The 144,179-nt window shown below is 40.8% G+C and overlaps 2 protein-coding genes across 2 annotated transcripts in view; one reads left to right on the top strand and one right to left on the bottom strand.

Moving 5' to 3' along the window:
• The window catches only part of pik3c3 (phosphatidylinositol 3-kinase, catalytic subunit type 3), a 93,609-nt gene extending 62,739 nt beyond the window's left edge, over positions 1 to 30,870 (top strand). The window contains exons 16-25 of the mRNA XM_051927398.1: positions 1 to 60; positions 190 to 318; positions 407 to 476; positions 730 to 794; positions 3,996 to 4,080; positions 8,991 to 9,065; positions 14,701 to 14,869; positions 20,445 to 20,535; positions 21,251 to 21,376; positions 30,535 to 30,870. The exon at positions 1 to 60 is cut by the window's left edge and continues 72 nt beyond it. Coding sequence (XP_051783358.1) covers positions 1 to 60; positions 190 to 318; positions 407 to 476; positions 730 to 794; positions 3,996 to 4,080; positions 8,991 to 9,065; positions 14,701 to 14,869; positions 20,445 to 20,535; positions 21,251 to 21,376; positions 30,535 to 30,549 — 885 coding nt within the window. The 3' untranslated portion in view covers positions 30,550 to 30,870. The remainder of the gene's footprint in view (positions 61 to 189; positions 319 to 406; positions 477 to 729; positions 795 to 3,995; positions 4,081 to 8,990; positions 9,066 to 14,700; positions 14,870 to 20,444; positions 20,536 to 21,250; positions 21,377 to 30,534) is intronic.
• Positions 30,871 to 45,121: 14,251 nt separating this feature from the next.
• LOC114652466 (urea transporter 2-like) lies at positions 45,122 to 96,132 on the bottom strand. Its single transcript, XM_051928518.1, has 8 exons — positions 96,102 to 96,132; positions 95,511 to 95,700; positions 95,271 to 95,399; positions 67,566 to 67,701; positions 57,857 to 57,937; positions 49,674 to 49,818; positions 49,143 to 49,277; positions 45,122 to 45,165 (listed from the first exon to the last, which is right to left on the bottom strand). The coding sequence occupies exons 1-8, from the start codon at positions 96,130 to 96,132 to the stop codon at positions 45,122 to 45,124; spliced, it is 891 nt and encodes a 296-aa protein (XP_051784478.1).
• Between the last annotated feature and the right edge of the window lie 48,047 nt (positions 96,133 to 144,179).

Raw genomic sequence — 144,179 nt, 5'->3', positions numbered from 1 at the left:
CCACTGGAACCTCAGATCAAAATTAGAGGAATCCTTCCAGAGAAGGCCACTCTGTTTAAGGTACCTTTCCATCTTGAACCACAAGAATAGACTTCCTTGTTGGAGTACCCATCAGCTATGTCTGAGGAAATGGCTCCATGTTCACAATCCTTTCTGTTAGAACTTGATTCTGTCATTTTCTCATTGCAGAGTGCCCTGATGCCAGCAAAGTTAATATTTAAGACAGAAATTGGAGGTAGCTATACAGTTATCTTTAAGCATGGGGATGATCTTAGACAAGATCAGCTAATCCTGCAGATCATTTCTTTGATGGACAAGGTAAGGTACCTGGAGACCCCTCCTAGCGTGGACTCTGTATTTCTGCTGAGCCTGTCTTTGACACACTCTTGTTTATCTCTTTATGTAGCTGCTTCGAAAGGAAAACCTGGACCTCAAGTTAACTCCATACAAGGTGCTGGCCACAAGCACCAAACATGGTAAGAAGAGTTTTCCTGTGTAGGTAGTCACAGAGAAAGGGGTTTATGATGAATTTGGAAAAGGCAAAAACAGCAAATGCACATCAAGTCAGATGATAGCTTCTATATCTGAGAATACCAAACCAAGATAAAAATAATAAATCCTTGATAAGCCGAGACCTGTTGCTGATCATGAGGCATGTGGATATCTGCTACATGAAGAGTCCAGTACTTCATAGACAGACTTTGATGTTTGTTTCTTTTTGTCTTGTAGGATTCATGCAGTTTATTCAGTCTGTCCCCGTGGCTGAAGTTCTGGCAACAGAGGGCAGCATACAGGTGTGGTTACCATACTGGTTCTATGTGGTAGGGAATAGAAATTTTTAGTGGGTTGATTAGTTTGTTCCCATCTAATAGATTTAAGGTGAAAATGCAAATTTAAAAAATGAGACTTTGCTTATGTCCTTCCTTATAACTTTCTTAATTTAATTCTTACAAGCTTATGATCCTTTTGTCTATCATAACTAAATAATGGTTGACCTGCAGATGTGCTCTCCCATACTATTAATACACACACACTGTTAATAGTCAGTTGGCCTTATCCAGCTGTTGTCCATGGTAGCTTCTATCCTCTTGCACTGCCATTGCATGGCACCATTTATTCTCCACAGTATATTCTTGCTGTGATCGGCCCTTGTACTGATTTCCCAATTCTAGAAGATGATGAGAATTTCAATCAGTCAGTCCATGATCAACTACTGCTGAATGGCCACACTGATTTTGTTCCACTTATTTTTGCACTTTTTAATATATTAACTAAATTATGATTGCTCTCCTTTATCGTTTTTCAGTAATTCTCCATCCATCCATTTTTCTTTCACTTTATTCCAGTTCAGGCCAAGGAGCTGGTCTCAATCCCTGGCATAATCAATGAAGCCAACTGTATGTTGTGCACAATCCATTTCCGAGTACAGTCTTTTATTCTGGGGTTATTTATATTTGTCAGTTAACTTAACATGCATGTCTTTGAGATGTGAGAGGAAAACAATATTACCGAAGGAAAAATGCAGCAGTAAATACATTAAGAACATGCAGATTCAATGCAGGCAGTGTTTCTCTAGTATTTAAATCTGGTCTTCTGGAACTGTGAGACGGCAGAAATCACCACTATACCATCTTGTCTCCAGCCCATTCTATACGTTTTAAATTCTTTTAGTAATTACACCAAGTGTGTGCTGGCAAAATAGTTTATTAGTCAACAGCACAATAATAATAAAAAAATAATTCTTTACATTTATGTAGAGCTTTTCTGACTACTCAAAGTGCTTTTCGTAGTGAGTGTGGAGCCACTTCAACTGCCACTCTTGTGTAGCGTTCACCTGGATGATGCAGTGATAGCCATTGTGGAATCAGTGTGCTCGCCACACATTAGCTATTAGGTGGTGAAGTGGGGAGAGAGAAAGAGAATTAGAGACTGGTTAATTGGGCGCCAGAATGACTAGGCCATGGAGAGCAATTTAGCCTGGACACTGGGATACACACTGCTCTTTGTGAAGTACATATAGGGATCTTTTTTGACTACAGAGTGTCAGGACCTCGGTTTTAAGTCTCATCTGAAGGATGACGCCATTTTTAGAGCACAGTGTCCCTATCACTGCATTGGGGCATTGGGATCCACATTCAGACAATAAGTTAAGCACCCTCTCTGCTGGCATCACCAGGACCTCTTCCAGTAGCAACCTAAGCTCTTCTTTGATGGTCTCCCGTCCAAGTACTGACTGGGCCCAAACATACTTAGCTTCAGGTGGATGACCTCTTCTGAAGTGGGCAATCAGTCTTCCGCTGTGGTTTATTTATGTCCTATATGCTCTTTAGTTGTTAGCTTTGAGCTTGCAGTGTTTAGGAAAGGACAAGCAGGCTGGGTAATTGTACAGTCAACTCCAGAAATATTGGCGCCCTTCATGAAAATTTCCAAAAATTAATATATAAAAGTGACCATATATGCAATGACTGATATTTTGTGCTTAAACAATTGGGCAAGCCTCAAGCTTTTATTTTCAAGCAGGCTTTTGGAACAAAAGTCCTTTAATAACACAAATGTTCACAATTGGGCAGATTCTATAAATATTGGCACCCTAAATGTCTGTATTGGTGGAGTCTCCCATGGTAAGAATGACAGCATGACTCAGCCTTTCTCTGGAAAACACTTGTGGAGGGATCTTGGACCACTCTTTTATGCAGAACATTTCCAACTCATGGAGATTCTTGGGTTTTCTTTTGTGAACCGCTCTCTTCAGTTGAGATCACTGATTTTCAATTAGGTTCAAATCTGGAGACGAGACGGCCATTGCAAAACCATAATTCTATGTTTCTGCAGCCAATTCTTTGTTGATTTTGATGTGTGCTTTGGGTCATTGTCTTGTTGGCAGACCCAAACACTGCCCAGTTTAAGCCTTCTTGCAGAGGCAAGCAAGATTTTGACTAAAATGTTCTGATATTTAATGGAATTTATTATGCCACTGACCTTAAACAGTAACCCCTGCCTGGACCACTGGCAGGAAAACAGTCCCAAAGAATCAAAGAGCAACCACCATATTTTACCGTGCATATAAGGTGCCCTGCTTTGTATGCAGTTCCCTTTTTTCACCAAACATGGCAATGGTGTGCTTGGCCAAAAAACGTTTTTCACATCTGATCACAACACATGATTCCAGTTGTATCTCCAATGCTGCTTGGGAATGGTGAAATGCTAGGATTTGTGTCTTGGTCTCAGGAGAGGCTTCTTTTGTGCCACTCGTCCATAAAGCTTCTGGTCTTGGAGGTGTCATCCACAGTTGACTTTGAAGCAGTGAATCCCCAAGGTTTAACTAACTGTGATCTTTAGACTTCTGTTTGCCACTCTTAGCTTCCTCCTCACTGTGTGTGGAGGCAGATGCATCCCCTTCCTGGCAAATTGTCAGCAGTTCCATGCATTTTAAACATCTTGATTATGGCCCTGATTGAGCTTACTGGAAATTTCAGTGGAATACCTATTTTTTGTATCCTTTCCCAAATCTATGCAGCTCAGCAATTTTTTTTCTAATTGGATTTGAGAGCTCTTTGGTTTTATCCATGTTGATATAGTAGGTTACCTCATATTTATACCCCAGTGAAACAGGAAATAACCATAGACACCAAAAGTTCCTAGACACTAAAAGTAACATCAATAAACATTTTTCCCCAAAGATGGAAATTTATTTGGTCTTATTTATAGTATTCTTCAAGGGTGCCAATAATTTTGGCACATACGTTTTTGACAAGATAAGCTATTCTGAAGATATAACAGAACTTTTGCAGGAATTGTTTTTATTAAATAGTCAACAATTTCTGCAAACATTTGACAAATATTAGAATCATTGTATGTATCATCTGTTTTATAATAATGTTTTTGTTCACATTTTTGTGGGGTGCCAGTATTTCTGGAGTTGACTGTACATATGATGTGTATTGTTGTGATGTGTCTGGTATGACCACATTGACCTTTAGGTTTTGTGTCTGCAGAATTTTTTCCGGAAACACGCTCCAAGTGAAAAAGGACCTTATGGCATAAGTGCTGAAGTGATGGACACCTACGTGAAGAGCTGTGGTGAGTAGCTGCTTAGAAATTTCTACTACAAAGGCAGAAGCACTCTGTTTCTTTATGTCTGTAAATACAATGATATCTTAGCTCTATGCTAAAAGTAGCTGAAGGAAAGTTCAGAACCCTCGATCACCCTTATTGGGTTTTTGGTAGGTATGGCAAAATCTTTAAAATGTTGTGTCATCTTTGGGAATTAAGTCCTGATGGATCATACAAAGATCACTGCCAAGAATTCAGTAAGGCAAGTACTTTCTGTTCTGCTAAACCCATGGAGACAATTTAATTATCACTCTTTTCTAACTTCAACGGAATCTTGGAGCAACCACCTTTGTCAAGGCGATTTCCATGGAATGAGCAGATTAGAGATGGCATTATCGCATGATATGGCCAGGTTTGCCACTGTGGAAGAATCTATATTCCCTGAAAGCTCTGGATTTTCACTTGTCTTCTGCTCAGAATGCAGGCTTGGCTGGGTCTTTCAAGAGCCACCAAAGCACTGGGAGCTTGGGCTTGAACTAGAACTTGAGTGATGGGAGCAAGATTCTGTGTCTGACGGCGGATTGCTGTGAGACATCGAGACATCAAGCAAAGCCTTGGCTGTTCAGATGGACATTCAGAGGAGGAAAACTATGAACACTTTGAGGGTGTGGCTTTGGAATGTAAAGCTCATATCGATCATGGGTTCTGGGTCAAGCAGTCATACTGGTACAAAACAGCTGTTCAGATCCTAGGGTCATGGTGGGATATTGTGTGTGTGTCTCTCTCTCTCTCTCTCTCTCTCTCTCTCTCTCTCTCTCTCTCTCTCTCTCCCTCCAAGTCACTTTTGTCTAACCAAATCTATCAGAATTCAGAAGTCACTTCTTTTTTTTTTTTTTTTAATTTTATTGATTTTATTGTCATCATTCCATACAAATAGTCAGTTTTTTTTTTTTTTTTTTTTCAAAAAATAGGATTGAAAACAAATCAACACCCTCCCCTAAGAAAGAGAGTATGGCCAACTGAGTAAAACTTAAAGCTAGTAAAAATAAATACAGTGCATCCGGAAAGTATTCACAGCGCATCACTTTTTCCACATTTTGTTATGTTACAGCCTTATTCCAAAATGGATTAAATTCATTTTTTTCCTCAGAATTCTACACACAACACCCCATAATGACAACGTGAACAAAGTTTACTTGAGGTTTTTGCAAATTTATTAAAAATAACAAAACTGAGAAATCACATGTACATAAGTATTCACAGCCTTTGCTCAGTACTTTGTCAATTTACCTTTGGCAGCATTTACAACCTCAAGTTTTTTTGAATATGATGCCACAAGCTTGGCACACCTATCCTTGGCCAGTTTCGCCCATTCCTCTTTGCAGCACCTTTCCAGCTCCATCAGGTTGGATGGGAAGCGTTGGTGCACAGCCATTTTAAGATCTCTCCAGAGATGTTCAATCGGATTCAAGTCTGGGCTCTGGCTGGGCCACTCAAGGACATTCACAGAGTTGTCCTGAAGCCACTCCTTTGATATCTTGGCTGTGTGCTTAGGGTCGTCCTGCTGAAAGATGAACCGTCACCCCAGTCCGAGGTCAAGAGCGCTCTGGAGCAGGTTTTCATCCATGATGTCTCTGTATATTGCTGCAGTCATCTTTCCCTTTATCCTGACTAGTCTCCCAGTTCCTGCCACTGAAAAACATCCCCACAGCATGATGCTGCCACCACCATGCTTCACTGTAGGGATGGTATTGGCCTGGTGATGAGCGGTGCCTGGTTTCCTCCAAACGTGACCCCTGGCATTCACACCAAAGAGTTCAATGTTTGTCTCATCAGACCAGAGAATTTTCTTTCTCATGGTCTGAGAGTCCTTCAGGTGCCTTTTGGCAAACTCCAGGCGGGCTGCCATGTGCCGTTTACTAAGGGATGGCTCCGTCTGGCCACTCTACCATACAGGCCTGATTGGTGGGTTGCTGCAGAGATGGTTGTCCTTCTGGAAGGTTCTCCTCTCTCCACAGAGGGCCTCTGGAGCTCTGACAGAGTGACCATCGGGTTCTTGGTCACCTCCCTGACTAAGACCCTTCTGTGGGACCTTATATAGACAGATGTGTGCCTTTCTAAATCATGTCCAATCAACTGAATTTACCACAGGTGGACTCCAATTAAGCTGCAGAAACATCTCAAGAATGATCAGGGGAAACAGGATGCACCTGAGCTCAATTTTGAGCTTCATGGCAAAGGCTGTGAATACTTATGTACATGTGCTTTCTCAATTTTTTATTTTTAATAAATTTGCAAAACTCAAGTAATCTTTTTTCACATTGTCATTATGGGTTGTTGTGTGTAGAATTCTGAGGAAAAAAATGAATTTAATCCATTTTGGAATAAGGCTGTAACATAGCAAAATGTGGAAAAAGTGATGAGCTGTGAATACTTTCCGGATGCACTGTAAATTGATGAGTTTAATAGGCGGATAAAGATAAATGGAGAAGAAAAAGAAATGGGAAGAGAATCTACTTCCTCAGTGCTTTAAGAGGTTATTCTACAATATTATTGATTAGATCCTGCTAGGTTTTGAAAAAGTTCTGCACAGATCCTCTAACTGAGAATTTGATTTTTTCAAATAGTATACAACATCAGCTACCCACTAACTTAAAGAGGAGAGTTATGATTCTTCCAATTTATCAAAATAAGTCTGCGTGCCAATAGTGTAGTGAAGGCAATCAGAGTTTGTTTGTCCTTCTCCACTTTAAGCCCATCTGGGAGTCCACCAAACACAACTGTTATCGTGTTAGGAGGGATTGTGACACCAAGGCTGTCTTAAAGGCACTTAAAAATTTTTGTCCAGAATGATGCTAATTTGGTGCAGGCCCAAAACATGTGACCCAGTGAGGCTGGAACTTGATTGCAGCATTCCCAGGTTGGATCTTGCTCTTGAAACATTTTGGACAGTTTTAAGCAACACAGATGTACTCGATATATAATTTTGAGTTGAATAATTGTATGCTTTGCGCATATGGAGCTCGAGTGAATTCTCTGCATTTCTCCCTTCCACTCCATTACTGATATGTTGAGTGAGAGATCCTTTTCCCACTGTCCTCTTGGATCTTTGAAAGAGATGGACTGTAAAGTAATTTTATATATTGCAGAAATGCTATCTGAGTCCTCGAAACTGAGCAATATTTTTTCCAGCATAGAGGAAGGTGCGAGATGAAGAAAATTGGGCAGGTTCTGTTTAACAAAGTTTCTTATTTGAAGATAGTGAAAGAAATGGGTTGCTGGAAAGTTAAATTTTGGAATGTAATTGTTCATAGGATGCAAAGATGTTGTCTATATAAAGATCTCTAAGCAATTTAATCCCAAATGTTTTCCAGATATTAAAAACTGCATATGTTTGCGAGGGTTTAAAAAGGTGGTTACCATGCAGAGGTGCCACAGATAAAAGATTTAAAATGCTTTCTACATTGGTTTGATATTCTGAGTGAGTGAAGCACAATTGGGTTATTAGTATATTGGTGATAACTTGCATTTATTGGGGCACAAAGCAGGGAATATAAAGAAGTACTGCAGGATTTTATTTCTTTTGCGGACCAAGCCTTTGTATGTTCATCTCTTTGTGTCCAGGTTTTTATAGCCTGTATGTTTGCTGCCGAGTAATAAAACTGAAAGTTAGGTAGAGCCATGCCACCTTCTGCCTTAGGTCTTTGTAGGGTCGCTCCTTGGATACATGGATGTTTTAAGTTCCAAATAAATGAGGTTATGGTTGAATCTAATTGCTTAAAAAATGATTTATTGATGTATATTGGAATGTTTTGAAATAAAAAGAGAAGCTTAGGAAGGATATTCATCTTAACGTTAATTCTTAGAAGTCACTTCTAAGCATTATGTAATGAGTCTCCTCACTTTTCCCATTTAGCACATCATCTGTAGCAAGCTTATCTATGGTAAGTTCCACAGGGTCACTTTGATTCCAGCATTGGATAAGATTCACAAAGTCCTGGGCTTGTCCCTTTATAATGCGATTAGGATCAGTCTGCTAATAATGTAATTACTTACTGCTAGACTCATTACTTACGGTCTTGGCTAGGGAGCTCATAAAGTCGTAATCATTCAGCCAATCGAGAGGGACATTCAGCATAGACTGTTAAGTAGCACCAATCAAAAGAGGAGCCAGAATGGCAGCCTAGTTTTTTCTGTTCCAGCACATCACCATGGCCTTGTGCTGAAAGGTTTTTTTTTGGTTTTTTTTAAAAAGCATTGTGGATCATCAGAAGGTGACATTTTCTGCAGCATATGCCTGGCATGAATAGAAACAAGAGCCCTATGTTCTTGATCAGGAGGAAGATTGACATCCTGAGAGGGTGCTGCTGCTGATAAGGATGCATTTTGTGCAACCCCAACTCTGGTACCACTTGTCATGTTTTGGCTTCTGAGTTGTGCAAAAACACATTCAGGAGAAAGCTGGGCAAATAGGCTGTTGTTTTAGTACTTGAAGAAAAAGTACTGGAACTATATTTGAACACACAATCAAACTTGACAACTTCTTTTGTCTTGCTCTGTCGTAGTTTCCTTCAAGCTAAAAGAACTCTCAAATATGTATTCCTCTGAAGAGTTCAGCTGAAGGGAGGCAGGAATGGATCTGCAGGCTGTCTGCACAGGACAGAGAAAAAAATACTGCCTATGTGAGCTGCCTTTAAAGTCTTATAGATAGAACTTAATTAGTCCCCAGGATAATACAGTGTTATATGTGAGCTATACACTCTTGTCTGCAATTGATCACGTGCAGGTAAACTTTGAAATTGTTTGAAAGTGTGTTTGTTTTACATCCACATGCTGTTTTGAAAGTTTGTTTTTTCTATGGCTGAATCAGCCCCATCGAACGAAAGCATGGCACAATCGGTCATAGTCAAATGAAATGTTTCTGTTTGCTTCCACAGCTGGCTACTGTGTTATCACTTACATTTTGGGTGTTGGTGATAGACACCTGGACAACCTTCTTCTCACAAAAACTGGTAAGGAAACCTACAGTCATCAAATAGGAATATCTCTACTTCTGAAGAATTTAGTGTTTTGACTTGGAGGAAATGAGGCAGTACAGAGGAGAGCATTCTCCTTGCTACTGGAATCCGAAGGGGGGACATGTTACTAGTACAAGTAGCACTTGATTCATGTTGACCAAGGTCAAAGTTACTGAAACTAGACTAGTAATGGCATGCTGATATAATGGTAAAAGAGTGTTAGGGAACCAACAAGAGGCATTTTTTTCTTGTGGTGCTTGTTTGTGTGTTAGTTTTGGATTACTCTTGGCTGACTAAGCTGTTCTATAATACCTGGTGCTTTATATAAGGAACTTCCTTTTCATTGTAATTATTGTTTTTTTTTCCTGTGTATATTCCGCATCAAGCTCTAATGCATTCTTGTAGAGAACTAAATATGAAAAATACAATATAGAGAGTAAGTGAGTAATGATTGATTTACAGAACAGATGAATCATAGACAGCTTGCAGCCTTATAGCAGTAGACAAATAAATAATTGAACTCAACAAGAAAGAGTAAGGAAAAAAGTGTCCTTAATAGAATTAAAATTAGCATAATAAAATTTCAGAAAATAAATAGCTTAGCCAGAGGACATGTTGTAGTTTCTTTTATGGTAGCTAGAAGAAAATGAGTTCTAGGAGTAGTTGACATCTGAAACACCGTGGCAGATTCAACCCTTGTGATGTTGTTGTCCATGGCTGACAAAGGTGTCATTTAGATATCTAGCATTTTGGTCCTAGCTGTGGAGGGGGACGCTGGCGCACGCATGTTGCTGCCACTCCTCCCTGTTATCAACACTTTTCGTTTAAATTCACGTTAAACGTAAACTTTTTGCAATAAGCACATTGAACATGGGAAAGGCGCTATATAAATAAAATGTATTATTATTATTATTATCATCTAGGGCAGGCACTTAGCCAATGTCCATCCCTCTGCTGTTGCCTTCAGAGGGTCCAGAAGAGTGCTCAGAGAGAATCTTCATTACTGATTAACTTGTTAAATCTTTTGGTATCTTCTGCTCTAATGCTGCTCTCCTAAGAGTCCAGTGCATAACTGAGCAGGCTTGAAACCTCTAAACAGATGAACGAGTATTATTACCCTTGATCAAAGGACTTCAGTTACATTCTGACAGTCCAGTCTGTTGTGGTCATTTTTCTATTTGGCTCTTGTATTTGCAGTCTAATCCAGAAATCTATCCTGGTGCATCTCCCACATCCTAGTATAACCAAACCATCTGAAATTCTATTCCCTGTATGGAAAGTGAACCCAATAAAACTTTTCTCTTTAATATTTTTGATAACATTTAGCAATAGATGGCTCAGCTTGTATCTGTCAATTACCATATCTTTGTTTTCCTCCTTCCACCTAACACTTGTTTCCAGATGACTCCTCCATCATGGGATGTACATGTCCTAGTAGCATGTCCCCTCTGGAGTATTTGATGTCTGAAAAGGAAGAAATCTCGGATAGTTCCTTTGGAGACTCCTGTGTTGTTGATGACCCATTCTTGCATATACCTCTGGGGCCTCAGACTTTAGTTTGCATATCAAGTAGTCAGTAAAGTAAGACCCTGTTGATCTTAGCTTATCTCACAGAAGTAAGAGTTATATGATGGTAAAAGTACTAAAGACGTCAAAAACATGATCAGTAGGTCATTTACACAATGGTACAGTGTAATTAATCAAAATTTGGTTCTGTTTCTCAGCAGTCATAATTTTATGTTTTGACCATGATAGAGTCATCATCTTTCTCCACAGAAGCTCAAGCATTAGTGCACCAAATTTACAATTTATTAAAATAAACTCTGATCATGGATCTGTTCACAGTGAACCCTCATCAGCTAATATTGCATTGTTTAACTCAACATCTCTTAATAGCTAAGTGCTGGTGCTATCAGAATTCATTACAGACTCCAACCTTGACATGCTTTGCCTAACAGAAACCTGGTAAAAACCAAAAGATTTTACGCGTCTCACAGAGGCAACACTATCTGGATATGTTTACTTTGCAGAGCCTCGCAGCTCAAGACAAGGAGGAGGAGTCGCAGTAATTGTTAAATCTGAGCTAAACATCAACAGAATCCCAATTGACTGCCCATTGTCTTTCGACTGTGTGGCTGTTATAATAACAAAATCAGGTCCTGTTTTACTCATTGTTCTCTATCATCCCCCAAAATACAATGTGTGTGTCTTTTTTTTTTTTTATCTTATCTGACTGAATTATTAACTCACTTAAGTTTCCTTTCGCAGAGAGTCGTTCTTCTTGGTGATTTCAACATCCATTTTGACATTTCCACATATAATCTGGGAAATGAATTCCTATCCTTACTGGACTGTTTTGACTTGGTGCAACATGTTGATTTTCCTACTCGTTCTGGTAGTTTTATGTTGGACTTGATCTGCACATGCGTCGGCAACACTTATAGCAGTGTTTTGGGACTCTCTGATCATAAAGCAGTACTTTTCACTGTCTCTTTACCTCTACCTCCTCTTACCTGTAAATGTCAAGATTTTTCAGAAACCTAAAAAAATATCTGTCCTTCTATCCTTTCTAATTGAATTTCTGATCTTTTTCTGTCTTCACCTATTCGATCAACACTAGATAGTCTTATTAATCACTATAAAAGCCCTTCTTTCAGCACTAGATAAGACAGCTCTTTTAAATCATAAGGAGGTTTCCTTTAAGCGCTCAGCTCCATGGTATAATTCAGAGTTAACGGTCTATGAAAGCAACTGACCAATGCCTTGAGAGAATGACACATAATACTGGCCTCGCTGTGCACATCCAGTCTTTCTCTGACCATCAAAAGTCTTACAGAGATGCATTGACTGCAGCCAAGAACACACATTATGGCAGAATAATAGAACGTGGCCATGATAACTCAAGGGTTTTGTTCTCTGTGGTTAATAAACTACTTCATCCTGCATCTGGCGCAATTATCTCCTCTTCCAAAGCCTCTGAAAAATCCCTCCACTTTTTCTACAACAAAATTAAAGATCTAAATAATTCAATCAATCATCCATTTATATCTTTCCCAGTCTTCACACTCCATCCAGCTCTTTTTCTAAATTTTAACCAGTCACATCTGCATTTATTAATGACATGTGTTGTAAGATGTATACTGGACCCCACCCCCACCACACTTATTAAATCCTTTCCATCATGCAGTAATCCCAAATGATACAATAATAATAAATGCATCCATTGACACTGGCTATATGCCAATCACTTATAAAATCACTTAATCTTAGCAATTTTCTGCCTATTTCTCACTTACCATTTATTTCAAAAGTTGTTGAGTGTTTTGTACTTTTATTATTAACTTATAATAATTTGACGGAACCCTTTCAGTCTGGTTTCAGGGCATAGCACAGCTGTGAAACTGCCCTGCTTTGGGTAACCAATGATTTGTTTATGGCAACAGACTCTGGACAAACCAGCATATTAGTTTTGTTAGATCTTAGTGCAGCATTTAATATCATTAGACATGACATTCCACTGTCCAGAATGGAAAACATGCTGGGTATCTCTGGCACTGCCCTCCAGTGATCTGCTAACATATTGCATCTTCATGAAGCAAAACTTTCAAATTTGAACTTTTCTCTCTACAAGATTATCTGCCTATTGTTCTGTTTCTATAAGAATGAATTCTTAGCTGCAAAACCACATAAAGGAACTTTTCTTTTAAGACTTCTTCACATTGTCAAAGAGTGTACTTTAGTGCCAGATACTGGTCAAGCACTTCATTGGACTTCATTCTGTCCTTTAATGAATTGATCTTTAACTCATGTTCATCTGATGAAGACACCTTTTTGTGTGTACCACTGCATTTTATGTTTTCAGCTTTCCCAGTTTCTTTAAATTTCTTTGACAGCTTGAACATCACATCTTGAAATTGTGATATGGTGTGCTATTGCTGCCTAGCAGTGGCCTTGTTACAAAAGTATCATTTTAAGTCTGACAAAATGTGTTAACTTTTTCCAAACCTTACCTCAAGACACCTCAATTTGAAGTTACTATCCAATACATTGATTTATTTATTTAAATGCACCACTAGTATGCTAATCACTACTTCATTAGTTTGAATGAGGTATGCAGTTGGTGGAATTTATTAAGTACACAGAATGGCTGACATGTCTCAGTTGTTTATGAAACAAATTCATATTGGTGTAACCATCTCACAAGTTATTAGTGCATTTTTGGAAAATACAAGATGTTCTTGTTACTTTTTTATTACACAATGTGTATTTGTATTTATTCTAATGTCTTACTGCATTTGAAAGGGTAAATAATTATTTACTGCTTAGATAACTAGCTATAAAAATAATTTTCTTTTGCATAGTACTGTAGATAGCCTAACACAATCCACACTTGACTATGTGAAAGTTTTATGCTCAAACCTTTGAAGTTATTTATGTCTTAATAACTTGCAGCACATACTGCACCCAAGCAGTCAAGAAATTCCTCATACACCACAGCCTAAAGTAGATAGGAAGGAAGGAAGCACATAACTATGTACATGCTTTATTTGTCAAAAGGGAAAATTTGGCCTTTACAGAAACTCAAGAATTATATGAATATTATAACAAACATAATAACAACAACCCTCCTCAAAAACATACAAGAATAATGAAATAAACAGTATCCTTGGGAGCGTTGTCAACTTGTTTCCTAGTTTTTGCATTCTAATAATTTCAACCCATTTGATCTGGATGTATTTATAAGTACATAAATTATTAGCAGACAAAGGAGGCTTGAATTACCCGAGTTCATTTGAGGTATGGGACCTGTCAACTGAAAGTTCCAAAACGGATACAGAGCTTTATTCTCCAGTTTCATAGTACAGTATACAGTCTGCTGATATTATAGCAAGTTACTGTTTAAATACTTAAAGATAGTGCACTGTCATATGTGTATGTACAGTATATATGTTATTTTTAAGGTAAATAATTCTTCTAAAATGTTTCTGTATTTTTACTATGCCTACATTTTACTTGAAATAACCTGTTCTCACCAGTACACTGCTACAGAAATCCAAAAACAATTTTGCAACATACGTCGGATTTTTAAGTGACTTTAAAGAATTACATAAATGAAATGCAAAAAAATATCTTTGCCTGTTTGCATTTCTGCAGACTGCATGACATTCAGGTTGTCAAGCAGAAACCACTGGGGCCTTGACATATTTCTTAAAATTCAGCTTTACTGAAGGCACAGGCACATTAAATATTCACCTTCTTTCTTATGTGAAAAGACAATCTAAAGTAAAAAGCACAGAAAATAACCACCTTGGCAACCATACAAATGGTTGTAATTTTTCAGATTATATTATGCAGGTGAAAAAATTAACCCATTAACGGTGGTAAACACCCTTATTATTGATGGGAAGCTTATAAAATGAAAGCTGTGTTAATAACCTTTTTGTTTAGTAACTTAAAGGTGCAGTTGAGTAGATGACATATCTAAAATGGCTTAGTAGGCATTCATGTATTTGAAATGCTTCACCACGCAAATCGGCTCTCTGCCTTGCCGTGGATTGAGCTAATAAGCTGTAGAAGATCCTCTCATTAAGCATTCAAGTCCTTCTACCCTTTTTAATTCTGTTTGCAGGGAAGCTCTTCCACATTGATTTTGGCTACATCTTGGGACGAGACCCTAAACCTCTTCCACCCCCTATGAAACTAAGCAAGGAGATGGCTGAAGGAATGGGTGGCATGCAGAGTGAGCAGTACCAAGAATTCAGGAAGCAGTGCTACACTGCATTCCTGCATTTGCGCAGGTGAGCATAATGCACCAAATTGCAGGATTTCGAGTGACTGTAAGTTACAGTGTGTGCCATGTGTCTTGGTGGCTTTGACAATTTATGCGGAGTTGCTCAACTGACAAGAATACCAACCAGATGGTATAGGAAAGGGTTAAGGTCAACAGAAGCCCCCTTAAGACAGACAAGAGAAAGAGAGAGATGGGCGTGGCTGGCTGGGGTGCTGAAGAGAGGTGCAGCAGATGCCAGTGTAACAGCTTAAGAGGTTCACTATATGTACTGTATGTGCTACATGCTCGAGAAAGGGGCATTGGCACTAGTACCAGAGACAGAGTTGCAGTCTGAATAGGAGCATGTTGTGTTTCCCAAAATAGCAGGGGGCAGTTGACCCAACTATCGGCACGGATGAGAGAGTGTTGTCAATAAAATATACCTCCTCACTGCCAGAGAGTACATTGTTTCAGAAAGAAACCAACGGGACCAGACCATTCCTCTAATAGAGCAGGCAGCTGTGTGATAACTTGTAGACACAGCCCTTTAAAAACAAAATAAGGCATGGGGGTGCAGGGACCATTACAGTGAGTTATCTATCTATCTATATCACAAGTGGTTATGACCACAGAAGCAAATTGGGGGATCATCAAGGTGTGACTCTGAGATGGCATTTAAAGTGATCAAAATCTTACTGAATGGAGTGGAGAGTATAGCACTAGACTAGCATTCAACTGGTGAAAAGATGAAAGGCCGGTTTTTCCAGCGTTGTTTGCAGTGAACGTCTGGCTGACTGCTCAATGATTGTCATATTTCACAAACATGACTAAGGGTAGAATGTTTCGTTGCCAGTCACAGAATGCTATGACTGAGTTGATGGCAAGGCCACACTATACAACTATGGACACAGATGTGAACAGCGACTGTCCACAACTCACTTAAGATTATGTAAATGAAAGTTATAACTGAAAATAACTAGACAAGTCATATCAACAACTCCATTGTTGGTGTTATTTAATAATGAGTGACTATTAGATGCACTATAGCAAGCCCTTAGAACCCCTATTTGACGTATTACCTGATTTTGTTTATGTAAACTAAGGCAATGAATCTGTTATTTGAATTATGTTTTGAAAAAGAACCTGTAAAATAAATGTTATACATCATTTAATAATCTGGTAAAATAGTTTTTTTTTTGCATTTCTAAGAAATTGTCTTGTAATTGTTATGGACAGTTTCATCATAAATCAGTAAATGACCCTTTAATCATTTGTAAAATTAAGTCTGGCAGGTCTCACTGTGAAAGTTTGCTCTAAGACTTAAGCTAGCTTGTCATGTTTTATAATTTTTTTCAAATGTTTTATGCTATGTTGTAATTTTAATTAATAATTATAGCTGGGGCATTTTAAACTGTTGATTTATTAGTGTAAATCAGTCTTATTAAATTAACGTCTCAAGCTTATCGAACCGTATGCTAGGATATTCTTTGTTGATTTTAGCTAATCTTTTAGTACTTTGCAGTCATACGTTCTTACTATGTTATGGAAGCTGAATGTCAACCCTTTTATTTTTAAATGATTATGGATTATTCATTATTCTGGAAAACTGAAACTTTTTTGCAAATACAGTGGCCATTGATGGTACTTTACATTATGGAGGGATGTTACTTTAATTGGCTTTAGTGATATGATATAATGAGAATAATTGTGAGGATGTTGAGCAACAGGCACATTTTTTACAGTTTTAGGATGAGAATTGGGTTAACTTTGTCCATGCCTGAAGCATACAAGCACATATGCCTTTGATGGATGTGAAACAGATAGTTTGTAGAGTAAAATCTTTTACATGAACTAAAGACAAATTCCTCATAGAGGAACAGAGCAAAATATCCTCACAACTAAGAAAATGTTTAGTCCTCTTTCCCACTTGGGCCCAAATTTCCTTGTTCAGTTTCTGTAGCTTTGCTTAACTTCAGCCTTTAAAGAGCATGTGTAAATATTTGCTACTAGCTACTACAACCAAGACTGCAGCTGTGGTCTGGGGATCCTTGCCTTAAGCCCCCATCATGCTACACAACTTTTCCATAAGTTTCAGTTGCAGACTTTTGAGGGTGTTGGTCAGCCCCAAACTACCGGGTCCTTCCTGGTAGCCTCTTGAATCCACACCACCGATAACGTACCCGAGGGATAAGCCAGACCAATGAGGACATTCACACAAAGCAAGGGGTGGGTGATACAGTGTTCAGTGCTTTTATTAAACCATTCAAAACAAGTAGTGATCTCAAAAAGTAAAGTGCAAAAAGTTCAATAAACAAATAATCCAATAAAAACATGTGAAGGTGGAGTTTAAAATCAATCAAACAAATATTCCTTATAAATGAGGTTAAAATTCCCAGGCAGTTAACTGTCCTTTAAAAAAAAAACGCAGTCCCCAGTGCAACCCTCATATCCTGGTGTCTGCTCCCTTTTTTCCTGACTGGACTTTGCAGGAGGAGAAGAAGCCAAACCGACAGGCACAGACAACCTTCTTAAACTGGCCCGACCTCCTGCTGTTCCATGGCTCACCAGCAGGGCTCCCTTACAGTCCATGGACCACCAGCAAGGTTTGCCATCTGAGCCTTTCCAACTCCTGCTGCCTACCCGAACTTCCACAGAGTCTCTCACACCACCTGATCACTCCAGCTCCCTGAGTCACTCAGCCATAGTGATCCACTTTAAAGCTCCCCTGAGGGACTCTCCTCATAGCTGCTTGCCTCCTGTCTCGCTCTCTCTCTCTCTCTCTCTCTCTCGCACCTGTTCTCTCACCCATTTTCCTGCCTGCCTCAATTTCCTTCCTGTAACCACTTTTTCTCACAACTGGTCTCTTTCTTTTCTTCTTTAACCTCCATTCTTCCTTTTTCCTCCATGATGGCTTCCACTTAAATGCCACTATGGACACAGAGTCTCAATTGCTCACCACAGAAAGTCGATTAAGCAAGTAAGACCGGCCACACACTCAAGTGTAGGTGCGTCTCACCTCAATTACCTCACCAACCTTCCACAGCTGTTTAAGCACACCCACGGAGTTCAAGCTTGGCTCTTCCATTATTTATTTATTTAAATGGGCCATGCTTACAGAGCCATGGACCCAATATTCCATAAGACTTCATTTATAATAATCTTAGCAAGTCTGTGGCAGTTGTGGCTTGCTCCTGTACCCGCTAGTCACGTAGTTTGACAGCCCCATTGACTCAGTCAGACCAATATGTGACTAAACCCCACAAAATCAAACAGGTCATGGGGCGGGCTCATGTGTATGTGCTAGAGGTGAAAACCAAGAGTGCTCACCTGGAACTTCAATATGTTCCTGAAGAGAGATGGACTGTGAGTGTTTTGGCCTTCACAAATAGATGATAAAGGCCTATCTGTTGTACCAAAACAGAATTAAAAAAGGAAAGTAAAAGGACAGAGATTGTGGCTGAACTTGGCATACTTGGAAAGCCTTCATACAGGCAGCACATTATTTGCTGTCAGAATGCAACAAGCTTGGGAAATGTGAAACTGAGTTGATGTCTTTAGAAAGTCGAGGAATTTGTCATCCTCTGCAACTCCTAGTCACCTTACCTGATGTTCTCAAGGAAACTCAATCAGACGTACCACCCCGACTAGAAGTCACGTAATGTATTGCCAGCTTTGGGCTTCAACCCACACTATGTAAGCCACTCTACTTGTATGGTATCAACACTTCCTCTATATAACTGGCTGATCTGGCAAAAAGGGTGTGTACTTTAGTGGCCATAAGATTGCAGAATGTACAATTAAAGAAAGGGCTTTAAACTGGAGAGATGGTTGGTAAGTCAGGTGATGATTGCTTTTTAAGAAAGACTGTTGAGTTTGGTTAACGGTATTTATGAAGTAAATTGATCTTTCAGAAGTTGGCACTGTTTAATCATTTAGATTCCCTTTAGCTGTTGTTTGTATACCTGTATGCATTATCTGTTAATTCAACATTCAAATTATGCAGAGACTGAAAAAGTCTATAGGAGTATTACTACCCCAATGGCTTGCAAACTGAATGACCTTCTGTTTGATATTGTGATGACAAGCAGCAGGCAGGGCCAAATGCATTGTGCCATAAATTTTATAAATAAATAAATTTAAAATCATTTTCGAAATTTTCTAAAAACAGGAGCATTTCATGCAATCTCAGTTATTGATCAGTTTGTGGTTTCAAATTTACCTTGAGAGAGTTACATTAACCCATCATCATGCCAGCTGCTTGCATGAAACTCTGCAACACCTAATATATTTCGCTTGCTGCCTGAATTTGTTACATGCCGGTCAAATGATGTTTTTTTAGCTGTGAAAATGTAAGCAAGAAAAGAAAAAAGTCACTTAACTTACATAGAAATTAATGGAAAAGGAAACAAGCTTCTAGTGCGTGGCTCTGTGGGTCATTATGCATACTATGAGTAAATGGGTACTCATTACTTATATTCGTGGATTTTAAGTAGAGTCCAAAAGTTATTGGGATGGCAATGGGGTTGCCCCTTTTAATTTTCCAAACTATAAGTCAAAATTCAATGCTCGAGGTCACAAAAATGGAAGCAAGATAAACAACCCTCTTGGCTATGAGAACAAGCTTTGGCTCCAGAGAGCTGGTCTGTCACTGGGAGTTCTGTCCTTCCACTAAATCTGTGCCCAAGTGAGACACCGACATCAGTAGGTGTCAGACCTTAATAGCCCTGCTGTTGGAAGAGGTGGGGTTAATTTCCCTCAAGGGGTGTCTTGTCACTGCTGTGGAGGAGTATTGCTTACTTGTGATGAGCTGGTAGGGTGTTCCTCTGATGCACATGTGTGGCACATTATGCTGTAAATAACCAAAACAATCAAATGGTCTCATTATCTGCAAATTGTATTGTTTTAATATTTCTAAGACACTGTCATTTATCAGCAAAGTATCATAGTGACTAGTTATCCATCATGGTCTGTTGTAGCCAACAATTTTAATTTGGTACTTCAACATTGATTGTAACTTTTAAAATTTTATGTTTAAGGAATATAAACTACAGATAGCCATTGACCCTCTATAAATGACAGCAGTATATTGACAGATGCAATCTTTACATCATTTGAGCTGGAGTCTGGTGTCCATGACCACCATTCCAGCTACCACAAACATTTTTAGATTCAGTTTTTAATGACATGATATTGTAAAATCTTTAATTAAAAAACATGTACACTATGTACTGTACTAATGCATCAAATTACATTCTGCTATGTCTTGTTATTTTTAGATCTGACTCATTTTTGCAAAATATTTAATGAGTAAAAAGGTAATATGTCAATATATGAAGTAAATAAATGCAAGTGTTCCAACTTTCAAAACAGTTGTCTCCAAACACATTTCTGACTTCTTTTTAGCCTCGTGATGGCCTACCTGTGTTACTCGAATGAGTGGTGGTAGGTAATAGGGATAGCATGTGTACCTGCACTGCCAGTACTAAGGTGTTAGATATCTAGTGTGATTAATTTGATTATTTGAAAAACACTCACTTTTAGTAGTGTTAAAGTTTTGTTGAGAACTGTCACTTTTTCATACATGTTTTTTTTTTCCTCTTTAGATATTCCAACCTAATCTTGAACCTCTTCTCCTTGATGGTAGATGCCAACATCCCAGATATTGCTCTGGAGCCTGACAAAACTGTAAAAAAGGCAAGAGTCATTGGCACTGTGTGTTCGATCCAAAAATGAAGAACTTGGTACTAAACCCTGCCATCCTAACATTCCTAATATCATTCAAAAAAATATTTTTTGTGTCTGGTTTACCTTTGTTTTAGGTTACATGTTGCTTTTGAGCTCAACTGTGTGATTAGTACTTGTTAGCACACTTGTCTCACAGCACCAAGAGGTTTGGTTCAACTTTCAGCCCATCATTGTCTATGCAGTTTGCTTGTGTAGATTTTTCTCCATGTCCTTCAGATTAATTTTAAACTCTTGACTGCCCGGGAATGACTGAGTGTGGTTGTGTGTGAATTTGTATGAATTTCTCTTACAGTGGACTGCTGCCCTGGCCAGGATTTGGTGTAGCCTTCCACCTTATACTGCTGATGTAGGCTCCAGCCCCAGCAATCCTGTAACTAAATTATTTGGCTTTAAAAATGGATGAATGAATGTCGCTGTGTGTTACTTCTGTATTTTACATTATTAGCACAGCATGTCATTTATTAAAGACTATTACTTATTTCAATAATGTTTGCAGTATAGATGTTTTCAGGCCCATTATACTGTGGGCAATGCAGCTCATGCAAAACAGTCTGGATCTCTGGCTTGGTGTTTAGCTAGACTAACATTTGAGTGCAACATCATCTGTCTACATGGGAAATGAGACACAACAGCATTCAAATGAACTGTGTTCTCTCCTTTTCAGGTACAGGATAAATTCCGACTGGACCTTTCAGATGAAGAAGCAGTGCATTACATGCAGAGTTTGATCGATGAAAGTGTTGGAGCGCTCTTTGCAGCTGTCGTTGAGCAGATACATAAATTTGCACAGGTCAGTAAGCGTGAGGTAACAGATTGTGATTGGTGAAAGCTGAAAATTGGTGCCTTTCAGTCTAACTAGGTCATTTGTGACTGTAACTGATGAGGTTAGTGGGCTATCGCCAGCCACTGAGGCTTTCATCTTTTGTAACAATTTTCATTTAGTAATTTTTTTTTTTTTTTTTTGTATATAGATTCAGTCTGATCACTGCCTGCATTTACATATTCTTCCCATGTCCTAAAGAATTGCAATTCTAAAGTGACCCAGCTTTAGAAAGAGTGCTGTGTAATGGACTGGCACTCCTTTCGAGGACTTCATCCCCATGTTCCTGTACTGGATATCAAGTACAGATAATGAATTTGGCTAATGAATTTCACTCTTTTTTAACATTTTATTGAATTTATTAAAATCAAACAACATTCCATACAAGCAAGTCAAATTTTACAAGGCTAGGTTCAAATCAAGTCAACCCCCACCCATGTGAATTTCACTGTTGATTATTTTGCTTGTCAAACTGCTTAATAGCGTGAAATAATATTTTCTAAGGAAAAGAAGCAAATTCATATACACTGTATTGCCAAAAGTATTGGGACACCCCTCCAAATCATTGAATTCAGGTGTTCTAATCATTTTTTTGGCCACAGGATATATAAAATGTAGCACCTAGGCATGCAGACGGCTTTCTACAAACATTTGTGAAAGAATGGGTTGCTCTCAGGAGCTCAGTGAATTCAAGCCTGGTACCATGATAGGATGTCACCTGTGCAATAAGTCCATTCGTGAAATTTCCTTGTTTCTAAATATTCCACAGTCAACTGTTAGTGGTATTATAACAAAGCGAAAGCAATTGGGAGCAGCAACTCAGCCACAAAGTGGTAGTCCAGTAAAATCACAGAGTGGGGACAGCCCATGTTGAGGAGCACAACAAGTCGCCAACTTTCTGCAGAGTCAATAGCTACTTGTCTCCAAAAGCTCATGAACAGTGCGTAGAGAGCTTCATGGCATGGGTTTCCATGACCGAGCAGCTGCATCCAAGCCTTACATCACCAAGTGCAATGCAAAGCATCGGATGCAGTGGTGTAAAGTACACCGTCACTGGACTCTAGACCAGTAGAATGGTACTTGCCTGACTGCATTCTGCCAATTGTAAAGTTTGGTGGATTATGGTGTGGGGTTGATTTTCAGGGGTTGGGCTTGGCCCCTTAGTTCCAGTGAAAAGAACTCTTAAAGCTTCAATATACGAAGCCATTTTGAACTTTGTGGGAACAGTTTGGGGATGGCCCCTTCCTGTTCCAACATGATTGTGCACCAGTGCACAAAGCAAGGTATATTAAGAAATGGACAAGAGGGTTTGGTGTGGAGGAACTTGACTGGCCTGTACAGAGCCCTGACCTCAACCCAATAGAACACCTTTGGGATGAATTAGAGCGGAGACTACGAGCGAGCCTGGCCTTCTCGTCTAACATCAGTGCCTACCTCACAAATGCTCTCCTGGAAGAATGGTCCAAAATTCCCATAAACACACTCCTAAACCTTGTGGAAAGCCTTCCCAGAAGAGTTGAAGCTGTTATAGCTGCAAAGGGTGGGACAACTTCATATTAAAGTCTATGCATTAAGAATGGGATATCATTAAAGTTCATGTGTGTGTAAAGGCAGGCGTCCCAGTACTTTTGGCAATATAGTATACATGTTATCTTCATTATTGTATATCACTGGGCTGCTTTCAGTGAGTCAGTTTTATAAATAGGTCATAGGTAAGCATAATGATGATGACTTAAATAAAAAAGCAAACTTGTAAACATTTGAATTAGTATCTTTTCACTGTCCATTTTCTGAACTTTCCTAGTCTATTGCTTGAAAATGGGAAGGAGGTGTCTATCCTGGAAATCCTTGGGACCAAGAAGGTGCCAACACCCGTTAATCACACGCCGCCCTTGTGTGCCTCTTCACTCATTTATACTGGGCCATTTCAGAGTCACCAGCTGATGTAATCATTTGTATTAGGGATGAAAACCAGAGAACTAAGAGAAAAACCTGTGCAGACTCCATGCAGCCAGTCCCTGGAGATGAGGCAGCAGAGCTGTCCACTGCATCGCTATGGCCACCCCCTTTTCTTAGTATTTGAAATAAGCAAATTTAAAAAATGAATCGATAGATAACTTAGTCCATAGAGTCCAAACCTGAAGAGAGCATCCCAAAGGAGCTAAACAAAACCACTAGAGGTCACTCTTAGACTGTTTGTAAGTTACACTTTAAAGCTTATCAGACTTGTAGGCAAAGGCATAGGAATTCACAAAAAGTTAATTGTGAAGCTGCAAGCCAAAGAATTCTGGGGTAGTGTTAGTGGACTGAATTGCTAGGCTCACTCGTTTTATCAGCAAGGTAATTTGACTCCAGTTCTATTGAACTTACACATTTCAAGTTATGTCCAATTGCAAGTTTGAGTTTACATTTAAATTAGTATAGACATTCCTTACCAACATGCAATGACTTCAGCGGTCTAATGCAAGATCAGCAAGTTTTGCCAGTCAATGTTTATGATAAAGGGAATATTCATAGGTGTTTGTCTTTAGAATTCTCCAATATTTGTGTCCATCTATTGACTGTTATGTCATTTTCCCTTTCAATATTTTCACATAATAAGGTCATGTTTTAATTGTGTTTTCACAGTCCTATACAATCAGTTATATTAAGTAGCACCAACAATCCATGCTGCCTAATTATAAATGCTTATCAATATGTAATAAGACTTGATTGATTGAGCTGCAGAGGCACAGTTACATTTTTAATAGAAACCTGAGGTTTGTTGATTTTCTTTCAAAAGTTTAACCCATTACTAGGTAATGTACATTCTGTAATGTGGCCTCTATTTAGTATAGGATGACCGCAATGCCTCGGAATAATAAAATAAATCCCCGCCTTGTCCCGTTCCTTCCACAATTTTAGCAATATGTTGGAAGAAATCTAGTAAATTCTGTAATGTGATCTTTAGCAGAGAAGTAATGCACACCTATACATTAGCATATTAAAAGTACATATTAAAATTTTATTACATGGAATGGAGTGGAAGAATTATATCCTGTTGAAAAAATATTATCTATCTCTGTTTGTCCTGCAGTGAGGACACTAGAAAGTAACATTTGTTATAGATGTAAATCTTTTAATTGCATCTCACAATGCTAATAATTGTGCCATTTTTCATTTATAGTCAATGAAATGTTTTTCCTTTTTAACACATGTGGACATATCAAGATTTGATCTTCATTTAAGCAGTATCTTTAGTTAAAGCTGATATAACTGAAAGAAAAACAATGAAAATTGGACTTTAAAATTATTTATTCAATGAAAATGAACAGATATGCTATATCTAAGTGTAGAAAAAGTAAGTACACCCTTGGCTCAAATAGCTGGTATTGCCTCTTCTGGTAGAAACAACCTCCAGTATGCCTCTACAACTGTCTGTCAGTCTTGGCAAGTTTCTCCCATGCAGAATTGTTTCAGCTGGGTGATGTTTGATGGGTGTCTTGTATGCACAGCCCATTTCAAAACAGCATCTCGATGGGTTTGAGATCAGGGCTTTCACTAGCCTCTTCCAGAATACATATATAATATTGTGGAAGCTGCCTGGACACAGACAGGTAGACATGATATAATCACCCACAACATGTTTATTATGCAAATTAATATTTACACAGGTGCACACACAACCCCAAAACTCTCCCAAAGTCCAGGCCTCTGTACAATGCCTCTTTCTCTGGTCTGCCACCACTCCTCTCCTCCCGAGCTCTGTCTCTGTCCTACCCGGCTCGCCACTGAATGGAGGGAGGCGGCCCCTTTTATAATCACCCGGATGTGCTCCAGGTGCCTCCCTATAATTTTCTACCGGCACTCCTCATTGTGGCAGAAGTACCGGCTGCGCACCCAGAAGCACTCCGGGTGTCCCTGGTCGTCTTCCCCCCAGCACTTTCGGGTGTGGTGGAAGTGCTGAGGACCAGGGCTCTCCAGACATTGGGGCGGCCCCTGGCGGTGACCACGGGCCCCTATAGGGTTGAGCTTCCAAGCTCAGTTCCCATGGTACCCAAAGCCACCAGAGCATTCACCCCCACGTGGTCTGGAACAGGCATAAGCCCTCCTCCGTCCTCCTGGACATCCTGGCAGTCTGTCGCTGAAGCTGCTCCTCTGTCTGTAGATGATACTGTTCAGTGGATGCAGTGGATTCTCTGTGATTGACAGGAGCTTGCTCAGCACCCGTTGCTCTGCCACAGATGTCAAACTGTCCAGCTCCGTGCCTACAATAGAGCCTGCCTTCCTCACCAGGTGTGAGGTGTCCCTCTTCTTTATGCTGCCTCCCCAGCACACCACCGCGTAGAAGAGGGCGCTCGCCACAACAGTCTGATAAAACATCTGTAGCATCTTATTGCATATGTTGAAGGACTCCAGCCTTCTAAGAAAGTATAATTGGCTCTGTCCTTTCTTGCACAGAGCATCAGTATTGGCAGTCCAGTCCAATTTATCATCCAGCTGCACTCCCAGGTATTTATAGTCTCCACCCTTTGTCTATATATATATATATATATAATATATATATATATATGTAATATACTGTATTCACTGTGCGTCACTTTTTCCACATTTTGTTATGTTTCAGCCTTATTCCAAAATGGATTAAATTCATTTTTTTCCTCAGAATTCTACACACAACACCCCATAATGACAACGTGAAAAAAGTTTACTTGAGATTTTTGCAAATGTATTAAAAATAAAAAAATTGAGAAAGCACATGTACATAAGTATTCACAGCCTTTGCTATGAAGCTCAAAATTGAGCTCAGGTGCATCCTGTTTCTCCTGATCATTCTTGAGATGTTCCTGCAGCTTAATTGGAGTCCACCTGTGGTCAATTCAGTTGATTGGACACGATTTGGAAAGGCACACACCTGTCTATATAAGGTCCCACAGTTGAAAGTTCATGTCAGAGCACAAACCAAGCATGAAGTCAAAGGAATTGTCTGTAGACCTCCGAGACAGGATTGTCTCGAGGCACAAATCTGGGGAAGGTTACAGAAAAATTCTGCTGCTTTGAAGGTCCCAATGAGCACAGTGGCCTCCCATCATCCGAAAGTGGAAGAAGTTCGAAACCACCAGGACTCTTCCTAGAGCTGGCCGGCCATCTAAACTGAGTGATCGGGGGAGAAGGGCCTTAGTTAGGGAGGTGACCAAGAATCCGATGGTCACTCTGTCAGAGCTCCAGATGTCCTCTGTGGATAGAGGATAACCTTCCAGAAGGACAACCATCTCTGCAGCAATCCACCAATCAGGCCTGTATGTTAGAGTGGCCAGACGGAAGCCACTCCTTAGTAAAAGGCACATGGCAGCCCGCCTGAAGTTTGCCAAAAGGCACCTGAAGGACTCTCAGACCATGAGAAAGAAAATTCTCTGGTCTGATGAGACAAAGATTGAACTCTTTGGTGTGAATACCAGGCATCACGTTTGGAGGAAACCAGGCACCGCTCATCACCAGGCCAATACCATCCCTACAGTGAAGCATGGTGGTGGCAGCATCATGCTGTGGGGATGTTTTTCAGCGGCAGGGACTGGGAGACTAGTCAGGATAAAGGGAAAGATGACTACAGCAATGTACAGAGACATCCTGGATGAAAACCTGCTCCAGAGCGCTCTTGACCTCAGACTGGGGCGACAGTTCATCTTTCAGCAGGACGATGACCCTAAGCACACAGCCAAGATATCAAAGGAGTGGCTTCAGGACAACTCTGTGAATGTCCTTGAGTGGCCCAGCCAGAGCCCAGACTTGAATCCGATTGAACATCTCTGGAGAGATCTTAAAATGGCTGTGCACCGACGCTTCCCATCCAACCTGATGGAGCTTGAGAGGTGCTGCAAAGAGGAATGGGCGGAACTGGCGAAGGATAGGTGTGCCAAGCTTGTGTCATCATATTCAAAAAGACTTGAGGCTGGAATTGCTGCCAAAGGTGCATCGACAAAGTATTGAGCAAAGGCTGTGTATACTTATGTACATGTGACTTCTCAGTTTTTTTTATTTTTAATAAATTTGCAAAAACCTCAAGTAAACTTTTTTCACGTTGTCGTTATGGCGTGTTGTGTGTAGAATTCTGAGGAAAAAATTAATTTAACCATTTTGGAATAAGGCTGTAACATAACAAAATGTGGAAAAAGTGATGCGCTGTGAATACTTTCCGGATGCACTGTATATATGTATGTATATATATGTATGTATATATATATATATATATATATATATATAATGTAGCTATTCCTTAGTGAATTTACTGATATGCTTAGGGTCATTGTAATGTTGCAAGGTGCAGTTTTGGTTGAAATTCAATCTTCTGACAGATTATGCTCAACTGCCCTCTGGTATAATAAAGAACTCATTGTGAATACTGTGATGATTAGCTGTTCAGGCCCTGATACAGCAAAGCATCCCCAAACCGTAACATTTTCACCATCATGCTTTGCAGGTGGTATCAGGCTCTTCTGGTCAAATTCTGTCCTTGGTTTTCACAAAACGTGTCTTCTGATTCAATGGTCAAATAACTCTTATCTTTGTATCATCTGTCCAGTGCACATTGTTCCAGATGTGCTGGTGTTTGCCTAGGTGTTAGACAAACTTTATTTTTGCCATAATACTGTTTCTGGGTTCCTCCTGGCACACCTCCCACGCAGATCTATATTGTGTGCCCTCTTTGTAATGCTATACTCCTGCACTTTGACATCAACAGTGGCAAGGGGTACCTGTAGGTCCCATGCTTCTGGGGCTATTAGAGATTTCTTTTACCATCGGCTGAACTTGCTGGGTTGGCCGGGCCTGAACAACTTGGTTAATTGTTTGAAGTCGTCTCCACTTGTAAATTTTCTCCTCTCCTGGTCAGTGGAATTGGTCATTTCCAATTGTTTGGAGACCTTTTTAAATCTCTACACAGACTTAAAGGCATCTATAAGCATCTTTCTAAAGGCCTTAGAGAGCTCTTTCAATCTAGGCATGGTGATAACACACACTTTAACAAAAAAGACCAAACCAAATTAAATGTCTGAGGTTTAAATAAGACCATTTCATACAAAGATCCTCTCTAATGATGTTCTGATCATTTGTGGCTGATCTGGTGTGGCGGATTCTAATTTTTGGTAATTGGGGTAGTGATAAATGTAATGATGTGTTTACTTTTTCCACATGCATAATTTGCATTTTTGTTTATTTAAACTGTACAATGGACTACAAATGTAAATATGGTATGATGTCTATTAAAATGCCTTTATCTATAGGCACTATTTATATGGAGTTCAAATTGTGATATATCCACATATGTTTGAAAAGAACAAACATGTTATTTGTTGCACTTACTTTGTCACATGCATGCGTTTGTGTGGGTGTGTACATGTCCCTGATAGAGTGACAAGATTTTCATTATTTTTAATCCAAGGACAAAAAGGTTTTAACTGAAGCTTCAATTTGATGGTCCTGAGGCCCAAAAAAATCAAGCTTCACTGAAAATTTAAGCTGAAAAAAAAATCAAAGAATTGTAATGAAGATTACAAGAAGAATTACAGTATGTATATATGTGTATAAATACTGTATATATGTACACACACGTAAAACACACAAATGTGTGTGTGTGTGTGTGTATATGTGTATATATATATATATATATATATATATATACAGTGAAATACGTTTAACGCGAAAACGCTTAAGATGAAATATCGGTTAACACGAAATAATACAACGGTCCCGACAAACTACTATGTATTTTCATGCATTTTTTTCTCTTAACACGAAACGAAAATCGCTTAACACGAAAAGATTTCCCTTCTGGGAAAGAACAAAATACGGAAAACACCAGCCGCGCAGGCGAGATTTAAGAGGGGTGTGAAATGAAAGAGAGGTGGTTTCACATGTTTCGTAGAAAGGAGGCAAACTTGGCTTTGAAATACCCTCGGAATAGCCTGTGACACGAGCCAGTTTTGTTTATCTAAGCTACTTTCACCCTCCACCCCTACAAACGCCACACAAAAATATCTCATCTCTCATCAGTTAGCTTTGGAATTCGGTGACGAGTACATCGCAGTGTGAGTAAAAATCAGTGAGTTTGGTTCACGGTTTTTTTTTCTATTTTAGAAGAATTTTTTTTACGAGCACAATGGCAAAGAGCTCAGGGGGAAAGCAAACTGCTATTTCGCTTAAAATGAAGATGGAGCTTCTTAAGGCTGTTGATCAAAAATAGAAGACGAAAACGGAAATCTGTAAAGATTTTCATATTGCTATCTCTACATTATCAACAATACAGTAATTAAAAAAAAAAAGAGAGCAAATTACGGAAATGTTTGAACGGAGTAAGTTTGAGCCAGAGCGAAAATGGATGAGAACGGCCAAGCACGAGGATTTAGAGACGGCTTTACTTGTTTGGTTCAAACAAGCGAGATCTCAGAATGCTCCCATTTTTATTAAATACATGCATATATACATATCTATGTAAATAAAATGTACTCTAATAAACTTAATTTTGTTGAATATACTGCATCTTTTTTTTTTTTGTAATATCCTTTAACACAAAATTCTTTTAACATGAAAAAATATTTCAGTCCCCTCAGTTTCGTGTTAAACGATTTTCACTGTGTATATATATATATATATATATATATATATATATATATATATATATATATATATATATATATATATATATATATATATATATATATAAATAAAGAAATGTGAGGTGAATACACACACAACATATAATAGCTGAAAATCTTTCATTTTTTTAGATCAGTGTTTGTGTTATCTATGAATGTAAAAGAGACTTTGCCTGTCAGTAGCATGCTCAGTGAAGTTATTATCACATGATGCCATGAGCACCAAAGCACAAAGATGTAAATAAAGTAGATAAAAGGGGAAAAACCCTCAACCTCCCCCAGAGTAGACATGGGAAGTATCCTTATGTGAAGATGCCTTGTCTCATTGAACTTTGCGCCTCTCATTTACTTAGTGATCACTTTCCTCTAACTGATGGGTTGAATGGTCTTGTTGTTGGCAGATGGCCTTCTGTTGTTTTAATTACTTTGCTAAATGACACCTTCTCTGCCTGCGCTATCTGACTGTTTAACTAACACTTTTCCTCTTCTCCCTTCCAGTACTGGCGGAGGTAGGCCCATTGAGGACAAATGCACAACTTGCACTAATTCTCCAATGATCGGGGCAGCAGCACATCGTCAGCAGTTTGAGAAGAGGACCTCACCAGAGCGGGAGCCCGGTCTTCCGAAGCAATGGATTAAACCGCCTCCATCGTCTTCTCCTGAGTAGATAAAGTGAAGGAGCAAGGGGGTGCACACCAGGCCCAAACCACTGGGGTCAATTGCTGAGAACTTTTTTTCATAGCATCTAAAGTGTTCCCTCATGTTGCCATTTTTATGTAATAAAATATTTGATAGTCTGTTCCAGACACATTATATAAACCAAGCCAAACTCAACGTGTTGACTTGTCCTTCTGGGCCTGTTTGAGTTCTAGGTAGGTATATATGCTCGATTTACACTTGGGGCAAATTTGTTTGCAGCAGTGTTGTACAAACATTAATAGAGTGTTCCACTAAAGCAATGATGTGAATCAAGAAGAAAGGAAATGAGATCTAATCAGACACACAAGACTCACCATTTGAAAAACAATTCTGCAATCTCTGGATTTTTAGAGAAAATAAAATTCTTAATATTTTCTGACAATCTCAAAAATCGTGTTAGAGAGTTTTAGTCAAGGGTGGCCTTAAACTTTCAGTTTAGTATTGGTGAGCTTTATATATTCTGGTTGAACATGGGAGGCACAGCAGATCTCCTACACCTACCTTGGGTAAAGCAAGAAGCATCGCAGGAATGGTCACCTTGTGTTGTAATAAGTGTTGTATGTATTTACAGTTTGTGCTGAACATATAGGTTCAAGGAAGACATTACAGATCTTACACTGGCATCCTTGATTATAAACCTGCAACTCCCAAGGACAACCTGGGCAGTGTTGACAGCAGTAGGAAGCTAGAAAGTTGTTTTAGACAAAGTTGACGGGAGATCCTGTTGAACCAGGTGAGTCTTTAATTTGGCTTGTATACTTCAGCTGATGGCTGTTGTCTTAGCTGACCATCTGTTGAACATCTGGCTTCTGAGATGCATTTGTGCTGATTGGTTCTGTTTATGCCATAAGGTTTGACGTCGGTCCCAGCCATCCACTTGTGTGGCAATTGGGTTGCCTGTGTGTTGCCATGAAGCCGATGCAAGCCAAAAGCTTCACTGTTCATCATCAGAAGTAATGTGTCTGTCAGTGTGGAAGCCCAGCTACTGGCTGGCAGACCTATCTAAGAAATTAAAAGAAATGCATTAATGGGTTGGGTGTTAGACCTTAAAAAAGGTTTCTATTAATGTAACTTTCCTGCACTCCAGCTTTGATTTGAAACATTAGTACTAGGGTGTTGTACCGTGTTAGCCATTATGAATGTAGAGAAAAGCCAAGCAAAATGACACCTTTTATTGGCTAACTAAAAAGATTACAATATGCAAGCTTTCGAGGCAACTCAGGCCCCTTCTTCAGGCAAGATGTAATTACATCTTGCCTGAAGAAGGGGCCTGAGTTGCCTCGAAAGCTTGCATATTGTAATCTTTTTAGTTAACCAATAAAAGGTGTCATTTTGCTTGGCTTTGAAACATTAGTATGTGTCAGCAAGCGAATGCAACTTCATTCTTGTGTGTGTGTGTGTGTATTTAAAATGTGTGCATAGATAGAACTTTATTTATCCTCAGGAGGAAGTTTGGCTTTTTAAAGAATAAGCAAGTTTATATATACACACACACACAATGCTCTGAATGCACCCCAGAATGACTAAAAGGCAAGAAAATTTATCAAAGAAAAACCTCTGACTTGGCAGACCCAATGAGGGCGTTATACAGATGTATTGCTGTTGGTGTAAAGGAGCTCCATAGCTTTTCTTTGACACACTTCTGATGAATGAGTCGTTGGCTGAAAAGTCCTCTGTGTTGGTGTGTCAGAGAGAGGATATGCAGCAGTGTTCATAATGGCACTCCATTTTGTTTTAATTCTCTCCTTTGCTACTACGGCATGTGTGTGTACAGTACTTTTAAAAAGCATTCACAGACTGGAGAATTTTTGTTTTATTGTTTTACAACATTTAATCACTGGATTTCATTTAACTTTTTTTGAAACTGATCATCCGCCAAAGACTCTTGTATGTTCAAGTTAAAATAAATCTCCACAAATGAATCAAAATTTGTTAGTAAACACAAAATAATTGACTGCCCAAATGTTCATCCCATTCGAGTCAGTATTTGGAAGCTGTGCCTTTGTCAGCCAAGACAGCTGTGAGACTCCATAAACAGATCTCACTCTGCCAGGTTTGCACATCTGGAAACTTCCATTTTCTTCCTTGCTAAACTGTTCAAGCTTTATTAGGTTGCATGGAGATTGTGAGTGAAAGGCCTTTTGCAAGTCAGTTGGATTGAGTTCTGGACTCAGACGCGGCCTCTCCAAGATATTATTGTTTTAAGCCATTCCTATCTAACTTCTTAGGTTTTATGCTTGAGATTGTTGTCTTGCTGTAATTAATCTTCACCCAACGTGCAATCTTCAGTCTTTCCTCCCGGATATCGCTGGATTTTTCTGCATTTATTTTCTATCTACCTTCCCAAGTCTCTCACAGAGAAGCTGAGGGGCATAATGCTGCCAGTGCCATGCTTCCTGGTAGAGGTGGTGTGTTTTTGATAATATGCCATTCTGACTTGTCCCAAACATAGTGTTCAGTTGCAAGACCAAAAAAGCTCAGTTTTGGTCTCATTAGACCAACGATCCTCGTTCCAGCGGGCAAACCTGTGTTTGCTCTCTCCCATAAAGCTGGGACTGTTGAAGCTGCCAGGCTGCTGTTGCTGTCTGCACGGTCTCTCCAGTCTCAGCCACTGGAGCTTGTAACTTCTTCAAAGTTACCAGAAGTCTTTTGGCAGCCCTCATCACTAGAACCCCCTTACATGGTTTTTGAGGACAGCTTGCTGTAGAGAGATTTTGAGCGTTTTGTCATATACTTTAAATTTTTTAATGATTGGTTAATTTTATCATGAGAAAGTCCCAGTCAAAATTAAAGCAGGTAATCTGCCCTTCATAATATTTATGACGTGAAAGAATGCATTGGACAGAACAGATCACCTCATACTAACACCATAGTGTCTAAAAATGTGAGCTATGAAATAGTGTTGCAGGTTTTGAAAACTTGACTGCCTGCCATTTTGGAGGGCATTATGGCTCAAAGTTCACAAGTCTTAACTCTTCTGCAAAAGGTTTTGTACGTGAATACCGTGAAAAATGTTAAATGACTTGGAAATTTTCTTGTATCCATCCCAACTAGCACTTGTCAATAACCCTGTCACAGGGCCATTCAGTGTGTTCCTTTGTTTTAATACTCTAGTTTTTGGCAGGAAACTGTTGGATCAGTAGCGGCCTCTTCAAGATACAGTCAGGATTTATACTACAATCAACCTTGAGTGGACAAGGTTGATCTCCATGACTTCTAGAACCAGCTGGCTACATCAGTGATGGTACAGGAATGGCAAAGTAAGGCAAGTGACTATTTTGTGTTTAATAATCATGATAACTTTAGACCAATTTGTAGTGATTTAGTTTCACTTTGACATACAAGCGTCTTTTTTTTTTTTTTTTTCCTGTTGGTCAGTGTCGGTGCGGGATTCCCCCCTCAAGGTTACTAGATATCATGGCCGGTCTGTATACTGATACTGTGAATGTTGTACCGAGTGGAGTCAGAACCTCTGCGTTATTCCCAGTTGATTTTGAGGTTTGTCAGGGGTGTGTTTCTGCTTCTACTCTCTTCAGTGCTTGCATGGACTGGATGTTGGGCAGGGTCGTGGGGTCCAGCGGCTGTGGAGCATCTGTTGGTGAAGAAAGATTCACTGATCTTGACTTTGCAAACAATGTTGTGATCTTCATGGAGTCAATGGAGGCTCTGATCAGGGCTCTCGAGAGATTGAGTGAGGAGTCTGAGGGTCTGGGCTTGCAAGTGTCCTGATAAGAAACAAATTACAGGCCTTTAATGACCTCTTGGGCACAGCCATCAGAAGTGTATCTGTCTGCGGAGAGAGTATCGAGCTTGTCAAGAGGTTTACTTAACTCAGCAGTGACATTCATGTCTCGGGTGACTCTTCCTATGAAGTCAGTAGACGGATTGGGAGAACATGGGGGGTCATGAGGTCGCTGGAAAGGAGTGTGTGGCGCTCCTGATATCGATGAATAAGGGTGAAGATCCAAGTCTTTAAGGTCCTGGTGCTTCCTGTTTTGCTATATGGTTATGAGACATGGATGCTATCCAGTGACTGGACTCCTTCGGTACTGTGTCTCTCCAGAGAATCCGCTGGTTTGACTTTGTGTTGCTCACGGAGTCCTAAATTAGGCACAATACCTGCATTGTGAGGGAGAGTCAGTTACGGCAGTACGGCCATGTGTCGCAATTCCCTGAAGGTGATCCAGCTCACAGGATCTTTATTGTTGAGGACCTAAGCAGCTTAACCAGGACAAGGGGATGCTCACGTAACACACCTGGCTGTGGCAGATAGATGATCTTTTCATGGAGGATGGGACTGAACCCTAACCCTCAATGAACCCTGAACCATTAATGGCGTGTCTGCCTCAGGGGTTTGCCAACCAGAATCCCGAGGTGTTTCAATGTGTGGTGGGTGCAACAATGCCCTGTACCAGTGCATGCTCCCCGACCTGACCTGACCTGACAGTGACAAACATGTTTTAAGTATAAACCCACTGTGATTCAGTGCTGCAAAACAATAAAACATGAACAAGTGCTGCACTTTCATAGGCACTGTATAGTACATGTAGACCTATACTAGTGTCAAAAGTTTGGAATCACCCAGAAATGTACATGTTTTTGATAGAAATTGAAACTTGTTTTTTTTTAATCAAGACACTTTTAGGTTAAAATACAACTAAGACAATACTAGTGTTGTTTATGGCTATTACTGCTTTAATTTATTATTCACATTCGACCGCAAAGCCCCATTTTTAGCAGCATTTCCTTCAGTGTCCTAATGGTCAACTCGCTTAGGCTTAAACATTACTAATTAGGGATAAGCTAACTGGTTATTAGAGAAACCTTTGGAATTGCATTAGCACCACTGAAACCTGTCATTATGTTCACTTGGGTGGTAAGAAAGTTCACTTCTGGTTTCAAAACTGGCCAGAATGAAACAGCTTTCTCAAGAAAAATGTCCCGTTTATTTATTTATTTATTTTTTTGCAAAATAAAGTTAATTCCATTTGAACCCTTATATTAACTTTAGTGAAATAAAAAAATATAAATAATAAAAATATACAAAAATTTTGCTTTTTTTTTCTTTACAAACAAGAAAAAATAGGTAAAGGTTATTTTATCACGGACTACATGGAAGCAGTGCGACACCACATTTCGCTAATCTTAATTAGGTTTGTGACGAAGGACATGAGGTTCAAATTGCGTCTCTAATCTTAACATTTATGTATTTATTTATTTATTTATTTATGTATTGGTAGTAAATATGTTTTACTAAGGTTGCTTTTTTTATACTCACTGGCCATTTTATTAGGTACACCAATCCACCTTGTTAACTCACACATCTAATCATATGGCAGCAACTCCATGCATTTTGGCCTGTAGACATTATGAAGATGATCTGCTGAAGTTCAAACTGAGCATCAGAATGGGGAAGAAAGCTGATTGAATTGACTTTGAACATAGCATGGCTGTTGGTGCCAAACAGGCTGGTCTGAGAATTTCAGAAACTGCTGATCGACTCAGATTTTCACGCACAACCTTCTCTAGGGTTGACAGAGAATGGTCCGAAAAAGGGAAAATATCCAGTGAGTGGCACTTCTCTGAGGAAAAATGCCTTGTTGATACCAGAGGTCAGAGGAGAATCGCCAGACTGGTTTGAGCTGACAGAAAGGAAGCAGTAACTCAAATAGCCACTTGTTACAACCGAGGTCTGCAGAAGAGCATCTCTGAATACACAACACGTCAAATTTAGAAGCAGGTGGGCTACAGCAGACCACATCGGGTGCCACTCCTGTCAACTAAGAACAGGCAACAAATCACACAGGCTCACCAAAACTGGACAACAGAAGATTGGAAAAATGCGGTCTGGTCTGATGAGTCTCGATTTCTGCTGTGACATTCAGATGGCAGGGTCACAATATGAATGCATGGCTCCATCCTGCCTTATATCAACAGGTCAGGCTGGTGGTGATGGTGTATTGGTGTGGTGGATATTTTTTGACACACTTTGAGCCCCTTAGTACAAACTGAGCATTGTTTAAATGCCACAGCCTACCAGAGTCTTGTTGCTGACCATGTCCATTTTTTTTATGACTGCAGTGGTCCCATCTTCTGATAGCACATTATCTTTCTGGAAGTAGCCATGTCACAAAGCTCAAATCATCTCAAACTGGTTTCTTGAACATGACGATGAGTTCACTGACCTCAAATGGCCTGACGATGAGTTCACTGACCTCAAATGGCCTCCGTAGTCAACAGATCTCAATTCAGTAGAGCACCTTTGGGATGTGGTGGAACAGGAAATTTGGATCATGGATGTGTAGCTGACAAATCTGCAACAACTGCATGATACTATCATGTAAAAGTGGACCAAAATCAATTAATAATATTTCCAACACCTTCTTTAAGCTATGCTATGAAGAATTACAGAGCTTGTGTGGGAAAAAGGGGGTCCAACATGGTACTAGCAAGGTGTACCTAATAAAGTGGCTGGTGCATGTGTATATATACATGTATATAGTGATTTGACACTCGGCCCAAGTCACCTTGTACTGTATGTCCTATTCTTTAAAGTAAGACCACCACTTCCCCTAAAACACCCATTTCCTCTAACACACATAGGGTCCACATTATTGATTTTTAGAATCTGTAATTATTGTAAACATAGACTTGTGGAAAGCCAAAGTCTGCTGTGGCAGCATTGGGTTCAAACAGAGAAGCACCTTGAAGTGAGCGCCAATCCTGTGTAGGTTGCACTCCTATCCATAACCTGCCCTTGCCCAGGGCTGGCACTTTAATGTCACACACCAATCACATCTGCAAAACATTAAGCTGTGGGAGGGAAACCACATGAATGGAGGAAGAGCCCGAGTGACCAGGCTGGGGTTCTAATCCAGGAGTTGTGCCTACACATCACTTCTTTGATGGCGTTCTTGACCCACTTGATATACTGTGTGCCTCTTTTTCTGTATGCAGCTGAAGATCTATAATTAGGTCCACATAGAGCCCTCTTTTCCACCAAGAAGGTCTCACTTCTTCTACCTCACCTTTTCTTCATCTCCAGTTTGGTTGCCCTCCCCTTCAGAGCGAGTGCCTGTCACAGGGCATTGGGGAGTGTCACCCTCCTTATAAACGCCTCGACTCCATTCCTTCTCCCCATTGCTACCCTGTTTGATTAACCCTGGCCGATCCATCAAGATCTTCACACTCGGCCGTCTCTGAACAGTCCTTTCATTACAGTTGTACCTGTGCTTCTGTATGTTTAACATTGACCCTTACACCAACCCTCACAAAATCCCGACTGCTCATCTTTTCTTGTCACTTATCTTTTTAGCCTCCTTAGGGAAATGAAAGAGGCTGCCAGCACCATCGGAAGCTGATGAACTCGGCTCACTGCATCTTCTTGTTGATTTTACGGCTGACTTTGACGGATGGTCTTCGTCCTCAAGAGCGCCGAGACCACTTTAGCTTTGTGTCCCCGGCCTATTAGTGTCAGCAGCATTGGAAGACATGCAAGAACAGATGTTCATTGGGTGATACTGTGTTACCAGCAGTGCCAGTCGTTCCTTCTGGCATAAATGGCTTCACAGAGGGGCTGATATGTCATGTGTCAACAGCACAGTTGGCAGTGATGGAAATAAAATGATCAGCTTGTGCTGTAAGCGCTGGTCACTTTATGACTCCCCCTTTCTCACCTTCCTTCTGCCCATGGTGAACTGTTTACTTCAAGGTGTTCATATTTAAATTCTGTCACACTGCATTGTACTTGATGTCTAGCTCCTTGGCACACACACACACTGTAGGGGAGCCAAGGATGAACAGAGTTCCTGGAGGTGGGACTTGTAGTCCTATATTAAGAACACTCCACTGTATCCCTAACCTCACCTCTGAACTGCGTTAGTCTTGTGGGACGGTTCAAGTTTGAGTGAATCGGTGGCACAAAGCTTAGCACAAGGTTCCAATTCTACTTTGTCCTTGTGGAGTCTGCACCTTCTCCCAATACCTGGGTGGAGGTTCCACCGAAAATATACTGCTGAAAAAAATTAAAGGAACCCCTTTTAATGAGAGTACAGCATCAAGTCAATGAAAATTGTGGGCTATTGATCCGGTCAGTTAAGTAGCAGAGGGGGTTGTTCATCAGTTTCCGCTGCTTTGGTGCACTAGAGGGGCCACAATTTAACAGGTGGAGACCACTGACATTTTTTCCTCCTCATCTGTTTTGTCACTCATTTTGCATTTGGCTACAGTTAGTGTCACTACTGGTAACTTAAGACGATACCTGGACCCTACAGAGGTTGGTTGCACAGGCAGTCCAACTTCTCCAGGATGGCAGGCACATCAATACGTGCCATTGCCAGAAGGGTTGCTGTGTCTCTCAGTACAGTCTTAAGGGCATAGAGGAGATTCCAGGAAACAGGTAGTTACTCTGGGAGAACTGGACAGGGCATTAGAAGGTCCTTAACCCATCAGTAGGACCGGTATCTGCTCCTTTGGGCAAGGAGGAACAGGATGAGCACTGCCAGAGCCTACAAAATGACCTCCAGCAGGCAGGCCACTGGTGTGAATGTCTCTGACCAAACAATCAGAAACAGACTTCCTTTAGTGGGCCCTGTGCTCACTGCCCACCCGGCACCATGGAGCTCTATTGGCATTTGCCGTATAATATGAGAATTGGCAGGTCCACCATTGGCAGGCGCCCTGTGCTTTTCACAGATGAGAGCAGGTTCACCCTGAGCACATGTGACAGACGTGAAAGGCTCTGGAGAAGCCCTGGAGAACGTTATGCTGCCTGTAACATTATTCATCATGACCAGTTTGGTGGTGGGTCAGTGATGGTCTGGAGAGGCATATCCATGGAGGGACGCACAGACCTCTACAAGCTAGACGACGACACCTTGACTGCCATTAGGTATCGGGATGAAATTCTTGGACCCATTGTCAGACCCTATGCTGGTGCAGTGGCTCCTGGGTTCCTCCTGGTGCATGACAATGCCCGGCCTCATGTGGTGAGAGTATGCAGGCAGTTCCTGGACGATGAAGCATTTGAAACCATTGAGTGGCCCCCACGCTCACTCGCCTGACATAATCCAATAGAACACCTGTGGGTGGGACATTATGTTTCGGTTCATCCAACGCCTCAGACTGTGCAGGAGCTCAGTGATGCCCTGGTCCAGATCTGGGAGGAGATCCCCCAGGACACCATCTGTCGTCTCATTAGGAGCATGCCCCCGTCAATGTTGTCAGGCATGAATACAAGCACATGGGGTCCATACAAACTACTGAATACGATTTGGAGTTGCTGCAATTAAATTTTCTCAAAATGGACTTGCCTGCCTGCCCCATCATTTTTTCCCATTGATTTTCGGGGTGTCTTTGAATTTGGCCCTCTGTAGGTTGACAGTTTTCATTTCTATCATACGATGTGCTATCCTTTCGTTCCTAACACATTACCATATCAGTCCATAGCAGTAGAGATAGCCAGCAGGATTTTTTCCCATTGAGATCTGATTCGTTTAATTTTTTTGAGCAGTTTACTTCCAGTGATGTTTTTGATTAGCAACTCTAAAGTGAGTCGATGTGAGGCCACCATCACAGAGGGCATCAGCTTACCTGTCCGAGGGTATTACACAGTGCGATTGTTACAGTAGGAAGCCAGAAAAGCTGAAAACGAGAAAAATAAATAAATAAAGTCACAAAATGGCGAGAGGAGGAAGGTTGCGAGCGGAGGTTGAACACACTGACAGACAGACACGTTGCGGGGCACAAGGGGATCGGCAGGATAAGTCAGACCGGTGCACGCCGCTCCGCTCCGCTTCTCCTTCACGCGGCTCTCATCTGGCCGCTCCATCACTGCGCGCTGCTGACTCATCGGCTCCCCGACACGTTAATAGCTGAGCCATTAAAGCGGAGGCATTCATTCCAAGTCGGAGAAGGCGGTATGTTAAGTTAAAAGAGGTGTTCACGTAAATCAAGGGAAACTAGGTAATGATAAATAGCCATGTTCAAAATAATAATCATAAGCGCACTGGGTGCATTTAAATCGAGGCGATCAGGTAAAGCAGAAGGCACTTGCTGCTGTCGCTCTTCTCGAAAAGATTTTCAGGTAACAAGCCGTCCATTGGTACCCGAGCCTACCCAGGCAGACTTCGATCCGCTTTCGAAGGCAGTTAAGCCAGCATTTGGCTCGTGGGGATGTTATCGGGTGGAAGGCAAGTATTAATGAAGTAACACATGAAAAGCTCACGAGGTGAATGAGAATTCATTTGAATCAAATAAGCCATTAAGAGGAAGTCAAACAAGATAGACAAACACAGGGAGAAAATATAAACGGATCAAAGCTCAATTGTTCAGACTCGCTTAATCCATTAATGTCAATGCCATTAATGTCATGACGGCAGAGGCGTCTGGCAGAAAAAAAATCTAAGATGTATTAACAATTATTATAAAAAAAATAATAATAGTAATTAATAATTATTATTATAATTATTAAATCTCGGGTCCCTGGTCTGGACACGGACACTGCAGGCAAATTGCCTTCATAAACAAATTTAATCGCCATAATGTTAAATGACCAAAACAACATGCAAGCATTTAAAGTTATTTTTGGTAAGTACATGCTGAGGGCGGCACGGTGGCGCAGTGGGTAGCGCTGCTGCCTCGCAGTTGGGAGACCTGGGGACCTGGGTTCGCTTCCCGGGTCCTCCCTGCGTGGAGTTTGCATGTTCTCCCCGTGTCTGCGTGGGTTTCCTCCGGGCGCTCTGGTTTCCTCCCACAGTCCAAAGACATGCAGGTTAGGTGGATTGGTGATTCTAAATTGGCCCTAGTGTGTGCTTGGTGTGTGGGTGTATTTGTGTGTGTCCTGCGGTGGGTTGACACCCTGCCCAGGATTAGTTCCTGCCTTGTGCCCTGTGTTGGCTGGGATTGGCTCCAGCAGACCCCCGTGACCCTGTGTTCGGATTCAGCGGGTTGGAAAATGGATGGAAGTACATGATGATGATGATGATGATGTTTAACTTTTGCTTCTTCTTGCCTTTCCAGATCTCAACAAGAAATCAAAGCGATTTAGCCAAGCACCTTCCATCCATCCTTTATCCAACCCGCTATATCCTAACTACAGGGTCAGGGGGTCTGCTGGAGCCAATCCCAGTCAGCACAGGGCGCAAGGCAGGAAACAAACCCCGGGCAGGGCACCAGCCCACCGCAGGACACACACACACACACACCGAGCTCACACTAGGGACAATTTCGGATTGCCAATGCACCTAACCTGCATGTCTTTGGACTGTGGGAGGAAACCCACGCAGACACGGGGAGAACATGCAAACTCCATGCATGGAGCAACCGGGAAGCGAACCCAGGTCGTCAAGCACCTTACACTCTTAAAAATGAAGGTGCCATTGGGGATCCACTATTGGCTCCCAGAATCCCCCATTCACATGAATATTCCAGAAAGACCCTTTTATTTATTTAGATCTGTAACCAGGTCCATACAGTGAATAACCATGAATAGATAGTAACAGATTTGTGAAATGCAAATGTCTCCTGATTTTAAAAGGCTGCTTGCTGCACACAGTATTGTACAGTAGTGTACTACATAGGTAGCTTACCATACATTAAACATTTCAGTGTCTGTATACATAGTAGGACGTTTTTCAAAGCACAAAGAGCCAATATCTTATGCAAACAACCCATCTCAGAATGAAATGGTGCTTGTGTCAAGCAAGGGACCTACGAGGAACCCCACAACCCTGCAAAGAACCATAAAGTGTCTTTAAAGTACCAGGGTGAGTGCTGAGCCCACAAATGTGATCTTCTGCACTTCGTAAGCTGATGGTTGGCCTGGGAGCATCTTTAGGTTCTGATCAAATCCTTTCTTCAGTGTAACTAATGTTCCTGTTACAGGGGTGTCCAGCTCCGGTCCTGGTGGGCTGCAGGTTTTCATTCTAACCCTTTTCCTAATCAGTGACCATGCAGTTTTCACTGCTAATTAACTCCTTTTCCCTTTGTTTTAATAGCCCTGTTTTTAAGGATTCAGTCCTCTGAATTGATTTGTTTCTTCATTAAATGGCAGCCAAACAGAAATGAGATGTGAAACGAGCCGACAGATGACCAGCTAAATTGGAACATCAAACTCCAGTCAATTTCACTCCAACCAGTTTCTTAATGAGATGCCAGTTCTTGCTGTTAATTAAAGTCGTCATTGAATATCAGGACTTGTCGCTGCTCTCATTCTGCCACAGAAGACTGTTGATTTTCTGTTTATTCTAAGACCACCGTCAAGGTGTTTTGGTGACCTGAGCAGACCAATGTGACTGAGACCTTCACATTTCTTTATTTTCAGGTTAGCGGCTCATGTGGCAGTTTGTTTTGCGTCTCATTATTGTTTGGCTGCTAATTAAGGAAAAAGAAACAACAAAGGGGTCTAAGTCACGTCAATTAACACTAAGGCAAAACAAGTTAATCAGCAGCAAAAACGGCTTACTGATTAAGAAGATGGTTAGAATGAAAACCTGCAGCCACTGCAGCCCACCAGGTCCGGGGTTGGACACCAGTGTCCTATTATAACTGGCACAGCTCTCATTTTAGAGTTCCACGTCCTGCTGACCTCCCTTCCCAGGTCATTGAGCTTTTCAGTCTATTTTAACGTGACGCTCAAATCATCGAGAACAGTTGTATTGATCAACAGGCACATTCTTTTTTAACATGCAGCACGATGTCCGGACGATTAGCTAACATGGTTCTGTCGGTAATTATTGGGGTGTTCCATATGGTGATGGTATCGTTGACATTAACAACGCAGGCTTGTGTTCATAGTAATTTACCACTTGAACCCCCCAGTTGTCGCACGTAGCCCAGTGAGCACAGCTGGCCACTTTATGTGTACTCAGATGAGGCTGAGTGTTGTGGAGTCTGCCACTACAGGACTTTGGTGTTCTTATGCATGTCTAGTTGCATAATCTACATTTACTGTCTACTGGCTGTTTCTCTGATGGCACCTGGTGTTGAATGCCTGGCCCTGAGCCACAATGATCAAGGTCTCCGTCTCTCCTTTAAGACTGGAACTGCTTAGCCATTGCACAGATGCTTCTCCATCAACACACACACACACACACACACATACACACACACGGTCTTTTCAAGTTTCGACACAACTGTCCATACAATGGCTTGCTCTTGATCCGGTTATTTTTGTGTCTCACCTCGTATATATATTTTAGGGAGTTGTGTTTCCTCACGATATGGCGTGTCTTTAAAATGGCAGCTTTCTGTGTTTTTTTTGTATGTGGATTGGTGTTTATGTGATGTCTGTGGCTTTGGTGTAATGTATGTGGGATGACACCAATGCTGGACACAGCAATGAGCACAATGATTGCCTTGTCCTGCCCATTCCCCACAAGCCGCGTATTTCTTCTGTCACCTCTGTGTTTTGTCTTTTTGTGTGTTTTGTAAGTTGTGTGTGCATGTTTGGCACTGCAACACCAGTACTATCTCTTGCTTTGTTTTGTTTGTGTACCAGCATTATGTGTGGTCCATTATGGTGGATAGTTTTGTCTGCCACTATAGCTCTGTCACACTCTAGTTTATGTGTGACGTTTGTAAGCACTGTGGTGGCCTGTTTGTGTTATAGTGTCAGTTCTCGATGTCTGATGTGATGTGGTGTGTTGTGTCATTTCTTGATGCTTGTGGGCGTATCTGCATGTGCTGTCTGCAGTGTTAGCGTCCTTAAGAAAATATTTTCTGCAGTTTGTTGCGTTTATGAGTGCCTTCTTCTACGCGGTGGTGTGCTGGGGAGGCAGCATTAAGAGGAAAGACGCCTCACGCCTGGACAAACTGGTGAGGAAGGCAGGCTCTATTGTTGGCATGGAGCTGGACAGTTTAACATCTGTGGCAGAGCAAAGGGCGTTCAGCAGGCTCCTATCAATTATGGAGAATCCACTGCATCCACTAAACAGTATCATCTCCAGACAGAAGAGCAGCTTCAGCGACAGACTGCTGTCACTGTCCTGCTCCACAGACAGACTGAGGAGATCGTTCCTCCCCCAAACTATGCGACTCTTCAATTCCACCCGGGGGGGTAAACGTTAACATTATACAAAGTTATTGTCTTTTTTTTCACCTGCATTATTATCATTCTTTAATTTAATATTATTTATTGTATCAGTATGCTGCTGCTGGAAAATGTGAATTTCCCATTGGGATTAATAAAGTATCTATCTATCTATCTATCTATCTATCTATCTATCTATCTATCTATCTATCTATCTATCTATAACTTGTATGACCAGCATAAACTATTCAGTCCCACCAAACATAACACCGGCTGTTTCACGCAACCTTATCCACACAAGGTTTTATTGTTGTTAATTATTATTATTATTGTTATATATGTGCCTTTGAGACAAGCTTACAGGCTCACATCAAAGGTGGTTGGGCTGTCAATCATCCAGTCTGTAGTGGGATGAAGAGAAGAGGCATTAGCAAACAGCACCACCTTGTGGATAGGCCAGGAATCACCACCGTTAGAGCTTTTAAGCTGTCCCCAAGGTGCACGTGTGTGACATTATTAACAATAATTATTGTAATGACAACACAGGACAAACCTTAGGTAGCAGTCATTTAAAATAAAGAGAAAAGATTGTGTGTAAAATATAATAATCTGCAGAGAAGAGTAATTTAAACTGTTCAAACATGGTATAGTTCAATATGCAGCAAATGCTCCATCATTCGACTAAAATTTGTTCATTATTCAAATCTTGTCTGAAGCTGTTTACAATGAAACATGCCGTGAGTGATACCATCAAGCACCCACATCTCTAAGGCACACGTTCTGGGAATGTCACTTAGAGACATTTTTGTCCAACGTGGTTTGTGTCTTTCAAATAGCTTTGTATTGAAAGTTACTAATAACGTTGTTACAGCAGTGTCTGAGGTAACACCAGATGGAATCCAAAGTGCTATAAAAATCGCCGCATTATTGGACTGAAGACTGACTCTGCTCAACCGTCTGTAATTTGGGGGTAAAGCAATATGGTCTACATGATCTCAAATTGGAAAAACAAAGAAAAATCAAATTCTCTTTGTAAGGATCTGTCCAGAATTGTTTCAGAACTTTTGTAAAAACTCATTAATACAAGTCAAAAATATACATTACAATACAATACAATTTATTTTTGTATAGCCCAAAATCACACAAGAAGTGCCGCAACGGGCTTTAACAGGCCCTGCCTCTTGACAGCCCCCCAGCTTTGACTCTCTAAGAAGACAAGGAAAAACACCCAAAAACAAACATTGTAGGGAAAAAATGGAAGAAACCTTGGGATAGGCAGTTAAAAGTGAAACCCCTTCCCAGGTATGTTGGGTGTGCAGTGGGTGTCAAAAAGAAGGGGGTCAATACAACACAATACAACACAATACACAGAACTGAACAAATCCTCAATACAGTATAAAAATAAAAATTACAGACCAGAATTTAACAGTAGAAGATATCACATAATATGATTTGGATTTGGATTTTGGATGATATCATTCTAGATCTGTGCTCAACCTTATATTTTTTTTATTTCTTTTGCTGTTTTATCCAAAACATTAACATTCCAAAAGTGGCTCCACAGCAGTACAACCTTCTTTGTCAGAAACCAAGTTTTCAAGGATTCTTGGAGGAGAACTTTGCCTGCAGTAGAGGAACATCGGAGCAAAGTGCAGAGCCGGCCACGGCTAATCCATTAATACTGTTCAGAAAAGCATCGCAGAATGGAGTAGAAAACACTAAAACCGACCCTGAATGTTATTCCTCCTATCACGATGATCAAGTTTAATTATTCTTATGTTCTCAGAGACTGCAGTAAGAAACTATAAAGCCCTGACAAAAAGTGGTTAAGTATTTCGATAATCAATTATTATGACTAAACCACCACATCATAGATTTGAGTCATATTAAATCTATAAAACTGAGCCTATTATTATTATTATTATTATTATTATTATTACCAGGAGACTTTGCCCCCTTTCTCGCCAACCCCTGGGCCTGCGCTACGCGCTAGCCTTTTTGTGGTTCTGCCGCTCGCGTATGGAGATGCGGATGTACAAATTAAACAGATTTTTATTTTCATGGGAATTGTTACATATGCATAATAATCCTAATTGCTTTACATTACACAGAGTAATTAACTATAGTAAAAAATAGTAAAATGTAATAATTTTAAAGTAAATTATGTTTCATGTTACATTAGAGTTATTCATTGCGTAATATGATTTCGTTCTGTTTGGCTTTGAAATTAACATGCAAATATTTTTTAAACTTACACTGAGTAAAAAATTTTTTTTCAATTAAATTTTCGTCAATATTGCCTGGAATTTTGATTCTGTGTTTGGACTTTCATCGTGACAATGCAACGTACAGTATAACCATTCTAACGGGAAACTGTAAACATGTTAATACAAATGGCATATCAAGATCTCTTTGTAATGTTATCCACAGAAGACGTACTACATTACCTTTCTTGGATATATCCTTCTTTCTACAGTAATTAATGCAGAGGAAGACTGGACGGTATTAACGATTGTAGATATTCTTTGGGATATTGTAAGTTGTTGTTTTCATCATCCGCACCATCACCACCAACTGTTTCAGCATAGTCTATTGATACGCATTTAACCATTTTGCTGTGTAACCGATCGACGTTTTTGGAGTTAATTCATTAGACTTCCTCATTTCTCGGTGCTAGGATTGCCCGTGTACTCATCTTTTCTGTTGATAACCCTTTGTGATGAAATTCTTCAATAAGATTTGGACATAATACTTCTTCTTTAATTGTGTGGAAAACATTAAAATTTATAAGAGCTGAGAGAGCAGGAACTGTGTCTGACAAAAGCATTCACACGAATGAGAGGTGAGATTACCGTGTGCGTGGTTGAATATGGTTGAGAGGAAGGCGGGACTTGAAAATAATCAAGTCTTGTTTTGTTGCAGGATTTTTCATATATAATAGAGAGATTGTTACTATTATTTATAACACAGAGCCTATTTATTATTACTATATTACATTATTATTAGTTATCCTTTTAGGATGAGAGCATACGCTGGTTGCCGCACCCACCACACCATGAACCACATTGGGATCCGAGTGTAGCCGCGCTTTTAGTCATTTGCTAATTCCAACTTTAAAGGTCACTGAAATGTCGAGAGCTTTATTTTCCTCGGCAGTGCCATTCATGTCTCTGGTGACTCTTCCTATGAAGTCAGTAGACCGACTGGAAGAGCAGGAAGGGGTCATGAGGTCGCTGGAAAAGGGTGTGTGGTGCTCCTGATATCTATTCAAAAGGATGAAGGTCCAAGTCTTTAGAGTCCTGGTGCTTCCTGTCTTGCTATATGGTTGTGAGACATGGACGTTATCCAGTGACCTGAGATGGAGACTGGACTCCTTCAGTACTGTGTCTCTTCAGAGGATCCTTGGGTACCGCTGGTTTGACTTTGTGTTGCTCATGGAGTCCTGAATGAGGCACATTATCTGCATTGTGAGGGAGTGTCAGTTATGGCACTACGGCCATGTGGTGCAATTCCCTGAATGTAATCTGGCTCACAGGATCCTCATTGTTGAGGACCCGAGTGGCTGGACCAGGCCAAGAGGAAGCCCACGTAACACCTGGCAGCGGCAGATAGAGGGATGGGACTGGACCGCGTGTCTGCCTGGGGGTTTGCTAACCAAGATCCTGAGCTGTTTCATCGTGTGGTGAGTGCAGCAACGTGCCGTACCAGTGCATGCTCCCCAACCTGACCTGAACCTGAGATGCTGACCTTCTGCTTTCAGAAATGCAGGAACCAACCCAGCGTTGTCCAGTTGCCGTCATGTTTCATCTCATGGAGCTTCACTCGGGGTCACCCAGTAATTTAACACCTTTATCCAAGGCGACTTAAAACATTTTAAGAGATGCAATTGGTTACATTTTTCTTTCCACCAATTGGAGCACAGGCAGGTGAAATGACTTGCTGGTGGTCTCATACTACCAGTAGAGGGATTTGAACCCATAGCCTCCATAACCTTAAGCAGTACACTACGCTGCCTGTTTGCCTAAGTGAGTGAGCCAGTCAGGAGGTTCTGCTTCTTCAAGTGAAGTGAGGATGACCAGACACGTAGTAATAAAAAATTCAAGCCAATCCCACCCGAATTAAGACAGGAAGCTCATTCTGACATAAACCCAATTAACGTTTCCAATATACTGGGACGCCCTATTTTGTCTTAATGTTGCCAATCTGAGTTGCCTTCTTTATTTTAAGGCTTGTTTTCTTCTCTCACACAAACCCCATGTAGACGTACAGTACATGAACTCTAATAGTATTTGCTATGTTCTACACTTTGTGCGTCCTGCATAATGTCCTAAGTCTGCAATGAAAACTGATAGAGCAGTCAAATGAATTACCATCTTACCACTGGCTACTGAAAACAGATGCGTCCTCCAATTTGTGTCAAAGCTTTCCACAATGGTAATGGAGCTCAGGGCACCGTTAAAACCTGTCAAGCCAGAGTAGGGACTGTGATGAGGAACATCTAGCGAGAGACCCGAGGAGAAAGAATTCAGTTAGTTTACAAGGTGACTGTGACTCCTGCAGCCCCAGGGCAGCCATTTTGTTTTTTACTTGACCTGCCAGAAAGAACTTCACTGCACCCTGCATACATGACAATGAATGTGGACTTGTCTCCCTTTCAGCATTTGCTTTGCTGCTGCAGTTTTCCAATTTTGATTGCTGCCCTGAGTCTTTATTGAAATAAAGTGGACTTGAGGTCGGATCAAATCTCTTTCATATGGAGTCTTTAACTCCCATATGTCTTTCGTTCTCTTTTTATAGGCTTGGCAGGACTGACTAAAGTGTGACCTTCTGTCCCACTGGTTTCTTTTGTTCTTGTGAATTCAACATGAAGCAGACCTTACTAACTCTTCAAGTTGTACTTCCTTACCTGCATTCATGCCTGTTATGGAGCCCAGAAGGGCATGGAGGCAAACCAGTGGAGAGAAGAGAGTAATGGCAAGCATGATGATGAAGCTGGATAGAAGACTGTCACAGGCAAACACTTGGCTTACTCCAAGGGGAATGACCTGGCATAGCTGTCAAGAAACAAAAGCAGGGAGAGAAGGGTGGGGTCAGTGATAGAGAATGCACTGTGGGCATCCAACAAACCGATCAGCCGCAACACTGAATCCACCTTCCTAATATTGTGGAGGTCCTCCTCATGCCGTCACTAACAGGAATGGACCCCACAAGACCTTTGAAGGTGCCTTGTGGCATGATCAGCAGATCCTTTGATTCTGGTAAGCTGCCAGATGGGGGCCTCCATGGATCAAACTTGTTTTTCCAGGAAATCCCACCGATACTTGATCAAATTGAGATCTGGGGATTTTGGGGGCCAAATCAACACCTTGAACTTTTTGTCATGTTCCTGAAATCATTTCTGAACATTTTTGGTAGTGTGGCAGGGTGCTGAAAGAGGCCACTGCCATCAGAGAATACAGTTGCCATAAAGGGGTGTACATTGTCTGCAAAGATCTTTACCCAGATCATCACACTGTCTCTGCCACTTACCTTCTTTCCATTGCACGTCCTGCTGCCATCTTTTCTCCAAGTAAACGATGCACACACAAACACACCCATCCATGTGTTCTAAAAGAAAATGTGATGCGTCAGACCAGGCCACTTTCTTCCAATTCTGACATACATGTTCCAGGTGCTTTCGGTGGTGGACAGTGATCAGCATGGGCACTCTGACGGTTCTGCGGCTGTGCAGTCTGTTGTTTCTGACGTCTTTATTTCATGGCCAGCATTTTGTGCTACATTAGCTCTTCTGTGAGATTGGAAAAGGTAAACTGGTCTTTGTTCCTCACTTGTATCAGTAAAGTTTGGGGACACATGAACCTCTCACTGATCCATCAGTTGTCCTTCTCTGGACCACTTTTGGCAGGCAGTAACCCCTTCATACCATAAGCACCCCACAAGACCTGCTGTTATGGAGATGCTCTGACCCAGTCGTGTAGCCATCACAACATGGCTGCTGAGAAAGTTGCTCAGATCCTTATGCTTGCCCATTTTTCCTACTTCCAACACTTCGCCTTCAAGAAGTGACTGTTCACTTTTGCCTAATATATCCCACCCCTTGACAGGTGCCATTGTAACGAGATGATCGATGTTATTCACTTCACCTGTCAGTGGTTTGAACATTGGAGCTGGTCAGTGTAGTACCTTTAACAAGCCAATGTGTCTCAGTGAACCTCCGATGGACTGGGGTCTAATCCTCATTCGTGTCCCACACCCAATGTTTTTAAGATGGACAAGTGTCTTTTCAATCTCTGGTTTTACTTTTTGAGAAAATGTGTGGATAGACTTTACACAGTAAGCACTTTACCAAAGCAAGCATGATCAAAGACATGATGACACTGATAGCAGAGTTACACGGACAAATCGGGGATGTGCTGGTGATCTGCACCATCATTCATTCCAGCTAAAGATTAAATCCAGTCACTGGTCAACCTAATATGTGCGTAAGTAAAGGAATTTTGTAGATAGCAAAAAAATGAATGGTGTGTACTGTACAAGGTGAGTTCCAAGCATTTGAGGACTATAATTTATGTTTCTTACTTCACAACCAAGTGAAGAAGCCAGCAGCATTTGAACAGAGACAGATAAGGTGGGACTGATACCACCATACTGGCAAACAATGGAAAGTCTTTCCACTGTCTTACAGAAGGTTCATTTCAGGGGTCAGGCAGAGTTAGGGGTGTTTAGATTTACTTTACTGGTTGAGCTTACCGTTTAAGTGGCTTCATTGGACTCATCTGAATCATCAATAAGATCTGGAACTAATGGTAGTGTTTCTAACCCCCTTTAATAAATCTTAAATATATAATCAAATAAAATGTATATTGTTATAAATATAACATATATTAACCATGCTGATAATCCATATTGTATAATATTATCCTCCTTGACAGCATGAAGCATGACAACATAGAGAAAATGCTTAAGTCAAAAGAGACAATGAGTTTGAGAATCATAGATGTGGGTAATGATTCAGATTGAGAATCAAGCAAATAAGAATTGCGTGACTCATTCTCAGGTAATGATTCAGATCGAGAATCAGGTGAATGAGAATCATGAGACTCCTTCCAGGGTAAAGATTCAGTTCCCAAATCAAATGATCAAGAATCATGCGACTGTTTTAATGGGTAATGATTTAGTTCAAGAAGCAAAAGAATGAGAATTATGAGACTCATTTCTGGATAATGATTCCGTTCTAGAATCAAATGAACAACAGTCCTGCAGCTCATTCTCGGGTAATGATTCAGATTAAGAATAAAATTAATGAGCATTGTGCGACTCAATCTAGGGAAATGATTTTGTTCCAGAATTAAAGGAATCAGAATCGTATGATAGCATTTGAGTTAGTTCAAAAAGCAAATGATCGAGAATCACGCAACACATTTCTGGGTAATAATTTGGTTCCAGATTCAAATGAACAAGAATAGTGCAGCTTTTTCTCAGGTAATGTTTCAGATTGAGCATAAAATTATTGAGAATCATGAGATGCACTCTTGGGTAATGATTCAGTTCCAGAATAAAAGGAATGAGAATCATATGACTGCATTTGTGGGTAATGAGTCAGTTCCTGAATCAAATGAACGAGAATTGTGCAACTGTATTTGAGGATAATGACTGAGTTCAAGAAGCAAATGAACAAGAATTGCACAACTCATTCTAGGGTAATGATTCAGTTCTCAAATCAAATAAAAGAGAATTGTGCAGCTCATTCTCTGGGAATGATTTAGTTCCTGAATCAATTGAACTAGAATCACGTGACTGTGCTTGTGATAATGATTCAGTTCAAGAAGCAAACAAACAATAATTGAATGTCTTGTTTTCGGGTAATGATTTAGTTCCAGAATCAAATAATGAGAATTTGTATGGTTATTCTCAGGAAATGATTAAGATTGAGAATCAAATTACTGAGAACCATGCAATCCATTGTATGGTAATTTGTCAGTTCCAGAATAAAAGGAATGGGAATCGTGTGACTGCATGTGTGAGTAATGATTCAGTTCAAGAAGCAAATGAATGAGAATCGTGCAACTTGTTTTCAGGGAATGATTCGACTCCAGAACCAAATAAATTAGAATTATGCAGCTCATTTTCAGGTAATGATTCATATCGAGAATCAAATGAATGAGAATCATGTGACTTGTTCTAGGGTGTAATGATTTAGCTCCCGACTCAAGTGAAGGAGAATTGTGTAGCTTATTTTCAGGTAATGATTCATATCGAGAATCAAATGAATGAGAATCATGTGACTTGTTCTAGGGTAATGATTTAGCTCCCGACTCAAGTGAAGGAGAATTGTGTAGCTTATTTTCAGGTAATAATTCATATCGAGAATCGAATGAATGAGAATCATGTGACTTGTTCTAGGGTAATGATTTAACTCCCGACTCAAGTGAAGGAGAATTGTGCAGCTTATTTTCAGGTAATGATTCAGATTGAGAATCAAATGACTGAGAATCATGCATGTGACTCGTTTTCGGGTAATGATTCGGATTGGGAAACGTGCAGGTTATTCTCACTTAATCATTCAAACTGAGAATCAAATTAGTTAGAATTATGCAATGCATTTTAGGGTAATTATTCAGTTCCAGAATAAAAGGATTGAGACTTGTGACACTGCATTTGTGGCTAATGATTCGGTTCAAGAAGCACATGAAAAGTTCATTTTCGGATAATGCCTGGGTTCGAAAATCAAATGAATGAGAATCGTGCAGCTTATTCTCAGGTAATGATTCATATCGAGAATTGAATGAATGAGAATCACGTGACTTGTTCTAGGGTAATGATTTAGCTCCCGATTCATGTGAAGGAGAATTGTGTAGCTTATTCTCAGGTAATGATTCAGATTGAGAATCAAATTAATGAGAATTGTGCAAAACATTCTAAGGTAATTATTCAGTTCCCAAATCAAATGAGTGAGAATCGTGTACCTACATTTGTGGGTAATGACTCGGTTCAAGAAGGAAATGAATGTGAATCGTCATTCTAGGGTAATGATTCAGTTCCAAAATAAAAGAAATGGGAATAATGTGATTGCATTTGTAGGTAATGATTCAGTTCAAGAAGAAAGAGAATGCAAATCATGACACTTGATCTGGAGTAATGATTCAGGTTGAACTTATAAATAAAACACAGGCACTAAAGTAAAGTTAAAAGCAAGTCCTTTTTAGAACTTAGAGTAATATTTTATAAGGCTTGTTTGACTAATTTGTTCAATGTACATAGGGATGTTCATGTATGAGTTTAAAATGATGTTACTATATTCTAGGTAAAAGAATTCCACTAAAGTACAATAATTTGGAATATAAATGTGTTGATGAATGAGAGAATCAACAGTGACAGAGTTCTTGTTTGTTGGTATTTATTGAGTTTGAACCATTGTAAGAATCATAAATGAATTGAACCAGAGTCGCAAATCAGACAGGCAGGGCTTGAAACATCGACCTGCGAAATGAAAGACACTGACGACATCACCGATGGGCGACAGCACTCCTGTTGAGCGCCGCTGTGGCAGTTCATTCGTGCTTGCGAATCGATTTCTGTGACTCACTGAAAAGAGTGATTCAAAAACAATTAATCATTCGCAGAGCACCCATCACTAGTCAGGCAATACCACGGAGGAATTTAAATAAGGAAACTGCAAGAGCGAGAGAAGAGGAGAGGAAGTCTGGTTTGGCATCGGAGTGAAAACTTCCAATGGGGTGAACATTTTTCATAGACACTGTAAAGGTCCGCAGAGGTTGTACTGAAATGCCACCTTAGATGTGATGGCGTGAGAGACAATCTCAGACAGCAGTAAGAGCTGCAAACTGATGTGTTTTTGGGGTATGGTAGTCTACAGCATTGATTTTATAGACTGTCAGGTGATGTGTTTTTGGGGTATGGTAGTCTACAGCATTGATTTTATAGACTGTCAGGTGATGTGTTTTTGGGGTATGGTAGTCTACAGCATTGATTTTATAGACTGTCAGGTTATCTAGCATAGAGCAATTAATTTAATAATAATGGCTGTACTTAATTAAGCATTATTGTACTCAAAATGAAGACATATTCTATATACCTGTGAAGTCTTTAATTAAGCATGGAGAGGTAGGCTTGTTTCAGTATTATCACTTAATTCTCTGGGAGATGCCTATCTGTGTAAGGTAATGTTCAACTCAATAGGAGCCCGATATGCTGTAACTAAAGAGCCTACGATGCAGCAGGGTCAGCATAACTCAGGTACTTTACTTGAATTAGATACTCGGTACACGTGACAATGCTGCCCTTAGAACCCTGTGAGCCTCCATTATAGCCGTCTGATGTCACTGAGTGTTATTAAGAAAGGGTAGGCCTGTGGAAATGCCTAAGGTGATGTGATGTGATGTGTCCCCAGGTTTGTGATTTCATTGTCATCACTTCAGAATCCCTTTCATCATTAGAATGAGTTTTTGTTCAGGGATTTTTCCACCTGGGCTTCATGAACTGGGAGCATCACTGAACATCAGGTAAGCTGATTAGTGTTTTACATTTGATACGATGACATTTACAATGACGAAGGAGAATGGCAATGTGTTGCATGCTGGTTAAACATGCAAGTACGGATTTCATTGTACTCTGCACACATGCCAATGACAGATAGATTATAGAACTGCAAGGCACTATATGTTAGAGAGATAGAAAAGGCACAATATTAAAGATAGATCTGTAAGGCGCTATAGGATGGATGGATGGACAAATAGATAGATAACAAAGTACAAATACACATATAATATGAATTATCAATAAGAAGATCAATAATAGGTAGATACAGTATTTACTAACTGTAAAGTGATTAAACCTGCACATGCTTATTAGTTACAGTATCACAGAAAGAATGTCAGTCATTGGCACAATCTCTGGCACATAGCATCATTGTCTGTTAAGATGTGTGCCAGACCAGCTCAATTTAATTCAGCACACAGGGCACAAGACCACCTCAGCCAAGGAGTGACTGATTATAGAGCCTAGTGGCCAAGGGTAGAAATGACCTTACAATGTGCTTCTTGGAGCATCGCACTTATCTCAGTCTGTTTAGCCGAAACCTCATCCAGGGGAGAGAGAAGCTCATTGTCCAAGACAGCCAGTAGCTTCCTTGTGACTGTCTGATCTACCAGTTCCTCCATTGCTTCCAGCAAGACTCCAAAGACTGACCCAGCCTTTTGTATTATCTTGTTTTTTTATATTTGTAAGGCACTATTGGATAGAGAGATAGATAGATAGGAAGGACACTATATAATAGATAGTGAAAGGCACTATATAATGATAGATAGATAGTGAAAGGCACTATATAATAGATAGATAGATAGTGAAAGGCACTATATAATAGATAGATAGACAAATAGAAAGGACACTATATAATAGATAGATAGGAAGGACACTGTATAGATAGATAGTGAAAGGCACTATATAATGATAGATAGATAGATAGTGAAAGGCACTATATAATGATAGATAGATAGATAGATAGATAGTGAAAGGCAGTATATAATAGATAGACAAATAGGAAGGACACTATATAATAGATAGTGAAAGGCACTATATAATGATAGATAGATAGTGAAAGGCACTATATAATAGATAGATAGACAAATAGAAAGGACACTATATAATAGATAGATAGATAGATAGATAGGAAGGACACTATATAATAGATAGTGAAAGGCACTATATAATGATAGATAGTGAAAGGCACTATATAATGATAGATAGATAGATAGTGAAAGGCAGTATATAATGATAGATAGATAGATAAATAGGAAGGACACTATATAATAGATCGATTGATAGATAGTGAAAGGCACTATATGATAGATAGATAGATAGATAGATAGATAGATAGATAGATAGATAGATAGATAGATAGATAGATAGATAGATAGATAGATAGATAGATAGATAGATAGATAGATAGAAATGCATTTTGCATTTGAAGATTGTTTCTGATTTTTTGACTTGAGTGCATGTTATGAACTTATTTTGGCTTTGGTAGAATTTCTAGCTTTGACTCTCTTTTTTTGTGGTTAACGTTTTGGACTATAAGTCCATGTCGTTGATAAAGTCAATTGGGCAGTTTGTACCCAGGATTAGAAAATTGTGACATATAAGCAAAGCACCTTGGAATTGGTGTGTTATCATTGAAAGGTACGATGGATAATGTGACCAAAAGCCTGAAGCTGCTCTTGGAAGTCTTTGACATTCGCCTGCATTATGGATTCTCACTTAGCCTCGTTGATGAAGACTGGCTGGGGTATTTTTGGCGACACTCTGGCATGCTGAGGATTTCTGTTTGCACTAAAATACCAGAAAACACAACCACGAACATGTTTGGGAAAGCAAAGTGTCAAATCCGTGAGATTCAAATGAAACCAGACAGCCAGGAATCAAAAGGACAAGATGTCTCTCGAGAGTTGAAGTCAAAACAAAACATCACAATCCTACCACTTGGGATTACCTGAGTAAAAGCTAACTAACACTACAGGATTTGAAGAAATTGTTTTATCTACTGAGGGATGACGTAGTTACATCTTGCATCAATATGTCAATCGTGGTCACACAGCATCCAAGGTAAATAGCTTAATTGTAAGCTTAATTCCAAGTTTAAAACAAATGTCAGAATTCGAATCCTTGCATATCAAAACCCCAAAATACTCAAAATTCGGTATAGAGATGTCTAACACTACAGCTTTGTCCTCCAGTCTCTTTCTGGCCATCCCTTTTCCCTCACGATACTCTCACCCAGATCCAGCCGTTGTGTACGTCTCACACATTCGGCTCTGTCTCACTTTCTCCGACTTTTGGTATGGCAGACGACGGCTCCGGACCATCCACTGTAGCTGTGGTGGTGGGAGTGAAGCTGTTGATGGCATCTTTGAGTGGCCGACCCCCGCCATTACCTTTCCCTTAACGCACTGTATGCATGGAGACACCCCATTTTAATGCCCTGTCGATTTATGGATTTCCCAAATGAATGCCCGTGCACTTCAATAATATGAGCTGCCTGTCAAAGAGGTTTAGTATGCAGGCACATGTTCTCACTCCTTTGTGCTCTCTAATGTCACCTTGTTCATTTGGACACACACACTCTTCTCCTTGAGCAGCATCTCCGATCGGTGAAGCCTTTAATTTTATTTTTCTTGGCCCCTGATTGGCCTCGTGCTGCCCAGTCCTTCCGGGGAGCCTCTTGAACCCGCTACTGCCGATAACATATGAGCCAGCCGTTGAGGACACTCACACAGAGCAAGAGGTAGGTGCGTAAAAGTGCTTTTACTAAAAACAGTCAAAAATCACCATGTCCAAATAAATAGTGCAGTGCAGATCTTCAATAAATAAATAAATAATCTGTAAAATCAAAGACAAATAAATAATCCTTTAAACGCAAGGTTGAAAACATGGAAGGAATCCATCCATCGCTTTGAAAATGTATGTCTCCTCAGCTGAAGCCATTGCAGCTGAGGAGATGGCTAACCAGCAGTTCAGACCACCTTCTGTGTCTGCTTCTGGGCTCGGACCCCTGCAGCCTTCTGTGGCTCCGGCAGTGCACTACTCCAGCCCCCGACTCTCTCTGCTAGACCCGCATCCCTGCATTCCATGGCTCCCCCACAGGACACCTCATTGAGCCATCCAATTCCTTTACAGCTGCGCAGCCTTTCTCTGGCCTGATGCTGTGAGTCACTCCAACCAAGCCGCGCATCACTCTCTAGTCCCAGACCACTCAGTCGGACTTCCACCCGACTGCCTGCCTTCTATCTCTCCCTCTTGTCCACAGGCTCACACACAGCAGCTCCCACCGCCTCCTGCCACCTTCTCACCTGGCTTTTAACCTCTTCTTTTTTTTTCTTTTCCTTTTCCTTCGATCTCCTCTGTTCTTTCTTTCTTTTTCCTCCCGATCGAGCTTCCTTTTCCTTTCTCTGTGCCGAGTTCCCCTTAAATGCCACCATGGGCACAGTCTTTCAATCGCATACCACAGAAAGCCAATGAAGCAATTGAGACAGGCCACACCTTCACATGCAGGGGAGTCTCGCCTCAACTACCTCACCAACCTCCTGCAGCTGTGCGAGCACACTCACCCACGGAGATCGAGTCGACCATTCCATTATTTATTTATCTAAAACGGGCTCCTGATTGTTAAGCCGTGGATCCGCTGTTCCACATGGCCTGACAGTATCCATCCTGGTGGGGTCATCATCTCTGTTTAGTCTTCTTCTGTCCTATGTGTAATGTGTTCCTCTTCCACAACCTAAAGATTTGCAAGTTACATTAAATCGCAAATCTAATTTAGTCTGCAATGAGTGAGGGTGGATGGTGGACTTTAGTACTTCCTTGTTATTCTGGTCAATGAATTTCTAGTATGACTTTTTGACTTTGAATTTTAGTTCACATTTTGAGTTTTTTGAAAGATTATTGAATTCTAAGCTTGTTTCACCATATTGTCTCTTCTCTGGACAAACATCGAGACTTATAAAAAAAAAAAATATGACGGTGGAACCTGCAAATACTTATGGTATGACCAGCACCCCAGACACAAGTCCTAAGTGCAAATGCAAGGTTTATTATAATTATAATGCAACTAGTCATTTAGCCCGTTACAATAACGGGCGCTAGAACAGTAGTGCATAAACATTAGTAGGAACAGTCTATATTAAATGGAAAGTGACTTTGAACTCATTCTTTTTGTTGGTCGTATTTTTATTTCTTTCAGCCTTTCTTTTGTTAATGTTTACTTGCTGAGCTGACCGTTCTTTGTGGGCTGCCGCCGTGTATTGTGTGTCTTTAATTTTCTGTGACAGTAATACTGTCTTGTACGGCTCTATTCAATAAGGGCATGCACAAAAAGGCGAGCTTCAAAAGGGCGACCTCAATTGAGCGCGGCGAATAAAGTAGATAATTTAGTTCAAATGGCTCTGGAACATGTGAAGAGCAACAAAGGTGCAGATCTTTATTTACGTGCGCCTTTATTCGCTGCGCCCAATTGAGGTCGCCCTTTTGAGGCTCGCCTTTTTGTGCGCGCCCTTATTGAAGGATACCGTCTTGTACGTCCGCTGGCTTGTACGTCCATAATATACCTTTAATTTTCTCTGGCGGTAATACAGGCGTGCGCGTCGGTAATATGCCTTTAATCTCCTCTGACAGTAATACTGGCTGGTATGTGGCTGTAATATGTGTCACTGTATTGTGTACCTTTAATTTCCTCTCGCAGTAATACTGGTTTATATTTCCATAAAACACCTCAAACTTTCTCTGACAGTAATATCGCGCGTCGCACCGTGCCCCGCGCATGCGCACTTCACCATTAGACACCCACACACGGACACCTGGACGCACATAGGGATTTTATATATATAGATGCAATTATATGCAATTCTTTCTTTCTTTCTTTCTTTCTTTCTTTCTTTCTTTCTTTCTTTCTTTTCTTTTCTTTTCTTTTCTTTTCTCCTCCCAGGTGAGCTTTGTTCATCCTCCACACCCGACTCCAATGGGCCTGGATGAGGTGATCCGGGAGCACTTCCAGTGTTACGGCGTAGTCCCTAGGAAGCATTTCCGGGTCAAATGTAAGTCCCTGAAAGTAGGGATTACTAATCTCAGCAGCTCCCCCTGGTGGCCCCCACGGGACACACCCTGTAGGTGTCCGTGTGGGAATCCTAACCCAGGGATGCTGCCATCTACTGGATCGGGGGAGCAAAGAGTCTGGGCAGCTTAACTCCCCTGATTTTACCATTATTGTGGATGCCCTGCCAGGTAGGGCGCCTGAACCTGTCCCAGCAGCGACACCTGTGTAAGTAGATACTGTATCTGACAGGGCACATCTTTCAATTCTTCCCACTTTGTCCTTCTCCTGGTCTCCCATCAGGCAATAAACTGGAACTTATTATGGCATGGACGGCAGCCCATGTGTGCTGTCTATTACAACGTCACCTCTGACCCATGCGTACACAACTTTTGGAGAAACTGGGGAAATGAGGACACCCCTGGATCAAGCAGGGAAATCCAGCCAGTCCAGCTAAATGGTAATTCATATGCCCAATAAATCGTATTACCAAACCATTATTATAATGTCTGCTAGTGTGACAAATATATTAAACCTCAAAAGTGTTAAATATGATGTACAGACTGTATTTTAATTCCTTTCTAAATGGCACCAAAACTGAGTATTTGCACTGAAAAGCTCTTTTATATCAGCTACCCGTCTTCACTTCTCAGATGCTGGTCCCTTAAGCCTTTCCCTGACCCCCAGAATACAGAGGAGAGGCGCTATAATGCTACTCATGATCTTGAGCTCTCAGTTATGGGGCACAGCCAGATGCTCTTGAATGCAGGGGACGGGGTCTCAACACATCAGCCAGTGAAGTTCTGCAGTGCAGTGACAGGTAACCAGACCACCCTGGCCTACTAGTCAAAGCTCGGACTAAAAATCGGCTCAGGCTGGATATGGACTGGAGAAACTCTGATAAAAAATGCAGAAATTTGCTTGCAAGCGTGTGATGGACACTTCAGAGCAACTGACGATTAAGTAATGGACTGAACGCGAGAATGACAATGGCACGATTTTGTCCATTTTTTTTTTTTTTTTGTTCTCAGGTTTTGAACTTTGTGGGTTTTTAAAATTTGAAGTTAAGACCTGAACTGAGCAAGCTTGTAACTTCTTGTGGTAAATAGCATGAAAAGCATGAACAGTTTCATGTGTAGGATTGGAAAAACACCGAACTGCTTTATTACTCAGATATTACACTTTGAAATATTACAAGTCCAGAGGTTAGGAGTACTTGCTGATACAGCACATTGCCGCACCCACCACATGACAAACCAACTCAGGATCCAAATTAAGGACCCGAGCGCAGCCCTGCAACGGGTGACACCTCAGCACCACACTGGTTCAGATGGAGTGGGACACTGGGAGGTTTTTTATGGTGGCTGGAGTGCCAATTCTGCCACCAACCCCCAAGTTTTTCCCTGCAGGTTGGAGGACCTACATGCAGGGCTGGATTAACGTCATACCCAGGACGGAGAACTTGCAGGTTAAGGGCCTTGCTCAAGGTCCCAACAGAGCAAAGTCCTTTTTGGCATTTACGGGATTTGAACCGGCAACCTTCCAATTGCTAGTGCAGATCCTTAGCCTTACAGCCACCATTCTGCCGATCTGAACGATTTTTGGGCATTTTTGTCTCTCTATATAAAAAAGAAAATCCTTGAATGGAAAGCAAATGCAAGGCTACGTACGATACGTGATAATCTCGAAAGACATTTTAAAGACCCACGAGACCAAGGAGACTTGCCACGGTGTGTCTCGCAGGGGACCGTAAACATGAGACTTGGTGCCAAGAGATTGTCCCAGGGCCGTAGCAAAAAGGACAGCGGCTGTACAGGCTTTAAAAAGATCGAAGGGCAGCATGACAGCAGCTACCCCAACCGAACACGAGCATCGCTATACGTCCTGCAAGAAAGAATTCAAACCTGCCCGGGGCCAGAAATAAAAGACAGGTATTGCTTTTACAACATCACTCGAGACCAGGCAGTGAGCCATCATTTAAAACAAGTCAACAGTCCTCTAAGCTAGCAGTTGTTGGATTGCTTTTGGCAGGCAAGCATCATGTGCTCCGAGCTCTTAAAACAACGACACGCGGCAGGCAGAAGAGGCAGCTAGCAAGCAGCAAAAAGACAGCAAATGATCCAAAGGCATATCCTTAGCGTACGTTCAGCCGCAACACCCTTCACAACACGAGCAGCATTATACGTCTGGGCAGGAAATAAAGAAACAAGTATTGTTTTTACAAAGGTTTTTAAAGTAAAAGTGAAAATAATGCATATGTAACAATTCACAAGAAAATAACAATCTCTTTAAATTGTAGATTGCCTGCCTAAGGTAAAGTCATCCCTAATGACTGGGGACGTGGGAATGAGGGGTTCTTTCATCGGATTAGCGCTATTTCAGATGTGGAATGGCAAAATGGGGAAGGCAGCTTAATGAATGAGGTCTCCAGGACTTAAAACAAATCCAAATCATACTATGTGATATCATCTAATGTGAAATTCTACTCCGTACTTCTAGAATTTTTGTTTTTATACTGTATTGAGGATTTATTCTGTTCTATGTATTGTACTGTATTCTATTGACCCCCTTCTTTTGGACACCCACTGCACGCCCAACCTACCTGGAAAGGGGTCTCTCTTTGAACTACCTTTCTCAAAGTTTAATGCACACATCGTCTTCTCCAGACCACCCCGTGACACTCTCAGTGCCGCTAACTCACCCTCCAACGCAGTCGGTTATAATGGCAAGGCAGAAAAGCAAATTATCTATTCAAGTATGTCAAATTTTCGATCACGATAGAAAAACATCGGCAAGAGGTGATAATGAACGTCAAAAAAAAAAAAAAGAAAATGAACAAAATGCATGTAATAAAAATCAAGAACAAAGAGAATCGTCTAATAAATGAGAAAGAGAATGTCAAATCTCGAACAAGATCCAAAAAGAAATGCAAAAAAGCAACATTTATAGAATGTAAGTTAGAGGATAAAGTAATTCATAGTATTGTTATTGACAAGGAGTTAATGTAATATAATTTTTTATATACTTTTTATTACGTTTTACTTTTTTACTTCTACTTTTTACTAAATTTTATTATTCATTGGTATTTAAGGGGGCAGCACGGTGGTGCAGTGGTAGCACTGCTGCCTCGCAGTATGGAGACCTGGGTTTGCTTCCCTGGTCCTCCGTGCATGGAGTTTGCATGTTCTCCCCGTGTCTGTGTGGTTTTCCTCCCACTGTCCAGAGACCTGCAGGTTAGGTGCATTGGCGATCCTAAATTGTCCCTAGTGTGTGCTTGGTGTGGGTGTGTGTGTGCCCTGTGGTGGGCTGGCGCCCTGCCCAGGGTTTGTTTCCTGCCTTGCGCCCTGTGTTGGCTGGGATTGGCTCCAGCAGACCCCCGTGACACTGTAGTTAGGATATAGCAGGTTGGATAATGGATGGATGGGTGGTATTTAAAGTAGATAGTTGTAGTGAAATACTGAAGTAACTGATTGCGACCCGAGTTTACAGTTTTAATCGCGCCCCCCTAACATTTTTTCGAAACCCTAATAAAATTTTTCCTATATTTTTTGCTGCCGATACACTGCTACAAGTTTAAAATTTCCCTACGAATAGCGAAATTACGCCACATATGGCAACATTCGCGCCCCCTTTTTTGTTACTTCGCGCCCCCCTAGGAGGGTGCGCCCCACAGTTTGAGAACCGCTGGAATAGAATTTAGCAGGTTTTAGATAATCATGGTGGTGCGGCTGTTGGTGTCCTCATCCCACAGTTCCAGGGATGTGGGCTTGATGATTGCTTAGGTGGAGTTTTGTGCAGTTTGTGTGTATTCTCAGTAGTTTGTTCCAGATCCCCACAAATCTTCCTGACTTCAGTCCTAAAATGCTCTTCCCCTTAATTTCCACCGATCTCATCAACTATGGAAAAACCTAGTATGTCACATCTTTCAAGTTTTTGGCAAATTGAGAAAATGATGGCGCCACCATAATTAGCAATCTCTAGATTTCATTTTTCCTGAGCTTCACGTACACAATGTTTTTTTTTTTTTTTTTACAAATGGACAACACCTGCCTTTTAAATCATCCATCCATCCATCCATCCATCCATCCATCCATCCATCCATCCATTCATTATCCAACCCGCTAAATCCTAACTACAGGGTCACGGGGGTCTGCTGGAGCCAATCCCAGCCAACACAGGGCGCAAGGCAGGAAACAAACCCTGGGCAGGGCGGCAACCCACTGCAGTCCATTTAAATCACATGATCGTAATCAGATGTTTTCATTGGTAGGTGCTCTTTTCTCATTGGTCATTGGAGTTGCTAGGTTTTTGTCTAGCAATATGTAAAATACTGTGTACATCCTAGCCTCTTCTATCATGCTATGACTGGAATGAAGACATGTTTGGCCATCACCACTACCTTATAACATCAGGAAAGAACTCCCGTTGGATCTACTTTATTGATGCCTTTGAGGATTCTGAATACCAGGAATAGGTCCCCATGCAGTCTCCTCTGCTTGAGACTAAACCGGTTTAATTCTCTGAGTCCGTCACAGTAGGACATGTCCTTAAGTCCCATGATGCACTTGGTTGCTCTCCTCTGCACAGCTTCAACTGCTGCTATGTCTTTTTTTGTACTGTGGTGACTAGCACTGCACACAGTACCCCAGATGTGGTCTTCAACCAAAGCTCTTTTTCTTTCTTGGAGAGACAATTTTGATATATTGGGACATTTAAGTTAATTTTTGAGACTTAAAATCCTTTTGGCCCTGCCAAGCTGAAGCAGGCCAGTGGAGTTTGGGTTAAGTCAATAGGGGTGAGGCCTTTTCCAGGTACGTGAAGGAGATCTGGTCTGACAAGTGAAATCTTTTGAATGCCTCTCACCCCTATCTTGTTATGATCCTAACTCTGTTTCAGAACACCTTGGTGTTCTGAAAATAATTTTTCTTATTTACCCACGTCAGGATATAAGGCCACTTGGATTCCAGCTCATTATCATCAACCTTATCCTGGGGAAATGTAAACTCTGTAAGATCTGTAGAGATCTGTAAATATTCATTTTTCACACAGGCAGGCACTGGTTAAGGCTTTGGACTTCAAACCAAAAGGATGTGGTTTCAAAATCCCACCTTCTGACACTGTGTGACCCTGAGCAAGTCACTTGACCTGCCTGTGCTCCAAAAAAAGAAAAGAAATGCAACTGATTGTATCTGAGAGGTGAAGTTCAGTCATCAGGAGAATGGATTTAGATGCTGCCCTCCGCAGAGCAAAGTACTGTGGGTAGCTGGATGAAAGAGAAAATGTGGTTGTTTCCTCTGTCTGTTTAAGTATTTGCACTTCTAATAATAGAGAGTTCCTTAGAAGTAGTGCGCATCAAACGAAGTGATGTAAGTTCTGTTCATTTGTATTTGTTTGTATTAAATTGTTTGAGTATATATGTTCTTCTTCTTCTTTCGGCGGCTCCCGTTAGGTGTTGCCACAGCGGATCATCTTCTTCCATATCTTCCTGTCCTCTGCATTTTGCTCTGTTACACCTATCACCTGCATGTCCTCTCTCACCACATCCATAAACCTTCTCTTAGGCCTTCCTCTTCTCCCCTTACCTGGCAGCTCTATCCTTAGCACCCTTCTCCCAATATTCTCAGCATGTCTCCTCTGCACATGTCCAAACCAACGCAATCTCGCCTCTCTGACTTTGTGTCCCAACCGTCCAACTTGAGCTGACCCTCTAATGTCCTCATTTCTAATTCTGTCCATCCTCGTCATACCCAATGCAAATTTTGGCATCTTTAACTCTGCCAACTCCAGCTCTGTCTCCTGCTTTCTGGTCAGTGCCACCGTCTCCAACCCATATAACATAGCTGGTCTCACTACCGTCCTGTAGACCTTCCCTTTCACTCTTGCTGATACCCGTCTGTCACAAATCACTCCTCACACTCTTCTCCACCCATTTCACCCTGCCTGCACTCTCTTTTTCACCTCTCTTCCACAATCCCCATTACTCTGTACTGTTGATCCCGAGTATTTAAACTCATCCACCTTCACCAACTCTACTCCCTGCATCCTCACCATTCCAGTGACCTCCTTCTCATTCACACATGTATTCTGTCTTGGTGGTCCTACTGACCTTCATTCCTCTCCTCTCTAGAGCATATCTCCACCTCTCCAGAGTCTTCTCAACCTGCTCCCTACTATTGCTACAGATTGAGTATATATGTTTTTCTAAGAACCAATAAGTTATTCCCTTGTTAAAGTTAAATGAGTAAAGAACCAGAAAGTAATGATGATATATTTTAAGAACTTTAATTGACCATGCAGTTCTTATAAGGCACTGTTAAATCAGACTATTTAGTTTATTAATAACGTTATAATAGTTACACTTGTAATTTCATTAACTCTGTAAAATGCTTCCCAATAGTGCCTTTTGTTACAATGTGGCCAACTTCAGTATTGCAACTTTGTGATGAATATTTCTGTAAGATTTGGCAACTTTAATAATAATTCTTTGCATTTATATAGCGCTTTTCTCACTACTCAGAGTGCTCAGCAATTGCAGGTTAAGGGCCCAACAACGTAGAATCCCTATTGGCATTTACAGGATTCGAACCGGCAACCTTCCGATTGCCAGTGCAGATCCCTAGCCTCAGAGCCATCACTCCGCCTATAAAGTCAGTTTTTCCTTTATGTGTAATCTGAGAGCTAAGAATAGTTCAACTTTAACTTTTTATTGTAGACTACACACACACTTATATGTACATCTATATCTAGATCTGAAATCTCCTTTCCGAGTGTTTGAATGGACGCTCTGCTGCGAATGCCAACTATTCCTGCACAACTGTAAGAAGTCCTTTAGTTGTTTCTCCATTTCAATTGTATCTTAAAAGTCACTTTGGATAAAGGCAAATAAATAAATGTAACTGGCTGTGAAAAAATCCATTCACAATATCAGCAACAAGTGGTGTGAAAGATGCTTAATAAAATGAACGGTGATGGATCGCTAAGTTGTACGTTGCTTCTCGCCATTGTCCAAACACATCATTACTCTGAAAGTCATGCACAGAACTGAACAATACTATACTTATTCTTTCTTAACTTTAGTGCTAATTTATCAGAGCAGTAGAATTGTGATTATTAAAATCTAGCAAAGTATTCAATGAGCTGCAACTGACTCACTTTGATGAGTTCCACCGGTGGGGTGCCATTTATTGAGATGGGTTCCACCGGCACATGTGGGAAGAACCTGTGGTGGGGCCTCGTGGCAGCCAAGCAGAGAAGTAAGATGGTGTTGAAGGGGAAGACGCTGAGTGGAAGGTTCATGGGCTCAAACAGAGAGATCAGACTACCATAAATAATGGTGCTGAAACAAAAAAGATTTTGTTAGGCATCATCTCCGTCTACATAGTCGTCGTTCAAAAAGGGAGGTTTGGATGACAGGACTGTAAAGTCTGCCGATGACATCTGTACACGACGTCATGTGGATGTGCGAGTGTGAGTATTTCAAATGGAAAATGTATGACTAGCAGAAATCCAATCCCAATTTGCCATTTAAGTTTACAACAGGCAGGTCTCCTTGAAGCAGTCCTCCAGGTGTCTCTGTCAGTCCCCAGGACGACTGTGGCCCCGTCATTTTTGGTTTCTCATTAGTCTTCGTTTTCGCCTTTCATCCACACTGCACCAAGATTTACAGTTCACAAAGATGGAGACTTTTGAAAACGTTCTCTAGAGACTGATGGTTTTGAAAATATCAGTGTAGCGTTTCAGTGTGGATGGGCGAAAACAACAGACTTTATTGGATCCTGCTCTTTACAATGACCCATTACCTCTATGGAAGAAAAACAAATCCCAACTCTGCGAACATAGAGGTGTTGCTTTGCCTGGCGTTTTTGTTTGGTTGCTTACCTTGTGATTAGTAGCCCGGACACAGACAGACGGACACCATGTTAAAGTCCACCACACGTTTATTGTGCATAAACACAGTCCAATAAAGTGCACAACCCAGTGCCTCAAGCACCAAACTCCCCCAAAGTCCAGGCCTCTCTCAGTCTCTCTGCCTGCTCTTCAGGCCGCCTCCACTCTCCTGCACACAAACCTTGTCCACTCCTCACCCGACTCCAGTCCTCCTTTGCAGGGAGGCGGCCCCTTTTATAAGTGCCCAGATGGGCTCCAGGTGATCCCCGACACTCCCTAGACACTCCCCTGTGTGGTGGAAGTGCCAGGAGTATTCCTGGAAGCCCTCCGGGTGCTCCCAATCTTCTTCCCCCCAGCACTTCCTGGTGTGGTGGAAGTGTTGGGGTTCCGGGTCCTTCAGGCATAGGGGCGCCCCCTGGCGGAGACTACAGGCCCCTACAGGGTTGGGCTTCTAAGCCCTGCACCTGTGGCCCCTCAAGGAACCAGGGCGCCCTCTCGTGGTCTGGAGGGGGCATGAGCCCTCCTCCTGTCTTCCTGGGTGTCCCGGCTGGGTGCCACCCCCAGCCGTCTGCCACAACCTGTATGCTTGTTCATTGGATTTTGAGCAGTTTGAATGCTGCATGAACCTGCAAAAGACAAATAACTAAAGGCTGGCAGCATTAACATCCCTTCAAGGATCACTGGCTTTGGGTAATACTGAGAAGCAAGTGAATGTTTTTTACCAATTGTAATCAAGTGACTACTCCTACTGCACAACTGTCACATAGTTGCTCATGCATAGCTGGACAAGCGGGTGGGTGGGAAGGCACAAACAATACAGTCTGTGGGATACGTAATCAATGTCATGTAGCATTGTGCGTGTTTGTTTTGGACTCTCCCAGTTAACATTTTGTCACGCATGCGCATCGGAGGAACTCCTTACAGGCTCTGTCAAAATACGTAAAAACCTGCCAGGACGAGAAGGGGCAGGCACTCTCGATAACACTGTCTTCCCCTTCTCTCCCCCAGTGATGGGAACCTAACTCCGCCCCTTCCAGTTCCTCCACCATAAGAGCCCCGGCTGCATGGAAGGAGGTGTAATTTTGACAAGAGTAAGAGTGACCTACTGGATGGAGCTCCTGTGCAAACTGACCCTAAACTGATGGCGACATCAGAAAATCGTTTTGTGAAACAGTCGACTCACATTCCTGACAGGACAGAAATTCTTCCAGTTCAATCATAAGATGCAATCAGGCATTGCAACCTCCTTATACGGGACTTGAAACGAAAGCCAATGAAGCTGAAATTCAGGACGACTCGGAGAATCAGTCGGCGACTGCAAATCAGGCTCAAAATCGCACAGTGTACCCCCGGCTCAGACATTTATGCTGTGCCTATGTTCGGTGTAGGTGGACGACTACTGTAAGAGTCAATCTTCGACTGTTTAATGTTAATGTTAGACTTGCTTAATTTCAATAAGAGAATATCAGTTTCTTTAAGTCACTTTGTACGTGGTGGTCTTTTTCCCACTTGTAAGTTAAGATGAACGTTCTCAGCTCTATCTGTATACAGAGTGTTAATTACACCAGCTAGGAAATCATCTCACTGCTAGCATGTCATCACTTCTGTTTTTTTGTTAGTCTTCGTTTTCACCTTTCATCCAAACTACACCAAGATTTTCAACTCACAAAAAAAAACTGAGACTTTTGAAAACGCTCTCCAGAGTCTGATAGTTTGGAAAACACCAGCATGGCGTTTCAGTGTGGACAGCGAAAACAAAGACAACTTGTTAGATAAGTCTGCAAATAGGATCTTGGCACCCAGTGACCAGTACCAGAACATGGCTCAGGGGTGGGTACCTTTCTCCCTTTTTCAGGCGATTTCTCCCAAATTTATTTGAAAGAACGAGACAATCCCCACCCTTGACTTCTGTTCTTTCATTTATATGAATTGTCAGTTGCGAGCTTCTGAGGTAAGACTCAAGGCTTTGGGCCTAGATGTTATTATACCTATCAGATCCCACCTCTGCTTTTTGCTATGAATTCTGCACACAAAGTGTTTTATTCTGTTGCACGGATTTCACAGAAAGTAAAATGTCACTAGTTTTGCAAATTTCTTAACAAAATGAAACACGGACTTTTCACTGCTAATTCAATTTTACATGAATTACTTCACTCATTGCTAGTCGCGCATGTTCGTCAGAGGACTCCCTCACTGGCTCTGGAAAGGCATGTAATAACCCACCGAGGTGAGAGGGAGCGCTGCCATTAACTCTGTCTTCTTTTTCTTCCCTTACCATACAACAAATCTGCCCAGACATGGCAAGTAGCCCCGCCCCTTCTGGTCCTGTTGACACAAAACTCAGCATCCCAGAAGGAGGCATCACTTTTGGCCTGATGCAGTCACAGGAACTCTCTCAAAGCCTGACTCTTAGCTTTATCAAATTCCCGTTATGGGACCCATGTGAAGACACATTCTCTTTACATTATTTATCATGTTAATTTTTTTTTTCCTCTCGTCCTCAAATGAATAAAGGCTGAACCAACCAGGCTGGTGTCCCAAAAATTCTTTGCTGTCAAGTCCACATTAGAGTAGGCTAATGTTGCCTGAGCAGGTCTTGCATAGTAGGTTTCGAGTTCTTTAAAGGAGAACATGACTCACAGCGTTTCAAACCCTTTCATATTCCGTATGTATACAAAGGGGGTCCCAAAAATTCCCAGAATTGTTAAGAAAAAAACAAACCACCGTATCTCTCTGTGCTTCTTCCATTCCTGGAAACATTTCCATTGCTCATCTTTTGTAAGGAGTATGTGAATTTCCCCTTAGGATTAATAAAGTATCTATCTATCTATCTATCTATCTATCTATCTATCTATCTATCTATCTATCTATCTATATGGTTTTTTTTCTTCTGGATTTCTTCCAAGGTAGCAAACCTTCAACCCTTCAGTCTCAATTTTAATTTCAGGAACAAAAAGAAGTCACAGGGAACAAGATCTGGCAAATTCGGAAAGGGTGCAAAGCAACAATGAGATTACTTCTGGTCAAAAACTCTTTGATTGATAAGGTGGTGAGTGTGCTGTCATGGTGCAAAATCCATTTTTGGGTGCACCACTGCTTTGGACTTTTATTTCTGATGCTTTTGCTGCAGAAGCTCCAACAGTTCAGTGTAACGTTGCTGAGTAACAGTCTGTTTGATGTTAATCAGCTCTTTTTTAGAAAGTCCATCAATTTAAAAAATGCAGTCATTGTTGTCTTGATGTTCGAGATGACCTACTGTGGTCCTTATTTTGACATGGAAAAAAAAAATAACGGGCAAAGCCACATGGGCAACTGTAGACGAAATGTCTGAAGTTTGCTCTTGAGCAAATAGGCAGACTGATTAACCAGACTGTAGGCATGTTATAACTAGCAGCATACTGTATTCGATAACTCCCGTACTATTGACTGATTGTGAAACTTTTTGGGTACCCCATCTTATACATATATACTAACATAGACAGGTAATAGAATAATTTAAAGATATTTGCCATCTCTTGCACTACGTGTACTTTCAGCGCCTTTCCTCTGTATCTGTGCGTGTAAATGTCTGTTAACCTGCGCTGCCTCTCTCGAGTACATTCCCATAAAGCCCACTTCTCTAACTCCATCATTATTTTCGAGGCGCCTTTCTTGCAACTCCTGTCCAGTTTTATACTTTACGTCTTTGAAAGCGACTCTCTCAGCGTGCACCTTCACTCCTCCTCACACATCTATTGTTATTAACAATATAAGTTATTGTCTGTTTTTACCTGCATTGTTATCACTCTTTAATTTAATGTTGTTTTTTATCAGTATGCTGCTGCTGGAGTATGTGAATATCCCCTTGGGATTAATAAAGTATCTATCTATCTATCTATCTATCTATCTATCTATCTATCTATCTATCTATCTATCTATCTATCTATCTATCTATCTATCTATCTATCTATCTATCTATCTATCTATCTATCTATCTACATCTCCCACTTGCACTATCTCTCTTTTGTCGCATCACCAAAACTCAATTGACCAATCAGATTGAGGGACTGGACACATAGACCTTAGTATTTTATTATATAGTGAACTGTAGTTGAGCCATGTTGGGTGATTAAATCTACCGTTGTGGATACAGATCACAAGGGTATATACTGTATATACAGTATGTCTTTATCTTTTCTTTTGCCACTCATATTGCTTTTAGTCATTATTTGAATATGTTGTGTCACATATACAAGTGTAGGGAATGTCCTATGGGCATGTCCCATACCACATGCACTTCTGAAGAAGTCATCCACCTGAAGCTAAGCATGTTTGGGCCTGGCCAGTACTTGGATGGGAGACCAACCAAGGAAAAAAGCTGAGGTTGCTGCTGGAAGAGGTGTTGGTGAGGCCAACAGGGGGCACTAAACTTGTGGTCTGTCCATGGATCCCAATGCCCCAGTGCAGTGATGGGGACACTGTGCTGTAAAAATGGCACCGTTCTTTGAGTGAGATGTAAAATCAAGGTCCTGATTCTCTGTGGTCATAAAAGATCCTTGGGCATCCTTCTTAAAGAGCATTGCGTATCCCAATGTCCAAGCAAAATTGCCCATCATGACCTGCTCATTCTGGCCCTCTAACCATCTCTCGTCTCTAATTGGTTAACCATCTCTCATCTCTAATTGGTTAACCATCTCTCACTACTTCACTACCATACAGCTAATGTGTGGTGAGTGTCCTGGTGCAAAAATGATGTGGTTTTAGATGTGACCCCATCACTAACAGTATTTAGGTTTCCTTTTCAATGGAGGAGAACCACCCAAAAGTCTAGCAGTGTCATTTCTGCTTCCACCATCACTAACCCTGCACCTTCTGCAATTTCAAAACCCGATCCAGACAGGAAATCCCCGACTTCTAAAGAAGACACCTCTTACAGCCTGAGGAGTGGTCATTACAATCTGCACCAGTTTCTCTTTTTTTAGTTTCATTTATTCAGCTACCTGGATGTTAAACTGGGTATTCCCCTGGAACCTCAGGCCATTTTGCTTGTTTATTTCTTCTTTTCACAATTGTTAGTTATAGTTTTAATGTGAATAAAAATTAACAGCCTTGTGCATGTTTCAATAACCAAAGCTATGTAAGCATATGATAGGTGCCTGAGGGAATGTGTTGAGTTGTATGGTGGACTATAAGACTTTAGGCACCACTCATATCTCATCTTGAGGTAATTTTGAAGAACTTTGGAGAATACGATGGACAGGCTTGCTAATATGCCAATAACTAAAGCTATTCCAGCATACATAAGATGCCTGAGAAAATCTGTTGAGTAGTGTGGTAGACTATAGGACTTTAGGAACCTTCATATGTCGACATCAGGTTATTTTGGAGAATTCCGGTGAATACAATGGGCAGACTTGTTATTGTTCCAATAACCAAAGCTATGCAAGCACATCAGGAGGTGACTGAGGGAATGTGTTGAGTGGTGTGGTAGATTATAGGACTCTAAGGATCATCGTATCTCAATTTGAGGTAATTTTTAAGAATTTTGGTGAATATGTGATGGACAAGCTTTTTAACGTTTCAATAACACAAACTATGCAAGCATATGAGAGGTGGTGGAATATGAGACTTTAGGGAACTTAATATCTCGACCCAAACTTATTTTGGATAATTTTGGTGAATAAGATGGTCAGGTTTGTTAATGTTCTAATCACTAAAGTTATGTATGCATACAAGAAGTGCCTGAGGGAATGTATTGAGTTGTGTGGTGGCCTCTTGAGACTTTGGGGACCTTCATATCTCAACTTGAGGCTATTTTGGAGAATTTTGGTGAATACAATGGGTAGACTTGTTATTGTTCCAATAGCCAAAGTTGTGCAAGCTTATGAGAGGTGCAGGAGAGAATGTGTTGAGAAGTATGGTGGACTATAAGATGTTAGGGACCTTCATATCTCGACTTGAAGTAATTTAGCAGAACATTGGTGAATAAGATGGACAGGCTTTTTAATGTTCCAATATCCAAAGCTATGCAAAAAGTACATGACAGAATGTATTGAGTTGAGTGGTGGGCTTTTGAAATGTGTTGAGTAATGTAGTGGACTATGAAACTTTAGGGACCTTCATATCTCAACCTGAGGTTATTTTGGTGAACACAATGGGCAGACTTGTTAATGTTCCAGTAACCAAAGCTATGCAATCATGCAAGAGTTGCCTGCAGGAATGCGTTGAAGTGTGTGGTAGACTATAGGACTCTAGGGACCTTCAAGGTCTCAACTTGATGCTATCTGCATGAATAAGATGGACAGACTTCTTAATATTCTAGTAACTTAATATATGCAAGCATTTAAGAGGTGCCCGAGGGAATGTGTTTTCCATGAATCAGGTGATCTGCTGGCTAACAATCAAAGAATGTTGCAACTTGAAGCGCCACTTTTAGGAATTTGAGACACGTGGGATCAGTCAGGTCCAAAGGGGAAAAGCAGTTTTGATTCTGTTCCTTTCATTATGTTCTCCCTGTGCTCATCCCATCCATCCATCCATCCATCCTCTTCCACTTATCCGAGATTGGGTCGTGGGGGCAGCAGCTTGAGCAGAGATGCCCAAACTTCCCTCTCCCTGGCCACTTCTACTAGCTCTTTTGGGGGAATCCCAAGGTGTTCCCAGACCAGCCGAGAGACTTAATCCCTCCAGCATGTCCTAGGTCTTCCCCGGAGCCTCCTCCCGGTTGGACGTGCACGGAACACCTCACCAGGGAGGCGTCCAGGAGGCATCCTGATCAGATGCCCGAGCCACCTCATCTAACTCATCTCAATGCAGAGGAGCAGCGGCTCTACTCTGAGCCCCTCCCGGATGACTGAGCTTCTCACCCTATCTTTAAGGGAGAGCCCAGACACCCTGCGAAGGAAACCCATTTCAGCCGCTTGTATTCGCGATCTCGTTCTTTCGGTCACTACCCATAGCTCATGACCATAGGTGAGGGTAGGAACATAGATCGACCGGTAAATTGAGAGCTTTGCCTTACGGCTCAGCTCCTTTTTCACCACGACAGACCGATGCAGAGCCCGCATCACTGCGGACGCTGCACCGATCCGCCTGTTGATCTCCTGCTCTATTCTTCCCTCACTCGTGAACAAGACCCTGAGATACTTAAACTCCTCCACTTGGGGCAGGATCTCGCTCCCAACCCTGAGAGGGCACTCCACCCTTTTCCGGCTGTGCTCATCCCTCACTTTTTAAACCTTCATTATGAAGCACACATTTTTGTTTGATTTTTACCTTCCTACTGAAAGAACCGCAACAGCAATAAAAAGCAAAATAAAATGTGACACAACTGAATGCTGCATAAAAATTTTCAGAATAAATAAATAGCTTCATAATAATGTCAACACTAGACTATTTATTTTTAATTGATTTGTCTTTTCTAATAAGCATTTGACCATGAGCTGGATTAAGAATGAATGCCAGTAAATGCGTCATGTCTCCGTAGGAAACATTACTATTTTATCTTTGTTTCACAGAAGTGACCTGCTTTTTGTAGGCATTGAGACAGAAATAGAGCTATTGACAAGCAGATCAGATTTTATTTTGTGAACTATATATATATATATAAACATATATTTCTTTAATTTAATCTCCTACTGAAATTTGAAAATCAGGGTCACCTTGAATCTCAAGGCAGTAAAGACTATTGAGACCTCCATGAAAGCACACTGGTCGAAGCCTTGAAGATTGTGTACTGGAGTCAATCGTTGGTCTGTTCCGAGACAGGCATGCTACATTTTTAGGTCTCATTCCCCTTTGTTCACTTCACTGCTGTACTTCAAACGCTTCCTTACAAAAACCTTTTACTTTAGAAAGCTCTAGTGCTGTCTTTTAATCTCTCTCTATATGTAAAATCCAACGTCCGTCTGTCTGTATGTCTGTCAGCTTTTCACGAGAGAACTACATAACGAATTTAGATTGAGTTTTTTTTTGTATAATTTGCGTGAACATTCCGGTTGATTTTGCGAGTTCTCTCATCACGCTACGTATCATAGTTTGCTTGCAGGAGCGACATATTCACGCTAATCCGAGACAGAGGCTGCGGGCCGAAGGAAGGGGAAAGCCGGGCGGAGCCCTCCTCACTCACGCGCCAGCTTCTGTTCCACTCGGTCTACCTCTTGCCACGTTTTGCAGTGTACCCTGCCTCTGCTTACCTAGTGATACCTGTTTGTTTATTGATTCTTAAAGTTTATGCTGTTTCACTACTACATGGGCAGTGCCGCAGGGGTCGGCTAGTTTTACATAAAGTGTAACCATGTTGTGTAGGGAGCTGCTTACTAATTAGTGGTCAGTTTTGTTTTTCAGATGGTTTCATGATATTGTCCCTTAAATTTGTTTTGAATTGAGTGATGCACACCTCACTATTATGTTTTTTTATTTTTTTTTTATTAAAGTTGTTTAGAATGTAAAGCAATATTCATCTCTAATACTCCTTTCCTATGTTCACGTGACCAGGCTGAAGTGATTCAGATCCGACATGTTTGCCTTGACGTGACACAAATCGGATGTCTTCAAGGCTGAGTGGACACAGAAATCCAGTCTTTTCAAATCATATTTAAGTCACTTTCATATGGGGTGTGGAGGACAGCCAGGGTCCATGGCTGGCCAGGACGTCCCTTCTACTTATATTCCAGGGGAGCCGCCATGGACTCTTCAATACCTCCCCCGGGACACTTGGTGGCAGCCTCCCTGGTTAATGATGATGCCTCAGTTTCCCACAGGGTTTCATGGGAGATGGAGTTCTTCCCAACCCTGTGGGGACTTGGGATGGCCGCCAGGGGTCGAGGCAGAGATAGTTAAGCTCAGCTAGTCTAATCATGGACCCCACACGGGAATGCAATTGGGAACAGGTGAGCAAGCACCAAGAGCACTCCCGGGAGGGCCATAAATAAAGCCAGCAACCACCACTCAGGGCCAGAATCGGGAGGAAGAGGACGAGGTGCCTGAGAAGAGTGGTGGTGCCAATGGAAGGATTGCTGTCTTGAGAAAGAGGTACTTTGGGACTGTGTTATACCTGTGGGGTTCACAGGGAAGACGTACCCCACAGGTGAAGAAGAAGATTTATTTGTGTTGTCTTAAGTGCTTGTGGGACTGTGTTGGGCCTGTGGGACACGAGGAAGACGTGCCCGACGGCTGAAGAGAAAATATAAATTTGTGTTCAAATTATACGTGCCTCAATGTGAATCTGTGCCGGGTCGGACGCTTATATAGCGCCTTATTCACAGGGGTCATAGATTAGATATGTATCTGATTCATGACCATGTGAAATGAATGAGAATCATCAGATCAGAATTCATGTGGTCATCAGCCACCAATGGAGGAAAGCCACAGCTATGAGAACACTCACAATCCCACTATATCTGGCTCCCTTCTCGTATCCACACACCTCTTGGTGCAGCAGTGACAACAGTATTTGAGAAAACAGAAAACGCTAGATCATCAGGCTTTTCTTGACTTGTCAACCTAGTCATGTGCAGCAGACTAATCATTTGGCGTCCTCCAGTGCAAAATGGGGTGCATGGACGAACTGGCTGTGATGACTGCACGGTTCCATTGGCTTCTCTCTTGCCTGAAGATGTATGTATAAATAATTATGCATTGTATTTTGGGAACAGAAGTTATCTTTTAAAGAAAGTTAAATACATATATCTATTTTTGTACGAGGAGTGTTCAATAATTTATCTGAGTATGAAAGAAAGCGGCAAGCATGTTGAAACAAGTCTGGGGATGTTGTGACTGGTCTCAAGGTTACTCCTGCACAGTTGTGGCTCACTGCGAGTCTAACATTCTAAGAGACAGGAGATCAGGAGAGTCCTCATCTGAATCAAGTAAGCTTCTTCACGACAAGGCGCTGGTTCACATGTCACGTCAATCTCAGGCTGCTGTTCGAGAATGGGGGTTCCAGAAGCTGAACCATCTACCCTAAAGTCCTGACCTGGCAACCCTCGGATTATTTCCTTTTCTGAGTTTTGAAGAAATCTCTCCGTGGATAGCGGTTATCAAGACGATGAGGCAGCTGTGACACCACGGTTTGAAGGCAAAAAGAAGTTTTTGTTTTTTTTTTTAAAGGGGTTAAAATCATTGCTGGAAAAATTGATGAAGTGTATGAAGCTATTAGGGACTATATTGAAAGATAAAGCAAAAATTTTTTGAAAGCTCTTTTCTTTCCTAATGAGGTAGATAACACCCCTAATACCATATTGCTCTCCTCGCCCGATTATTTCTGTCATGGTTACCAAAGGGATATGTATGGCTCAGATTTGGTCTGCGTCAGTAAAGAACACAATCCCAGATAACAAACGCTCCCTGCTGGATACAGCGGTGACACCTTCCAGTCACTACCCGGAACTTCCCTCTGTACTATAAATCCAGAGGGTCCCCCACAGAGTCTGGTGGTTCAATTTGAATGTGCTTATTAGCTGCGAGTTCTTGTGCTTGTGTTGATTTTCTTTTGATTTTCAATTTGGATTCTGTTTTGGGACTTTGCTTGTTTGTGATTATCTTATTGCTTCAGACAATTCCTTTATGACTTTGTGTTTAAGGGGGGTTCATGTTATGATTGAATGTTTTATTTTATTAAGATTCTATGGGGCCCTTTTTGCTTCTAGTCAGGTTTTGATGGTAAATCAGTTCATCAAGCCCAATTGCTTAAAAGTCCACTGCTGGCCTGTATGGGGATTGAACCCGCAACCTTGCCATTACAAGCACCACAGTCCAACCAACTGAGCTAACGGGCTAATTTACAAACACTCAAATATTATTTGAGTTGGCAGTCTAAATCTCTTTCTATCCAAAATGGATAATAATAATAATACATTTTATTTATACAAGGTGCCTTTCTAAATACTCAAGGACACTGAACAAACAATAAATAAAAAAAACACATTATAAACAAAACTTAAAACATCAGAAAATACAGAAAATATAAAAATTAAAACCAAACAAAGCTGCTGTAATCATAGAGAAACAGCTATTTTAAACAGATGGGTTTTAAATTTACATTTGAAGGTTGAGAATGATTCGATATTTCTAAGCTCAGTAAGTAGCGAGTTCCAGAGCTTGGGAGCAGAATGGCTGAATGCTCGGCTCCCCATGGTAGTTAGATGGGCAAGAGGGACGGTCAGATGGATGGAGGAAGAGGATCTAAGGTTATGAGAGGGAATGGCAACATGAAGAAGGTTGGACAGATATGGAGGGGCGAGGTTATGAATGGCCTTAAATGTTAACAGCAGAATTTTAAAATCAATTTGAAACTTAATCGGGAGCCAATGAAGCTGCTGTAAGACCGGAGTAATATGATGAATAGACGGGGTTCGAGTGATGATGTGAGCAGCAGAATTCTGGACTAGCTGAAGCTTATGGAGAGATTTATTAGAGAGACCAAAGAGGAGTGAATTGTAATAGTCCAGACGAGAAATAACAAGACTGAGAACAAGAATGGCAGTGGTATGGGGAGGGAGTGAGGGAGGGACGGATGAGATTAATGTTACGTAGGTGGAAGTAAGCAGAACGGGTGATGTTATTAATGTGAGATTGGAAAGATAGAGTACTGTCGAGGATGACACCCAGACTCTTGACCTGAGGTGATGGGGAAACAAAGGAGTTATCAACAGCGAGTGAAAGATTATCGGCTTTGGATAATGATGGCCTTGTACCAATGAGGAGAGCCTCAGTTTTGTCACTGTTTAATTTAAGAAAATTTGAAGAAAACCAAAATTTAATTTCAGCAATGCAGTCAATAAGCGAAGATGGTGAAAAAGAATAGGTAGGTATACTAGCAAGGTAGAGCTGGGTGTCATCACCATAACAGTGAAAATTAATGTTATATTTATGAAAGATATTGCCAAGGGGAAGAAGGTAAATAATAAAAAGAAGACGCCCCAGGGCTCTGAAGTAACAGCGGTGGGTTGGGATGTAAAAGTTTTAAACTGAACGAACTGAGTGCGGCCTGAGAGTTAGGATCTGAACCAATCAAGTGGAGTGTGGGTAATGCCAATCCAAGATAACAAGTGCCGTTTCTGTACTATGGAGGGGGTGAAAACCAGATTGGAACTTTTCATATAGATTATTATGAGATAAGTGGGAGTGAAGTTGGATAGCTACTATTTTCCAAGAATTTTGGAGATGAAGATCAAATTAGAAATACGGCGAAAAATATTGAGGTTAGTCAGATCTGCAGCAGGTTTTTTCAGTATTAGGGTTATTGCAGCAGTTTTAAAAGATGAAGGAACAGTACCAGTAGTGAGAGAAGAGTGAAGTATAGCAGAAATAAGGGGGACCACAGAGGGGAGGCAGACTTTAACCACAACTGTGGGAGGGGGTCCAGCTGATAAGTAGATGACTTGGAATTGCAGATGAGATCTGAGATTTCTGAGGAAATGGGAAGATGGAAAGACGAAAATGAGTGGAATAGGTGAGTGTAGTTCAGAAGGAATACAGAGAGAATCTGGACTGAAGTGCTGATGCATCCTCTGGATTTTCTCATTAAAAAAGGACATAAGAGAATTAAAAAAAGTAGTCGAGTAAAGGTGAGATGGTAAAGAGTCTGAAGGTTGTGTAACATTATTAAGTAATGAAAACAAAGACCCGGAGTTACCATTATTACAAGAAATTAACTGAGTGTAATAGTTAGATTTGGTTTGAGCTATGCAGTCCTTATAATAAAGGAGATGATTTTTATGCATCTCTTTGTGAACAAAGAGTTCAGTATTTTTTATACATCCATTCAAGTTACCTGCCATTAGCTTTCAGAAGCCGAAGTTCAGGCGTAAACCAGGGAGCAGAAAAAGAAGCAGATCTGGTTTTTAATGGAGCAAAAGAATTAAGAATATCATTGAGACAATTGTTATAATATGAGACCAATTCTTTGAGAGTGGATAAATTATAAAAGTCCATTTGGGAATCAATTCTAGAAGACAGAAAATTCAAGTTAATATTCTTAATATGGCGAAAAGATTTGAGACGGGGGAGCTTAGTAATAGAAAAAGTAAGTTTAGCATTGAATGAAAGGACAAAATGATCAGTTATAGTGAGTTCATCTGCTGTAAGATCGAGAAGAACAACACCAGAGCAGCAGATCAAGTCCAAGATGTGTCCTTTACAATGGGTGGGAACATCACTATACTGCTGGTGTCCAAAACTCTAAAGGCAAAATAAAACGTCTCTAGTGAGAGGGATAATGATATTGTCCAAATGTATATTAAAATCCCCCAACAGAATTATGTTTGAAGCAATTGTAGATAAATGGGTAAGAAAGGTAGCAAGATCGTCCTAAAAATCATTGTTTGATTTAGGGGGGGGCGGTAGACTGGGTTAGAAATAGGCCCAGACAATCAACACACAGTTGATTCGAAAGAGCTAACAGCAGGATCAGACAATGGCAGAACTTTCCACTTCTCGTGATAAATTATCGTGACACCTCCTTCATGGCCAGAGGCACGGGGTTGGCAAATGTAAACAAACCCTGGGGGGGTGTGGATTCATTGAAAAGTCTTGAGGTTGCTGCCATGTCTCGGTTAAACAGAGAAAGTCAAACTTGTGGTCAATGAGGAGATCCTGGATGAGATGCCCCTTGCTCATCAGTGAGTGGATGTTCAGTAGACCGAATTTGCCAATGGTGCTGTTGCATTTGGAAGCGGTGGTAGCCGACCAAGCTAGACTGGCCAACATGCTGTGGTCAGCATTCCTATCTGTATTATGTGGAGGGTGCCGAGAGTTAGACCAGAAGGAGTTAATAACTTCCAAGGTGTCCATTTGGAATCTCTGGTGGGACCCACACAGTCGAAGAAGCTCAGCAGCTGAGTACTGGAGCAGGCCCATTTTAGGTTGGATAGCAAGCGACTGGAGACGCCAAACAAACGTAAACCAGGTGAATATCCTACCAGTCCACATTGTAGGCGAGTCTACAAGCAGCTCAGGCATCCAGAGAACAAACCAGGTAAGTTTCGAAACTGGGTTAGGCTGAAGCAAGTGCATACACAGTCATACACAGCCACACAAAGATATCAGCAATAACGACAATATCACCATCAAAATCACCAGTCATAGCTAAAAATCAACAGTCTAGTTACCAGCGAGCAACGGCGACCAGTCTCGCCAGCGTTCACTCAAACAGGAAGGTTCCCCTGGACAGGGAAGCCCCACAGTCACAGATTCATCCCAGATTTCGTTTGTAGTAGTAGTTTGTCCCTAATTCCTTTATTATAGTCCCACTCCTGATAGAGTTTGTTTACTTCATAAAGAAATTTTGTAAGGTATAAGATGGATGTTAGTATCACAATTATGCAGAAGTCAGGAATTCTGGGTTCAGATGCCACTGTCTACCTGGACATTACACATTCACCCCGTGTTTATAATTGTTCTAGAGGCGCCCTTAGCTTTTCCCCGTCATTACGCATCTTAGGTATGTGAGCGAGTACGGTTGTGCGTATGAATATGCCCTGCTTTACAACAAATTCTGACAGGCAGAATCCATCCTCTGGATGGATAAATCAAGTGAGAAGTGTTTGAAGGCATGAAAGATACAAGGAGGGCATTGAACAGAATACAAACTCGACATTGGTCATCTTGTAACGATTACTCTAGCCTCAAAGAGGGCAGTGATACATTAACAATAAATTTGTCGAGCTCTTATTAACACATGGGACCTGGCTGTTCGGCCACTTCTCCCTTCAAAGCAAATACAAAAACAAAAGGAAACATTAGTGGAACAACACAAGAGAAAATTTTACACACATCAATATATTTTAACTAATAATTTACACACAAACAGCAAAAAAAAAAAAAAGTTCAGTTTAATAGTTTCTCAAACAAATGCCCATCCGATAACATAGACACTCCCTTAAGGGCACAAAATTCCCCCTTTCATTAGAAAGGATGACCAGTCCCAACAAACTCCACATATACTGTATATATATATACATAAATACACAGAAAAACTCTCAACGTGACTTAAAGAAACAAAAGACGCCCCTGTTCAGGAGAGGCATATATATATATATATATATATATATATATATATATATATATATATATATATATATATCGACTCCAATCTGACCCCCCATCCCTCCTGGCACAGACTTCCTTATCATCACGGAGTGTCAGAAGGTGCAGCACGTATCCTTGTCCAAATCAGGCATCAGAATAGCACACAAACCTACAAACAATCTGCACACTGTCCTTTTCAACGCTAAAAACAAGAAATTGGCAGCAGAGACACGAAACACAGTTTATAGCATTCCATGCAGTTCTTGCTCAGCGGTATACATAGGACAAACAACAAAAAGAATCGCAATACGTATACAGGAACATCGCAACGCCGTCAGAAGGAAGGACTCACGATCACTGATCTATACGCATACAAAATCAACAGGACATACATTTACAGTCATATGAAAAAGTTTAGGAACCCCTCTCAGTCTGCATAATAATTGACTCTTTTCAACAAAAAAGGTAACAGTGGTGTGTCTTTCATTTCCTAGGAATATCTGAGTACTGGGGTGTTTTCCAAACAAAGATTTTTAGTGAAGCAGTATTTAGTTGTATGAAATTAAATCAAATGTGAAAAACTGGCTATGCAAAAATTTGAGTCCCCTTGTAATTTTGCTGATTTGAATGCATGTTAACTGCTAAATGCTGATTACTTGCAACACCAAATTGGTTGGATCAGCTCGTTAAGCCTTGAACTTCATAGACAGGTGTGTCCCGTCATGAGATATAAAGTATTTAAGGAGGTCAATTTCAAGTTGTGTTTTCCTTTGACTCTCCTCTGAAGAGTGACAATATGAGATCCTCAAAGCAACTCTCAAAAGATTTGAAAACAAAGATTGTTCAGTCTCAGGGGTTAGGGAAAGGCTACAAAAAACCATCTCAGAGGCTTAAACTGTCAGTTTCAACTGTAAGGAATGGAATCAGGAAATGGAAGGCCACAGGCACAGTTGCTGTTAAACCCAGCAGGTCTGGCAGGCCAAGAAAAATACAGGAGTGGCATATGCGCAGGATTGTGAGAATGGTTACAGACAACCCACTGATCACCTCCAAAGACCTGTAAGAACATCTTGCTACAGATGGTGTATCTGTACATCGTTCTACAATTCAGTGAAATTTGCACAAAGAACATCTGTATGGCAGGGTGATGAGAAAGAAGCCCTTTCTGCACTCAGGCCACAAGCAGAGTCGCTTGTTATATGCAAATGCTTATTAAGACAAGCCAGAATCATTTTGGAACAAAGTGCTTGGGACTAATGAGATAAAAATTGAGTTATTTGGTCATAACAAAAAGCGCTTTGCATGGCGGAAGAAGAACACCGCATTCCAAGAAAAAATACCTGCTACCTACTGTCAAATTTGAGTGTAGGTTCCATCATGCTGTGGGGCTGTGTGGCTAGTTCAGGGACTGGGGCCCTTGTTAAAGTCGAGGGTCGGATGAATTCAGCCCAATATCAACAAATTCTTCAGGATAATGTTCAAGCATCAGTGACAAAGGTGAAGTTACACAGGTGCTGGATATTTCAAGACAATGACCCAACACACAGTTCGAAATCTACAAAGGCATTCATGCAGAGGGAGAAGTACAATGTTCTGGAATGGCCATCACAGTCCCCTGACTTGAATATCATCGAAAATCTATGGGATGACTTGAAGCAGGCTGTCCATGCTCGGCAGCCATCACATTTAACTGAACTGGAGAGATTTTGTATTGAGGAATGGTCAAAAATACCTCCATCCAGAATCCAGACACCCATCAAAGGCTATAGGAGGACAGCGTCTAGAGGCTGTTACAGTGCATCCAGAAAGTATTCACAGCGCATCACTTTTTCCACATTTTGTTATGTTACAGCCTTATTCCAAAATGGATTAAATTCATTTTTTTCCTCAGAATTCTACACACAACACCCCATAATGACAACGTGAAAAAGTTTACTTGAGGTTTTTGTAGTACTAGGGTGTTGTACCGTGTTAGCCATTATGAATGTAGAGTAAAGCCAAGCAAAATGACACCTTTTATTGGCTAACTAGAAAGATTACAATATGCAAGCTTTCGAGGCAACTCAGGCCCCTTCTTCAGGCAATCCTGCCTGAAGAAGGGGCCTGAGTTGCCTCAAAAGCTTGCATATTGTAATCTTTCTAGTTAGCCAATAAAAGGTGTCATTTTGCTTGGCTTGAGGTTTTTGCAAATTTATTAAAAATAAAAAAATTGAGAAAGCACATGTACATAAGTATTCACAGCCTTTACCATGAAGCTCACAGTTGAGCTCAGGTGCATCCTGTTTCCCCTGATCATCCTTGAGATGTTTCTGCAGCTTAATTGAAGTCCACCTGTGGTAAATTCAGTTGACTGGACATGATTTGGAAAGGCACACACCTGTCTATAGAAGGTCCCACAGTTGACAGTTCATGTCAGAGCACAAACCAAGCATGAAGTCAAAGGAATTGTCTGTAGACCTCCGAGACAGGATTGTCTTGAGGCACAAATCTGGGGAATGTTACAGAAAAATTTCTGCTGCTTTGAAGGTCCCAATGAGCACAGTGGCCTCCATCATCCATAAGTGGAAAAAGTTCGAAACCACCAGGACTCTTCCTAGAGCTGGCCAGCCATCTAAACTGAGCGATCGGGGGAGAAGGGCCTTAGTCGGGGAGGTGACCATGAACCTGATGGTCACTCTGTCAGAGCTCCAGAGGTCCTCTATGAAGAGAGGAGAACCTTTCAGAAGGACAACCATCTCTGCAGCAATCCACCAATCAGGCCTGTATGGTAGAGTGGTCTGATGAGACAAAGATTGAACTCTTATGTGTGAATGCCAGGCGTCATGTTTGGAGGAAACCAGGCACCGCTCATCACCAGGCCAATACCATCCCTACAGTGAAGCATGGTGGTGGCAGCATCATGCTGTGGGGATGTTTTTCAGCGGCAGGGACTGGGAGACTAGTCAGGATAAAGGGAAAGATGACTGCAGCAATGTACAGAGACATCCTGGGTGAAAACCTGCTCCAGAGCACTCTTGATCTCAGACTGGGGCGACGGTTCATCTTTCAGCAGGACAACAACCCTAAGCACACAGCCAAGATATCAAAGGAGTGGCTTCAGGACAACTCTGTGAATGTCCTTGAGTGGCCCAGCCAGAGCCCAGACTTGAATCCGATTCAACATCTCTGGAGAGATCTTAAAATGGCTGTGCACCGACGCTTCCCATCCAACCTGATGGAGCTTGAGAGGTGCTGCAAAGAGGAATGGGTGAAACTGGCCAAGGATAGGTGTGCCAAGCTTGTGGCATCATATTCAAAAAGACTTGAGGCTGTAATTGCTGCCAAAGGTGCATCGACAAAGTATTGAGCAAAGGCTGTGAATACTTATGCACATGGGATTTCTCAGTTTTTTATTTTTAATAAATTTGCAAAAACCTCAAGTAAACTTTTTTTCACGTTGTCATTATGGGGTGTTGTGTGTAGAATTCTGAGGAAAAAAATGAATTTAATCCATTTTGGAATAAGGCTGTAACATAACAAAATGTGGAAAAAGTGATGCGCTGTGAATACTTTCCGGATGCACTGTTATATTTGCAAAGGGAGGCTTAACTAAGTATTGATGTCATATCTCTGTTGTGGTGCCCACATTTATGCACCTCTCTAATTTTGTTATGATGCATATTGCATATTTTCTGTTAATCCAATAAACTTAATGTCACTGCTGAAATACTACTGTTTCCATAAGGCATGTCATATATTAAAAGGAAGTTGCTACTTTGAAAGCTCAACCAATGAGAAATAAAAATCCAAAGAAGTAAGAGGGGTTCCCAGACTTTTTCGTATGACTACAACTGGGACAATGAACAAGTAAGATTTAAGTCCAGTACTAAGTGCCTGAGAGCTGACTGAATCTTGGCTATCAAACGAAAACGCCATTAACCGACATTTGGACATGAACCCAGCATATGCAAACTTAAGAAGAAGAACATCCTCATAATAAATAAAACTGTACGACCAACACCCTCCTAACCCCACCTCATTAAGCTACCTAATTTTGACATATTTATTGCCTTTGATTCTTGCATGTCTAATTATTATCCTCTGATGACGGCTCCTGGCAGAAGCTGAAAGCTCAGGAATAAAAAATACTTTATGATACATGATTCATTCTCTCCCTGTGTGGATCTCCAACTACAGGGAAGAATGGAGCGCGAGATCGACAGGCGGATCGGTGTGGCATCCGCAGTAATGCGGGCTCTGCATCAGTCTGTCGTGGTGAAAAAGGAGCTGAGCCGCAAGGCGAAGCTCTCAATTTACCAGTCGATCTATGTTCCTACCCTCACCTATGGTCATGAGCTATGGGTAGTGGCCGAAAGAACGAGATCGCGAATACAAGCGGCTGAAATGAGTTTCCTCCGCAGGGTGTCTGGGCTCTCCCTTAAAGATAGGGTGAGAAGCTCAGTCATCCAGGAGGGGCTCAGAGTAGAGCCGCTGCTCCTCCGCATCGAGAGGAGTCAGATGAGGTGGCTCGGGCATCTGATCAGGATGCCTCCTGGACGCCTCTCTGGTGAGGTGTTCCGGGCACGTCTAACCGGGAGGAGGCCCCGGGGAAGACCCAGGACACGCTGGAGGGACTATGTCTCTCGACTGGCCTGGGAACGCCTTGGGATTCTCCCGGAAGAGCTAGAAGAAGTGGCCGGGGAGAGGGAAGTCTGGGCATCTCTGCTCAAGCTGATGCCCCCGCGACCCGACCTCGGATAAGCGGGAGACAATGGATGGATGGATGGATATATATAAATATATATATATATATATATATATATATATATATATATATATATATATATATATATATATATAAATATAAATAAAACATAAGAGACAGATATGTATATATTTTTACACAAATTCAGTCCAAAGGGTCCATGAAGGAAGGAGAAGCATGTGATGAGGGCAATCAGGCTGGGAAGAATTGAGGAAAGATGGATGATGATACTATCCTGAAAGTACAACAGATCTCACCCTCCAACATCGGCAACCCAAAGCCTAGGGACAGTCGAAGAAAGAAAGAAAGAAAGAAAGAAAGAAAGAAAGAAAGAAAGAAAGAAAGAAAGAAAGAAAGAAAGAAAGAAAGAAAGAAAGAAAGAAAGAAAGAAAGAAAGAAAGAAAGAAAGAAAGTGTGCAGGTGGCCGTCACACTAACCTAATCCCAGTTTACGGGCCAAGATGTTTCTGCTTTTTTTTCCCTTGGCGTCGATAGTATCCATCCCGTCTTCCTTGAAATGTAAAGTGACTACTGTATTTCTTCTCCCGATCACTTCCTTCTTGCCAGTTTTAATTGTGGTGCTTTGACCCTTCAACAGTGTTTTTGTCGGGCCTTCCAGATCCTGCCCATTGAGACAATGCCATCAATCACTGCCTCGCCACTCCTTATCCTGAACTGTGAAAGGCTCTACCACCTGAATCTGAGTGGAAGCACCCAGCAGTGATGAAAAGTCCTCAAAAGACAGATAAGACACAATACAACACACACAGGTAAAAATCCTTGTGTGGTGGCAGTGGTACAACCTGGAGTGAGAGGTGGCAAGAGAGACCTCATTACTGGCAGCTATAAGTGTTAACTCTTCTTGAAGAGACAGAGGATGGAATGAACTAAAGGGAAATAAAAAGATATCCTCTCATCACTCTCAAGTACAGCTGGGGTCCCTGATCTTAACAGACAATGATACAGGCCCATACTTTTTAACTCTAACAGGGTGGATGTCAACTTTTGTGAAATCGGTGGTAAACAACTGTAATGGTGTTTTAGTTTCAGTTGGACTCTCTTTGCTAGAAGGAAAGTTAGCTTCATTGGTTTGACCGAGGTTCCCTGAGCTCATGTGAGTAGCGAGGAGCAAAAGTGGCATCAATATCTGGCGAAACATTAAAGCAAATGCGTAAAGCAAAATTTTGCATATTATCTGTGAATGTTAGGTACCAGCATCAGCTGATCGGTCCTCAGCTGGTCGTGGTGCTGAACAGGTTTGTGTAGCTGCAACGTTCACCTAGGAGGACTGCTACTTTCAATGACAAGACATACAAACTAGATTGCGATGCACTGTGACCGTGACCGCCGCCACACAAAGACAGCCTGCCTGCCGTGCATTCCTGCCACACACACAGCAAAGCATGTTTTATGTTGATTTCTGTATGAAACCATTCCTTTGTGTGCTTTTCAGAAAACTGTATTTTTTGGAAAAAGTATTCAACCCTCAAAGAGTTACATCTTGCCTGAAGAAGGGGCCCGAGTTGCCATGAAAGTCTGCATATTGTAATCTTTCTAGTTAGCCAATAAAAGGTGTCATTTTGCTTAACTTCTCACCACATCCATAATGGCTAACACGGTACAACACTCTAACCATCAAAGGGTTAAAAAAAGGAGGACTCCAGGGTAAATTTTCTGTACAAGCCCCCAGAGGGCACTGCAGAAAACCCAAGAAATGATTTCTGGGATGTGCAGACTACAGTGAAATTCTTAATTGCATGCCACGGTTATTGGGTAGACCTACCTTACCTGTAAACTGTATTCAGACATTTATTGGCTTATTATTGTCACATGTACAGAGCCCAGCGATATTTCTTCTTGCATCTGTTAATCGACACACAACATGTCACCACTTTCTGGGGAAATTCACATACTTCACCAGCAGCATATTGATAAAAAAACAAAATTAAATTAAAGAGTAATAAAAATGCAGGTATAACAGACAATAACTTTGTTTAATGTTAACATTTACCCCCCGAGTAGAATTGAAGAGTCGCATAGTTTGGGGGAGGAACGATATCCTCAGTCTGTCAGTGGAGCAGGACAGTGACAGCAGTCTGTTGCTGAAGCTGCTCTTCTATCTGGAGATGATACTATTAAGTGGATGACAGTGGATTCTCCATGATTGACAGGAGCCTGCTGAGCGCCCGTTGCTCCACTACAGATGTCAAACTGTCCAGCTCTGTGCCTACAATAGAGCCTGCCTTCCTCACCAGTTTGTCCAGGCGTGAGGCGTCCCTCTTCTTTATGCTGTCTCCCCAGCACACCACCTGATAGAACATCTGCAGCATCTTATTGCAGATGTTGAAGGACACCAGCCTTCTAAGGAAGTATAGCCGGCTCTGTCCTTTCTTACACAGAGCATCAGTATTGGCAGTCCAGTCCAATTTATCATCCAGCTGCACTCCCAGGTATTTATAGGTCTGCACCCTCTGCACACAGTCACCTCTGGTGATCACGGGGTCCATAAGGGGTCTGGGCCTCCTAAAATCCACCACCAGCTCCTTGGTTTTGCTGGTGTTCAGGTGTAGATGGTTTGAGTCGCAACATTTAACAAAGTCATTGATTATGTTCCTATACTCCTCCTCCTGCCCACTCCTGATGCAGCCTACGATAGCAGTGTCGTCAGCAAACTTTTGCACGTGGCAGGACTCCACATTTACGATTTGTTACCTTGACAAATTATTATAAAATAACCAGTAACAGCGCACTGCGCGAATACACTTGACTCATAGTTTTCATTCTCTGTTCTCTGTACGTTTAGCATTCATTTGCTCAGAGGTTGATGCGCTTGCTGCTTCCTGAGAAGCTCTTCTTTTCTCCACCCTAGCGGCTCGCTTCTTCTCTTCTCTTGTCGGCATCTCTTTGCGTTAAAACTGATTAAGACGGTGTTTGTGTTGCAATTACTTTGTACGTTTTCCTTTATTTTTCACTTAAGCTGGGACTTAAGACTTCAGTCTGCCTCAAGAATGATTTAAGATATGAGAGGTAGGGGAAGTAAAGACAAAGGTGGTAGGGATGAGAATGGCGCCCGTACGCATGCACCGCAATGCCGCCTGCTGCCGAGAGTTGATTCTACAATAAAATAAAATAATAAAAAGAGGAATAACCTTGGAGGTCAATCATCACCCCGAAAGCAGATAGTAGAGGTCACATAGTATATGTGTACCAAATTTCAGGTCAATAGGTCAAATGGTTTGCAAGCTACAGGTGTTTTAAAATTTGATTTGACGCTCTCAAAGGCTTAAAGCCCTATTCAGATGGGATTATATTTACACCCTTGGGTAAAGTCACTTCTTGATGTAGGCCGGTATGCACAGGTACACCAGCCTTTCCTTGCAAAAATATACGCGTACCGATACATATCATCAGTTTGGTCCACATTAGTAACCCTTTAAAACAAAAATATGTCAGCGTTTCGATATAATTTGTGAAAAGCAGCACACCTTTGGACATTCCAGGGGATACCTCCAGTGGCAGACCTACATTTTTGAGGCTCTGTAGCTTAAACTGTTATGGGGGCACCCTTCATAACCAGTGACGAGATCTGAGTAACCAATAGGGTTGTTCCACAACAGATCACCAAATTTAACCACTGCATCTCTGATTTTGATTAAACCTGCTGTACTGGATTCTCTCATGTGTCAAAGTCGCTGGCTTGAATACAAATTTCCTATACCTTATAGTTTTCGATTTACAGGGAGCTGAAAATGAAAGTAATTTGTGGGGCTCGTCTGGGATTACAGTTCTTCAAGCTTAAGTTTCAGTACCTTCACAGTAGATCTTCCCATGAATACCCCACCTCCCAGTTATTCAGCATTCACAACAAGGAGTACCAGCAGTTGTTTTTATCCACTTCAGGCACCGGGTAAAGTAACTATTACCAGATGACCTCTGTAATTTTAGTCCCATCCAAATCCGTCAAATGTAAATCTAAATTTCAGAGCAGTGTCAGCTAATAGACTCAATGACCTGTTAGAGCTGTGATCAAGAGAAATAGGGAAAAAATTGGAGTGTGAATGTCAGGTAGAGAACTGAGAGACCTTCTTTTATTGCTTTTGCTATGTGCTGTGACAGAAATTCTATGGCTGGGCCCCTGGTTGCAGATGTTTAATGCAGATTTCGTCTGAGGCAGAGCTTGAATGCAACGTCAAACCATTCTCTGAAGTCATCTAAGACTCTGCACTTGGCAGGGGTGTTTGTAAGCTTGGACCGGCATCACTAGCTGGGAGACGCTGTAACCATAAAAGGCCCCTTATTGTGTCATGTAATTCATCAAGACAGCAGCTCACTTTCACAATAACTGCCTCTGTCTTTGATGAGACAGACAAACAGAACTGAAGAGGAAATGCAAAGAGAGGAGACTTCTGCACAGCCACTCCCACTCGCTACAATCGCAAGGCCTCTGGTTCAAGGATTGAAATCATCTGCCAACAAAAACAGCGGTCCCAGTACAGTAATCCCTCCTCCATCGCGGGGGTTGTGTTCCAGAGCCACCCGCGAAATAAGAAAATCCACGAAGTAGAAACCATATGTTTATATGGTTATTTTTATATTGTCATGCTTGGGTCACAGATTTGCGCAGAAACACAGGAGGTTGTAGAGAGACAGGAACGTTATTCAAACACTGCAAACAAACATTTGTCTCTTTTTCAAAAGTTTAAACTGTGCTCCATGACAAGACAGAGATGACAGTTCCGTCTCACAATTAAAAGAATGCAAACATATCTTCCTCTTCAAAGGAGTGCGCGTCAGGAGCAGATGTCAGAGAGATAGAGAAAAGCAAACAAATCAATAGGGCTGTTTGGCTCTTAAGTATGCGAAGCACCGCGGCACAAAGCTGTTGAAGGCGGCAGCTCACACCCCCTCCGTCAGGAGCAGAGAGATAGAGAGAGAGAGACAGAGAAAAACAAAGAAGCACAAATCAATACGTGCCCTTTGAGCTTTTAAGTATGCAAAGCACCGTGCAGCATGTCACTTCAGGAAGCAGCTGCACACAGAAGGTAGCAACGTGAAGATAGTCTTTCAGCATTTTTAGACGAGCGTCCGTATCGTCTAGGTGTGCGAACAGCCCCCCTGCTCAATCCCCTTACGTCAGGATCAGAGAAAGTCAGCGCAAGAGAGAGAGAGAGAAAAGTAAGTTGGGTAGCTTCTCAGCCATCTGCCAATAGCGTCCCTTGTATGAAATCAACTGGGCAAACCAACTGAGGAAGCATGTACCAGAAATTAAAAGACCCATTGTCCGCAGAAATCTGCGAACCAGCAAAAAATCTGCGATATATATTTAAATATGCTTACATATAAAATCCGTGATGGAGTGAAGCTGCGAAAGGCGAAGCGCGATATAGAGAGGGATTACTGTACTACGATTTCTCCTTTCATGCTTCATTTTCATATTACAGTCAACCCTTGATATACGACCGGCCTGACATGTGAACAATTTGGTTTACGACCAAACTTTTTGTTTTGAATTACAACCAATGTCTTGCGTTACGATCCGAATGCGGTCACATGTATCCGCTTGCGCGATTGTAAACAAAGAGCCGAGAGCATTCGTAAGCGTCAGTCGGAGCCCAGATACATGTGTTTGTGGACAAAATTTCGGTCAGTGCAGTGATTTATACAAGTTATTTTATTAATTGCGAAGGAAGGAAGAGAAGGCAACAAAGGTAAAGAAAGCGATCACAGTCGAAACGAAGAAGGAAATTGTGCAGAAATATGAGAGTGGCATTTGTGTGACCGATCTCGCTAATATGTACAGCATGTTGAAATCCACCATCTCGACAATTTTACAAAGAAAAAATTTGTATAAGGAGGCTCCTTCCAAACAATAACCACCTTCCATTTTATTCTCCTCCTCCTCCCTTCCTGCAAGCCAAAGATGTCAAATTAAATGGTGAGTACAGTATGAAATTGTTATTTCTGGTAGGCTAGGCACTTTTTTATAACTTTTTGGTTAGTACATTAGAAAAGTTATTGGTGTTTTTGGTAAATTATGCACATTATACAACTCTTTTTTAGTATGAAAAGGTTAAGTAAGTGTTGCTGTGGGAGGTTCGGAACGCATTATAGGTATTTCCATTATTTCTTATCGGAAAAATAGTCTTGACTTACAACCAACTTGAGTTACAACCAGCCCTCGCGAACGAATTGAGTTCATAAGTCAAGGGTCCACTGTATTTACGTATCACCACCACACACTAAAATGACGATGAAAATGCATACACTTGGCATGTGAACATTGGCGGAAAACAGGAAAAGGAAGTGTCCTCTATGGTAGACATTCAGATCCTTGAAAGTATGGTAACACCGCTGGTCACCGGATTTCTTGCAAAACTGTAGCGGCTGCTATGTTATTTGCTTTTTGAACATGTACAGTATGCTACATTCAAGCTGCACAAAACATATTTAGATGTATACAGGTAAGCAAGAAAACAAGGGCAATGGAAAGCGTCTCTTCTGTGTCGGCCATGTTGGAATATGAGGATAACCAATAATGAAACGAGATATTGCAATGATCAGGATCCAATAAGGAAAGGGTAATGTAATATGAAGTAATACATTCAGAATTTCGTTACATTTTCAAGATTCTTCATCTTCATCCATCCACATTGCAATGCAGAGCTGGGGTAGTGTGGACAAAATACGACAAATGTCTGTGTTTTTAAATGAAGACAGTAGGGTGGATGTAGCCTAAGTCACGCAATGTCATTCTCATTTTGAGTGGTCACTGATGGTGAGCAGCAGTGCAGATGCATGTGCACTAAACAAACTTGAAGTCTTTCTAATATCTAGAACGGAGGAAGCTTAGTAGTCTCTCAGCATACTCCTCGCTAATCTCCATTAAACTCCTCAATATGCCCCATCACAGCAAAACTTAAAACTTATGGAATGGAAGTGACCTTAATGCGTCTTATGAGATGTTTAATGTAGCTAAGGTGGCTTTCATTGACTTTGTATCTTCATCCCCACCAATCCCATGCACATTGTCGTTTTTACGTCATTCACTGTATTTTGTATTCTTGTAATTACAGGATCTCAGGAATTTAGTAGGACTTTTTACTACCTGAAACACAGCTGGAAACCTAAAGAAAGTGTGGATACCTGCCTTATTCAGCTCATTCCCTTCACACATGGTCAGGGTGTGGATACAAACATAAGTTTTCAAAATTGCACAATCAAAGCCCCATACTCACGGAAATCACAATACAAAAGAATGTAGCATACCATGAGACCGCAGCAAGGCAGCATGGGATTAGCAGCCACCAGAACCAGTCTCCTTTAGCACTGAACACTGCCATCAATAGTGCCACCAGAAATCCATTGCTTCCATGCAGACCCTGGGAATACAACTCACTGAAAAACAAACAAAGGAATCTCAGCTTGAAAGATAGGACGGGAATGGTCTGACACGTTTCCCCCCCCCCACCCCCACCACTATACCCAGCTTTGTGCAGGTCAACAAACCTCTCCTGACCAGTGATGATGGTGGTAAGCGTTGAAGATAGCAGTCCAACACTTGCTGCAAGGGTTAACCAGGGACTAGACAGGACCAAAGCTCCCAAGATCAGCGCTCCGCTCAGCGGGTTATTGGCCATTATCACCTGGGACACTCCTCGGAGGTTCCATTCTAGGAGTTGCACCACAAAATTTTTGTCTGGAGAGATACATATGTAATATGATAGTTATAATTGTTACTAAGCCCACCTATTCTGTTTCTCTTCTTGGTACTCAAATGTGGCACTTGATGCCACTGCCCTACTGTCAAATTATTTCACCTGCCTAAGGTAAAGTCATCTCTGATGGAGGATTGGTGGAATCATCAGGTAGAGAGGTCCTTTCATCAGATTGGCAGGCCCAGAGCTGAATCAGCTGTGGAATGGCCAGTTGGTGGAGGCAACTTGTTGGCTGAGGTCTCCAGGACTCTGAACAAATCCAAATCCTATTATGTGATATCATCTACTGTTAAATTCTGCTTGGTACTTGTAATATTTCTATTGCACTATTAAATTGTATTGAGGATTATTTGTCCTAGATAGATAGAAAAGACCTCCCTACCTGGCATTTCATCTATTACATTGTGCAACATTGTGGTCAGCAAGACATGAGCGCCACAAGGGACTGTACTTTCTCCGGTCCTGTTCAGCCTATATACATCGGACTTCCAATACAACTCGGAGTCCTGCCACGTGCAAAAGTTCGCTGATGACACTGCTATCGTGGGCTGTATCAGGAGTGGGCAGGAGGAGGAGTATAGGAACCTAATCAATGACTTTGTTAAATGGTGCGACTCAAACCACCTACAATTGAACACCAGCAAAACCAAAGTGTTGGTGGTGGATTTTAGGAGGCCTAGACCCCTCATAGACCCCGTGATCATCAAAGGTGACTGTGTGCAGATGGTGCAGACCTATAAATATCTTGGAGTGCAGCTGGATGATAAATTAGACTGGACTGTCAATACTGATGCGCTGTGCAAGAAAGGACAGAGCCGACTATATTTCCTTAGAAGGCTGGCGTCCTTCAACATCTGCAATAAGATGCTGCAGATGTTCTATCAGACAGTTGTGGCAAGCGCCTTCTTCTACGCAGTGGTGTGCTGGGGACGCAGCATTAAAGTGAAAGACGCCTCACGCCTGGACAAACTGGTGAGGAAGGCAGGCTCTATTGTTGGCATGGAGCTGGACAGTTTAACATCTGTGGCAGAGCGAAGGGCGCTGAGCAGGCTCCTGTCAATTATGGAGAATCCACTGCATCCACTTAATAGTATCATCTCCAGACAGAAGAGCAGCTTCAGCGACAGACTGCTGTCACTGTCCTGCTCCACTGACAGATTGAGGAGATCGTTCCTCCCCCAAACTATGCGACTCTTCAATTCCACCCGGGGGGGTAAACGTTAACATTTAACATTATACATAGTTATTGTCTGTTTTTCACCTGCATTATTATCTTTCTTTAATTTAATATTATTTATTGTATCAGTATGCTGCTGCTGAAGAATGTGAATTTCCCATTGGGATTAATAAAGTATCTATCTATCTATCTATCTATCTATCTATCTATCTATCTATCTATCTATCTATCTATCTATCTATCTATCTATCTATCTATTAAGGAGCTGGAGTACAATACTGGTGGAAACAACTCCTGCCATGGAGATCGCTAAATCAGGGTGTGAAAACGGTTAATTCATAAATGAAACCCACAGCATTGAATGGGACTTGTGTCTGGATTTGGGGTTCTCTGGCGCCCCCTGGTATTTAAATGTATTTATGTTTTCTCTGTATTGCATTGCTTTCCTCTGTTTATGTTTCAGTATTATTATTTGTTTGTTGCATGACATTTAAATGTATCTGTATAATTTATCAATATCTGTAATGACTGCACTAAGCTCTTCTGTGGAAGTGCACTTAGTAAGTATTCTGAAAGTATTTGAAAGTAATGTACTAAGGGATAATAGGCAAAAAACAAAAGTGAAAACCTTATTTTATAAGTAATTAAAGCAGTTCCCTGCTGTGATAGTTCACCAACAGATTCGGAAGGGTATTTACTGTTACAGCCCAAAGACACCAAATCAATGATACGCTGCACTTAAAAATATTGATCGTCTTAGACTGACTCTCAAGTTTCTCTCTAATGCACTGCTGTGACAAGAGACTGAAGGCAACCGAAAAAACCTTTGATGTTCCACACCGGTATTTTGACAGTGGGACCTGTAGGGGGCATTGCAGCACCCAAAAACCACAGACAGACGTCCTGGGGTGAAGATTCAAGGTTTATTACTGTAAAGAGCTGAAAACAGGCCTCTTGTTTAGACAATCTCAAATCTTTCTTTCTTTCTTTCTTTCTTTCTTTCTTTCTTTCTTTCTTTCTTTCTTTCTTTCTTTCTTTCTTTCTTTCTTTCTTTCTTTCTTTCTTTTTCCACAACTCCCAGGTGAGCTTTTGTCCTTCTTCAACCTGAGTCCAAATTTCCTGGTTAAGGTTGAGCCCCTCGTACCTTGTACTTCCGGTGCTAGAACATAACCCATGAGTCAGGCTGAAGACTCCCCAAAGCAGGGCTCATAAATCCCTGAGGCACCCACAGACCCCAACAAGGTGGCCCCCTGGAACTACAGTTCCCAGTATGCCTTGTGGGTGTCTGTGTAACAGGTGTCTAAAATAATAAGTTTAGTTGTTTGTAGCTTCACCAAGTCCTGATAACAATCATTATGCTGTATGTTTTCCTGTTGTGCTCCTGTTATATTTATTGTGTTAATATTACGTCATCAGTGTGAGCCTCTCCCAGTGTTCATTGTGTTACTGCGAGAGGAGGTGAGCACACTGTTATTCTCTGTAAAGCAGAGTTAATTAAATTATTTTAAATTGCTTGAGTTAAATTTTTTTGAATGTGACAGTAATTGTAATATGATCTTTGTAGTGTACAGTTGTTGTTATTAATTTTGGTTATGTGTTAATGTGAGTGTTCAAAGGCTTTTCCACGTGCTTTTTTCATTAATAGGAGGGATTGCGGTGCTGTAACAGTCATTCCTTTTTATGCTCCCTGTTTTAACATTTCAGGTATGTAATTTATTTGTTCTTATTTTTGTATACTGAGCAGTACATGACTATATATGTTGTAATTTAGCATCGCAGTCCCAGTGTTCATTGTGTTACTGTGAGAGGAGGAATGCTGTAATTGTCATTTCTTTTTGGGCTCTCTGTTTTAACATTTCAGTTCAGTGTGTTAATAAAAAAACATTGAGAAATGAAGGAATCCATTGTGGTTGCATTACTCCTTTGTGACGGTTTGTACAGAACATACAAATCACAACGCAGAAGCTTCGAGTGTTAACCGGGATCAAGGCCATGGCACAGCAGTGTGGCGCATGCAGTGGACACCGCTTACATCTGTATGGGTAGCATTGTCCAGGGATGCTGCCACTTAGCATGTTGCCCTGACAGGTTTGTCTCTCTCTGTCTTTCCATCCCATGGGCCTCCCAACCAGGTAATAGTCCTCTGTTCATTATTTCTGGGATGGCAGGGTAGCCCCTTCTGCACTGGCATCTTCTGCCAGACTGGCTAAGGCAGGGAGCACCCAGCCACTCTTTCTGCCAATTTGCTACTTGGGCCTTCTGGACTGATAAGTGAATGGAGTCCATCCTGACAGGGATGGCAGTCCTTGCATGCCATACATTATAACATTTCGACCCCAGACAGGGCCCATAGCAAGAGTGGGGAAAGATCTCCGTCATTTACGTTTCTGCTGACTGTGCAGCTGAGGTCCATGTCCTTATGGTATTTTGGTTGTCTGTTGATTGGATCACTCATTTCTCCTGACATACCAGAGTATTTATGAGAAGTGATACATGAAAGCTAATTCACTGTGCTTCAAGGTTGTAAGGCATGCCACATATATCAAACTGTCATCTGATGGTGGCCCACATTTAGAGTTTAAAGAGGATTGCACAAATAAAAAAAGCCCATTTCTATGGACACCTACACAGCTGATACTCAGGCTCCATCACTAGCAGATTTAAAAGCATATTTAGATGTGGACATCATGAATCTCATCATAAGGACCTTACGCATAGGAAAGACACTATATTAATAAAACTACTACTAATAATAATAATAATAATAATATTATTATTATTATTATTAGTTTTATTAATATTAATAATAATATTATTATTATTATTATTATTATTATTATATTTGCTTTCACCTCTTCCACACAAACAAAGACACATGTACTGTAATTGAGAGTTAAACTCTCTATTGAAGTCTCAGTGATGGAGAGCAGGTCTGGACTTTTGTTTCTGAAGTGTCAGAGAAATTTCAAATCATTATAAGATGACGATAATACAGCTATAAGGTTGTTTTTGGAAATTAATAGCATGCTGCTTATTAGTTTGAGACATCTTATTGTAATTAACCTGTAACAATATAATGGTCCATGGAATGGCCAAACTATTCCAAATACATAGCTGCTTTAGCATTGTTCCTCTCAATGCACCACTTGGAGTATTTTATATCACTGTATCTCAGTGTGAATCACAGCTCTACAGCAGTTGATCGGAAAGAGAATTATCGATATACAGTATCAAGCACACGCTGCCTCAGCCATGCGCTATTTGAGCTGCTCCCATACAACAAACGCTTCAGAGCCTTTCCTGTACGGACCTCACGGTTCAGAAACAGTTTCACCCCAAGAGCTCTAAACACACTCAATCAGTCCATCAAGTGCTCCTTTTGGAACTGTTTGTACTTATAAGTACAATCACCTCACTTTAAACATGCGATACAGTTACAGTATAATATTGCACAACCTGAGCCACAAAGAGCATATTTACATATGATGACGATATCATTTTTAATAATAATAATAATTCTTTGCATTTATATAGCGCTTTTCTCACTATTCAAAGCGCTTAGCAATTGCAGGTTAAGGGCCTTGCTGAAGGGCCCAACAGAGCACAGTCCCTATTGGCACTTACGGGATTCGAACCGGCAACCTTCCGATTGCCAGTGCAGATCCCTAGCCTCATTTAAATAATCTGTATTGTTAATAATTAAACATGTGAGGACACAGTGCCACAGAGCTAGTGCCCCGTTCAGAAACTGTTCCTGCCTCGCGCTGTATTCTTGCTGGGGCTGGCACGACACGGGAAGGATAGATAGATAGAATAATTAAACATGTACTACAAAGATATTTCAGTGTTCTTTAAAAGTTTTGAAGAATCAGCGTTCTAAGCTTACAGATGGCTTAACGTCTATTACAGAGCTGATTGTGCGGCGATTGGGTATTTGGAGAAAGAAAAGGAAGGACAGGAATTGGGGGTAAGTATGTTTGAAAGAGACAGTACTGCTCCAGTAAATTATTTCATCGAAGGTCGCGCATGGTGCAGGAGGCATCTTGCGGGAGGTAGGAACAATCACTGGACAGGGCGCCAGGCTCATCACTATCACTGCGCCACCATGTTCCCATGTTTAATAACATGCTTTAACTTCAATCATCATGAAAATGATATCAAGTATACATCTCAATATTTTAATTATTCAGAGAGCTGTAATATCACGAATGTAATGGATTCTGTGTCCTGTCGGAGGAAGAGGAAGTACGTAGTGATTCACACATAGAGCACATAGAAGAACAAATACAATACAAAGCATTTAACGTGCTACTTTAGTTACCATGGGATTTGAGAAACTAGTAAATTAAACGATTTTAAGATGAAGTTTATGATGTTCTGCTTTAATGACAAAATAAACTACGTGATTAAAGTGGAAATATCGAGATTAAAGTTGACATTTTGTGCTTTTTTCTCACTGTGTCCCTACTTTTTCATCTTTTCTCTGTACCCTAATAAGCTTTCATTTGACACTCAGATGGTGGGCTACGACTCGCCTTTTCACGGCGACTTTGATATCTGACAAACTTTTTTTTTATTTCGGGCACCGTGCGACTTTGTGAACTTGAGCTTTCGAGTTTCTCCGACACTCTATGTCACTCGATCAACTTCCTTTTGTTGTTTTTATCACTGTTTAAACCAACAAATAGTACCTTTTTCCTTGCCTCCACTTGGTATTCGCTGAAATTCTTCTATTTTCCCTCATACTTTTGCCATTGCCTTTTCACAGAAGGCTGATCTTAAGGGCTATTTATATTGATTTGTATATTCAAAGAAGCATAATTCTGGGAGGAGTTGGGGAGTGGCAGCAGGCGCATGCACGAGAGTTACTTTTCACGCTGACCGGGATTTATGGGGCCGAAGAACGTGGAAGTTGGCGAATGCACAGATTTATGCATCTGAATTATTTTGTGCGTACGGACATTTCCGCTTTTGTCCGTACGCCATGTTTTAGTGCGAATTCAATGCACATCGTTATACCAGGTGGGCTTCACATGGATGACTGAAGCACAACAGAGGTTCCCTGCTGCATTTCTGCAAATGTAGTTGGTTCATATTGTCAAAATGAATGGAATCCTTAACAGTGGGAAGTGTTAGGAAGTTCTTAGTCATCATGTAAAACTGTGATTTAAGCCAGAACTCTCTTCATCCAAAAGAAGAACACTGAGTTCTGAAACAGATGGTATGGCCTCTACAGAGCCCTGACGTCATTAGCATTGTTACCTGGAGAGACACCTAATGTCTGCAGAACTGCTGGGACAAGTTCAACATGATCTATGGAACAAATGACCAGATGATTTTCATATACAATGGGACAGCCTAACTTAAGGGAATTGGTGCAGTTTTAAAGGCAAAGGGTGGGCACACCACATATTGATTGATTTTTTTCCCCACTGTTTCCTGCTCTTTATAGTACATTTATTTTATTTTTAGAAAACTTTTATTTTAAGCTTTTTGAAAGCATCTTTGCATTATACAAATTGTCACACATGTGCACCGGGGGACCACCTTCCTGGCTCTGCTGAGGTAAGCACTTCCACCCTAGAATGAGAGGGGGCGCTGACACTAACATTGTCTTCTCCTTCCTCCTCCCAGTGATGTCCAATGAGACTACCTAACCCCGCCTCCATGATGGCCCCACCCCTTCTGGACCCAGCCCTATAAAGCTAGCACACTCCAGATGTTTGACTGACTTGCACCAAACCACAGAGCTACGGAGTGCATTGTGCTTCAGTTCAGACAGAGAGAGAGAAAAAGAAATGCTGAGTGGAGTTTGAGTGATTTCTTTATGACTGTCTTTTTTGTTTTTCGATTATTAAAACTGGTTGCCCGGCTGGCACTCCAACCTCCACAGTCTGCTTCCGCACCACTGTTACATCATACTTAAATGCTTTATTTTTTTATTGCTGCTTATAGTATAGTCTTCAATGATGCTTTTATTAATATTGAATGGACATCAATCAGTTATGGTAACAAGTGAAAAGTGGCACACAGTGGACCCTGCAATTGATATAAACCTCTATTAAGGCCTATAAGCGTTTTATACAGATTACTGAAAACCTCCAGGAAGGCAAGTCATTCTCTGCTATGAGCCTCGTTCTTCCTTCTTCCTTATTTTTTTAGTGAAATTCATTTGAATGCAATTGAAGCTGCCTGGAGAATGAGGCTGGAACGTGTTCACCATGACAGCTTGTAACTCAGCAGCCAGCCCTCAAGACCACCATCCCCCCTCACAAAATCTGAAGGCCATCAAATCATTATTTATCCTGCCTCCCATGAGCCTCCGAATTGCTTTTGTGATTTATTTGTCTACACTGCTGGCTGGCACCACTTAATCAAGAATGGAGGCCCCCTCTCGGCAATCAGGACCGCCTCAGATTGCTTAACTCTGTGTTTGCCACGTGCCAGGCGATTAGTCATCAACTCAACAATGATCTCCACTCCTCCAGGCTGCATGGTCAGGTTTAAATATAAAAAAAAAAAATTAAACTCTTTCTGCTATCAGAGATTAAAAATAATCTGTCAGAGCAGAGTGGATCTGGGACATCATTGAAGCATTAAGTGATGATGCGATGAAAGTCAAGAAACCCATTAGAAAACTCGCTATTGGCAAAACTGTCAAAAAGGAATTAACGAGTTACGGACTTCAACTCTATTCTAAAGTTTTGGATTACAAAATAAGAGAATACTCCCATGCTATTTAACAACTAAAATAATCAATTATTATAAATACTATTATAATTAATATTCATAGTAACTTTTCAAGTATCTGCAGAAAGGATCTTAAGCCAATGTCGCCTTTCACAACTTCTAGTCACCTTGAAGACTGCAGTTGTTGATCTCGTCGGAAGAGAATGTAAAATTACATGACCAGAAATTGTTGGCCATGTCAGATTATACGGCTCTGTGATGACGGTTTTACAATTCTAAAGAATCACATACCCCTTTATCTAATAGAGTGCTGCCTGACAGAGCCAGACCCGGTGAAGGGTCAACAGGTACAGTGAGCTCAGCCCCAACCTCTGCCCTTTTTCTCCATTCTGCCGTGGTATGTAAAACATGAGACATCAGACAGACCTGGAGTCCCAGCTACTAAATACAAAATCAAACCTGTTTGAAGGGTGAGTTGCAGATTAGTTGGAGTAAGTCACTGTGAACATCACACGGGATCCACAGGACAGCGTAATGACTGCCTCTGACCCGCTAGAAGCCTACGATTGAAAATCAATGGAAAAGTCATATAATGTGGCACAGCCTTTAGGTTTAATATCAAGTGGTCCTAAAGAGGCCTTGTGTGCCTGCAAAGTTCCAGCAATTCTGACGTAACATAACTCATCCTGTTTATGGCTCTCCCCAATATTTGGGGGTTAGAAAAGACATCAGGGAAACAGAAAATGGTTCAGGGAAGCCACCCCGTGTACTTGAAAAAAAAATGCAAAAATATCAGCAATCACAGGTCTTTCTGTTTTTTGAAAACAGACCTGAATTAATGGTGGCAAGATGGCATCTATATAGACGGGCTAGAGGAAGTGATGTCATTAGGGCCAGAATTGGAAGTTATGTAGCCAGGTTCAGGTTGGATTTCCCTCAGGTGGTCTGCAGGGGAAAGAGAGAAAGGATTAGTGATCACCACCATCCCCCTGGTCCGGGATTTAATTACCATCTTTTGAGCCCATTGCCTATCTCCTATTCACACATGTGTGACAGAGGAGCAAAACGAAAACACAGTGCCTATAAGCAGCATTCATCCCTTTGGAAGTTTTCACATTTTATTATTATACTGTATACAACATTGAATCACAGTGGATTTCATTTGGCTTTTTGGAAATGATTAACAGAAAAACACTCTATAAAGTGAATGTTAAAACAGAACTCTGAAAAGTGATCTGAATTAATTACAAATATAAAAAAGAAAATAAGGACTACATACGTATTCAGGTCAGTATTTAGCAGATGGCAGCCATGACAGCCCTGAGCCGCTATTCCACAGCTATGCCATTCATTTACTGTTAACTCATAAGAACAGGAGGTAAGTGAGTTGTTACTGCTAATCAACTCTCAGCTTTGATGCTTTTAACTGCTTGAGTTCCTCGCTTGTATTATAGCATATGTATGTATTGCATCGTTGTTTGTGTTGTTTTTAAGTAATTGTGGTTATTTTATATGTTATGCTGATTTTAGTAGTCTGTACTGTTTCTTTTAATTTTATAACATACCTTGTTTTATGTAGGTAATGCAACAAGAGATGGGACCACTCTGACGTCACTACTTCTGAGAACACCGACATTATTTAAACTGGTTGAGAAGGCGCAGGAGTGGGAATCATTCATTCGGTGTTTTTGTTGTTGATTTTCTGGTATTTCTTGAGTCTGATTTTTGGATTTTGTTTTGGGATTTGCTTGTTTTTTGGATTTTGAGGCAACTCCTTACCTCTATTTTTCCTCTGTTGAGCCTTTCTTTATATATTTTTTTAAATAAATCCTTGAAGTTTAAAAAAATCCTGTTTTCCCTCTTTTTTCACAGATTAGGGATGTACAGTTATACTCTTCTCGGTGGGAATTCTTCATATTTTGTTACATTTTGAGTTATTTTTGTCACCACCTCACTCTTAGAGCCTACTAATTTCAGGACGCTGCTGATTTCATATAAACTGTCTGCTGGGCAGACCAGTTTGTCTTTCTTGTTCTAGAAGCCTCACTACTATTTTCACTTTAAGGAAGATCCATATCATAACAGCTTTTAGTACTGTATGCCTCGTGATCTTTTTGCACATTACAAAACAATATTATCTCTTAACCTTTGAGAAAAAAAGACAGAAAATCTCTAAGTAACACAGTTATAAACCCCTTAAACCCCAACTGTGGTCAGAAAGAAAACCAAAGCTGTACTACACACTAAAACTTACTGATATTCTTAGGTTTTATAGGCTCTTTCATGACATTTAAGGTAAGGGTGAGATTGTTTAGCTTGTCTGATTAATAAAGGGAACAGCAGATGAAAGCCTTGGCTGACACTTCTAAATATTCATTCTATAATTAGTAAAGGCAGAGCGATGAAGCACCATCTACTTTAAACTTATATATATATATATATATATATATATATATATATATATATATATATATATATATATATATATATATATATGTCCTGTGGTGGGTTGGCGGGTTGGAAACTGGGTGGATGGATGGATATATATATATATATATATATATATATATATATATATATATATATATATATATATATATATATATATATATATATATACAATGTATATATGTATAAATACAAAGAACACACGACACATGTTTTGTCCTTATTGGGGCTCGTCAGGTGTATACTCCAATCTTCACCCTGTCAAATAAGTGAACCGGCAGTTGCAGTGCAATGTCAGAGGTCTGAATCCCTGTCAGGGGAAGCAAAGGTGCCTACACCTGATGAGGCCGAATTAGGACAAAACACGTGTCATGTACTCTTTGTATTATTTAACAGGTGCTGTATTACATATCTGTGATCTGCTTCTCACAGCTGAGAATGTGTGGTGGATGTCTGCCGACTGGCTGACCAACCACAATCATTAACTGGTAGGTAATCACTCAAATATCAGATTGTGACTCAGACCTAATAAGATAGATAGATAGATAGATAGATAGATAGATAGATAGATAGATAGATAGATAGATAGATAGATAGATAGATAGATAGATAGATAGATAGATAGATAGATAGATAGATAGATAGTGTTATAAATATGTGTCAGTAGATCATCCTCCAGGCTCTTATGAGGCATGTACTACCACCCTGGGTCCAGAAGGGTTGCTGGCACTAAAATTATCCTCTTTTTCAATTCCCTCCACAGTGTTGAGAAGATGTCCAGTGAGGACAACTGACTCTGCCCCTTCCGGTCCTCCAGCTATATACCCCACGGTTCCCAGAAAGAGCCGTCACTCGATATGAGAGCCCACTGCAGGTCAGAGCTCTTTCCCAATATTAATAAAGCAGTCTTTGTTAGCTTTGTTAGAGATTATTGAAATAAAGTAAGCCCTTTTTTTGTTCATTTTGTTACTATCAACTGCATATTTGGTTGATAACTTTCATTTAATTAAACATTTGAACTTGTGGAGCTGCCATCCTTCTATTGTCTACAACAGATAGATAGTAAAACAGGATACAAGAGAAAGAGTTAAAAGATAAAGAGTGAACCCCATATAATTGATGGAAAAATGAAACAAAAAAGTTGGCATGCATGTAATTGTCCTCTCAGATTGCAGTCAGAAGCTTAGAAGAAATAGTGGTGGAGCCCCTTAAGAAGAAGCCAGACCAGAAGAAATGTGGCCAGGAAACTGTGACCCAAAAGTGATGTCACTGGGACTGCCAGTCGTGTGACCTGTAGGATGGAATTCCTATCAGATGAGCCTTTAAGTTGTCTCACAAGCACACGTGTGACTATATATTGTATATATCTATCTATTATAATAAAAAAATCTTGGGTCGAGACGTGATCATCTTGGAGAGACACTTTAAAGTCCCGCATCTTACAGATTTTAAGTCAAATTTTTGTGAAACTATCGCTGCTTTAAAATTATCATTTTTTTTCCCTTAAGGAAGAGTGCTGTGACGCCTACTGCCGGATCAGTGCTGTATAACAACCCAAGTTCATTTGTGAATTATGATTTTACCTATTTAATGACTGTTAATTTTGATTACTATTGGTTAATTGTGTGCTGTCCCGTTAAATTTGCATGTTCTTTATGGGTGATTCCTAAAGGGGCGGGGCCACCATGACATCACCTCTCCTGAACTCTCCCTCTGACTATTTAGGCCAGAGAAACAGGAGCTTCGGCCAGTTATGGACTGTCCTCAAGTAGCAGCAAGGTCTGGGTAACCATTGTCATCTTCATCAATGGGGTTGTTCCACAACAGTTTAAAAACATAACCACTACATCTCAGATTTGGATTAAACTATTTTACTGGATAATCTCACAAGTATAAACACAAATTTCCTATGTAGTATAATTTTCCAGTTAATGGGGGGATGAAAATTAAAGTCACTTCTGGGGTCCATTCTGGATTTCGTTCTTTTCATAGTAGATCCACTTCTGGATTTTGACGTTGGTTGAAGACATTGAAAATATCGTTTCTGTATTTGGATTTTGATATTTTTTGTTTTGTGTGTTTTTTTTATCTTTTTGCTCTCTTTTTTGGTTTGTGTTTCTAGATTGAGATTTGGGACTTATTCGCTTTAGGGTTGCCTTTTTAAGCAACTTCTTTTTCCACTTTTGAGCTTTGTTTGTTATTTCTTTTTTTAAAATAGATATTTTTTATCAGTAAAGGAATTGTTTCCTATTGGTGACAAGCCAAAGTTGGATGGTTTTCTATTTCTCATGAGGCATATTGGGACATTAAAGCTTATTTTTTTAACTTTAATCTCCTGAAAAGGCAGGAGACAGAGCAGGATGTGGCAGAGTTGAAGATGCTACGATTTTCAGTCGGAGTAATGAGGGGAGACAGGAGTTTATTAGAGGGACAACAGAGGTACGACAGTTTGAGAGAGGCCAGATTGAGATAGTTTGGGCACATGCAGAGGGGAGATGAGGGGTACATCGGAAAAAGAATGCTGAGGAAGGCCAAAGAGGAGGTTTATGGATGTGGGGAGGGAGGACATAAAGTCAGTCAGTGTGGCAGAAAAGACAGGAATAGATGGAGATAGATGATCCCCTGTGGTGACCCCTAAATGGGAATAGCCGTCAGAACAAGAAGAATCTACGTCTTGTCATAGTTGGCCGGGGCACCTCTGCTATGGAGGGACCAGGGAAGCCAGTGTGGACAGAACACTACCTCCCCCGAAACACTAGATGACAACCATACCTTGCACTCCCACAGGGCTTCATGGGAGATGGAGTCCAATACAACCCTTTTGGGATCTGGGGGCGCTGCAGCTGTTCCTGAGCCCATGTGGGCAGTTCTTCTGCCACACCCGAAAGTGCTGCCGGAAGTGGGGCAACGAGCGCCTGAAGCACCTCCAGGTTCCTTATATAAGGGACCAGTGGACAGTACTTGGTGAGCCAGAGTCAGGTGGAAGGTGGGCAAAGCTTGTAGTGGAGGAGAAAGAGAATTTATTGTATTTGTGTGCTTTTGTGTTGGTGGGACTGAGTTGTGCCTGTGGGAAACGGGGAAGGTGTTTCCCACGTAGTGAAGAAAAAATAAAAAAAATACATCTTTGTTTTTATCAGTGTGCCTCTATCATCAGTCTGTGTCGGGTTGGGTGGCTGGTATGCCCCCTAGACTTGTTACAGTCTCCCATGGATCATGGACTATCTTAAAGACAGACATCAGTACAGTATGTGCGTCTCGGGAACTGCAGGTCTGACATTGTGGTCAGCAACACATGAGCGCCACAAGGGACTGTACTTTCTCCGGTCCTGTTCAGCCTATATACATCGGACTTCCAATACAACTCAGAGTCCTGCCACGTGCAAAAGTTCGCTGATGACTCTGCTATCGTGGGCTGCATCAGGAGTGGGCAGGAGGAGGAGTATAGGGACCTAATCAAGGACTTTGTTAAATGGTGCGACTCAAACTACCTACACCTGAACACCAGCAAAACCAAGGAGCTGGTAGTGGATTTTAGGAGGACCAGGACCCTCATGGACCCCGTGATCGTCAGAGGTGACTGTGTGCAGATGGTACAGATCTATAAATACCTGGGAGTGCAGCTGGATGATAAATTGGACTGGACTGCCAATAGTGATGCTCTGTGTAAGAAAAGACAGAGCAGACTATACTTCCTTAAAAGGCTAGCGTCTTTCAACATCTGCAATAAGATGCTGCAGATGTTCTACCAGACGGTTGTGGCAAGTGCCCTCTTCTACATGGTGGTGTGCTGGGGAGGCAGCATAAAGAAGTGGGACGCCTCACGCCTGGACAAACTGGTGAGGAAGGCAGGCTCTATTGTAGGCACGGAGCTGGACAGTTTAACATCTGCGGCAGAGCGACGGGCGCTGAGCAGGCTCCTGTCAATCATGGAGAATCCACTGCATCTACTAAACAGGATCATCTCCAGACAGAAGAGCAGCTCCAGCGACAGACTGCTGTCACTGTCCTGCTCCACTGACAGACTGAGGAAATCGTTCCTCCCCCAAACTATGCGACTCTTCAGTTCCACCCGAGGGGGTAAACATTAACATTATACAAAGTTATTGTCTATTATACCTGCATTGTTATCACTCTTTAATTAATTATTGTTCTTTATCAGTATGCTGCTTCTGGAGTATGTGAATTTCCCCTTGGGAGTAATAAAGTATCTATCTATCTATCTATCTATCTATCTATCTATCTATCTATCTATCTATCTATCTATCTATCTATCTATCTATCTATCTATCTATCTATCTATCTATCTATCTATCATTTGCAGACCTCATTAGACCGAAGCCTTCTGGTTGGTGGTTTGAAGTTTGCTGGTTGGAGTGAGCTTCATCTGGGCTGGCCTCCTTTATGCTCTTTTTGCCCAGGACTCACACCAACTTTATGTTTTCCACGTTCACGTCTCCTTCACATTCCAATCAGCCCATTACTTTTTGTCTTTTTTTTTTGTCACGTTTCTCATGTGCTGTTACTGTTACTGTCCGAGTTCCTCCAAATCACTACAACAACTGGCTTTTGACTCACTTTCTTTACGCCTTGCATTTTTAGATTATTTTGTTTAGAGGATTTTTCTCAAAGGGTCAGACCTTTTGTATATTCATAGCTTTAAATTTGCATTAAACCTCCATTCACGATTTTTGCTCAGTCTATGTCACAACATTCAGAGACCCCTGGGGGACTCCACTGTTGACCATTCTCTGCTTATCTGTACTGTTTGTCTCCAGTTATGTAGGTTACTTCTGATGCCTACAGATGGGTCCACAGATATCAGGGTTTATTTGAAATGGTTGTGTGAAGATTTTTTGTGAGAGTTGACAAACTTTAAATGCTGTGAGAGATGGCCAGCAGTTTATCCCGGCCAGCACACCCAGGCCGCAAGATGGAGTCCTCCCTGCATCATGGAGGTGCCCTGGATTAACCGCAGGGCATCGTGGAAGATGGAGTTCTACTTCACAGCCCTTCTGGGTGCCGTGGGTGCCATCAGGTGACGCTGCAGGGAGACACAGAGATTTCTATTTTCCCTATAGCCCGGAAGTCACGGGGACGGAAGAACTGAGTTTTCATCTGACCCGGAAGTGTAATGGAATCACATGGACAGAAGGACACAAGCACTTCCGGGTCACAGACTATATAACACTAGAATTACCAGAGTCTACGAAAAAACTCGTAGATCCAGCCCACCTTAAAACCGTTCTCACCTCTCTTTTGTCTTCTAAATGTGCCGATTAGGACGAGCAGCAAGCAGCCGACTATTCCATCCCCCACCGTCGCAAAACATTCACTAAGTTTTCCCAGCTCATGCCTTGTTTGATTATCTGGGAGTGACTGAACTGCTAGAGTTTTAGTGTGGAAATAATAGATCGTTATTTGGAACACACACATTTCATTTGTGTTCCGTTTCTACAGTAATCTGTGTAAACACATTGTTAAAACAGAAACTTTTTCATATTTTAGTAATAAATGTTAGAAAATGTAGGCATAAACTATAGAATGTGTGAAGCCTGACGGCCAAACATCAAATAAACACTTTCACAAAAGGTTCAAGAAAGTCACAACACCTTCCGTGGCGTAACGCTGAGATTTGCTGACTCAGAGCACGGCAGCCCTGCCGTTCGATTCCCCGCTGAGGAAGAAGTGTTTTTTTTTTCTTTGTAGCCTCAAACGGACATAAAATTTATAAACTGGTATGCACTGTAAATCGTTAAGTTTAAAATGTCGATCGCGGTTATTTCTGTTGATTAATTCATGCTTTTTTACTTAGAGTCAGAACAGGAGCTTATTCAGCTTATTCAGCTTCTGATCTGACTCTAAGTAACAGCGCCAGTATAAGTCACACCCAATCTGTTGCTGTTCGCTTTCAAATAATATTGCATTACTTCGACGATATTTTCTGATTGGTACTATTCGCGTCATAAAATTATTTCTTCAAAACGTCACATATATTTGTTTTGAGATAATGAATAGAGCTGCAAATTACAGGTGTTTGTTAAGTGTAATAGGAACCATAGCACAGAGAGGTGTGTACACTGCAACAAGTACACATGTCGTAAATGTAGGAAGGGCGCTCCTTGGGTGAACTTTAGCGCGTCTTTATGTGAAAACAGCAGTGTCAGATGGGGAGTGTCTAATGATTGCATATAGCGCTGAAGTTACTGCTCTTTACTATGCTTTCCTCTACATGTCCTGGAGTACAAAAGAAACAGCATACAGCAACATGTAGGGACTGGCAAGATTTGGGGAAAACAAACACGCGGCCGTATGTATCGTGATAAACTGCAGAGCTATAGCGCGTCTTTATGTGAAAACAGCAGTGTCAGATGGGGTAGGGAAGGATCCTGAATGTGACTGAGAGAATGAAAAGTGAACAACAAAAAACAAAAACAAAGCTACCCTTTACAAATATCATAAATTACACCGGCTGTTACAGACTGAAAACAAATGTATCTTTTTATTCTAAAATTAGTAAAAATAAGAGGAGCTCACTTCTCAAAAGGAAGTTGTGCAGGATCGAGCTCGTGATCTTTTGATTCCCAGTCAGCAACTGATACTGTTGCACCACGTGGCCATTGTAGTAACTGAATGTCAATGTCGCACACTAAGGCGGCTTTTTTTTTCTGCAGTTATATTTTTGAATAAAAACACACTTGTTCTGTTATATTTGTACCTTTTGTGAAAGTGTTTCTTTTATATTTGGACTTCAGGCTTCATACATTATATAGTTTATGCCTACATTTTGTCATTTACTACTAGAATATGAAAAACGTTTCTGTTTTAAAAATTTGTTTACACAGATTACTGTAGAAACGGAACACACATGAAATGTGTGTGTTCCAAATAATGATCTATTATTTAAACTCTAAAACTCTACTTCACTCCCAGATAATCAATCAAGGTATGAGCTGGGAGAAGTTCGTGCACGTTCTAAGTCGGTGGGGGGATGGAATAGTCGGCTGTTTGCAGCTTGTCTTTATCTGCACATTTAGAGGACAAAGGACGCTGGCGGAGAGGTGCGAATGGATTTAAGAAGTGATTTAAGGTGGGACAGATCTACGAGTTTTTCCATAGGCTCTGGTAATTCTAGTGATAAAGGACTATGGAAAACCCAGCAAGCGGAGCCGGAGTTGGGTGGTAGAGTGACGGAGCTGCTGGGAGGAGTGTGATTATTGATTATTGTTTATTATTGGTTTGTGAATTGGGAATTGCGGAGTGTGCGGTGCTTTGTGCACTGTGTTGAAGAAAATATTATTAAATTCTTCTTGGTGCTTTCTAGAAGTGTGTTTTGGACGTCTGTCTGGTGGGTTTCACGGGGCAACAGCACCTCTAGCGTCCACAATGCTTACACACATTGTTTTCTTCTGTAGATGGTTATTGATCCTGTCCACCTTGGCCAATTGACGTTATCATCGTCATTTAGAGACACAAACAACAATTCTGTATTTAAGGACTCTAATTCTCTTAATTATATACAGTATCTATCTTATGTAAGTGTGCATTATTTATCTTTTGTATACCATTTATTCATTACTACTCTTATGTAATTTTGATTTGTTTTTCTTTTCTCATATCTATTTCTTTGACATCTTGTGAAGCACTTTGAGTTTCGCCCTGTTAATGACAAGGTGCTACAGAATTAAATACTGTTGTTGTGATTTCCACCTCTTTCATTTCTTTGCCCTTTGCTTGTTTGTAATATCGATGTGCTTTCTACTTGTGCCGTTGTCTCAATCCATTATTAACATTTGTAAGAAGACAAAAAAAAGACAAAAGAAAAGGTTTTGGGGTTCCACCCCGTACATTAAATTCTCTCGCTAGAAAATAAGAAGAGTTAAGAAATCGCCGCTGACTGAGTCCAAAATGGGACTGAGGGGGTGAGGAACAAGTGGGTGTTTTATAGCTGCTGGGGAGGAAGGGGTGTGTCCAAGGGGCCGGAACAGGAAGTGATGTCACTGAGAGGGAAGGTTCTGGAATTACGCAGGTCTGGAGGGGCGAGAGAAAAAGGCCAACCCCTGTCTCTGCGTATCACAGCCAACCGAGCCCATTGACTGCCTTCCATGCACTTGTGTGTGATACCCTTTAATGGGTTTACTGTTCCATCTCAAATATTGTGTTGTTAATCTTCTTTTTTGATTTTTGATACTTCTTAGTATTACCATGGTTGCACATCCTGTTGTTGTTTATATTTGTATTGTCCGCCGCTCAAACCCGACAGACAGGCGAGGGACACAAGTTCAAGGCACGTGTTTTTTATTTGTTATTTTTCCCTCGTGGAAAACACCTTCCCTCGTTTCTCACAAGCACAACACAGTCACAGCACAGCACACCACACCACAAAACTCTTTTCTTTCTCTCCTCTCCTTCTTCCACTCCTCCAGACAAGCTTTGTCTTCTCCCACCCGAGTCTGGCTCTCGAGTGGTGGCTGCTGGCTCCTTTTGCAAGTGCTCCAGGTGCTCACTATTCCACTTGTGGATGTGGCGGAAGAGCTGCCTGTAAGGGCTCAGCAGCAGTTTCAGCAACCCCTGGTGGTGCCCACAGAACCCAACAGGGCTGTATAACACTCCAACTACAACCCAGGGGAGCTGCCACCTAGTGCTCTGGAGGAGGTAATGCTCTGGATGTGATCCCTCCCCCGGTCCTTTCAGCGTGGAGACCAGGGAGGAGCACCAGCCATACACTACAATATATATATATATATATACAGGGTGAGGCAGAAAGGACGGACATCTTTGAAATGGCTAGAACTCACCACTAGGTGGAGTGACAGATGTGTGGTAGGTGGCGTTAGGTTCACGAAATCTTAGCATTTTTTTAATTTTCTTTTTAGCTGAAGCCATGGAGCTGTGGACGATAGAACATCGCGTTTTTGCGTACGACTGTTTTGTTAAGAACAACTAATCTATTACCGCAGTTCAGTGTGAGTTTCGTTGCTATTTCAGTATCCACAGAAATAAAGCTGTTCCCGCTCGTAACACTATCCTACATTGGGTTAAAGCACTTCGTACACGAGGTATACTAATGAACAAAAGACCGCCGGGGGCTACACGAACGGCACGTACCCTTGAAAATGTGGAAAGCGTACGACTAGCCCTGCTGCGCAGTCCAAGTCGATCTGCTCGGAAGTATTCTTCTGAACTTGGCCTCAGTAATCGTTCGAAGCGCTATATCGAGATGATAAACAACTTCTTTTTACCTGTATTACGATGAAAATGTATTCCCATCCGGCGTGTGTGATTTCAACAGGATGGGGTGACAGCCCACACAGCTAGAGCATCAATGGATGTCATTCTCCCTCTCTTCCCTGGTCACCTCATTTCCAGGTTTGGTGACATTCATTGGCCTCCTCCTTGGTCCCCTGACTTATCCATGTGTGATTATTTCTTGTGGGGTCACATGTATACGAGCATAAGCCCCGTACATTGGAGGAACTGAAGGAAGCCATTCGCGTGGAAGTCACCCAAATCGACAGAGCGATGTTGAAAAGAGTGGAGGCCAACTTCCATGAACGTCTTCAGAAATGCATCAGTGATAGCGGACACCACATGGGAGAGGTTGTTTTCCACACTTGATTTTCTCAAATGCTATTTCAATATGAACTCAAATCTTTCAATAAATTTCTTTGTAAGAAAAAACGTCCATTCTTTCTGCCTCGCTCTGTATATATATATATATATATATTCACGGCATTCGAAGTCTGTGTCACAATCTGATAGTGTGGGTGGTTACCTACCAGGTAACGCTTTGTGGTTGGCCAGCAATCTGCTAACATCCGCCACGGTGCCCTCAGTTTGTGAAGAGCAGATCATAGAATGGTTGCAATAGTTTACTGTCAAATAAATGCAAAGAGTACACGACACGTGTTTCGCCCTCATTCTGGGCTCATCAGGTGTACACACTTCACTGCACTCCCTCTCGGGAATCGAACCTCGGACGTCAGCGTCAGAGGCGATGCCCCTAACGTTGCGCCACAGCGTGTGGTTCGTTTATTTGACAGCATGTAGATCGGGGTAATTACATTCACGGCATTCGAAGTCTGTGTCACAATCTGTTAGTGTGGGTGGTTACCTACCAGGTAACGCTTTGAATGCCGTGAATGTAATTACCCCGATCTACATGCTGTCAAATAAACGAACCACACGCCGTGGCGCAACGTTAGGGGCATCGCCTCTGACGCTGACGTCCGAGGTTCGATTCCCGAGAGGGAGTGCAGTGGAGTGTGTACACCTGATGAGCCCAGAATGAGGGCGAAACACGTGTCGTGTACTCTTTGCATTTATTTGACAGTAAACTATTGCAATATATATATATATATATATATATATATACTGCGGTGGGTTGGCACCCTGCCCAGGATTGGTTCCTGCCTTGTGCCCTGTGTTGGCTGGGATTGGCTCCAGCAGACCCCCGTGACCCTGTGTTCGGATTCAGCGGGTTGGAAAATGGATGGATGGATATATATATATATATATATATATGTACCACTTTAAATTCTTAATAATTACATTGATAATATTTTTGTCTGTTTTTGGTCCCCCTTACTCCTTTTCTATGTTAACTAATGTTGTCTTATTTTAATTTGTTATTTTGTCTTTTATTTTTCTTTTCTTCATTATGTAAAGCACTTTGAGCTACTTTTTTGTATGAAAATGTGCTATAAAAATAAATGTTGTTGTTGTTGTTTTTCTGAAGTATTGATTACTTCTATTTTTTTAACATTACTACTTTATTCACTTCATATTACGTATTTTTATTTACATCAATGATTACTATTTGTCTTATTTGTGCTACTTATTTCTGCTTATTTTTCACTTTAATTTGACATATGTAATAACTATCATTAATTCCTGGTTATTCTTCACTTCACATTACAATACAATACAATAAGTGCTACAATGCGCTTTGACAGCCCCCCCAGCCTTGACTCTCTAAGAAGACAAGAGGAAACTCCCAAAAAAATCCTTGTAGGGAAAAAAATGGAAGAAACTTTGGGAAAGGCAGTTCAAAGAGAGACCCCTTTCCAGGTAGGTTGGGCGTGCAGTGGGTGTCAAAGGAAGGGAGTCAATACAATACAATACACAGAACAGAACAAATCCTCAATACAATATAATAGTAAAATAAAAATATTGCAAGTACAGAGCAGAATTCAACAGTAGATGATATCACATGATAGGATTTGGATTTGTTCAGAGTCCTGGAGACCTCGGCCATCAAGCTGCCTCTCCCTATTGGCCATTCCACAGCTGGGTCAGCACTGGGCCAGCCAATCCAATAAAAGGACCCCACAATTCCTGCGATCCTCCATCAGAGATGTCTTTACCTTAGGTAGGCAAAGCAACTTGGCAGGTGGGCCGCTGCATCAAGTCAAAGTCAAAGTCAAAGTGAACTTTATTGTCATCTCAGCCATATACAAGTATACAGACAGACGAAATTGCGAAGGTCAGGGTCCACAGTGTAACAACATGACGTGCAGATAATAAATTAAAAATAGAATTAAAATTTAAATTTCAAATTAAAACACAAACAAGACAAGACATTGCACAAAGACAAGACAAAGAAGTAGCAGCAATATTGATGTGTTAGATATGTAATATAATAAATAATAGATATAGATCATACAGAAATTATCAGTGTATGATAATAGTTGTTTAAGACGTGTAAACAATGACAGGTCAGAATGTTTCACAGCAGAAGGATATCAAGAGTGTCAAAATACTTAAAGGTCAGTATGAGATTTTCAGTTCTTTTTCTACCTGCTCACTCGTCTTTGCAGGACAGTGGCTCACATCTATAAAAGTTCTGTTTTTAGAGGTGGTTGAGGCCGTGTGGAAGGTCCCAGGGGGCAGCCTGGTGTTAAGGAGTCTGACAGCTTGTGGGTAAAAGTGACACATTTGAGTACACAGAAGAGAAACAGAAGAGGTGAGAGTTAGGATCAAATTATAACTATCATGTTACTTATGGGGGGGGCGGCACAGTGGCGCAGTGGTAGCGCTGCTGCCTCACAGTTAGGAGACCTGGGTTCGCTTCGTGTCTGCATGGGTTTCCTCCGGGCACTCCGGTTTCCTCCCACAGTCCAAAGACATATAGGTTAGGTGGATTGGCGATTCTAAATTGGCCCTAGTGTGTGCTTGGTGTGTGGGTGTGTTTGTTTGTGTGTGTCCTGAGGTGGGTTGGCACCCTGCCTGGGATTGGTTCCTGCCTTGTGCCCTGTGTTGGCTAGGATTGGCTCCAGCAGACCCCCATGACCCTGTGTTCGGATTCAGCGGGTTGGACAATGGATGGATGTTACTTATGTTTTAGTGCTTATGACTAACAACAGAGATGCGGTATGTACAGTTAATCAGCAGCTCTAGTCAGGGTGTGCTAAACTGAAGAAGTGAGTCTTCAGCCAGGATTTAAAAGCTCAGACTGAAGGGGCATCTCTTATAGTAGCAGGCAGACCATTCCACAGTTTAGGGGCCCTGTAACTAAAAGCTCGACCTCCCACTGTTATTTTATTAATCCTTGCAATCATAAGCAGACTGACATCTTGAGATCTTAATGTGCGCTCAGGTTTGTAAGTCATGATAAGTTCAGACAGTAGGCCGAACCTTGGCCATTTAAGGCTTTATATGTTAAAAGGAGGATTTTGAAATCTGCCCTAAACGTAACTGGGAGCCAGTGTAAGGATTTAAGGACTGGAGTTAATTTGTTACATTACCATTGCCTAATAGTTGACACTGACAGGATGGTCCAGAGGCCTGTGGAGAGTTCAAGTGAGTGTGGACAGCATGGCCACTCCTGCCAGCTGTTCCATTGGCTTACCAGAATAAATGAGAACTGGGTTGACGCCCCACCTCTTTTTTTCTTTATCATGCTTCTTTTATAATCTATACCCCATCTACAACCCAGGTGATTCATTAACAATGGGCAACCCAATAGGTGGGTAATTAGGGCAGGACTCAATTATGTCAACAGCACCAAATTAGAGTAGAGTTTAACAAAAAGACCTGGAGTAGTGTTGTAAGAGCCGCGTTCACTTGTGCCATGTCATTGTTTCTGATTTATGAAAGCCTCATACAGTTCAACTTAAAACCCTGATGTATCTCATGTCAGAACACTTGGACTGCCTAGGATCTTAAGTGTGCCAGGCACTGCCCACCCATTAAATGAGGTCCAGCTGCAGTTGCCGAGACCCCCAGCTCACCTCATCTACGGTAGACGCTGTAGATAGTTGATGCACCCCGGAGTGCGGTTGCCACCGCTGCTGATCTTGCCATCTCACTCTCACAAGAAGTGACTTTCCCTTCCCCGAGGCACTGGGGCCGTGTCTGGAGGACCGTGTCGCACTTGTCACTTCATCTTTACATTCAGCGTGTCGGCACTTGTCCCTGCCGCCTCCTTCCCCTACTGAAATATTAAACATTCCAAACAGTGACAAATTAAAGCCTTATTGCTTATGTAGTTTGTCAGCTCTTGCATGCTGTCATCAGATACCCCCTTGGGACAGAGTGTGTGGTGGCATGTCCTGAGGACGATGGCGCAGAAGGACTATAGCACAATCATTTATTATTATATGGAAATTTCTAAAATCATATTTTTAATGGCAGTTCTCTGTGGGGATCTACTCATCCTGCATTTTATGAAAAGAAACAGCATGTGTGGCCGGAATAAATTTAAAGATTAAAAGAGGAGCTATTGTAAGATTTTGAAGGGCAGCTTTCTGCCCTCTCTGACTTCAGGGGCATGGTGTTTTGGTGCACCCTTTTGGATTTTTTGTGTCCTGTTTATTTCAGGCATAAATTCTTCATCTATTTTCTGCTGCCAAGCCAAGGGAGGCTCCACCTGGCAGACATGTCTTGCTTCTTGCCAGGTGCCTCAGATGCACCTACACAGAGAACATCTTGAATTCACTTCTCGAAACCTGAATACCAGATGAGTCAGTGGGTTAAGGGCCCAGTGTAAGCAACAGGAGCTAAATGAAAAGGCAATAACTGTAAAATGTAAATCAGTTAAGCTGTAGTTTGTATAGTGCCTTTCACTACCAATTAAATCCTTTCACCATTAACTCTATAATAAATTTTATTATAATCCTTTGCATATCCACCTTAATGAAAGGATAAGTGCCTGTGTGTCTGTCACTGGGTCCACCTGATTGCTATGTCCCTGACATTCCAACAGATGGTGCATTACAAACATTTTTTGAATAAAATGCATTGTAGTTGTCATTTCAGCAGATGGCACATCATAAACATTAGCACTGCTTTTACAAATCTCATACCAAATGGCATATAACAGAAACATATGCATTGCATATGTCATTCTTAGAGATGGCACATCACAAACATTAACACTTGTGACAGGTGGCCATGGTCATTACCCAGCCGGGACACCAACTGGATAGAAGGACTGGGGGGAGAGAGCAGCTACAAGACATTACCTCCCCCGGGACACTGGAGATTTGGCACAGCCCTGCTGGATTCCTTAGGGGCCGCCAGGAAGAGCTGCAGAGCCCTACATGAGCCTTTCACCACACCTGGGAGTGATTCCAGGTCCGATTAATGAGCCACCTGGAACACTCCTGGGGTCTACTTAACAGGAGCCACCTCACTCCATTTGGGGAGCCAGAGTCAGGAGGAGGTGGACAAAGCTTTCCTGGAGAGGAGTGGAGGCGGAGAAGAAGAAGAAGCAGGAAAGGCTTTTGTGCCAGTGGGGGGCTGAGAAAAAGAGCTTCCCTCTGCGAATAAACGTGTGCTGTGTGGCAAACTCGTGTCTCTGCCTGTCTGTGTCGGGTTAGGGCAGCTGTACGTGGCCCAGGGCTTCACACACTGCTTTTATAAATCCCATACCAAATGGCATATAACAGAGACACACACATTGCACAATGAACTGCAAACATGTATCCTAAGGTCTATGTTGTTTACTTATATTTCAACCCATCTCAGATGAGTAGAACAGCTTGTCCATCTTAATAAAAGCACAAGTATCTGAGTATCTGAGTGTCTGTTTGTCCATCCACTTGCTATGTCTCTGTCATTACAAAACAAACATTTTTTGAATAAAATTTATTGTAGTTGTCATTCCTACAGATGGCGCATCACAGACTTTAACACTGCTTTTAAGAATGCCATACCAAATGGTGTATAACATAGACATATTGTGACTATGCGGATTCGCTGCATGCTCCCATCTTCTGTCCGGGAGCCCTTGAACCCAACACCGTCGGTAATGTCACCGATGAGCTCGCAGTGAGGCACAACAATGGAGCAAGTGCCAAGTGATTTTATTAAAACAATCAAAACACAATGTTCAAATAAAATAAAGTACAGTGCTTTCCTAATATCTTCAAATAAATAATCCCATAAAATTAAAACATGGAGGTTAAAATCCAATAGAAAAAAAAAACCTTAAAAACAACGAGGTTAAAACAATGCAGGAAGCAGTCTTTTAAAAACAAGCCCAGTGACTTCTTTACCTGGCAGCTCCCCTGCTTCTCCCGTTTGGGCTTCTCAACAGGGGAGTCGCCCTACCTGCAGCTGGCTTGCTCTGCCTGCTTCAGCTGATCGGATCGCCTCACCGACCCCTGGCTCCGGTAGGCTCCTCCAAACAGCGACTTGGGTTCCACAGCAACCAGGGTGCCCACGTTGGGGAATGCATATCTCAAGTCCCGACTCCCGCTGCCTTCCGTGGCTTTATGTGGAGAGTCATCTACCTTTCGGTTACTTCCGCTCTTCAAAATAAACTCAGTGGGAGCGACCACTACTTCTGCTCCTCGGGTATCAGCCAAACACCCAAGCTCCCTGCTCAGCTGCACTCGCTCATTCTCCTGCACCGGCTTTCTCCTGCTGCTGTTGCTGCTGCTTCCTGCCTTCTTTCTACTCCACACTCCTGCATCCTCCCTTTCTTTCTTTCATCTCCTTTTTTAGCCGACTCACGCTTCTATTTATGAAGGGGATGTGGCAGTCGTGATAATCAGCAGCCCCTGGGAACAATCATGGATGCGGACCGCTTCTCACCTGTGCACTTAGGTGAGAAATGCCCACATCACAAACAAACTCCTCAGGAACCACTTCGGCCACACACCACCACGCCCCGTCGCTAAGCTGCGAGTGCGGTGGTTATTTATTTAAAACTGGCCTCTTGACGTGAGCTGTGAACGAGCTATACCACACATATGCATCACATTTTTCATTCCTATAGTTGGCACATCACAAACATTAACACTGCTTTTACGAATCCCATATCAAATGGCATGTAACAGAGACATACGCATTGCATGGTGTACTACAAACATTAATGCTGAAGTCTATGTTGATTACTTAGATTCCAACCTATCTCAGATGAGTACAGCAGCTTGTCCATTTTAATAAAAGCACGTGTCTGAGTGTCTGTCTGTGTGTCCATCCACTTGCTATTTCTCTGTCATTCCATAAGATGGAGCATCACAAACATTTTTAGGAATAAAATGCATTGTAATTGTCATTCCTACAGATGGCGCATCACAAACTTTAACATTACTTTTATGAATGCCATACCAAATGGCGTATAACATAAACATATGCGTTGCATTTGTCATTCCTGCAGATGGCACATCACAAACATTAACACTGCTTTTACAAATCCCCTATCAAATGGCATGTAACAGAGACATATGCATTGCATGGTGTACTGCAAACATTAATGCTGAAGTCTATGCTGATTAGTTAGATTCCAACCTATCTCAGACGAGTAGAGCAGCTTGTCCATTTTAATAAAGCACAAGTGTCTTAGTGTCTGTCTGTCTGTGTGTCCATTCACTTGCTGTGTCTCTGTCATTCCATAAGATGGAGCATCACAAACATTTTTAGGAATAAAATGCGTTGAAATTGTCATTCCTACAGATGGCACATCACAAACTTTAACATTACTTTTATGAATGCCATACCAAATGGCGTATAACATAAACATATGCATCGCATTTTGTCATTCCAGCAGATGGCACATTACAAACATTAATACTGCTTTTACGAATCCCATATCAAATGGCATGTAACAGAGACATACGCATTGCATGGTGTACTGCAAACATTAATGCTGAAGTCTATGCTGATTAATTAGATTCCAACCTATCTCAGACGAGTAGAGCAGCTTGTCCATTTTAATAAAGCACAAGTGTCTTAGTGTCTGTCTGTCTGTGTGTCCATTCACTTGCTGTGTCTCTGTCATTCCATAAGATGGAGCATCACAAACATTTTTAGGAATAAAATGCGTTGTAATTGTCATTCCTACAGATGGCTCATCACAAACTTTAACATTACATTTATGAATGCCATACCAAATGGCGTATAACATAAACATATGCATCGCATTTTGTCATTCCAGCAGATGGCACATTACAAACATTAACACTGCTTTTACGAATCCCATATCAAATGGCATGTAACAGAGACATACGCATTGCATGGTGTACTGCAAGCATTAATGCTGAAGTCTATGCTGATTAGTTAGATTCCAACCTATCTCAGACGAGTAGAGCAGCTTGTCCATTTTAATAAAGCACAAGTGTCTTAGTGTCTGTCTGTCTGTGTGTCCATTCACTTGCTGTGTCTCTGTCATTCCATAAGATGGAGCATCACAAACATTTTTAGGAATAAAATGCGTTGTAATTGTCATTCCTACAGATGGCGCATCACAAACTTTAACATTACTTTTATGAATGCCATACGAAATGGCGTATAACATAAACATATGCATAGCATTTTGTCATTCCAGCAGATGGCACATTACAAACATTAATACTGCTTTTACGAATCCCATATCAAATGGCATGTAACAGAGACATACGCATTGCATGGTGTACTGCAAACATTAATGCTGAAGTCTATGCTGATTAGTTAGATTCCAACCTATCTCAGACGAGTAGAGCAGCTTGTCCATTTTAATAAAACACAAGTGTCTTAGTGTCTGTCTGTCTGTGTGTCCATTCACTTGCTGTGTCTCTGTCATTCCATAAGATGGAGCATCACAAACATTTTTAGGAATAAAATGCATTGTATTTGTCATTCCTACAGATGACATATCACAAAATTAACACTGCTTTTATAAATCCCATAGTAAATGGCATGTCATATTGATATACACATTGTATGGTGCACTGTAAACATTAACACGGTGCTCTACGTTGAATACTTAGATTTCAATCTATTTTAGATGGGTAGCACAGCTAGTTTAAGATAACAGTATGAGACGAAGGATATAAAAGACTCTGAAAGGAAGCTGGCATAAAGCTGGATGTTCTGAGATAGATCTTTGTCCCGTTGTCCTAAGGGCAGTGAAAAATGGTGTTGGTTGTCCCAGACCACCTGCAGATCCAGGTGCCCTGCTACTAGTTAAGAACTGAAGGTGGTAGTGAGAGGCATTAAGAAGCTGGAAGATGCAGAAAAACATAGACTTTATCACCAATAGTTCCTTGAAAGTATACTTGGTTCCAGGAGTAAAACTATTTGCAATAAAATAAAAATATTACATGAATGTAACTCAAGAAAGAACACACAAGTGTTATATTCCATAAAAAAACAAAAGAAAATCAAAAACACTCTCAAAAATACATAAGTAGACTCTTGTTCTGTAATTTATCACAATGTCCTTGTAGTAAAGCAGCCACAAAGAGCACAAAGAGCAGCTCTGCAACAGAACAATAATACGGGGTGGTGCAGGGAAATGGAAAACTTTCAACTGACGTTCAATGCACACATAAACACATTGCAAAATACATTTAATGATGTATTGTGCAGGATATGCAATTAATGATGGTAATGAATATTCATTCAATATTCATTTTATGTTTTAAAGAAACCATCATGAAGGTGCTGTCCATTTCTCTGTACACATTCTGACAGCCTGTTGTGGAAATTCTGCATTGCTCGACGTAACATGTCAAGGGGAATGCCAGTAATTTCCTCTTCAATCCTCCTTTTTAGTTCAGCAGTGGTCGCAGGACGTGTGTGGTACACTGTATTTTATGATGTCCCCACAGAAAAAAAAATCACAAACAGTGAGATCTGGGGATCTAGGAGGCCATGGAATGTCACCGTTGTGTGAAATGACGCACCTTCCAAACAATCGTCGAATAGCTGCCATCGATTGTTAGGCAGTATGAGAAGTGACTCCACCTGGGGACTTCTTTTTTTGAGGCTGAACCCGTTTCTTCGAAATTACGCACCCATGTTGTAAACACACGAGCAGACTGGATACGGTCATCACGTCCTAACTGGTCATGATGCCGAAATTCACACTTTAAACATTCTTATAAAAGGCTTTCACAGCAAACGCTTGTAATAAGAATATAAGTTTAATGTCACTGTGCTCTGTACAAAAAATTATTTTATAAATCCACTCACATGTACAGGCCAGGCCAAAGTTAGCACACAGGGGCTCTCAGCATTTAGAATTGCTGGGCCAAGCATAGGACAAGATAGACAAAGACAGCTGGAGGAATATATAGTCAGCCTAAAGACAGGTGTATACTATTTTGTCCTCTGTTAAAAGTCAGCACAAAATCTTCTTTCCTTGTTTGGAAATGGACTACTTGCCGACGTGGGGGCCTACACTTGGAGGAACCAGTATAAAAGGCAGCAGCCAAATACTTTGAAGCCAATGGACGGATGGGTGATATCGTCACCCGTCCTGAGAAGCCTTCCAACGCAGCGATGAAAAATGGCAGACTGTACAGATCAAGATCCCACCTTGGTATTGTCTTGCTATGGCTTCCCGTCTGTAATGCTGCATAAATCGTCAGTAAAGAAAGCTAAGTCATTTTCTCTCATGTGATTTTTACCGCCGTATCACTATCGCCTTTTAATATCATATCAATATAGTTTTTGGTTACTGAAAACGCCAAAATTACAAAAGAACTTATTCCAACTAGTATCGCCCCCTGAAGGAACAACACTCCACTGCTCCATTATCATTAATGGCAAGGGGTTCTAAATGATGTCGCAAACAACTGCCAGTGACCCAGGGTTGCCAACACCTAGTTCCAAAATTTCCCATTTTCCCTGCAGCACCCTGTACAATAAATACTGCTTCACTCAAGATAAAAATCTAGAGACCTTTCCTGGCAAATAAAGGCTTACCCTCTCCTTTTTGGGTTGCCACCCAACCTCACACACAACTCACTCGCTAACCACCTCTAATCGACTGACAAAAAAATGAACAACTACTATGGTCTCAGCCTTAATAAAGCCAGGCCCACTTCTCCTCCAGCCTACTCTCTTAGAAGAGACAGCCATTTACCTGATGAGGGGAGGAAATGCATCTGCTTTATCCGCTCGACTCAAGGGTTCACTATCCTGGGACTAAATGAAAGAAACATTAACCGAAACAAGTGATAAAAAAGCACTAAACAAACTAAATCAACCTCGTCAACCAATCCAAAACACCTATAACCAATAACAATGCTCCACCAAACCTGTCTTCCAGGGGTCCCACCGGATTGCATTTGTACTTGGCTAGTTTTCCAAGTTTAACATACAGACACATGCACCTGAGACCCATGGGTGAAGAACATTGAATATGGAAACTCAAGAGACCAGCTTGCCAGTAAGCTCCAAGTTTACTCCTAGTGTGCACACCGCAGAATAATTATTATAAGCAGTTTGTGCTGTTCCCAGTGTTATCCTGCATTGCGTTTATTAATCTCCTCCCACATGGGCTGTAGGTCTAATGACATGGTGAGGCTACCAGCGCCACACTCAGAATAACCTCGATTTACAGATCTGTGAAAACACTTCCTCTCAGTAGATGAATTAATAAAAGGACAGGAAGTAGAGAATTTCAAGTCAAGTTTATTGTCATGTGCATTCAGTGCATTGAAATTTGTACTCGCAAGGGGTATGGGAGATATTGTAACCTTCACAGCTGATATATCTCATCAGGATAGGCCTTAAACCTGCAGGTCTTTTCAAGCTGACCATGAGTGCAGTGTATTCTGAAAAAGATAAGTTGCAAAGCAGGATTCAGACTATTTTTCTTAGTTATAAAGTGCAGCTTTTGAGAAAATAACCTTGAATTTGTGATAATGACTCAGTAACATTGTCTGCGTTTTTGAGAAACTGCAAAGTGTCATTGTACGCTCTGCTAACAGAGATTGAAAACAAGTAGCTTTTGGGTGAGAATTAAGAAATGCTCATGAAACATTTTTGTAAAATGAACTTTTGGTTTAGTCGTTGCTTTTCTGTCACTTTTATAAAGAACTTAGCTTGGTTGCAAAAATGGACAGTTGCAAGGCTGTAATGAACACTTAAGTGAAGTTTTCTATCTGCTGCTGTTTAGCTACAGACATTTTTTATAGAACTTTGTCTCCAGCAAGAAATCTTTTTATTTTCATTTTCTACTAAGAATATGTAGTACTAGGGTGTTGTACAGTGTTAGCCATTATGAATGCAGAGAAAAGCCAAGCAAAATGACACCTTTTATTGGCTAACTAAAAAGATTACAATATGCAAGCTTTTGAGGCAACTCAGGACCCTTCTTCAGGCAAGATGTACTAAGAATATGTAATTTGCAGCTAAAGAAATGAAGCCATCTGGGAATTGCCATCAAGGAATGAGTGAACCCACCTAGGCTCTATACTCCATTGCATTTCTTATATTTACTGTTATTAGTTTTGATGCTAAGAAATATAGTTTTTAAATTAAATCTTAAATCAGGGGTCCCTGTCTGACTATTACTAGCATTATTGAGAATCTAGATTGTCATTCCTTGCCTAGCTACAGTCCCTTAAGGACATCAGAGGATGCCGTTGTGAAGGCCTGTAGTGGTGGTAAAGCTGTGTTGAAGTGAAGACAATTCTTGTCCTTAGAGCAGTCCGCTATTAAAGGTTCCTACAAGTCAAATAAGTTATGATGCAGACTCTCAAACATAACAAAGTAGGTGTAAAACCTCCAAGATATAGCCATACAACAGGTGGAACTTCATTGGATCTTGAAGAGGTTTCCACCATACTCTTTAATGTTATCTTCTAGCTTCCAGCCTAGCAAGTCTCAAATATAGAGCTCTGACCAAACAACCAGGAATATCCCAAAGTAAAGCAAAAGCCCCACAACGATCAGGAGTACATAAAAAAGAGCAAACAAAACATTTTTATTAATTGAGAGATTTATTAAAAAGGAGATAAATAAGGCAAAAGTGTTCGGCTGAGCTAAAGAGGCAAAAAAAGGACATACTGTAACTTAAGAAAAGTAAATTCAAAATACTGACAACTCCTTCACAGTCTCAAGGTTCTGCTGCTGATCTCTCTTTCCTGACTGAATATAAAGCCTGAAGAAAGACCAGCAGCAGTGATGTGAAGGTGGCCCCGCCTCCTGGTGCTCCACCCACAAAGTACAAGGAATGGCCATACAGTTAAAGTGGCAGGACACAATTACTAAATCATATACAAAAATAATAGAAATTACATGAAAGAAACAAAAAATTAAAAATCAAAAATGATGATAAAACAACAAATAAATACATACATGGGGGGAAAAACACTGGCTCTAACATAACAGGATACATGGGGTACGATGCATACAGCGAGACAGGTAAGAGGCTACCATTAACAGTGGTATATAGCTGGTCATGACATTTCTTCCTAAACTACATTAAGAAAAGAACCTAAGAGGTTACTTGATAGCCTTTCATTATAGGCAATCTGATACCAAGATACAGCATGTCTTCTAAGAACAGATGACAAAAATGAGGAAAAAAAGGAAATACAGACAGACAGACAGACAGACAGACAGACAGACAGACAGACAGACAGACAGACAGACAGATAGATAGATAGATAGATAGATAGATAGATAGATAGATAGATAGATAGATAGATAGATAGATAGATAGATAGATAGATAGATAGATAGATAGATACTTTATTAATCCCAAGGGGAAATTCACATTATATGAATATGTGTTTCTATATATATGTATATATATATAGGGAATGGTTTTGTAGGTGGCAGCCACAGACAGTTTCCCTCTCTTTATCCTTCCTGACTGACTCTTCTCTGTCCCTGTCACTACTGGTAGCAGAAGGTGATTCAGGTTGCACAGGTAATCCAGCTCCTCCAGAATAGCACATCCACAGGTGCCATTGTAAGAAGGTTTGGTCTGTCTCCTAGCATAGTCTCAAGATCATGGAGGAGATATCAGCTACACAAGGAAAGCTGGAGCATGTATGGGCCAGTCAATGGCATCAATGCCTTTGTCGTCCAGGAACTGCCCACACACTCTGGCCACATGAGGCCAGGCAGCATTGTCCTGCACCAGGAGGAACCCCAGGGCCCACTGCACCAGTGTAAGGTCTGACAACGGCTCTGAGAATTTCATTCCGGAACCGAACAGCAGTCAGGGTGCTGTTGCCTAGCATGCGGAGGGAGGTCTGTGTGACCCTCCAAGTTATGTCTCCCCAGACCATCACACTGACCCACCACTAAAATGGTCATGCTGGATGATGTTATAGGCTGCATAACATTCATCATGGTGTCTCCACACTCTATCATGTCTGTCACATGTGCTCAGCGTGAACCTGCTCTCATCTATAAAGAGAATGGGGCACCAATGGTGGAGCTGCCAATTGTGGTATTCTCTGGCTAATGTGATAGTCTCTGAGCACAGGTCCCACTAGATGATGTCGGCCCTCATTTTCCCGTTTGTGACAGTTTGGTCAGAAACATGCACACCAGTAGACAGCTGGAGGTCATTTTGTAGGGCTCTGGAAGTGCTCCTCCTGTTACTCATCACACAAAGTAGCAGATACCAGTCCTGCTGCTGGGTGATGCCCTTCTACGGCTCTGTCCACCATCCTCCTCACAACATACATGGAGAGAAATGGTGAATCCCACATAGGTGTTGAACAAGCCAGAATGTGAACTCTGAACTAAGGGGCTGCCCCTCCGCCAACTCTAACCCCACAGATATGGAATGGGCAGGGATGAGAACCCAGTGCAGCAACACTAACTGCTGTTTAATGGTGTCTTTGGGGCTGTGCTGTATGCTGATCTACTTCTTCATTTGTCTCAAATATTGAAGCCTTATTTGATTCTTCTCAATTTTCTTTGGAGCTCTTCACATAATTTCCATGCAAAATGTATTTTCCAGTTCATCTTTAAGCTGCATTACAGTTAAGAAAAGTGACTGCATTTGTCTAACTATTAATTTTTTAGTATACTTGTGGTGTAACATTTCCTTTGTCCTACACTGATTGAGTTTGCCATGCCTGACTGAAATCTCCAACTGCAATTACATTCACTCAGCTGTCTCTTATTTGTTTAATTTGCTTGAATCCGCCATGAATAAATTCATGCAGTTTATGGTCCACCGTGGAGATTTCATGTGTTATTAGCATTTGAAATTCAGTGCGCTTCACTTAATGGCTGCTATGCTAGTTTAGCACTTGCTTGTTCTGACAGTGAACTACATTTTGAATATTTAAAGCATTAATTTCAATGAACCTCTGCCAAGCCTGTAGCACCCGTCCCATTAATCATCACACCCTACTTATCTCCACCAATTATTTATTGCACCACTTACAAGATGGGTTTGATATTTTTCAAGTCCAAGTTATTTCTTCACAGTCATGGTATAAATTAATTTGCCACATGAAATTGTGTTCTAAAATGAAGCATTTTTTATTAATTAAAAAAATAAATAAATAACTAGCAGGCTCCTGTACTTTATAATGGAGGTAAAGGACATCAGTGTTCAATATGAAAACAAAAGCATTAAATCTTACCAAATAAGTTCATTTGTCAAGCCAAAAAGTCTTTGTGAGTATTGACCCAAATGTTTAGATGCTTGATATTTCAAAACAGTGTATTCATCTTATTTTGGGAAGAGAAAAATCGGGAGTGTGCTCCCCTCGACTTTCTCGTATATTGAGATAGAGGAAAAGGTCATCAGAACCACTTCCAGTATCTCTTTGTTTCTCATCATAACTAATTGATAATATCAATACACAACCATTTATCTCTATTTATAATTAAAGCTTTATAAGAAAATTATATTTTCACACTTAGGGAGGTCGAAAACGGTGGTGGAATTTTTTCATGATTAAATATGCATTACCTAGATTACGTGCAAAGTAATAAGATTTAGAATTACCTGAAAACACAGAACAAGTGTTAGTATTATATAATATTTGTTGTAATAAATTGCTATAGGTAAAGCGGCATTTACCTACATTTAATTATGATAATGATGGTGGAAATAAAAAAAAAAATCATAAAATTAAATGTATTACCAGGAACACGATGGCGACATAGCAGCTTATTGTTCCCATTACATCTTTATATCTACATGGCATGTTCAATGTTTACACGTTATAGTTAAACTGATGATGTATAAATTAAAATAAAATGAATAATAGTTATTGAAAGTATATGCGTTATATCAAATACAGTAGCCTCCCGCTTAAGTACGCACCCGTTTAAGTACGCATTTTTTTCCCTATAATTATGGGTTCAACATTTATTAGTTAAACATGTCATGAATCGTCATTTGGTGAAGGTTTTGAAGTTTCTTGCGTTTGGCTTTGAGGGAGACAGCCCGGATCTTGCTCTGAAATGATTCAAACGATTTCTTAAGATCATCGAATGTATCATCAGCTTCAATTTGAACTTCAGAGTAGAGCAGCTGATCCTCAATGTCGAGAACCTGCTTGTAAAGGGATTCAAACCCCTGAAATACAACTCCACTTTCTAAACCGGCATTCAGGTCTTGAGGATCAACGTCGTCATCATCATCATCCATCACCATTTCAACAATTTTCATCGACTCCAAAAGCTCTTCAACATCTTCCAATACCACAGCAGCATATTCTTCGTTGTTCTCGTCATCAACGTGAACAAAGTCCTCCAGTTCTGATGGAGTGATAGATAAATTCAATATTTCCAAAGCCTTCGCAACTTGGGTGCTCACATCTTCAACATTGCTATCAGCCTCCAGTTCTGGTTCTAAAGTCATTAGTTCAGCCTTGACAAAATCATTTTTGATCCAGCTTGGCAAAACAGAATCCCAGGCTTCTTTCACATAACTTGCAGCATCGAGCAGGTGCACTGGGTTCCCATAAAAGACCCCTGCAGCACCTCGTCACAATCTTCGACCCTGATCTTTCTTCGACTTTTCGCCTCCTCATCAAGTTTGTAAAAGTCAAGAACATCCTTGAGATACAAATATTTGTATCGCTTTTTCACAGCTGCGATTATTCCCATGTCACAAAGCTGTTTCCAGCTTGTACAATTCGGGGGAAAGAAAACTATTCGAATATTGTCGCGTTCAAAGGCTTCAAAATGTCCCGGAACGTTGTCCATCAGCAATAGAACGCAACATCCTGTTCACTTTTTCACTTCTGGAAAAAACACCTCATTGAACCACTTCCAACAGTTTTCTACATCCATCCAAGCTTTCGCTTGATTGAAATAAGGAACTGGCCAATGTCGGTCCTTAATACAAGCTGGTTCTTTGGGTTTTCCGATCAAAGCGCAAGGAATTTTGTGAGTTCTGGTTGTGATGGCGCAAACGATCAGAGAAACTCGATCTTTCGCTTTCTTTTTGCCTCTGGTGGTTGAGATATCCTCATCTGGCATAAGAAGACTATATCTCGGAAGCAATCGAAAAAACAAGCCGGTCTCGTCCATGTTGTAGACATTTTCAGGGTCATATTGCGCTATAATCGCGTAAAGGTTTTCTAAAGCAGCTAGCAATTCCGGATCGTTCTTGTTGACTTCTGCTCCGTCTCTGTGAAGGAGCATCTTCTGCAATCCACGCCGAACTCTGAATCGACTTAACCATTGCCAAGATGCCTTAAAATCTGATTCCGGAATTGACAGGCTGGAAGCAATGCTTTTCACTTTGGCAATGGCGAGGGATGGCGATACAGGAAGGCTGGCACAACGCATGCTGTCAATCCAGACATAAAGCATGTCTTCAAGCTCCATAAATCGTCCAACTGAAGCTTGAAACGTCTTCTCCTTAGCCTCTTCAGTCAACAGGGCAGATCGTTCTTGGATCGCTTCACGATTCTCCCAAATCTTTCGGATAGCACCTTCACTAACCTTGTACTCCCGCGCTATGGCCCTCTTACTGGGAGCAGACGTTTTGCTTAGCTTCGAGATGATTTCGCACCATTGAGACTCATTGAGACACTTGCTGTTTGGTTTCTTTGACATCGTAGCAACTTGCAAGCTATTTGGGAGTGGCGGCTAAGTACGCGCAAACTTCGCAGGTTCAAGTTGCGTTTGGGAGTGACCAACCTAAAGTACGCACCTACTGGCTAAGTACGCACAAACTTCGCAGGTTCAAGTTGCGTACTTAAGTGGGAGACTACTGTACAGTGTACGCATTTACATTTCCATGATACAAAAAATTTGGATGGCTGTTTTAATAAAATTCTACTTCCGGTTGAGTAACTTTTCTCAAATTTCGTATCTGTTTGCTTTTTATCATTAGATAGATAGATAGATAGATAGATAGATAGATAGATAGATAGATAGATAGATAGATAGATAGATAGATAGATAGATAGATAGATAGATAGATAGATAGATAGATAGATAGATAGATAGATAGATAGATAGATAGATAGATAGATAGATACTTTATTAATCCCAAGGGGAAATTCACATTCTCCAGCAGCACCTTACTGATACAAAAAACAATATTAAATTAAAGATTGATAATAATGCAGGTAATATCAGACAATAACTTTGTCCTGCTCCACTGACAGACTGAGGAGATCGTTCCTCCCCCAAACTATGCGACTCTTCAATTCCACCCGGGGGGGGTAAACGTTAACATTATATAAAGTTATTGTTTGTTTTTACCTGCATTATTATCAATCTTTAATTTAGTATTGTTTTTTTTGTATCAGTAAGGTGCTGCTGGAGTATGTGAATTTCCCCTTGGGATTAATAAAGTATCTGTCTATCTATCTAATGTTAATGTTTACACACCCGGGTGGAATTGAAGAGTCGCAACAAACATTATAAATATTTACAAAATTTGAATCATCTATCTGTAAATATAACAATAGTTTTCTTGAAAATTCACAAAAGTATTCAGTTCAAGTACCCGGAATTGGCCCAAAAGTTGATACGATTCCTTATTTTTGATATAAAGCAGGTGTACAAGATCTCACTGACCAAAGTCAAAGCGTGTTCCATTTACACACAGATATACATAATTTCAAAAATGGTATTTTCAGACTCAAGAAGGTCTAAATCTCGAGGTCGAAGTTTTTCACAATTCCTATACTTTCTCTATACTGTGTATACAAGAATGTTAAAAAAGCAGAACATTTTTTTGTGAGAATCAGCCATTATTTTGGATGTGTTCTTCACCTCACTGCTTATTTCCTTCACCCCCAGGATTGTAGATTCACCTCCAAGAGTCGTCTCCAGGTGCAGTTATTTACATTATTGAATGCTGGTGTCCAAATGTGGATTTCTGTCTGTGTACTGTAGATGACTAGACAGCAATCATTGAAAAAAGTCGCCATCACTTTAACTCGCGACCCTTCACTCTATAGAAGCTAATTCCCGCCACTCAAAACAAACTTGTTTTATGGAAGATAAAAATTTGTTTTAGCAGTATTAGCATAAATAGACATAAAAGTAATTAACAGCTTCTGAAGCATTAGATTAAGCATAAATTAGAAGGTTAAGCAAATAAGATAGGTCAAGCAAATGGTTAACTAAAAAATCAGTCATATTGCATTATTTTTTAAGCAGATTTGAAGCAGAAGCAGAATTGAAGCAGAATTGCTAGTGTGGGAAAGGAAGAACAGAGCAGGACAAGAATGACGTACAGAAACTACCCAAGGATACGATAAGGAGAAATGAGAACACCTGTTCCTTGAAGGCCAGAAAACAAGGAACGATACTAGTAACAAAATGCAGGAAAAATGGTCAGGGTAGGCACGTGAGAAGCCAGCTGGAATAGTGAATCAGCAGAAACAGTAAATTGGCATTGATCAATAAAGGCATTGATACAAGGTCAAGATGATGCCATGTATGAAAACTAAAATTAGTGTATTCATGTACTAACATAAATAAATATAGAAAGATATATAAGCATTAGCCTTAGTGTAGATATTAATGCAGGTCAGGACTGCCAAACAATGATTAAATAAAAGCACATGCCATATTTCTTTTTAATTAAAGCTTAGCTTTAAGATGCCAAGTATAAATTAGCATGCGAGCCATGGAAGGGGAAGTGATAAGAAAAAGACCAAACATGGAAGAAGGAACTTCTGCCCAGCCAAGGCCAATAGAAATGAGCAAAACAGAAAGTAAAAATGAACAATAGACAGTAGAAATACCTGGGGGCCAGCTGCAGGGAAAGTCAGGAGATAATAATGGCTTCCATGAGAACTCGAGGTATCGGCTGAGCAGGTGCAGAGGGCAGTTAGAGAAAACAGCAAATGAGCTAATCTGAATGAGGTCAGAGTGATAAGAAATGACTATATAAGTGTGGAGTCCTGAACTGTTCGGGGCTCAGCTCAATTTGGCCGTACTGGGTTGAGTCTGTGTTATTATTATTATGGTTATTTTATTGCAATAAAACTATACTCTGTTTGCCTATCCCGAGACTCCTAATAGCGTTCATTTCAGGTAAAAAGCCTTTTGGTGACAATTTTTCGCCACGACAGTTTCTCCTGAACTGAGTGTCCGTCTTCTGTCCGCCACATCCCACTGCATACAAAAATGTTTATATTGTATCTTGTCATTATCGTCAGTGTTTATGCTGTACTTCCCGACTCATACATATTCTGAAAATGCCATGTTACTTTTAGAGCATTAGAACAATCTAGATGAGAACAGGCCATTCAGCCCATTCTCACTCATTCAAGTGAAGACAGACAGAGTGGATCAGACTGCAGACTCAAAGGCTAAAGAAATGAAGGTTAACACCAAACATGTAGAGAACAGACATTGTTGTTTAGGCCTCCGACTGATGACCCAAAGCTTGAAGACTATCCTGCAGCACCACCCTCATTCTTTCTACTCCTGGGCTTAGGACCAGGCTTTATTGGACAACCAGAGCAGTGTCATCATGACAGGCAACATGTAAAGATGGGGGCTGGGTAATCTCATCCATCATATTCTTTGTTGTCATAGACTGGGTGATGAAGAAAGAGACTGTGGACAGACCAAGATGACCATTGTAGCCCGATTGGAAGACTACAAATTTGCAGATGACATTTCCCATCTTCTACATGCCCAGAGAGACGTCCAAGAGAAGACAGACAAGAGTGGATCAGACTGCTGGAAGTGTGGGACTCAAGATATACCCTGGCAAGACTTTAATACCAAACTTGCAATGAAGAGAGCAGTGCATACAATGAGGCTAGAAGAAGTGAAAGACTTCATATATATGGGCCTCAACATATCAATCAACAGTAACATAGAAAGTTACATTTCAACCACAACTGTTATGGCAACTCAAGTCTTCAACAGACTCTAACATATTTGGAAGTCAGCATCTCTGCAGACCAGCATCATGTTGAAGATTTACAGGTCTAATATATGTTTAGTTCTCCTCTATGCAGCAGAAACCTAGAAAACTAACAAGTAGACTGAGAGGTAACTTCCAAGAACGGTGTCTCCGATGAATCCTTAAAATCCACAGCGAACACATTAAATGTATGATATCCCAGCTGTCTGCACATTTAGAATCCTTAGATTTTTACTTGCTATCGCTTTCATGATGAAATGTGCTAAAGCATGTACTGTATGTTACATTTTGCAGCTAAATCATTAACTTCATTTAAATAATGAATACTGTTAATAATTACACACGTGGGAGTGGAGGGGTAGCACAGGGCACAGGGGGCCTGCATGGTGGGAGCTCTACAAGCCACCAAGCAACAAAAGAACTGCAGACTTGCAGTGGAGAATTGGGCACGGGATCATTGCCACCAACTCCTTTTTAAACATTATTAAAGAAGCGGAAAATGATTCTTGCAGATTCTGTGGACAAAAAGAAACAATTTTTCATTTGTTTATGTATTGTAATCGACTGGCGGTATTCTTCAGATTCTTGGAAGCTTTGTGTACCAATTTGATTGTAACTTTTAATGAAGTCCTGTTCATTTTTGGAAGTAAATATAATAAGAAAACTCGATGCAGGATGCAACTGTTTAACTTTCTATTAGGTGAAGCAAAGCTGACCATTCTCAAAAGTCGAAATAATAAACAATGTGGGTCAGAACCTACGGATATTTGTTTGATTTTTAATTTGAATGTTTATTCAAGAGGGTGGCATGGTGGCGCAGTGGGTAGCGCTGCTGCCTTGCAGTTGGGAGACCTGGGGACCTGGGTTCGCTTCCCGGGTCCTCCCTGCGTGGAGTTTGCATGTTCTCCCTGTGTCTGCGTGGGTTTTCTCTGGGCGCTCCGGTTTCCTCCCACGGTCCAAAGACATGCAGGTTAGGTGGATTGGCGATTCTAAATTGGCCCTAGTGTGTGCTTGGTGTTTGTGTGTGACCTGCTGTGGGTTGGCACCCTGCCCAGGATTGATTCCTGCCTTGTGCACTGTGTTGGCTGGGATTGGCTCCAGCAGACCCCCGTGACCCTGTGTTCGGATTCAGCGGGTTGGAAAATGGATGGATGTTTATTCAAGAATAAGACTGGAGTTTGCTTTTTATAAACAGATGAATAGAATGGGGGTGTTTGAAAATGTGTGGGGGGTGAAAGGGGTGCTGTGCTCAGTCGATGAAGGGGAGCTGAAAATGAATTTCTGATTTCACTGTGGTGGGCAAGAGAAAGAGAAAGAAATGGTGGGCATCAATACCACGTGATTATTAATGTGTGGAGTAGGAGGAGTGTAAAGGGGGAGTAATAGGGGTCTGATGTATGGCTCTTTTGTTTATTCTGAAATGTAGCTTTTTTTCCAATTGACTGTGTATGTTATGTTTGAGTTTTTTGCTTATGTTTACAATAAAGGTTTCTTTAAAAACTAAACTATTTTGTGATCAAAGTGGAAATTTCACATTTTTGTAGTTTATTTTGTCATTAAAGTAGAATGTCGTGGACGTCATCTTAAAAACGAGACAGTTGTTAATTACTACGTGCTTCTGGCAACCCAGCACAGTGGCAGGCAGCGATTTCCACACAGAACACATTAAATGTATAATATTCCAGCTGTCTGCACATTTAGAATCCTTAGATTTTTACTTGATATCACTTTCAAGATGAAATGTGCTAAAGCATGTATGTTACATTTTGCAGCTAAATCATTAACTTCATTTAAATAATGAATACTGTTAATAATTACACACGGGGGATTGGAGGGGTAGCACTACTGCCTCTCAGGGAGTCACGTCCCTGGTGTTGCCTGCCTGGAGTTTGCATGTTTTCCTGATAGGTTTCCACAGTGGGATTGTTTCTGTCTCATGCCTGATGCTTGCTGGAATGGAAGAGTCTCTGGATTGATTGTTGTAATTTTTGTAGCAGTAGTGTCAGGCACATTGTGTGACGTATAAACCCGGCCTTAGAGGAAGTTGGGGTATCCGCTGTCATTCAGACATCACAGGTGGCTGCACAGGACTTTCATCAGGTGGTGAAAAACTGGAAAAGAAAACAGAGAAGAGTAAACACTAATAATGATTTAATATGCAGTGAAGAGTTTGATCATGCTATGCATATCTAGTTTATTAAGAGAAGAACTAAAAAGTAGCTGTGAGAAAGCCAAAATAAACAAGTGGGTTTTTGTAAAATGATCCACAGTGTTAGCCTCTCCATTGGTAAAGTATTTTTGGTGCATAACACCAAAAGGCTACTCACCACTTCCTTCATGCTTGGCTCTTGGAATAATAAGCAGACCGCTACTGGACGATCTAAGGTTGACTGAGAAAGTAAAGGAACAGGCTGTCGGAAATCTAGGAAGGACCAGGAATATGTATGGCCTTATGTGCCATTAGCTAGTTCTAAAGGACACGGGCAACCAATGTAACGATGCTAAGACTGGTAAGAGGTGCCCTAATTATTATGATAGATAGATAGATAGATAGATAGATAGATAGATAGATAGATAGATAGATAGATAGATAGATAGATAGATAGATAGATAGATAGATGATGCACTGTATAATTAAAGATAGATAGATAGATAGATAGATAGATAGATAGATAGATAGATAGATAGATAGATAGATAGATAGATAGATAGATAGATAGATAGATAGATAGATAGATAGATAGATAGATAGATAGTGAAATGCACTGTGCAATTATAGATAGATAGATAGATAGATAGATAGATAGATAGATAGATAGATAGATAGATAGATAGATAGATAGATAGATAGATAGATAGATAGATAGATGCACTGTACAATTAAAGATAGATAGATAGATAGATAGATAGATAGATAGATAGATAGATAGATAGATAGATAGATAGATAGATAGATAGATAGATAGATAGATAGATGCACTGTACAATTAAAGATAGATAGATAGATAGATAGATAGATAGATAGATAGATAGATAGATAGATAGATAGATAGATAGATAGATAGATAGATAGATAGATAGATAGATGCACTGTACAATTAAAGATAGATAGATAGATAGATAGATAGATAGATAGATAGATAGATAGATAGATAGATAGATAGATAGATAGATAGATAGATAGATAGATAGATAGATAGATGATGCACTGTATAATTAAAGATAGATAGATAGATAGATAGATAGATAGATAGATAGATAGATAGATAGATAGATAGATAGATAGATAGATAGATAGATAGATAGTGAAATGCACTGTGCAATTATAGATAGATAGATAGATAGATAGATAGATAGATAGATAGATAGATAGATAGATAGATAGATAGATAGATAGATAGATAGATAGATAGATAGATGATGCACTGTATAATTAAAGATAGATAGATAGATAGATAGATAGATAGATAGATAGATAGATAGATAGATAGATAGATAGATAGATAGATAGATAGATAGATAGATAGATAGATAGATAGATGATGCACTGTATAATTAAAGATAGATAGATAGATAGATAGATAGATAGATAGATAGATAGATAGATAGATAGATAGATAGATAGATAGATAGATAGATAGATAGATAGATAGATAGATAGATAGATAGATAGTGAAATGCACTGTGCAATTATAGATAGATAGATAGATAGATAGATAGATAGATAGATAGATAGATAGATAGATAGATAGATAGATAGATAGATAGATAGATAGATAGATGCACTGTACAATTAAAGATAGATAGATAGATAGATAGATAGATAGATAGATAGATAGATAGATAGATAGATAGATAGATAGATAGATAGATAGATAGATGCACTGTACAATTAAAGATAGATAGATAGATAGATAGATAGATAGATAGATAGATAGATAGATAGATAGATAGATAGATAGATAGATAGATAGATAGATGCACTGTACAATTAAAGATAGATAGATAGATAGATAGATAGATAGATAGATAGATAGATAGATAGATAGATAGATAGATAGATAGATAGATAGATAGATAGATAGATAGATAGATAGATAGATAGATAGATGATGCACTGTATAATTAAAGATAGATAGATAGATAGATAGATAGATAGATAGATAGATAGATAGATAGATAGATAGATAGATAGATAGATAGATAGATAGATAGATAGATAGATAGATAGATAGATAGATAGATAGATAGATAGATGATGCACTGTATAATTAAAGATAGATAGATAGATAGATAGATAGATAGATAGATAGATAGATAGATAGATAGATAGATAGATAGATAGATAGATAGATAGATAGATAGTGAAATGCACTGTGCAATTATAGATAGATAGATAGATAGATAGATAGATAGATAGATAGATAGATAGATAGATAGATAGATAGATAGATAGATAGATAGATAGATAGATAGATAGTGAAATGCACTGTGCAATTATAGATAGATAGATAGATAGATAGATAGATAGATAGATAGATAGATAGATAGATAGATAGATAGATAGATAGATAGATGCACTGTACAATTAAAGATAGATAGATAGATAGATAGATAGATAGATAGATAGATAGATAGATAGATAGATAGATAGATAGATAGATAGATAGATAGATAGATGCACTGTACAATTAAAGATAGATAGATAGATAGATAGATAGATAGATAGATAGATAGATAGATAGATAGATAGATAGATAGATAGATAGATAGATAGATAGATAGATAGATAGATGCACTGTACAATTAAAGATAGATAGATAGATAGATAGATAGATAGATAGATAGATAGATAGATAGATAGATAGATAGATAGATAGATAGATAGATAGATAGATAGATAGATAGATAGATGATGCACTGTATAATTAAAGATAGATAGATAGATAGATAGATAGATAGATAGATAGATAGATAGATAGATAGATAGATAGATAGATAGATAGATAGTGAAATGCACTGTGCAATTATAGATAGATAGATAGATAGATAGATAGATAGATAGATAGATAGATAGATAGATAGATAGATAGATAGATAGATAGATAGATAGATAGATAGATGCACTGTACAATTAAAGATAGATAGATAGATAGATAGATAGATAGATAGATAGATAGATAGATAGATAGATAGATAGATAGATAGATAGATAGATAGATAGATAGATAGATAGATAGATAGATAGATAGATAGATGCACTGTACAATTAAAGATAGATAGATAGATAGATAGATAGATAGATAGATAGATAGATAGATAGATAGATAGATAGATAGATAGATAGATAGATAGATAGATAGATAGATGCACTGTACAATTAAAGATAGATAGATAGATAGATAGATAGATAGATAGATAGATAGATAGATAGATAGATAGATAGATAGATAGATAGATAGATAGATAGATAGATAGATAGATAGATAGATGCACTGTACAATTAAAGATAGATAGATAGATAGATAGATAGATAGATAGATAGATAGATAGATAGATAGATAGATAGATAGATAGATAGATAGATAGATAGATAGATAGATAGATAGATAGATAGATAGATAGATAGATAGATAGATAGATGTGGTGCTTTATCTGTGCCAAGGACACATTGACAGATAAACCAGGGGGCACTGGCGCTCTGTTGCTGCACTTGTCAGATTTCTGTAAGTGGTTTCTATCACACTTTTCATCGCCTTCAGGGATGCGGCTTCATTTAATTTATTCCAAGTCCCTTGCCTTCCCTCGTGAACTACATCCTTTAAACTGATCCTGGCATTCTTTTCCTGGACAGAAGCCTGGGGGTTCCTCTAAAAATACCACTGCATGGGTACAAAGGCATGTGGCTGCACATTTCTGGGGCGGGGCACTCATGATGTCCATTCCCAGAGTCCTCAGTCTGGTAAGGAGCAGACCCGGTTTGTCTCTAAGTTATTTTAATTCCATTTTATTAAAATGAGTTTTGATTTCTCTTTTCAACTGTTGTTTCATGCTCAGTTAAGTTTTAAGAACTTGTTATTTTAGTTTTTACTTTTTGTGACTTGCTTTAAAAAAAATGGCCATTCAATGAAGATGAAGAGATTCATGCTGGGCCTGCATAGCAAAGGGACTGTAAAAACAGGCAGATATGCACACCCCTCCCCTCACTGAGGCTCCTTTTGCTCCAGAGAGTTATGTAGTGCACATTTGATAAAGTGTCTCACTCACGTAGTAGTAGTGTACACTTGTGCAGAGAGTAGGCTGTTCGCCTTGGCAGCACTGGACCCTTCAAACTTCAAATCAGCCACTTGTGACGGCACCTACACATTTGTCCTGAAGGGTTACATATCATCATTTTGGGACTACAGGCACCCAATTCCAAAAAGTTATAAGAAATGCTAATAAAACATAAACTTACTTTGACTTGTACTCAAGAAGAAAAACAAACTGGATAAAGACAAAAGTATTTCATGTTTTATGTCCTCAACTGCGTGTTTTTTTGAAATATGCATTAATTCTGAAATGGATGTCCATGACATGTTCCAAAACAGGTGGGAATGAGTTGTTTAGGACTAATAGAGATGTTACAAGTTGAAATAATAACACAGTAAGGCCTAGTCCTTCAACAGCATTATAATTTTATTGATTTTATTATAATCGCACAACATTCCATACAAATAGATCAATTTTACAAAATAGGTTTGAAAACAAATCAACCACCACCCCTGAGAAAGAGAGCATGGGCAGCAGAATAAAACTTAAAGCTAGTAAAAATAAGTAAATAGATGAATTAATAAGTGAATAAAGATAAATGGAGAAGAAAAATAAATGGGAAGAGAATCTGCTTCCTCTGTGCTTTAAAAGCTTATTCTAAAATATTATTAATTAGATCCTGCCAGGTTTTGAAAAATTTCTGCACAGATCCTCTAAGTGAGAATTTGATTTTTTTCCAATTTCAAATAATATATAACATCAGTTACCCACTGACTTAAAAGAGGAGAGTTAGGATTCTTCCAGTTGAGCGAGATAAGTCTACGTGCCAATAGTGTAGTAAAGGCAATCACAGTTTGTTTGTCCTTCTCCGCTGGGGGTCCACCAAACACACCTGTCAATGAGTTAGGAGGGATTGGGACACCAAGGCTGTCTGAAAGCATTTAAAGATTTTTGTCCAGAATGATGTTATTTGGTGCAGGCCCAAAACATCTGACCCAAAAGGCTGGAACTTGATTGCAGCATTCGTAGTTTGGATCTTGCCAAGGAAACATTTTGTACAATTATAAATGAGACAGATGTGCTCAATAAAAAAATTTAAGTTGAATAATTGTATGCTTTGCGCATATGGCGGTCGAGTGAATTCTCTGCATTGCTACCTTCCACTCCTTTTCTGATATGTTGAGTGAGAGATCCTTTTCCCATTGCCCTCTTGGATTTTTGAAAGGAAGGGACTGTAAAATGGTTTTATATATTGCAGAAATGCTGTCTGAGTCCTCAAAACTGAGCAATATGTTTTCCAGCACAGAGGGAGGTGTGAGATGAGGAAAATCGGGAAGGTTCTGTTTAACAAAGTTTCTAATTTGAAGATAGTGAAAGAAATGTGTTGCTGGAAAGTT

The sequence above is a fragment of the Erpetoichthys calabaricus genome, chromosome 5 (genome assembly GCF_900747795.2).
Source record: "Erpetoichthys calabaricus chromosome 5, fErpCal1.3, whole genome shotgun sequence".
Lineage (NCBI taxonomy): Eukaryota > Metazoa > Chordata > Cladistia > Polypteriformes > Polypteridae > Erpetoichthys > Erpetoichthys calabaricus.
This window is presented reverse-complemented; position numbering and strand designations above follow the sequence as displayed.

What these genes read in the sequence shown, in the direction of transcription:
- LOC114652466 (XM_051928518.1), bottom strand. Translation starts at nt 96,132, where the DNA reads ATGTTGCACAATGTAATAGATGAAATGCCAG. An exon ending in TGTAATAGATGAAATGCCAG is followed by an intron (nt 95,701 to 96,101) that starts GTAGGGAGGTCT and finishes GTATCTCTCCAG; the next exon opens with ACAAAAATTTTGTGGTGCAA. An exon ending in CTCCATAACAGGCATGAATG is followed by an intron (nt 49,278 to 49,673) that starts CAGGTAAGGAAG and finishes ATTCTTTCTCCT; the next exon opens with CGGGTCTCTCGCTAGATGTT.